At 42.6% G+C, this 141,401-nt stretch overlaps 1 protein-coding gene across 4 annotated transcripts; it reads left to right on the plus strand.

The window, feature by feature from the left end:
* The first annotated feature begins 66,623 nt into the window (after positions 1–66,623).
* Positions 66,624–107,846, plus strand: LOC103662966 (SSX family member 2 interacting protein). 4 transcript variants are annotated; one of them, XM_040627094.1, is made up of 14 exons: positions 66,624–66,749; positions 85,633–85,764; positions 86,664–86,833; positions 87,258–87,470; positions 89,762–89,872; positions 91,636–91,771; positions 93,627–93,702; positions 93,786–93,963; positions 97,007–97,157; positions 99,267–99,403; positions 99,731–99,904; positions 102,791–102,905; positions 103,198–103,363; positions 106,996–107,846. In XM_040627094.1, the coding sequence occupies exons 2-14, from the start codon at positions 85,722–85,724 to the stop codon at positions 107,168–107,170; spliced, it is 1,845 nt and encodes a 614-aa protein (XP_040483028.1). In that variant the 5' UTR covers positions 66,624–66,749; positions 85,633–85,721; the 3' UTR covers positions 107,171–107,846. The 4 variants fall into 4 exon arrangements, with proteins under 4 accessions (XP_040483028.1, XP_040483030.1, XP_040483031.1 ...); XM_040627096.1 differs by having other exon boundaries at positions 99,734–99,904; XM_040627095.1 differs by lacking the exon at positions 66,624–66,749 and adding an exon at positions 66,910–66,997.
* The last annotated feature ends 33,555 nt before the right edge of the window (positions 107,847–141,401 follow it).

Consider the following 141,401-nt stretch of genomic DNA (forward strand, 5'->3'; position numbering starts at 1 on the left):
TAGTAATTCATATTTATACTAAATGCGGCACTTGCACTCTTGGAAAGGCTCAGAATGCAAGCTCTGCCCTGGTTTGAACTTTTCTGCCACTTCTGCTCTGTGTAACATTGTGAATCATGTAACCTCGCTAATCCCTATACTTCTCATCTCTAAAATTGGAATCATATTTTGATTCTAAGTTATCTTATAATCATAGAGACTGCTACCTAGCATCCAGATCTTGTTTTCTAAAAACCATTCTCCAATTAAAGGAACCAGGGCTCCTTTGGAAGAGTGGTTGATTGTAGGACTGAGGTAGGGAAAATCCAGGATGAATCTGGGGCATTTTGGTGTGTCAGAGAGTAAGGAAGAACCCACAAAGGGACAATAGCATGTCAAAAGGGCATAAGAGCTAACATGAGAGAGGTTCCAATAGCCAGAGCTGGGACAATTTGTGCAGCAAAATAAATAATGATAGTACTGGATGAAATTCGTAGAATGAAGTAACTATCCATGAGTCAACACGGATATAAATAAATAGATGAATAAATAAGTAAATGGGGAAGGGACAAATCTTTGCAGAAAAATTACAACTAATAAGTGAGGGAATGAGGGACATAAAGGATCACCTTAAAACACTACAGGCAAGATCCACAGATGGATGCTAACATTCCATGCAGAAGTTTGAAAGGAAACATGTTATTTGAATAGTCTCCAAGTATCTCTGCCAAGACACTTACCCATTACAAAGAGAAAACAGTGACTCTACAGTGGGGAAATCCAGCCGACATCACCTTCACCAAAGGATCATGGTCAGCATCACCAGTGATGACGCACTAGCGTCATGTGTCCCCTGATATGATTGAGGATACATCACTTCTAAGGCATTCTTGATAAAAATGCATAATTTCAAACTAATCATAAGAAAACATCAGACAAACCCAGTGCGAGAGACACCCTGCAAAAGTAACTGACCAGTCCTCTCTGAAGTATCAAGGTCATGGGAGACTAGGGAAGACTGAGGAGCTGTCACAGACAGGAGGAGCGTGAAGAGACAGGCCAACTCAATGCTATGTGGATCTTGGATTAGAGCCTGGGACAGAAGAAGGACATTCATGCTCCTGGCAGAGAGGACAGCATGAGAAAAGGCCTGGGGCCAGACAAGACGTGGACCCCTCAACTTCTGGTCGGAGGGGGCCTGGGTCAGCCTCTGTTGCCCCGTGCTGTACAAATATTATTATTATTTTTTGCATGTGCCACTATGGCAAGGAAGTTTGGCAGCACTGAGGTTGAGGACCAGACAGTGGTGAACCTTTCCCCTGCCCCTCCTGCTTCCATCATGCAGATTGGCCAAGGGCCAAGAGCAGCCTCTGAAATCAGTGACCCCAACCAAGCTGGGCTGGTGTCTTCTGGGGCAGATCCCTCACATCTGTGCATTCTACTTTGGGCCTAGTTTCATTTTGGGGACACAGTACAGAAGTTACTTAAACATATAGCAGGAAAGGCTTTGGGATAAAACACATTTGTGTTTAAATTCTCACAGTTGTGAGATCTTGCATAACTTACTTAACCTCTTTGATCCTTGATTTCCTCATCTATAAAATGAAGATTAATAATCACACTTGCCTCTCAGGGCTGTTTGTTGGAAGGATTGAATGGGACATGGTAAAGCCCCAATCAATAGGTTGTTTGCCTCTTTCTATATCTGTCTTTGATGGTGTTGACAATAATGGCAGGTTACCCTGGAGGCATTAGGCTTCTGTTTAAACAGAGAGAATACCACCTGGCTGCCTAGAGAAGCTCAGTCTGTTCTGGTTGAAATGTATCACTCACAACACCACAAGTGGCCTCTCTATATAGGGAATAGGTAATAAGCATTAAAAGCTAAACACTGATTTAAGGGAGAACCAAAACCCAAAACAGATCAAAGGTCAGAACTCAGATCTTGGGAGTGAAAGAGCACAAGCAGAGTAAAGATGGGGTAAGGCACACACTGTTTCTGTTCTACATATATCCTCCCCTACTTTCCCAGTAATGAGCTCAAGGTGTGTGCATGGTGGCAACATAGCAGCCAAAAGACTACATTTCCCAGCTTCCTTCACAGACAATTACACCCAAATGACTAACTTCTGGCCAATAAAATATAAATGGATGCTATTAGGTGGAACTTCCAGGAAGATTTCTTAAAGAGGAAAAGTCGTTGAAATGTGCTCGTTTTCTCTTCCTCTCTTCTGCTTCTTATCTGGAAGGCAGGCTTAATGGCTGGAGTCATTGTGACCAAACTCGAAACACAAGGCAGCCTCAAAGTGGAAACCACATGCTAAAATAGAAAGGTACCAGAGCTTCAGTTCNNNCTGACACTGGAGAACCATCAAACCGGGCCTAGACCACCTACCTGCAAACGACATATTGATTAAACATTATTGCCAGTCTGTTATCAGCAGCCAAAAGAAATTTCTAACTGATACTGGGGTATGGAAAGACATGAGCTAGAGTAAAATGAGGCGACTGGTGCTGGCCATCACGAGGCAACAGTTAGAGAATGAAATCTCAATGCATAAGAAAGAAAGCTTGGAGGTAAGAATGGACTAAAAGCGCACACATAAACACACACACACACACACACACACACACACACACACCTTGACCCATTTGCATAGACGAGGGATTTCGGCCTATACAGGAGAACACGCGATGTTGTCTGGGCTAATGATCAGAAGCATTGTATGAGTATCTTGCATTGTTCCTCAATCCTTGCTTCAACATCTATTCCCAAATTTAGCAATCTGTTTGGCATATGAGACAATAACTGCAGCCATAGACATCAGATTCTCTTGGCTTCTAGAAGCCCCAACAGAAGTTGGTTATTGTGAACAGTTTTTTGGGGTGGCAGTCCTGTGAGTGTAATAAAAATCGTTATTTTTTTCTTTGCAGGAAGCAATTTCTTAAAACTCTATGCAAATCATCTCTTTCCTCTTGGGGAAAAAAACCCACCATATCATATAAAAGCCTTACAGCATATTTAGATGCTCCATCAAAGCAAAAGACAGGTTGGCTCATGCTGGGCTGGAAGAATATTCATTGTATTCCTAACTCAGGTAGAAACCTCCTTGGTAGACTGTAAAACATCATGGTTAGGGTTTTAAAAGCAAAAATGCCAGATTGCCAGAAGAGTCTGATTCTGATGCTCAGGTTTTGGTGTTATACAGAAAAAAGGCCACCAGGCCTGATGATGGATAAGAAGGTATTCTGCAAAGACTCTGGGTTATCACTTGTCCATCTGTCTATCCATCTATCCATCCGTCCATCCACCCAAGAACATCCGCTTAGGGCACCCTATGTGCCAGGCATGGGGCTTACTGATGACTAAGACACATCCCCTGCCCTTGAGGAGCTCCTATTCTAGGAGCCCAAATAAGGATATAAACCACTCAACAAATGTAGTAGAGCCTTATTTCTCAGCACAAGCATAAATTAGTAAGTTAGTGATATGGAAAAGTAGGAAGCTAAAAAGCAAATAACTATAGATCCGTATTTTCTGCATGTATTAATTATTATAGGTTACTGTTTATGAAGTGATAGCTTTGTGCCAGGCACTTGACATGCACAATCTCAATTAATCCTTACAATGATCCCCCCTGAGACAGACATTCGTATCAGAATATCTTCAGTCACAAGAATCTGAATACTCAGCTCTCACCGGCCTAAATCTTAGAGTCATTTAGTTATCTCATCAGCAGAGATGAGAGAAGTTCCAAGGGAGTCAAGGAGCTCGATGATGCCAGGCTGACAGGTGAGTATCTCTACATTCTCCTGGTCTTCCCTGGTGACATGCTTATGGCAGCCCTAAACATCATAGTCTCCTATGACAGCTTCCAAAGCAGAAAGAGAGGAAAATAAGAGAAAGAGGAATCTTCTCTCACGTCTTTTATTATAGAGAAATTATTTCCCCAAGAGACTTCCCCTGTCAGCCCATTGGCCAGAACTGTGTCAACTCCAGCTACGAAGAGGGATGAGAAAACACGTATCCGTTATACTCCGCTTCTGAAGAGAGGCAGGCAAGGAAGACAGACGGGGCTGGGCATGTGCTATCGTCATCTCCCTTTTACAGACAAGGAAGCGGAGACACGGGGAGTTTTTACTTATACTTGCCCCAGCCACACAGTTGGAAGTGTCAGAATTGGGATTAAAATTCGGGAAGGTCTGATCTGGAGCCCAGACTCAATCACCACCGGCTACTTCCCTCACCGGCTGTACAAGACTGCATCAAGTTTAACAACTTTGCCCATTAATTGTATTTCCCTGCCCTTCCTGTTCACCTTCCATTGAGGTCTGATGTTGTAAATTCTTTCTAGAAGGCAAGAGGCATGTGCAGTGTCTCACCAGCATGGTGATGGAACAGAAGGGACTGTTGAAATAATAAACACCCCGAGAAGGGAGCAACCGGGCAGAGAGATGGTGGACGCATGCGTGTGGACCAGGCCCTGCAGCGGCTGGAAAACCACCGTGCAGGTGGGGATGGCTGATGAATGTCTGCTGTTCAGCAGAAGTTTTGTCACTGAAATGAAGTTTAGGGTGAAGGGCAGATCTCGGCCCCCCAGCAAACTGCTTTAGCATGTGCTGTACCTTGCGCACAGTACAATTTCAGTCATTTCCCCCCCACCATGATTTTTAATGCTGCTCTCATTGGAAAATGCATTTTAATTTCAGACAAGGTACGCCAGGACTCAAATGCCCCGTAGGTGTCATGGTGATTCAAGGGCTTCTTCTAGCAAGTGGGTGAGGAAAAATAACTTATTAACTCTCCGTCTGCCAAGCCCCAGGTGAGGAGCCAAGATTGAGGCATAAGAGGGAAGAGGCTCAGGAGGTCCGGGCCCAGGGGTGGAGACAGAGGGTCCAAGCTCCTTGTGAATTTTCTACCCATAAGGTGGCAGAAGTGCCAGGCTGTTCCAGAAACTGCAGCTCAGGAGTCAGGGGGACCGTGAGCTAGATGGGACCGGTGGGGAACGTGCTGGAATAAAGAGCTGCTAGCCACACAGTCCAACTGGTAAAGAAGGCCAGTCCTGCCATCCCCCCCGGGTCCCATCTGGCTCAACTTCATCCTGGCACTTCGGCCATCCTGACTACTAAGGTGAGACTGGAGGGGACTATGGTAGACAGAAGGATGGTCCCCCAGACATATCCAGTCCTAACCCCAGGAACCTGTGAATATGTTACCTCACTGGCAAAAGCACTTAGCAGATGTGATTAAGTTAAGGGTCTAAAGATGGGGAGATTAACTCGGATTATTCAGGTGGGTTCAATATAATTGCCAGGGTCGTCCTAAGGAAAAAGGGGGTGGGGGAGGAAGGAGGTTCAGAGAGAGATTTGAAGTTGGAAGAAGGGACCATGAGACAAGGAACAGAGGCAGCTTCTAGGAGCTGAAAGACATGGAAATGGATTCTCCCTTAGACACACAGCCTTGCCGACACCTTGATTTTAGCCATATATGACCTGTTTGGGACTTTTGACCTCCAGAACTGTAAGAGAAATGCGTTTTGTTTTAAGCCACTCGGTTTGTGTAGTTGGTTACAACAGCCTCAGGAAACCAACACAGGGGCAGAGGGGGACACAGGTGCCCAGCTGAATGCCTGTAGACAAGGATGGGGTGGTCAGGGCGCCGTGGATGCAGGCAGGGAGGGGAGGCTGGGCGAGGACACAGCCTCAGCTGCCCTGTGGCCTCTGTGCTCCCCTCCACTGCCGTCCACATTTGTAAACTCTCCTCCCCATCCCAGACCTTTTCCTAAAGCATGTGGGAGCCTCCTGTTTGGAGCCAGGCACCCACCTCTAGTCTCTGAGCTGGAAATACACAAAATAACTTCTTTCAGACCTAAAGGGCTGACGAGTATGCCCTTGATTTGGGGGCTCCTGCCCGTTTCCTGGGTCGCACTGAAGTGCCCCAGCGTGTTTCTCTTCCAAAGTGTTTTCCTTGCTCTAGTTTTAAATGATTCAGCTGATGGGACTGCTCGCTGTCTCTGGCTTCCTGGGAGTCTTGGTTCATTACATCCATTAGCACTTCCCTGTTTCTCCCCAGCAGGAGATTTTCAGAGTATTAGTTCAAATGGCAGCCGCCTCCCCTCCAGCAGTGTGTTGGCATTCTGGCTCTTTTCTGGATCTCTCCCCTGTCCCTCGGCAGTGGAGACCTCCCAGGTGGCCTCTCTGCATTGTGAGACCTGTTTCTGGTTAGAGAAAGCTGTGTGCCCTTGGGCTTTACAAGGATTGCATTCCTTTGCCGTAGTTTCCTGCTTGGGAAGATAATCACTTTCAGAGCCTACAGAGAGAGTGGGGGGAAAAAAACCCAAGGTGCATAAAACCTGCTTTCAGCCTTAATTCTGGAGTTTTCCTTGTTTTACCTGAGTTGACTGTGATCACAGGGCACCGCATGGGCTGCCTGACTCAGGTTAGCCACCTCGTTAGAAAGCGCGTGAACAAAGACGGGGGACTTTTCTCCAGCTTCGGGCACCAATGCCCTGCTGTGGGCACCCAGTCAGGTAAGGCTGCGTAGAGGTATATCTGGTTTATGGCAAGAGCATCTTGCTCTCTGAATTGCTAGATGAAAATCAGACTGTGCTTCCTTGTTAAGCATCCAGAAAACATTATTACTTGAATAGAGAAGACAGCATTAGGCGGAATTAGCTATGCAGATAACCAGCAGCATTTGAGGCTTAGAACATTGAAAACTAAGATTTCAAATAATAATAATGCCTTCGTAAGTCCAATTATCAATGGAAGGTATTTAATCCAGCCGCATTTTGTTTTTAAGATCCTTTTCTCATTATTTAGCCAGAGCTATGGATAATAGGAACTCCTATACATGCTGAATCTACGGGCTGAATGTCGATAAAGTCAGCTGGAAGGGCAACAGCTGAGACACTGGCTCCTAACACCCAAGCACATATTGACCAAAAAATTATAAACACCCGGGATTATGTTATGTTAACAACAACAACAAAAGTTATGTGCCCTTTGGAAGCTTCTAGTGAAATCATTTTTTTTAATGGCATCTATGCTGACACGCTCTTCCCGTGACAGCAGCAGACTTCGGTAATCAGCCACCATCCTGTGCCTGCTAGGTCAAAATGTTGCATCAGAATCCTTCTCTGCACAGTCAGGGGACAAGGTTTGCCAGGCAAGATGAAACTCCAGTCTGCACATTAGTCCCTGATCGGGAACTTCATTCAGAAATCCCTTTAAATTTCAAGGACTTAGCTCCGTAGGATGCCTACATGTGTATAGCAGTGTGCTAGGCATTGGGACAAAAGGGATGTAAGGGAGGTTTTGTGGAGCTAACTGGAATTTGTAAGATAGGGGAAATCCTCTCAGGAGAGGTAATATTTCAGTTGGCCCTTAAAGGGAAAGAAGGAATCAAGACCAAAGAGAGGGGCAAGAGCATGAGCAGGCAAGACGATGGAAAGCATGCTCCTGGCATGTTCCAGGTCACATAAGGACAGGGTAGGGGGTATGGCTAGGAAAATAGGCTGAAATCCTTATGGGAAGGGCCTTGAATGCCATAGTAGGAGTTTCCTGCAGCAAATGGAGAGCTGATGATGGTTTGTGAAGAGTGACCTTGGGTCACTCTAACCCACTGCCACCTGAACAGAAGGTGTCTTTCCTTCATTTCCCCAAACCCAGTTTACACTCCTCCCTTCTAAGACGTCTGTTCTGAGTCACACGCAGACATCATTCCAGAGCTTGGGCTTTATGAATCCACGGGTGTATACTCCTTTCATGCCCCTGCCTCCAGGAAGGCTGCGCTGCCCCTTTGTTTCCAAAGGCTTTGTTAGCTCAGGCTCTTAAAAGGGTAGAACCAGCAGCAGCCGTCCACGGCCACCTCTGCCATGGTACGGCGGAGGAACTGAAGCCCTGTTTTACCCAGTTTGTGAGTGGCAGAGTCAGGATTAACGTGGTCTCCTGACCTCTCCACCATCTATAAAAACTTGCAGCTGTCTCTCCTATTCACGGAGTACATGATCCATGAACTTTCTGCAAATAGTTGTTAATGGAGGTGACAACCATATATGGATTACTGACTCTGAAAGATTTTTTTTTTTAATAAATTCCATTTGACACCACAGTGGCATGGAACAGGATTTTTAGGGGGTGGTTATGCTTCAAAAGGCACTCCTCAGTCTTGTCTCCCGGCGTTTGCATAAATCCCAGTTGCCGTCACTGTATTGGCAATGGGGTCAATTCACATCAGCCCCGCAGGGGGAGAGTTCGTAGACAGAGCACCGGAAGGAGGGAACCGTGATAAAACACCCACCACAGTCCTGGCCTAGACTTGGGTCTCACACTCATTACCTTGTTGTTATTGTTGGTGTTTGTTCCTGTTCTGAGGTCCTGCAGCTCAGGTCTGAGATGTCCCATTCTCCAGAAGCATCCAGGAGACACCCGGGGTCGGGGGATGGGCCTGATTTTCACTTGTTAAGTCCCAGCTCAGAGCCAGGGACAGTGTTGGCTTCTTTATCTTGTCTATTCTTCTCACACCCCAGCGAGGCAGGCATGGTCTGTGACTCTGGGGACTTCATTACGTTGCTGGTACCTTCTGGGCCTAGTTGTCAGCTACACACTACTGTCGGGAAAGTGTTATAAATTGTACGTTGTGTTCATTTGTTTTTCTTTGCATTACACATGCTGTTTTAGAACATAAATAATTTGCATTGGTGGGTTTCCTTTCCGTAAAAGGGGTTAATAATAGCTCCTACTTACGAGTGTGCTCAGGAGAATGACATGAGGTGATGCATGTAAGCTAATCAGAACAGTGTCCGGACACATGGCACCCACTCAGAGTTTCTTTTTAAACTGTAGTTCCTATACTGATGACGGTTGATATTGTTTGCGTTTAATGTTATGTGTTTTCTTTTCAACATGAAGCTAATTCTTTTTCTAATAACAAAAGTTACACAAGAAAAACATAAAATGGAGACTAGCAATGAATCATATAAAACACTTTTAATACCTTGGCTAGATTATTTTAGATCCTTTCTGTATACATATGCCCAGACACACAAGTACATGTACACATATGTACATATAAAACGTATTTCCAAAGGCACCTGGCTGGCTCAGTTGGAAAAACATGCCATTCTTGATATCAGGTCATGAGTTCAAGACCCACGTTGGGGGTAGAGAGAACTAAAAAAACAAAAACAAATACATATTTCCACAACATTTTAAGCTATCAAGAATTTAACCCAGAAAGCAGTCGTTCATTTAGCCCTTAGTTATGCGATGGCTATTATTGAGAATTGATGTATACAGCACTGCTGGAGGCGTTGAGCAAGGCTGTGCTGCCTTCTCAGGGCTTTCAGATACTTTTCATGGCTTGAAATGAGTGACTTGGAGAAGCATGTAGGATTTCTGTAAGAGGAACAAACCTGGCTGGCTGATAGCAGAACAGACCTGCAGGCTCCTTCATATGACACTCCTCAAGAGCCTTGAGGACATCTGCCCCCACTCCCAGTGTACTCCCATTTTAACCCCCCCCCATTCCAGTTACCTCCACACCTCAGCCTTCCCCTCCTCCCCACCCCTTTAAACTCTCAAACCTTCCCTCCTCCCTCCCCGCCCCTTGCCCTCACACCTCACTCTCCGTTTTCCCCAACACACATTGGTCAAGGTGGTGGGGATGGCCATTGTTCCAACTGACTTTGTGAGAAACTTTGTGGCTTGTGTGAAAACAAATATCTTAATTTTTATAGGGAAACATGATTGTCTCAGCAAAAAGCTCATTCACTGATTAAATGTAAGAAAAGCACTAGGAGGACTATTTACTGTTGGCAATTAATCAGACTTAATCCATCTAGTGGTCAAGGCCAGCACTTGCACCCGGCCACGTTCAGGGAGCCAATTAGGGCCTTGGAGCCTCTGCAAGGACTGCCAGTAAGCCCTGCCCAGATTGCCGGGGCAGGAGTAGTGGGTGTGTATTATTTATGTTCCCCTTTCAAAACAAGCCCAACAAAAGAACAAAGCTTCCCTTCTGCTGGCAATGTTGGCAGCTCCAGCATATGGCGCTCCCTGGCTCTTTCTGCTAAGGAGTGGGCGTCCAGGCTGCGGGAAGGTACTGCCTGCAGCCATCTGCTGAGCGCCACCTCTTCACTCGGAGCTGAATGCCAACCGTGAAGCAAGACCTCAGGAGGGAGGGGTGCAGAGGAGAGCTGCTTGGAGAGAAGACACGATTTGGTGACACAGGAAATGTGTTCATCCAGATTGCCACTCATTGCATACGTGGTCCAAGTCCATTCTCCAGGAGACGCGTGAGATGGTGTGTGTGAGAGAAAAGACGTTGAAGGGCAGGGTCGGGAAGAGAAGGGGAAAGCGAGAGCAGGGAACAGGGAAGCTTAGGCATGCCAGGGAAGCTGTTGGTAGGTTCCTGACCACAGTTTATCTCTCCAGGATGTTTTGGTATTTCTAGCCTCTCTCACAGATGCTTATGAAAACAGTCACAATGAAACCACCCACAGGGGGTGAAGACTGTGTTTTCAGGAGTGACTTGGGCCATGAAATTCCTGTGTAATTCAGTGTGGCATTACTTTTGTGTTCAGGGGTTCTGAAATGAAAGACCTGGAAAATCCAGGCAGGGCTTGTGGCATCAGTCTGGCCCTTTTTGTGCAATAAACGTTGCTTCTGTGTCCCTATAATGGGACATACAGCAAAGGAGGAGGCAGTGGTAGAAGTCCCAGAGTACTGAGCTGGGTGGGTGGGTGTGTGTGTCTGTGTGCGCACGCGCGCCTGAGTGCTTTTGCAGTTGCTTGAGACAATTAAAAATACTTCCCATGTGTGATTTTGAATGTCACAGGCTGCGTGCTGTTGGCCCAGAGTGGCCTGCTGTTGTCCAGGCGCACTGACATAAGGAACATACACAGAAGCGTGCACATTTTAAAAACCAACACGAAATGCTTATTTGTCCCTGGAGATGATAAAAATCCCCTGAAGACTGATGTTTTTTTGGCTCAAACTCTGAGCAGTGGAATTTATTACCTTAAGCTAAGATTAACTGGGCTGTGTCAGGTTTTCTACCCCTTTGTTTCTCCTCCTCCCCCCAGAGACCCAGGGGTCTTACCGACTTCCTGAAATGGCCACCTCACACCTGTGATAGTCAAAGATGAGCCCGTGCCTTCCTTCCCCCAGCATGCCTGAAGAGCAGAGCCTTTCAAGGGTTGCTAATCCCTCAGCAAAGACAGAACAGGTGGTGATGGCATCTCTCTAAGTTAAAAAAAAAAAAAAAGGGAAAAAATTAGAGGAATTTGAGCACTTTCATTTTCTAAAGGGTATTTCTCTTCTAGAGTAAAAATAACATGTTCCCCGACCTTTGCCCCTCGGCCCTTATAGGTGGGATGCCCTGGGGAATATCCCATTGGTGCTGATGCCAGGGGAAGTCTAGGATCCGACACTGCTGTTTCTGATGTGTCCTATTCCTGATGTTTGCCTCTTGGAGCTCATTGAGTTGCCTTTCTTCCCAGCCAACAAATAAAATCTGAAAGTATCAAATTTAATTTGCAAGAAAGAGGAGAGGAGGAGGAAACGCAGTACTTGGCGTGTCTTAACACGCATTCCCTAATACCAGCTCCAGGTTTGGTCCTGGCGATGGTCCGTGTCTCCTGCAGGGACCGTCTACTCCACAGTGAGCGAGTTTTGCCATGAGCTACTTGGATTGAAGCCTTGTCAGAAAACGAGGTGTGCTTCGGATCCCAGCCCCTCGGAAGTGGGGAAACTGCAATCCCTTAGGGCAGGGCTCAGCACACTTTTCCTGCAGAGGACCTGCTAGATAGTAAGCGTTTTAGGCTTGCAAGCCAAGAAGCAAAATTTAGCAACAGTTCTCACTGAAAAGCTAACAGACCTTTGGACATTTTACAATTTACATTTTAAAATGTGAAAACTGTTTTTAGCTCTCAGGCTGTATGGAAGGTGCAGCAGGCCGACATGTGCTGTCCCTTGGCAGGCTCCCCGTAGATAGCGGCGCCCACTTTGCTTCAGCCTCCAAACCAGAGGACACTCCTCGCCTCTCAAGGTCCCCAGATCCATTTGAAGGCAGTGAAAATTTTGAGAGAACATGTCTTTATATTGAACTACACATTGCCCTCCTGCATTTTATTACTTAAGATTCACTTTAAGAACTGGTTTTAATCATTTTAAGAACTGATAAAAGTGTCTACAAGTATTTATTTATTTATTTATTTATTTATTTTTGGGTGGAAATCCTCTGTTGCTCATTCCCTTTCTTTGCAGCTGTGTTGTAAGCTTCTCTTAGTGTGTTGGAGTCATTATGGAAAGAAATACTTGTGTTGTGCTGTGAGGCAAAGAAACAGTGAGGAGTTGCTGGGGTTTGTGGGGCTCTTGGCCCTTATATGAAATGTCCCTGCGCTGCACTCTCCATGAATTCGTGTTTCCTGTTCCAGGTTTTCAGCCTGATCCCTTATCATAGGAACGTCACCCATGTCCATTGTCCTCATTGTCCACATGCCCACTGAAGCAGGGAACAGGGAAGCTTAGGCATGCCAGGGAAGCTGTTGGTAGGTTCCTGACCACAACTTCACCCCCCTCTCGTAATTCAATGCTTCTGTCTTCCAGTGGACTAGCAACCTAGCTGCCAAGAGAGAGCACACCCCAGGAGCCCCGGGACCTTTGGTACTTGACTCAAGTACTTTCATCAGTGACGTATTTAAACCACTCAGAGGCAAATTCTCCCTCTTTCTTCCTCTTTCCTTGCCTCCCACTCCCTCTCAAAACCAACTAGGTTTTTGAGTAATCATGAACGTTTGCCAGAAGCGTGGATTACCATTTGTGTCGTTTACCAATTATAAATTCCTCAAGGGCAGTGACTTTCTTAACATCTTAGCCTGAGATCCTGGTCCAGTGCTTTTACTGGTAGTAAGATTAGGACTCATATATCATATGGTTTAGTAACCGCAAGAAATCAACCCTTAGGGACATGACAGAGGGAGCCAACTTCCTGTATGTTATTTCCACAGATCAATCACTCACTGTCACGTAACCTGGATCTCTGTGATTTAAATACGAGCAGGCTGTGTGGCCCTGCTGCTAGACTACGGGTGGGGCTCCAGGCTTGGCTGTGCGGACATGGTCTCTGTTTGTAGCTCCAGATTCTGGGAGGTAACCGTGAGCTTTAACTAATTATACTCTGCCTCACCCCCAGGAGGTAGGTAATGATTATAGATGTGCTTGGCTGAAGTAACTCAGAATGTCTTAATAATCACTTAATAGAATCTTATCATGAGAAGCAAATTGCATTAAATGGGCAAATGAAGTTGACTGTGAGAAGCAGAGTTAGGAAATAAAATGCTGTGGGGGGTTTTATATGGGAAAAATCCAATTAACACCTCTTTAAAAGAGTTGGCCCCATGGCTTTTTCATATCCCTCGCAGTGCCTATCACAGGGTTATGCCCTGAATGAATACTTTCTCAATCAATGTGAAAGAAATTATAGGTAAAAGGGGCTGTGAAGGGTACATGGGGGATGGGGAGGCAGGTGCAAAAGCCATCTGAGATCACAATTCCACTTAGCAGCAAATGGCAAAATGATTTGATTGTGAAGCCACTGGGATAAGCTTTACAACGAAGACACATTTCTTTTTCTCATTTTATTGTTAAGTAAAATGGCTGGTATGCAAAATGCCAACCAGGTAAGTTGTGTGTGTGTGATGGATATATGCTCTATTTATCCAAATCTGGGGAACCATAGTGTTGAAAGAGCCAAGCCTGGATGTTAAGGCAGCAAGATAACAAAGTTGGCAAGAAGAGAGAGGTCAGGTGGTGTAGAGTCCATATAGATACCCTTGGGAAGATGGCTGGAGTTTTGTGTCGCAACAGAAGATAGGGAGACACTGTGAGACTGTGACTGTGAGACTCTTGTGACTCTGAAGATACAGAAGGCAGGTGAACTTTACTCCGGTGAATGATTCTAGGAAGCATAGTGGTCAGTAATGGAACTGGGCTTTAAAAAAAAACAAAAACGTGGAAGGTGGCAGAGAGGCACGCACAAAATCCAGACAGCATGTCCAAGATCTTCAGATCCAGCATGATGTGTAGGGAGATCAGCATGAAGTGGCAGGGGGTTGGGGGAGCCAGATTCTGGGGGGCAGACCAAAGCAGCACCCAAAGAAGGACACCTGTGTCTGAGACTCAAACTGGACCCCAGTTAAAGCAAGAAGAAAGACTGCACCCCAGAAATAGCACACGGGATCATGGAGTCCTCAAGCTGAATTGCACAGCCAGAATATACACATATACTTACATACGTGTATATATATACATTTGTACATTTGGAAAATTCCCAAACTATCCAAGACGACCCCCTATGGAGAGCTGAGTAGAAAGGAGATAAGGAGAGAGCGCCTTCACTTTTTCCACATACTGTTCTGTGTTATTTGATTTCTTCCTTTTTATAAGGAACATGCATTCAGGTAAAAGAACCACCACATACTATGTTAGAAAATAAAATGGGAAGGTAGTGGAAGTGCATACCACTTAACAGAAAGGACACTGGGGCTTTGGTGTTGGCGGAGAGAAACTGCCTCTCTTGTTACTTGAAGGACAAGATGGACCCTGAAGCTGTTTCATAATGTTTAAGAGGATGCTGGGATTTATTTCTCTCACAATGCAAAAAAAAAAAAAAAAAAAAAAAAATTTTTTTTTCTTTTTTACCTTTGCCTTTTTTCTGGAGGCTCTTGTAGCTCCATCAATACTAGGAGCCTTTTTGTGACCATTGTTTGCCTGCATTTCCTTTACTTAGCACTTCACTCGCCTACTGACACGATGCCGTGCTGCGTGGCCTCCCGAAATCAGCCTCATTTCCTCTGTTCCTGAGACTGAGGCGCTGCTCTGGCCATTACCGCCTAATGGCATGTTCTGTTGCTTATGTTTCTCATATCTGTGATGGACAGACCTCGGGGATGCATTTTCGCGTCATTCTAATTGAGCACGGAACATTCTGTTTTCCTGCCTTGTCGGGGTGCCTAACGACAGAAAACAAGCAGGTGCAATGAGCAATCAGGGTCACTTTCCTCCCACGGAGGACCAGCAGCCGCAGAGGACAGAGCGGCAGAGGCACTGATGGGCATAGGGAATGAAGAGGAGAAGCAGGCTTGTCCAGCATCACCCACAAACTTGAGTTGCCTGCTGCAGCTTCCTGGACAGTGCTGGTTCTGCCCACAACACCTCAGCATTAATAACGTAGTGGATTTTCCAAACCGTGCTCAGATGTGAATCGCTGATGCTTCCAGAATGCAGTTATGTGTTTCAGCAGAGCAGATTTCTGCTGACTCCTTGGGGAATTTTAATAACATGTCATTTAACAAATTAGAAGGTAAAGCAAATTAAATATAGTAAATCAAAGCAAAGCTTGAAAAACAAAGTAGATGCAAGCAGATCCTTTCAAAGCATGCAGATTTGAAAATGTAAGGTTTCCAAAGGATTAGCAAAAAAGGGAAAAGTTACCATAGCAACTCTCAAAGTCCTCCTCACTAGCTAGCTGCCACAAGCCTTCAAATGCCCCGCCCCGTGCAGGGGGAGAAGTGGGACATGTTTTGAGTACAGTTTGGGTTCTTTTTCTTTTTTCAAATAGGGGAAATAAAGAAACAAGCTTGCTTGTAGTGGATTACAAATCACCTTTAAATGCCAGGAGAAGCCATCTAATGCAGGTTTCAGGAAAAGAACAAATCCCTCAGTAATGACGACTGATCGCTAGGTGGCGCTGTTGTTCCACTGCTGGATGCTGCAGGGACCTTTCCCTCGCTAGTGAAAGACCTCCTCCCTTCCCAAGCAGGTGCTCTTCTGTGAGCCGCCCTAACATTCATGTATTCAAAAAAATATCTATAAAGTTATCTACCAGGTGCCAGAAACCATGTGGGTTTCTCAGCTGAATTGGTGAACAGAACAGTCTGTGGAGCTCCTACAGCAAGAGAGACAAGTAATCAAATGAAATAATTACACGTTGTGGTCAGATCAGACTTCTGAAATAGAAAATAATTGTGGGCAACTGCCTTCATACAAACTGGTCAGGAAGACCTTTCTGCTGAGTTTTTAGGCTGCTCTCTACCATCTCCCACATACAAAGGGATGGAGGAAGTGTACCAAGCAGAGGGAGGGTAGGGGTCACCCTGGCTGGAGCACAGCAAGGAAAAGAGGAGTGTAGGGATAGGGCCGGATCGTGCAGAAACTTGTAGTCATGGGAAGGCCTCAGTTCAGGTTTTATTCTTAGGGCAAAGGGAAGCCTTTGAAGAGTCTCAGCAGTAAAGTGAGGTTATTCAACTTAAATAGTTTGCTTTTCACGCTGTGTAGTAATTCCTGTTTTATCACCTTTACTTTAGATCTATGGGAACACTTGGGAAAAAACATTCAGGAGAACAATTTCACATTTTTACACAGCTATGGATTTTTATAATTATAAACTATAGGATATAAAGCTTAAAATCTTTGCTGGTAGGGAAGAGTTTAAGAAGCTGGAGAGAAGCAGACAAAAGATATGGTGAGAGAACACTGGATTTTGGTAAGTCAGGAAACTGAATTTAGCCACCCCTCCTCCTAGCACTTCTCATACTGTGTTGTCATTACTTTCTACCTTGTCTTCTTCCCCACTAGACTCTGGGCTTGGAGGCAATAGACACACTTTAGAGACAGGGACTCTCTTGTTCATCTTAGTAACCAATGATTAGCATAGGAACACAGTAGACTCAAATGTTGGATGGAAGGAGGGAGGAATGGATGGATGGTTGGAGGAATGGATGGAGGGATGGATGGAGGGATGAATAGGGGAATGGAGGGAGGGAGGAATGGAGGGAGGGAGGGATGGATGGAGAAATGGAGAGAGGGAGGGATGGATGGAGGGATGGATAGGGGAATGGATTGAGGGAGGGAGGAATGGATGGAAGGAGGGAGGCAGGGATGGAGGGAAGGAGGGATGGATGGAGGGAGGAATGGATGGGCAGGCAAAAAGTAAGAGGTGCCAATGCTAGATAAGTGAGACATCAGAATTTTAGTGACACTTTTTCAAAGATAAATCATTTTCAACTTCCAGGTGTAAGACAAAACATTTCTCTGGCCTGCTTGCATATGTACCAAATATCAGTTGAGCACCCACTATGTACAAGACGCTATGCTAGATCAGGACACAAACATGAGTAAGCCATCGTAATAGCCCTCAAGCTACTTATGGTCAGTAAAGGATATAAGACCAAAGCATAACTGATTCACAGTTTGTTTTTAAGATTTTTTAAATTTATTTGAGACAGAAGGAGAACTAAAGAGAGAGAGCACACACACAGAGGGAGAGAGGAGAGAGAGAGAGAGAGAAGCAGACTCCTCACGGAGCAGGGAGCCCAACATGGGGCTCCATCCCAGGACCCCAGGATCATGATCTGAGCCGAAGGCAGATGCTTCACTGACTGAGCCACCCAAGTGCGTCTGACCCACAGTTTAGAAAGTTATGCATACAATGAGGCGTGGGTTAACTGCGATAGGTGTTGAGAAGAGGAAAACTTTCATAAAAGTGACATGTGAGTTTCATCTCAAAGGAGTGGAGCTTTCCTTCTGGGATGACAGGGCTCAGAGGCTCCACTAAGAGCTAGGAGTGGTGGCTTGTTTTTTGTTTTGTTTTGTTTTTTAATTTATTTATCTGACAGAGAGAAAGCCAGCAAGAGAGGGAACACAAGCAGGGGGAGTGGGAGAGGAAGAAGCAGGCTCCCAGCAGAGGAGCCTGATGTGGGGCTCAATCCCAGAACGCTGGGATCACGCCCTGAGCCAAAGGCAGACGCTTAACGATTGCGCCACCCAGGTGCCCCTGGTGGCTTGTTCTTGAAGAGGCTGCACCTAAAGGAAAAAGAATGCAAAGCCCTCTCCTACCCTACTCCCCATTTTGTGAGCCCAGGGTGCTGCCATTCCAATGCATCTAGACAGCCCAGCTTCCCAGACCACAAGCTGTAGGCCACCATTGGGTATATTCTGGGAGAATGTTCTAGACCACAAGGTCTAGGCAGTCTTTGTGGCTTTCTGTTAGAGCCTTTGGTTTGAGGACACTTTTATGTTTCTGTTGTAGCATTTTTCCAACTGGAGATCACAGTCCATTAAGGCGTCAGGCACCAATATAGTGGCAATCAATATACAATGTGACCAGCATTTTAAAAAGTGGACTAGAGGGGGTCCTGGCTGGCCCAGTCAGTAGAACATGCAACTCTTCATCTTGGGGTCATGAGTTTGAGCCCCACATTGGGTGTACAGTTAAAAATATTAACTAAAATTTTTAAAAAATGGGATGGAATAAAATGAGAACTATGAAAGTACATTGCATAGTAAGGAAAGGATTTTGTGAAATCTTTTTTCAGTTAAATGTAATGAGTGAATGGTGGCAGCCCTGGGAGGTAATCATTTTCTTAGAGATTCCAGGGGGTAAACTTCTTGCCAGAGCACTGGTGCCCACTCACGTGGTGCCTTCAGCCTTCCACAGAATTGAGCAGAGTGCCCCCAGTTTAAATGTAGATCTCCTCTTGGGCCTCTGAATGGGTACCTTCATGCCATAAGTTAGTAGCATCAGAATACCGTTGTGCTAAACATAAACATTTTTTGAAAACAGATGCCTTTTTTGGAGGACCGTGGAAATATTCCCAGTTCTCCATCCTGTGTGTCGTACACGAGCGTGTCCTGTGACAGGCAAAAGACACTTTCTGTCAACACTCTGAGCAACGTCCCTCATCACGTGGGAAAATACAAGTCAAAGTACCACAGAATGTTGGGGCCAGGGAGTCAGCCAGAGCTTCACAAAGCCACGGGGCCTTTTAAAGGACCTCCGTTTTGTTAGAAATGTTTACAAACGTGATTTCCGCCAATACTAGATTTGAGTCAGATTCTGTTTTCTCCCTTAGTAATGGCTCATAGAAGCCTTCAAATGCAGGTTTTTGAAATCATGAAAGTACAGTTCCGTGTGGATGATCCCAGTGGCGTATAGCTTGTCATCTAGCGCTCCAGTCGCACTGAGAACTCAGCAAGACTTTTCCTTTTTAGGATGGGACTGTGGAGAATAACACATTGAGAACAAAGAATGAAACTCTGCCTTTCCTAAGCGAATGAAGACATTTTAATGATTGCATCACAGCATCAGCAGGGCAGGTAACATCATGTGGCCTTTGAAAGCAGTTGCTCCTCCTTTACAGAAGATCCGAACCCGCCTCAAGAATGAAGCAAGATACCTTATATGCTGTGTGAAGCACGGTAGAGAATCTGGAATGGATGTGAGCCCCGGCAAGTGTGTGCAGAAATGGCAAGTCATCCCCCTCCCTATGGGTCTGACATTGTTTCCAGAAATTGTGGGCACCTTGCAGCCAGTAAGATTCCAAAGGGCAACGGGAGATTTGTCGTCCGCTGTTAGAGCTGGCGGTCAGCGATAGCAACTAACAAGCTGGTGAAGGGATTCAGATGAATGTTTAGTCACTTCTTCTCATGTTCAGATTTCCTAGAAGTTATTAATTCTGGACATACCAACACTTACTTCCAGACGCTGTAGCCCCGGCCAAGCAGCCTGTCCTACAGAAGGGGAAGGGGGTGACATCATGTAGCTGTAGGTACAGTGGCTACAAGGATTATGTTAGAAGCCCTCGCTGTGGGTCAGGTCAGGGCTGGAGGCCTGGAAGAAGCCATAGCTGCTAGGCCATGTCAACCCATCTGGAAGACTCTGTCCTCCAACAGCAGCCAATGCCTTCTCTGTTCCAAGATTCCTGAGACTTTCTGTAAGAGATTCAGGGAATAGTTTAATCTAAACCCTTGGATCTTAGCAAACTCTGGCACCACTTGGCTTCATCATAGAGGACCCCTGACTCGCCTGCTTACGGCTCATCATCCCCAGAGTTCTCAGGAGCACAGCTGTCCTAGAGATGACCCACTCTTGGGCCGTGGCCGCAGGTCTCCACTGGATCTATTCATGGGGGGTTGGAAGCCCATTGGTCTCAGCAGATAAGGCAGCCTGACTCATTCTAGGTTATCTTGCATCCAAGAGCCTTGGGAGGGTGAGTGTGAGCAGTGGGGAAGTCATATTCTCTCTTGCGCTTCAATAAGGAAGTGTTTGCTTGTCCTTCATGAGTGGACTGCCTATATAAATATCCTGAAATGAAGCCACAGGTAACTGAGCAGTGCTGACCCGCCTGCCAGCAGCCTCATCCAGGATTGTGACAAACTTACACATTCCCAGTATACTATGTCAGTCACGTCAAAGCGTTTGTTTAAGATTTTATTTTTAAGTAATCTCTCCAACCAACGTGGGGCTTGAATTTACAACCCGGAGATCAAGAGCCCCCACGCTCTTACGGACTGAGCCAGCCAGGCGCCCTGAAGTCAAAACAGTTTTTACAAAATTTAAGCTGAGTGAATAAAACCTGGATGGACTGAAGCTGAATGAGTGGAAAACAACCTGTTGTTTGCAGTGTGGGGTGGGCGTTCAGGTGTGGATTCTCACCTAACTCCTCTTTGAAATCTACCATTGAAATTGACGATGTTAATATGTCATAGCACATGTGTGACTGGGGGCAGGGGGGAGTTCTAAAGGCCTGACTGGCTTTCATCCTGGGGTGGGAAAGGAGGGCCGTGTTCTGTGTATGGTCTCAGCATACAGTCATGCTTTTTTCTCACCCTTTCACACTGTCAGCATGCTACCGACAAATTGGTGCTTGCAGACAGCTGGGGCCTTTGTTACAGGGGCCCTGGCCAGGAGCCTCTTTCCAGTGTTCCTGCCTGTTAGGACAGTGGTCTGGCCTCAGCAGCTGGGCTATGGGTGGGGTCGGATGTTTCCAGATGGCAGCTACCGAGTGTCTGCACTCCCAGAGTGGGTGGCAGGGGCTGCCTCAAACTTGCTGGAGCTGCAGGTTAACCAGGAAGATTCCCAGACTCCCCCTGAGACCTACTGGGCTGGGAATCTGGGACCAGGGCCGTCCGAGGTGGGGCCCTGGGAACCCAGGCCGCGTGCTTCACACGTACCACCTCTAATTCTTATTCCAACTGAAATTTGACAACCATAGCCTACTGGGAACCAAGAGCCTGCCTGTCCCTCAGAATCCTCTAGGGATCTTTGAAAAACACCGGTCCCCAGGTCCTACCACACACCAATCAGTAAGAATTACACAGGAACTGGCTAGTAGCATTCCAGGTGATTCTAATTTGCAGACAGGGTTGAGAACCAAGCAACTCCTGAAAACAAATTATGACAGTTCTCCAGGTACCTTAGGGGAGTACGCGCCTGTCCTGGTTCCCCTCCTGTGCCCTGAGGCAAGTGTGGGACTGGGCCCTGAGCTCCTTTTGACACTAAGTGGGGTCAAGTCAGGGATGACAGGACAAAACCCAAGGATTCCTTCTGGAAGCGGCTGGTTTCTTCCCTGGAGTCCGCGCAGGGCTCCCTTAGCTACCATGGGCTTTCTCACATTATGGAGGAGATGTGGCAATGCTTCTAACTTCTGGACGTGCCTGCAGAGCAAGAGGACCAGTGAGAATCAGGTTCGTGGGAATACTCGACTCTTAATTTTTTAATAATGACATTGGGATACAGAATTTGCTTTTAGTCAAGGTAATTTTTTTCTTGTGTCTTTTCTGTCTGGAGTAATATATTAGAAGAGATGCTGCTTTCCATATAAGGAAAATTTAAAAAGCAGATTTCAAAAGAAAGTAATATAATTGGTAAAAACTCCCAATCTTAAAGAGACTCACCTGGGGAATCATTATGACCTTTGACATTTAATACCCTGAAATTCTGTTAAGGATTCACAGACTCCGACAGCAATAGGCTTATGTGAGGTGCTGTTATGATACAATGTCTTCAATATCTCCATAGTTACTACCCAGAAAATATTTTCTGAGCTAATTTTGACTAAATGCCAGGCACTATGCCAGGCAACAAGTACAAAGTCAGCAAGACCGATCTCAGCCCTAAGGAGAATGGGGAATGTAGATAAGTAAACAAATAAAAAGGAGATTTAGCACTGGTGAAAATATTGGGAGCTATTCATCAAGGCCTGTCTGAATTGGCTAGTTTGAGCTCAGTTTTGAAGGGTTAGTAGGAGTTTTTCAAGTGGACCTGACTGGGGACTCCAAGCAGAGAAATGAGAGGTGTAAGAAGTGTGGATGAGCAGGTCACCTTTGGAAAACTAGGTGCATTTGTTTCTATTCCTGCTTTTAAAAATTACCATAAACTTAGCATAAAACAACACAGATTTATTACCATATAGTTCTGGAGGTCAGAAGTCCAACATGAGCTAAAATCAAGGTGCTGCGTTCCTTTCTGGAAGCTCTAGGGGAGGGTCTGTTTCTTTGCCTTTTGCAGTTTCTAGCCACTGGCACATTCCTTAGCTCATGGCCCCTTATTCCATCTACAAACCCAACAATGACAGTTCAAGTCCTTCTTATGTCATCTTTTCTCATCATCATGTCTCTCTCTGACCACAGCTAGAAAAGTTTCTTTGGTTTTAATTAGGTTGAGCCCACCTGAATAATCGAGGATAATCTCCCCATCTCCAGGTCCATAACTTCAAACACATTTACTAAGTCCCCTTTGCCATTTAAGGCAACATATTCACAAATTCTGGGGATTAGGGTGTGCTCCTCTCTGGGGGGTCTGTGATTCTGCCTCCCATCCCATGCATCAGTTCACCGAGTGACCTTGATGGGCCAGCATACTTAGAAAGAATAAGTTGGAGTCACATCATAAAAGGCCCTTGTGTATCCGTTGAAGGAGTACTCAGTTTATCCTTTGGGGGACCAAGAGCCACTGAAGGTTGTAAGCCGGGGGTTTCCCTCTTAGAGATCTCTTTGGCTGTACTGACTGATCATAGGAATCAATGGGGGGGGGGAGTTGCTTGTTAGTAAGACTGATATGCAGGCTTGGAGATTCTCATTGAGTAGGTCCAGGGTGAGCATGCAGGGACTTGTTTATGACCAGGCAGCTTACCAATACATGACTAGAGAAGTTAGTTGAGAATACAGCAAGACTGGAGATGAGAGACCAGTGAGGAGGCTGTACCATCCTTCCCGGTGAGAGCTTACAAACTCGTAAACTAACATAGCAAACAGGTCTGCGAATGGAGAAAAGTAGGTGGATTTTCAGAACATTTAACAGGGAATTTTGGCAGAACTATTGGTGATCTATTGGCTACAGCTCTGGGCAATGGAAAAATGCATGTTTTAGAATCAACAGATGTGAGTTCAAATCCTGGCCCTACCTGCCACCTATAAGCAGGTGGACTTTGCTGAAATAATCTGAATCCCAGGATCTTTGGCTATTAAATGAGGATAAAAATATAAAATTTACAGAAATAATAAGGATTCACAATAATGTATCTGAGGTGCCTAAAATGTAATGGGCTCTCAGAAAGGGCCGCCACTATCATTATTGTTATGGTGGTGATTGATGTTGTTACAGGGATATAAAACGTGGTGGTGGCTGACAGAGAAGGCTAGAGATAACTCACAGAGTGCTGGGCTTGGACGGCCAGATGAGTGGAAGGGCCATTCACCTGGACAGAAAATAGAGGAGGAGGAACAAGCCCGGGTGCAAGGTGAGGAGTTTCAGTTTTGAACGAATTGAGCTGGAGGTGGGGGGTGGGACTCTGGGTGGAGGGTCCAGAATGTAGGAAGATATACAGGTTTGGAGTCAGAAAAAAAGAAAATCTGGGTAAAAGCTATGGTGGTTTTTCCATGGATCTGAAACTTTTAAAAGATATATTTGAACATAAGCCACAAAACTGTAGGAATCAAAAGAACTACTAATTCATCAAAGCCTTTTTACTGCTTAAATCACTTTGTGTATTGTAATAATGCAAAAGTAATTACAATGTTCCTTTTAAAGTAATAATACCCTGACAATTGAAAGGTGTGCTTAGACAGCCACCAGTCCCTAAACATTCATTCTGAGCCCTCACAGAGCTGTTTGGTTTATGGTTTTACAAGTTTGCTGGAAGCGGGGTCGTGAGGAGGTTAATAGACCGTGCTGGGATTCCTCCGGGAGCACGGCAGCAGCCCAAATGCAGGTCTCTGCGGCGCCGCATTCGCTCTCCTGCTTTAACCCAACACTGGACCCCCCTGGTGAAAGGACTGCCTGCATCATTACAACCCACTCTGGGCTTTGCTAATTTGACTTTCCTTCCTGTTAGAGCTATAAGGTGTCCGTTCCTTCTGTCCATGGATTTGGGGAGGGGTCCGATTCCTATTTCTCCCTGGCACCTGCTGACCAGAGGGTGAGGCCCTGCTGCCTCGGGTTCCACTGAGTCTCTAAGACACACTGATACTTGGGACTTGTAGTTCATATCTAAACCCTTCCTTTCATGCTCAAAGCGTTGGTAGTCCACCACTAAAATCCCCTAGCTGATAGCCTCATCTACGCCCTCTTCCAGTCCCTCCGGCCCTCCAGCAGAAGAACTCAAGACTGGGAGTCAGGATTCTTAGGGAAAAGTCCCAGCCTCCCCACCTTCCAGCTGGGTGACCTGGAACATGACCTCTTTCTATAGCAAGATGTGCTCCTGCCATGTTTTCATTTTTAGATACAAATCCCTTGTTCAAATGAAATCTGAAGTAGAAGCCGAAAATAGGAAGCAGGGAACAAGGCAAAGTGCCCTAGAGATGTGGGGATGGCAGTCCCAGGGTCTGCCCACTTGCCCCCCAGCCCCCAAGGCAGGCCCAGGCATCTTTACAAAATGCACTGCAAAAGGTCCCTTAGTGTTCTCGCAGCCTCCACTTCCGAAATTCTGCTCATTCCCTCTCCTTCCTGGACCCGGTCAGTGGCTTTCCTGTGGCCCGAAGATTGTGTCTAAACTCATGAATCTCTCATTTCAGGCTCCCCACTGCCTGACTCAGACTGACCCTTCTGACTTCAAATTCTGTTATGCCTGCCACAGCAACCCTCTGGTCTCTTGATGATCCCTAAATCTTACTTACATTGTCCTGCCTTTGTTCTCAACTTCTCTCCCTGACTTACACCCTGTATTAGTTTTCTGTTGCTGCTGTCACACATTACCAAACACTTAGGGGCTTAAAAGCACACATTTGGTATCTTACAGTTTGAGGCCTGCAGTCAGACACGTCTCTCAGGGCTAAAGTGCAGGTGTTGACGTGGGCTACTTTCCCTTCCGGAGTCCAGTGGAGAACCCGTTTCCTGGCCTTTTCCAGCTCCTGGTGTCAGGCCCTTTCTCCATCTTCAAAGCCAGCAATGTTGGCCTCTTTCTGGCCTTCCTTCTGTAATCACCTCTCCCTCAGCCTCACCTCTTCTGCCTCCCTCTTCCACTTCTGAGGATCTTTGTGATTACAGTGGGCCACCAGATAATCCAGAGTAACCATCCCACTGCAAGATCCTTAATCACATCTATAGAGCTCTCTGACTTAATCACAGGTTCCAGAGCTTTGAACAATTTTGAGGGGCACGGTTCTGCCCACCACACAGCCCAGTAGCCATCCATCCACGTCCAGTGTGTGAAGAGCAGACTTTACTGAGGAATGAGGAAGATCACAGGGATAAACGAATGGAAGCCACGCAAACTACTCGAAAGGGACTCCCAGCCACAATCCTGTGGGCCATCCCACCCCTGCGGGTGGTTCTCTGGCCATTTCCCGCACAGAGCAGCCTCACCTCATTCTGCCCCTGCTGCCCCCTCTGCTTCCTCCTCCTTTTGCTTCTCCACTTTCTTCTTTTCTTCCTCCCCCATGGACTGACACAGAACTCTGGTTCTTCTCACTCTGTTACACAAAACAAACTTTCTCCAGCCCCAGCTTCCAACCTCAGCACCCAACCTCGGCACCCTTGAAAGTGCTCAGCTGAACAAAATGGCCTGTGTCTAATGAGAGTTACCTTCTCAGAATGTGATTAGGGTTGTCAGCCCCAATTTGTCCCCTACAGTGGTCACATGATAACGTGGTGACTTGTCCACAGACACGGTGCCACATCTATACATTTTCTCTGTTTTAGATGAAGATATCTCAAGAAAATGTTTCAGAAATTATTGCCGACTGGGGGAAAGAAGAGAAGCTGGGGTTCATGCTTTCCCTTCTCATAAAAGGGATGAGAATCTAAATAAAAATGTGGAATTTTTAAAGACTGGTTAAAAACTATGATTTGCATCCCTCCATGGTACTCCACGATGAACCCTCACTAGATTGCTAGAACTTATGGTTGGAAACCATATTTTATTCGGTGTCCTGTCCCCAGCACCCTGGTATAGTACTGCACGTAATCTTTTTTTTCCTTTTCTTTTTTTTTTTTTTTAGATTTTATTTATTTATTTGACAGAGAGAGAGCACAAGCAGGCAGAATGGCAGGCAGAGGGAGAGAGAGAAGCAGGCTCTCCGTTGAGCAGAGAGCTCAATGTGGGGCTCGATCCCAGGACCCTGGGACCATGACCTGAGCAGAAATCAGGAGTTGGCCACTTAACCGACTGAGCCACCTAGGCGCCCCTTCATATAACTATCCCGAATGCATTTTGATTGATGTAGTTCATAGATGCAGTGTAGAAACCCTATTATTTATTTACACTGATAATATAAATTTTCCCCTGCACAAATGTAGTTTTTTTTTTTTTAAGATTTATTTATTTATTTATTAGAGAGAGAGAGACAGAGACAGAGACAGCCAGCGAGAGAGGGAACACAAGCAGGGAGAGTGGAAGAGGAAGAAGCAGGCTTCCAGTGGAGGAGCCTGATGTGGGGCTCGATCCCAGAACGCCAGGATCACGCCCTGAGCCAAAGGCAGACGCCTAACAACTGAGCCACCCAGGCGCCCCTGTAGTTCTGTTTTTTAACTCAGAAGGGAGATTGGCTTCTCTTTATGCTCTGGGATATTGGAGGGTGGGCTGCGTTTCTCACCATCAAGTGACAATTCGTGTAAAGAGAGATGAGTAAAACAATAGATAAACCCTTCGCAGGGGATGCTGGAACAGAGCATTGGCATAATAGATGGAGTGTTTTAAAGCCACACATTAGTATTAGCATCTGTGCAAAACAAGCTTTCAAACTGTGAACCAACAGGATTTACAGCAGACTGTTAATGCTCATTCTGCTCCTGAGTTAGAGAGAGGTGTGCTTTCAACAGTGAGTCACTCATAGACACGAGTTCCAAGAAGCAGCAATCGGCAGCACCCCAAGAAACACAGGGGAGACAGCTGAAAATTAATTCTCACTCTTGTAATTAAGTACAGATCTTCCTCCACTTACAACGGGGTTCCCAATAAACCCACCATAAGTTGAAAGTATCATATGTTGAAAATACATTTAATACACTTAACCAACCGAATGTCATAACTCAGCCTAGTCTATTGTACACGTGCTCAGAACACTCCGCTCACAGCTGAGCAGAATCACCTCACGCTAAACCTATTCGATAATGAAGTATTGAATATCTCAGATAATTTATTGTATACTACACTGCAAGTGAAAAACAGAACGGCTGTCTGGGCGTGGAACAGTTAGAAGCGTATCGGTTGTTTAGCCCTGTGATCCGGGGCTGTCGGGGAGCTGCGGCTGCTGCCCCCGCCCAGCATCACAGAAGAATATTATACACATATCATTAGGGAAAAGATCAAAACTCAAAATTTAGAATTCAAAGTACAGTCTACTGGAATACAAATCACTTTCACACCATTACAAAGCTGAAAAATCATAAGCCTAACCATGATAAGTTGGGGACTGTCTGTATAATATGTTTTGTTTCCTATAGTTGGCAAATAGACCCCTTTTCCTATACACAGTTTCTAAACAAAATTCGAAACTTTACATAGTGGGGACTACCAGGAGAGGCCTTCCGTGGGCATGTGAGGGCATTGTGTGCCTTTTCCAGTAAGCCATGCAGTGATTAGGAGGGCCCTGCTCATAGGGTCAGGAAATAGTGGAGAAACATGGAGAACAACAAAAGCTTTCACTTCTAAAAGAGTACAGCTAACTCATCACTATGCAGACAGAGAGAGGGTTAAGTCTCCCAATTTGGGGTGCCTGGGTGGCTCAGTCTATTAAGTGTCTGACTCTTGATTTCAGCTCAGGTCATGATGTCAGGGTCATGAGATTGAGCCCCGTGTCAGGCTCCATGCTCAGTGAGGAGTCTGCCTCTCTCTCTCTCTCTCTCTCTTTCCCTCTTCCTCTGCCCCTCCCCCAACCCACTCAACATCACTCACTCTCTGTCTCAAATAAATGAATACATCTCCAAAAAAACTCCCAACTTCATGAAGTAAATTAGTTTCATACCTTTATCACTTATGCCCACCCAAGCAAAATGAATATCACCCGTGCAATTTTGAATATCACATTCATTCCTCAATAATTAGCTATTTATTCATTCATCTGGCAAATACTCATCATGCACCTGCTGGCATTGTGGTTGGTGCAGTGACGGAGAAATGCACTTGGCAATGAGTACATAGTTCAGGCCAGGGGGCAGCAAGGGGGAGGGAGGCATTAGCTCTGGGCAGCGGCTATAGAGCTGGATCTCAGGGGTGAGTGGAGAAGAATTGGAAAATTGGGGGTGATTCCATACAGCAAGAGAAGGAGCCAGCAGAAGGGAAAAGGTTAGAAGGTGCAGGGGAGAAAGAGCAATGACAGATACAGTTAGATCAGGAGAAGGTGGGGAAAGTTTGAGGTCAAGGACATGGGACTATTGATTAACAGGGAATGGAGAAAATATTTTTTCTTAATCCTTCAACTCTAGTAAAGATGCCAAAAAGAATTACAATAAACAAAAGGAGGGAGGGAACTGAGCAGAAGGATAGAAAAACCTCAGGAACTCCTGGGCCCCTGACAGAGGCAGTCTGGGGACGCTTCGCCTACAGCAGGGAATGGCAACAAGAGTTGGAGGGACACTTTGATAGAACCGACCCAACCTCTAAAGAAGGAGATGGGTTAGCTAACAAATTGAAGCACAAAATATAGGTATGGTTCAAGAACCACTGGCCTAATACTGCCCAGCTGGGGATATGGAGCTAGGGAAGCCAGGCACATTATGTGGAGCCTCTGCCAGTCCTAGTGTCTCTAGGTCTTATGTTCCGACAGCTCCTCTCTGCTTAACCCCTTGGGAATTCCAACAACTGTCTCCATCCACCCTTAGCCCGGTGATCTCAAGTGCGAGGACTCCAGCAAGGGGGTCTGGTGACCTCAGTTCTGGTCCCAGCCTCTGACTTGCATATCATGGACTATAAGTCAGATTCTGAAGTTTCTTCTGGCCCCAGACTCTATCAGTCTCCTGTCCATGAGACCTCAGCTCTAAGGTGGAGCTAAATCTCTAGAGGAGAATGTTCTAGCATGAGGATACATCTGAATTTATAGACCAATTCATCCACTGAAGCATCCTGTGTTCCCTTGAGGGAACCATGATGAAGCCCTGTGACAACTGTGTATGTCCGAGAGATTCATCTGTGGTGTCGTGTGAAGCTGTGGATTGTTCTTTTTCATTCCTGCTTAGTGTTCTAAGTGTGTATATACCAGAATTCACCCATTCTTCAGGTGATGGACGTACAATTGAGTTGTTTCTACTTGGGACTGTTACAAATAATGCTGCTCCAAGAATTTTTGCATCTGCCGTTGGACTTACTTGCGTCAGATATCTGTAGCGTGTCTGGGAGTGGAGTTGCTGGCTCATGGGACATATGTGTATTAAGCTTTGGTAGATTGATAGTGTCAGAGATTATTGTAAAGTGATTTCACCAACTTTACACTTTTATGAGGAATATATGAGAGCTTCCATACTTTCAACCAACATTCAGATTTGAGAGACTTAAATTTCTGCCCATCTGATGACCATGTGGTTTTCATTTTCATTTCCCAACTGAATTGATCCCTTTTCATACACTTACTGGCACTCAGGCCTTCCTCTTATGTGAAGTGACCATTCAACTCTTGCCCATTTTTCTAATTAATTTGTATGAATTCTTAATATATTTTAGATACTATCCTTTGTGTATTTTATATGGCAAATATTTCCTCCCATTCTGTGGCTTGTTTTTTCACTCTTTATGATGCCTTTTAATGAATGGAATTTTAAAATTTTAATGTAGTCTATATTTCAGTACTTCTCAAATTATCTGTGGCAGACACATTTTTGGGGATGGGGGGCTTTAATTTCCAATCAGTCACAGACTGATATTTCTATGGAATACCATAAAAATCAACTAATATAAAAATTAAATAGAAAACACATAGAAAACAATATAAATTCCTATTTATAAAAGGAATAAATATTTATACAAAAGAGGGAGAAAGAAAATTAAGGGATGTAAACGTTCCCAAACCAAGTGAGTGGTTTCAGGCTCCTTCGTAATTACCTTTGCACACAAACCCTAAGGCCCACGGGCACACCCTTCCCTGGCCTGGCAGCCACAGAGGTCCGGCCAGATGGCTACCAGTCAGGGCGCGAGCAGCCCATGAAGGCTCTTGCCACCTCCTACCCTGGTTTAGTTCTACCGCTCAGCTCTCCACACCAACAACTCAGTCTCTTCCTCGTCATCCGTGGCATTGGACCTTGCCATGTAGCGTCGCTCAAACCTCCTCTCTAAGGCTCCCCTTTATTTGAGCCAAAAGAAATTGCCCAACTTTGAATTGCATGCCAGTTCTTTTTCTTTTTTTTTTTTTGTTAATTTAATTTTTAGGGGGAGTGGGTGGAGGAACAGAGGGCGAGGGAGAGAGAGAATCTTAAGCAGCCTCCACGCTGAGCACAGAGCCCGATGCAGGGCTTGATCTCACAACCCTGAGATCACGACCTGAGCCAAAATCAAGAGTTGGACACTTAACCAACTGAGCCACCCACGCACCTGGAATCCCATGCCAGTTCTGAGCAGATTTTGCCTGTGTGATGATCCCAGTCTAAGCAGGATAGTGATTTTAAACATATATCCTCCCAAGAGAGAGAAAGAACAAGGAGGTGCTCCTGCCTCAGAGGAGCACACGTTTATAGCTTTCTCCTCTTCTTCGATGGGCTTCTGGTGAGAGAGTGTATTTGTCAGGCAGTTGTAAAGAGAAAATGGGAGTATAGAGGCAATTATTGTCAAAATTAAGCCAGTCCTTTCTGCTCTCTCCACTCCCCAAACATGATTTAAGTACTGGCTTGGAGGACTATAAGGTATGCAGTCAATTCCCATAACCATGACAAATAACTACTGTAAGGTCAACGCTATTTGGGTTGTAAAATAAAATTCCAGAGTGAGCATGAAGCTGTATCTTCATAGCCCAGGCAAAGAAGCTAAGGCCCAAGAGGTTTAAATAATGTCATTCAATCAACAGTAATTTTTTATAACTTTTTATTGTGAAATAAAACAAAAATACAGAAAACCACACAAAACAAATATATAACTTGGTGACGTACTATCAGCCAAACACCCTTGTAATCACCAGCCAGGTGAAGAAATAGGAATTTGCCAGCACTCCAGAGATCCTTCCATGTGCTCTGACTTTAGTAAAGTTCTAACCTCCTGTATTTCTCCAAAGGTAGCCATGCTGTTGACATTGTACGAATAATGTCCTTATGGTTCTTTATGGTTTTTCACCCAAATGCAGATGCTTAGATACTGTAATTTAATCTCACCCATTTAAAAGGTCTTGATATATGTCTCTTCCACCCCTTTCTTTTCCTCACACTTCTATGAAAGAACCCTGGACATTTGACCTATAGCATTGGTTCTCAAACATAAACCTGCATCAGAATCACCTGGAGAGCTCATTAAAATTCAGATCGCTGGACCTCACTTCAAGAATTTCTGATTCAGTAGGTCAGGATGGGGCTTGAGAATTTGCTTTTCTAGCATATTCCCAGGTGATGTAGCTGTGGCTGGTCCGGGACCACATATTGAGAATCAGTGACCTATGGAATTTTCCACAGTTATGATCTTGCTGATTGCATCCTTATGGTGCATTCAATACGTTCCACTGTCCTCTGTTTCTTGCAGATTAGGAGCTGGATTCAGAGGCTTGGCAAGATTCAAGTTCTCTTCCTTTGGGGGGAATATAGATTGTGTGTTCATTCATCAGGAGGCACAGAATGTCTGGATGGTTCTTTTTTATGATATTAGCAGCCGTGGATGTTCATTTCCTAGAAACATTGATTCACTGGTAGTTGCAAGTTAGTGATATTCAAATGATGTCATTTAGTTTTCATTTATTAACTGGAGTAGTTTTATAAAGCAATGCTTTCCTTTTCTACTATTTTGTTACTCAATGGTTAAGTTCATATAGGAAAGGCAGGATATTAAATGTTTGATTCTTTCCATTTATTTACCAGTTTTCTTTCTTTTTTTTTTTTTAAGATTTTATTTATATATTTATTTGACACAGAGAGAGACAGCCAGTGAGAGAGGGAACACAAGCAGGGGGAATGGGAGAGGAAGAAGCAGGCTCCCAGCAGAGCACGGAGCCCGATGAGGGCTTGATCCCAGGACCTTGGGATCATGCCCTGGGCCGAAGGCAGACACTTAACAACTGAGCCAACCAGGCGCCCCAATATTTACCAGTTTTCAAGACAGTAATAGTTTCCCTATTATCCTCCAAAGATGACCACTTATTTTTATATTTTAAAAATATCATTATGAACTCATCAATTTAAGAATATTTTATGTGTTGCATTCATGGTAGTTATTATCATTTACTGAACTCAAATTACTCCATCTTTGGCCAATGGAAACCTCTTCAAGTCAGCCCTGAGTCCTTTTTTTTTTCTTTTTTAAGATTTTATTTACTTTTTTGAGAGAGAGAGTGCACATGCGGGGGAAGCTGCAGAGGAAGTGGGAGAAGCAGGCTCCCCGCTGACCCAATGTGGGACTCGATCCAATCCGAGGACCCTGGGATCATGACCTGAGCTGAAGGCAGACACTTAACCAGTTGAGCCACCCAGATGCCCTGGCCCTGAGTCTTTTTGACACAATCTTGTAGTCTTTGATGGATCCCTTACCATCTGGAATAACAGGATGTTCCAGGCTCATTTTGTATATTTCTTGCCCCATACCTGAAATCAGCTAGTTCTCCAAGAATAAGAAGCCTTGGTTTCTTGAAAGAGTGTTTCAAGACGATGGTCTGAACGTTAGGGGTATTCATAGGTACCTGGGTTGGTTCCTGTTTCTAGAGCTTTTCAGTAGATACGTACAGATGTGCACACACACACACACACATGCACACACATATACTTGTTTTTTAAATTCTTTATGTGTTCATACTGACATTTTCCATTCACATATCAAGACTATAAATTTCAAGACTCCTTTCTTTCATATAAGAGCTCTGATTCTCAGGGCACCTGCATGGCTCAGTCGGTTAAGCATCTGACTTGGCTCAGGTCATGATCCTGGGGTCCTGGGATCAAGCCCTGCTTCCAAGTCCCTGCTCCCTGCTCAGTGGGGAGGCTGCTTCTTCCTCTCCCTCTGCCCCACCCCCCACCCCGCTTGTGCTCTCTCTCCCTCAAATAAATAAAATCTAAAAAAAAAAAAAAGAATCTGGTTCTCAAGAACACAGTGGATGATAAGATTAGAATATCTCATCAGTATTCGCTTATGATTACTGAAAATAGTTACACATTTTTTGCAACGTTATCCTTATTCTCCTTCCTGTTTGTTTTTTTTTTTTATAATAGTTGCTTTATATCTACGTTGTCACAGCATACAACCATGACATGGGATGCTTTCTTCATATCAGCCCACAATCAGTCTCAATTCAACAGGGGACAACATCTTCAGTACTTACCGCCAGTCAATACTTCAGAATCCCTGGAATCACTTTGGCTGTCTCAGGAAGGGCTCGGGAGAACAATATTCTCTGCGTTCTTGCATGTTGATAACAGGTTGTACTTTTTATACTTGAAGTCATTTTGCTGGATGTAATATTCTTGACTTATTTTCTTTTTCCGAGCGTCTAAAATATGTCGTCATTCAAATTTCTACCGCATGAAGCGTTGCTTTTGGAAAGTCTAAAGATAATCTATTTTCATTCCTTTATAAGGCACTTGCTCTTTTTGCCTAGATGGCCAAAGGCTTTTTTCTTTCCCTTTAAAATCCAGTAATTTTACAGGTCATGTTGGTCATCTTAGGGTTGCTAGTGTCAGGAAATGGTATCTTCTTTCATGATATACTTTCAAATCTTTGTTTTTTCAAGAATTTTTTTCTCAAATTATAGTTTTTAGTATTTTTTCTCTTACATTGTTTTTTTTTCCCCTTTGGTGGCTCTTCTTATCTGTACAGATCTTTTTCGCCTGTTTTAAATATTTGTACTTTCTCTTCTTAATATCTTTTTGATTTTTAACATGTTTCTCTTTTTCACCTTCAACTTTTCTTAAGACATTTATTGTGTTTATTTTCTTCTGTGTTCTTCCTAGTTCAGACTTCATATCTAAAATAACCTTTTCTTTCATTCTTCATACCGTTCTTGAGTTCTGTCATCTCATTTCTGTGTTTTACTAAATCTAATTTATGCTGTTTTCTCATGTATCTTCTTTTCTGGGTGTATTTTAGCTTGTTTTGAAATAATAGGCTATCGATTTAATTTATTTTAAAGGCACTTTCTTGTGTGCATTATTGACTTGCGGGGTGTAATTCTGTTCCTTACTCTCATAGTAATTATAACAACTTTCTTTGGGATTTGATCTTGATTCCTTCCTGTAGCTCATTTTTATTTAGTATTCATTCAAGATAGCTTTTCTAACACCACAGAGCTCCCTCTTCTGTTTACTTGATTTTGTGTGTGTGGGGGGGTGGGGTTTAGAAAGTGCGAAGGTTTGTTTTCTAGGATCTCCTGGCAATTTCCTTCCACCACTTTAATCTGTACCTCTCTCTTTCCTTTATCTCTCTTTTCCGTGTCCTGCTCCACTTTGATTCCACTTCTGAAAGGGTTTCCTCAGTATGAGTCCCTGTCCTAGGAAACCATTGAAGAGTTTGGAGCAAAAAAAGGGACACAATCGAACTTAGGTTTTACAAGGATCCCTCTGGCTGTTCTGTGAACAGAGACAGCAAGGAGAAAGCCGGAGGCAAAGAGGGAGACCCGTTAGGAAACCATAGTACTACCAGTATTGACACATTTTATGCATGAGGAAAGCGAGACACAGATGGTTACAAGGTTTCCTCTGCTCTCCCAGAGTAGAGCTGCTACCTTCCCTAAGCCAAAATGGCACAGAGTGAAGAAGCAATTACCATTCATTTCTATGGAAAAAATTGTTGAGCGTTCCCAGACCCCCAAAATAACCTCTCTTAGGCTTTTCTGATACCTCAGGACACATCTTGCTAACAGATGCACGAAATAAATTGAGATAAAGCACAGATGCTCGCAGACACAGCTCAGAGCGGCGGGCTTGAGGCCGAGCTGCTGAGCCCAGCTCCGGGGGAAGGAGCTTGGCAGGGGCGCGCTGCAGCCCGGACGCTGCCTCTGGGACAGCCCATTGCAACCGTCACGCTGAATGCTGCTGTCGCTTTTCACTCTGTAACGTAAATGCAAAAGTACTCTTCAGCTTTCCTCTGTTCGTAGAAACAGGTGCTAATGTAGGTCTTTCCTAAAAGCGAAGTGGTGTAATGTGAACTTTCCAAATCAGGGGATGCCCGTGTAACTCTCCCTAGCCTCACAGCTGGCAAGCGGCAGACGAGGCATTCAGACCCAAGCATTTCAACTTTAGAATCTGTAGCAGACAGCTGCCACCCGAGGCTGCCCCCACGTCTCAGACCTCCTCTATACATTTTCCTAGTTTTCCACATTATAAGCCCTAAGGCACCATTTCCCAGATTCCCTTGGGTTTGTCTCATCAGATGCACCCAGATTTAGCAGATAATACAGTATGGTGCCTAGTTAAATGTTTCATTTGTTATTTTTTTATTGAGATGTAATTCCCACACCATAAAATTCACCCGGTAAAGTACAGTAATACTTATTACAATGCAGTAGTTTTCAGTATATTCATCATGTATGTGACCACCACCACTATCTAATTTTAGAATATTTTCATCACCCCCAAAAGAAACCCCACGCCCACTAGCAGTCACTTTCCATTCTCCCTTTCCTCCAGCCCCTGGCAGCATTAATCTCCTTTCTGTCTTCATGGATTTGCCAGTTTGGACATTTCATGTTAATTATATAATATGTGGCCTTTTGTGTCTGTCTTCTCTCACCTTATCAGAATGTTTTTAAGGTCCATTCATGCTACAGCATGAATCAGCACTTCATTCCTTTTTATGGCTGATAATATTCCATTGTATGGATATACCACATTCATCAGTTTATCCATTCATCAGTTGATAGACATTTGGGTTGTGTTTACTGTTTCATTATTAAGAAAAATGCCACTATGAACCTTCGTGGACAAGTTTTTGTGTGTTCACATGATTTTAACTCTCAAATTTGAATTTTGGATAAATAATAATATTTTAATATAAATATGGTTCAAATATTGCATGTGACCAACTTATATTTTAAAACTACTTGCTATTTCTCTAAAATTCAAATATAACCTGGAATTCCATATCTTATCTGTCAACCTTACCCAAGGGAGGCTTGGATAAAGAAATGAGAAATATAAGAAAATGGTAATAGTGAATTCTATCAAATAATTAAGAAAGAAATGATTCTAATTCTACACAATATCTTCCAGATAATAAAAAAGGGGGAGCACTTCCCAACTCATTTTCTAAGGCCAGCAGCATTCAAAGACATTATGAGCAAAGAAAACTCTGGGCCAACATCCCTCCTAAGCCCAGATGCAAAAGTCCTCCAAAAAAATATTAGCAAACTGAATCCAAAACTACATGAAAAGAATAGTAGATGATAACAAGCCCTTGGATTCCTCCATCTCAGCCCTGCTCCCCCCACGAGGGCAGCCTTGGAAGCACCTCTCTGGAATTCAAGAATATTCAGGCTGCGTGGTTCAAAAATCACTATTCTAGGGTTCAAATTCTGCCCATAGATCAAACTACAGAGAGTGACATACTGAGATTGAATTATTTTGTTCTTTTGGAGAATTCTTTTTTTCTTTTTTTCAGAATTAGTATTTTAATTCTATCGTAAAAGGTGGTGTGAAAATCATAAATGCACATAGGTTGTACGCATTTCAGTAGGAATATTATCAAGGGTCTTATCCATGACATTTCATGTTTGTAGGAGATTCAAAATCAAGAAAGACTATATTCTTCTCTGGAATATTAAGTTTTCCTTTTACTTTATCTTATGGAACATTCTAAATCCTGTAATCAATTGCATTTCTCACCATTATTACCACTAGAAATACTAGAGCCAGATTTTTGGCTCATCTCTAGCAAATAAGAAAAAGATATGGTTAACATTTTGTGTGTTAATCTTACCTTTGGCTTTGCTGTCCTCTTAACCTTAAGAGTGTCCTATTAAATTTTTTTTCCAAAATATATAATCTATAACATATGTATGTAAGATGTTCCAAATCCCGTGTAGAACACGATTCTGTTTCTGTGGGTAGACCAGCCAGGGTTTCTTTACAGGGTATGCTGATGACAGCAACTAGCAGGATACTTGACAGTTCAGATGTAGAAAACTATATGATATTTTAAATTACTGTTTTGAAGGGGAAAAAAGATGTGTGATGTGATTGAATTCCAGAATTAGAATGTCAGGCTTACAGCACGGAATTAAATCCTGGAGCTCCCTGCTTGATTTCAAAGTAGGTACCCTTTCTTTTGGTTAATTACAAATTAATGGCAGATTCTGGTCCCTCTGGAATTTGCCATTTGAGCAAATTTTGTGGGGTGTGGGTGGGAATTTCAATAAGTACGGTTTTACTGGAAATTTCATGTATCTCTGTTAACTTTTTCTTAAAGCCAGGAATGATTATTGTGAAGAGGTAGCTATGGGGTTTGTATCTTGTTTACATTCTTAAAGAGAAAAAAATAACCCCAGGGATTTGGCAAAGCCACAAATGTACATTCCATTTATCCGAGAGTCAGTCTGCTTTAAAAAATAAAAAAAATATAAACCCTGTAATGGTTAATACTATTGGAGGATGTTTTGAGGTGGGATTCACGTTTAAATTGGTGAACTTTTGAAAGCAGATTTCCGTCTTTTATAGGGTAGGGCCTCATCCAATCAGTTTAAGGGCTGAATAAAACAAAAGACCAACCACCTGACTCAAGAGGGAATTCTCCAGGCTACCAGCCTCTGGGCTGTGAGGAGGCATCGGCTCTCCTGGGCCTGCCAGCCCACACTGCAGATTTCGGGCTCTTTGGCCTCCACCATTACATGAGCCAAATCCTCGTAATAAATCTCCTTCTCTACATACACACATATCTTACTTGTTCTCTTTCTCCGGAGAATCTTGAATAAGACAAACCCACAAACAAAACAACCAAAGTAGTGTTCCTACTTCAGAAATATGGAGTTATAAATTCTACTTTATGTCAATAAAACTGGGGGATATAGCACATATCGATCTATTTTTCATTTTGAGAGAAGAGAAAAATAAGTTCTTTCAACATACTTGCAAGACTCCACATGCTTTCAGAATAATCTCACAGAAATATTACTTGAAATACCACTCCAAGGCAAACATGTAAGTTGTGTTTAAATAGCATGTCAGAGATTATGTTTGGTTGTCAGTAATTGAAACCTCTAAAAAAGTGGCTGGGGCCTCTACAAAGGATGTGTAAGGCCACCAGGGACTCAGGCTCCTCTGAGCCTCAGAGCCCAGCCACCTTCAGTATGTGACTGTCATGCTTATGGCCACCTCTTGGAAGACAGTGATTGTTTCACAGCATCATACTAGAGAAGGGGTAAGGTGAACGGCTAAAACTGCCTAAACCACTTCCATTTAAGAGTTTTCTAGGGGCGGTGGCTCAGTCAGTTAAGCGTCCGACAGTTGATTTTGGCTCAGGTCTTGATCTCAGGGTCATGATCTTAGGGTCATGAGACCCAGCCCCACAATGGGCTCCATGCTCACGGGGAGTCTGCTTCAAATTCTCTTTCTCCCTCTCTTCCTGTCCCTCTCCCAGTTTATGTGGACACATTCTCAAAGAAAGAAAGGAAGAAAGAAAATCTTTTAAAAAAAAAAAAAGCTTTCTAGAAGCCCTGCCCAGCAATTCTGCTTACAACTCTAGCGTAAGGCTAAAACCATGTCTCTCCATCACTGTTAGCTACACGGGAAATGCAGTTGGGCTCGTTGTCACCTTGAACAAAATTGAGAATCTCTTGGTCATAAAGAAGGGGAGAACAGATACTAGGTAGGCAGCTAGAAGTATCTGCTACTCATAATTATGCTCCGGAACTATGAAGTAGTTTCTGGCATTTGAATTGTTTGGGTGTCCCTGTGCCCTTTGAGGGCTGGGAGGAAATTAGCTAAGAAAAAGTTCAGCTTTCGTCAATTCCCTGGTTACCTTCCTGTGGACAGATCAGTCCTGAGAGAACTCCTTAGGAGAACTGAAACATCACCCTGAGCCATCAGGGAATCAGCGTTCTGTGCCTTGCTTCCGGGTGCCCCAGAAGGAGATGGCTAGGAGTGAGATGGTGTGGGGTGGGGTGAGGTTTGCTTCCTCAGCACAGATGTGGGATCCAGCTTGGGGGGCCAATGGATATATTCTGAAAATTTTCTGAACTAATTTTTTTCTATTTTCATCTTAGTGATCCAAGAAGAAATTATTTTGTATATTATATCAAAAAACTTCCATGATAATCTATAATTGAACATTTAAAGAGAATCAGACATGACTTAAGGAAGCATTTCATTTCATTGGAGTTTGCAGGTGCATTTTTAGGGGCTGTAGCGCTGTTTTCCTTCAAGAGTCTGGACAGTACTAAAGTTTGAGCAACCTGCTCCAGTGGCTTTGAGCAAAGGCCTTTGAAGAGGGGCCTACCTGGCATCGCTACTGTCTATTGGCAGCTTAGCGCAAGCAGTTTCCTTGGAGGTGATGCTGAGACACTCAGTCCTGGTGCTAAGGATCAGGCCCTTCAGAAAACGCTGAGTCAACAGGCACTTTAAGAGAACTACTGATGGAAGCAGGTCCCGTACCAGGCATTTGGGGAGCTGCTGTCCTTAGCAGGGAGCTGCCTGGGACATCTTCTGCTCCTTGTGTCCGCTGTTGCTGAAGAGAGCCGCCAGGGGGCGCAACCTTGCTAACGGGAGCAAACCCACCAGAGAGCCGCTGGAAAGAAGTCAGGCTGGACGGGAGGGGAACCCACGGTGAGGTTACTGTGGGCATGGACTCTGCTCTGTCTTATTAGTTGCTGAATTCCCAATATTGGGCCACTGATATGGTATACATTATTGACTTAATAGTTTCAAGAATGAAAGCACACAGGATGAATAAATGAATGGTGACCAGACAAAAATGATTAATATTTGGATTCACAATCATTTATCATCCCCTTTCCTGAGGATTCAGTTTCTGCGTGCTTAGCTTCTCCTCCTCCCTTTCCACCCTCTGAGATTTCTGTCTTCGACAAACTTGTTCTTTGGGCTTTTATGATGAAAAATAGGGAGACAGACGGGGGGGGGGGAATGGAGTTCGGCTGACTGGTGCACTGTCTCAGTGCAATTCTCTCTGTTCTTCATGGATCCTCCCACTTCCCCCACCAGAGCCCACAGGGACGCTCATTCACACAGAGTTCTATGGCTAAACACTGATTTCTTAGGGAGTTGTCCTCTATCCCCCAAATACGTATCTGGAGAGTAATAAATAGGAGCCACTGGATCAAGAGCTAAACTAATCTAAATAGTGTGCTGGCAGGTAGAGGAGTTTTGAGGGTGAGTTGGAGGAGAGAGCTACGAGAGTTGTGGTAGGGTGTGGGAAGTGGCTAGAAAAGGTGGGGAATTGAACAAATTTCAGCATATGTTAGGATCCCACTTAATGTTCTTTCAGAGCTTTTCTTCACCTCCCAGAAAGCCGATAGAATTCCCTTTGGTTATGCTTCTTGAATGTTAAGACTGCTATGATATTAAAGCATATTAATCTCTGGTATTATAAGGACTAAAGAATACGTAAATGAAGAAACAAAAGGAATGAATGAGGAGTGATAATGTCTCTTGTTCTGTCTCACATTCTAGTGTGAGTCATCCTTGACTTAAGAAGGAAAATAGTGATTGTTAGCTTCTTCCTACAGAGAGAGGTTAATTTTTTACCAGGTCACTGAGCTCAGGGAAAGCCTGGAGCCCAAAGAAACTCAGAGAGAGATTCAAGCCAGGTGCAGCAAGCTTGAGTTACAACTTGGACCTTTTTTCCCAACAAAGGATGTACCTGGGGAAAGAGATGCATCGTGAAGTCAAACTTCAAAAGGAAGGCTCAAACAATAGGATAGCTGTTGTGAAAATGACACAACAGGACATAATATTTGTCTTCAGTTCTGTCTTGAAAATTCCTGATTTATATTAGTTATTATCCTCTTCTACTTCCCTTCAGAGAAATTCCTGCCTTCAGAGAAATTCCTGATTAATATTAGTTATTATCTCCTTCCGCTTCCCTTCTTCCATCCCTCCCAAAGCTCAGGATAGTAACAATAGAAACAATAATAGCCTTTTGGATGAGGAGACAGCAAACTCACAAAATGGGAGAGCCAGGTGGTCATTGAATGGTGGAAAAGAAAGGGGAAAGGGTAATCAAGTATGAATTTGGGGGACAGGTTTTTTACCAACTCCCAATTCTTGTTAGAGGAAGGTATGACTCTTAAAATTAAGAGTTGGGAAATATAAGTATGGAAGGGTGGGGTTTGTATATTACAATCAAGAAGTGGACTGAAGTCAACATTAGTCGTGTTGCAATCACACAGCCTCTGAACCACTGTTCCTGATTGGAGAATTTCCCTCTTTCTCAAGTTACTCTTATAGCCTTCCTTGCAACCAGGGTGACCTTGACTCAGTTCTATCCATGCAAACCTCTTATTTAGAAGTGAGGAAAATTAAGTTCAGTTACAGTGAAGAATGGAGCCACTGGTGAGGGTGGCATTGGAAACATCCCACATTTAAAGGGCAGCCATGGTAGAGTTCCTGGCAGCTTATCTCCATCCATCCCTATTGGGGTGAGCTATGGTGTCTCCACTAGAGAAGCCACTATGGTGTAGTTTCAGTCTTATTTCTGACTGCATAGCCTCAAATACTGACCTTCTGATCTACCTTATTTCTTTCAATATCCTTTTTTAAAGACTATTTCTGCTTAAACCAGCCAGAATGTATCCTGTTGCTTTTACTAAGAATGCTATTTAATTCAGGATACATAAATATATACAGATTATCTATGTATCTACAAATATACATTAGGCATCTTTATAGCTAAATAGGTTAAAAAGGAAACCTTGATAAAACAAACATGATTTACTTATCTGAAAATATGTTCCTCTCAGTTGTCCATTTTCATTTCTTTTGCGAAGAGAAACAACTTCTTGTTCTTAAGATAGCTGACTTCTAAAAATATCAGTGAATGATGTTTGAATAAGAAGATGAAACACTGAACTTTTAAAAAGTTGGGTTTTCTTTTTTAATTTGTTTTTGCTTGCTTGTTTTTAGTTTAAGTTAGTTCTAGTAGCATCAAGAAGGGGCACGGCCGAGGCAGTGGCGTATACCTCCTGCCCCCACCTGGCGCCTTGGCCACGGCCTATCCACCAGGTTTGGTTCGGGGCTACAAGATCTGCGTCAGACATTCTCATCTAGGCCTTTGCATTGGGGTAGGATGTGAGTGGGAGGGTGAGCACTGAGACAGTTAAAATTGCCCCCTAAAGCTAGTGATTATTCACTGAGAAAGGGTCATCTTGGTCTTGTCAGTCATGAGTTCCACAAGCCTAGCATGGAATAAAGAGGGAGATGGAAAGAAGGAAAGTCATTTCCAAGGCACTGCTGGCCAGGAGGAGGGCCAGAGAGGATTCATTTGTGGCGCTGACACCCACCTTACCCAAGGATCCAGCCAAGCCCATCTTGGCAAGGGCAGCCTGAACAAAACAACCAAACACGCCTTTGGCCTTCCTTCAGCTCTCCCAGCATTTACAACTGTGTTAGAGGTGAACGCTCAGTCCCCACTACTCATGTGCCCATAGAGGAAAAAGAACGTCCACTCCAATGTCCAGAAGAAAAGAACACAATCAACTTCCCTCTGCCCCTTCACTACCTTCTCCTCAGGGAAAGAGGAGGACTTACCAAATCCGTGAACTTGGTGATGGAACTGAGCATACCTGGTTTTCTCTCTCTCTCTCTTTTCTTCTGAGCTGCCAGCCTCTGAAGGCTATGTCTGTCGGCTCCCCCTCTATGTCATAAGTTATAGGGCTTGTTCCTGTTGCAGAAAGTTTGCATGTCTGAGCCAGTCCCTTGGTGGATAAACTTTTAGAAGAGGGAGAATTTGGGCAAATTCTACAAATCTAAAGCCAAGAATCTAAAGCCATTTCTGTGTCTCCTGTATCTTATTTCTTAATTCATTTGAACTTTGGCAGGACCTAATACAGTGACAGATGTGAGGAAGGGAGGAACAATAATTATACCACCCTCAGCAATGGATTGACTTGGCCGACTTAATATCTCTTAACCCATGCTGTTCAAACTAATAAAGAAGAGACCAGGTGGCATACGGTGGCTTGCCAGTGTTTGTAAAAAATGGGGGTATCTGATTGCTTCCTCACAGATGATGATAAAGGAGTCTAGTGTTAACCTTCAAATGGCCAGAATTTCTAATTCCAGTCACAGAACATGGCTTCCTGTGCATCATCACCTTGAAAGCAGTAGGAGAAAAAAGCCAACCAACCATACCGAGAAGATCTAGGAACCATGGGTGATGAGGACTGCTAGTTAGGGCCATACTCATCATCAGCTGCAATATAAACATGGATTTTGGTGGTCCATCAGTTTACAAAGATTTGGAAAGACAGGGAAAAATGTCCACAGTGCATATGCTGGAAAACCAGGGTGCCAGGTCTTTTCTGGCCCTATAAATAGATTCAGTAGAAAGAAGAAAGGCATAAAGTCTAATCCTTCTCCAGTTATACCTGGGAAGATTAAAAGAGGAATTCCCAGCTATGAATTTAAATGCTGAAAGATCACTTTCATTAGAATTTCATATTTGCTAGTCAAAAATATGAAGAGGATGAAGCTGGAGGCAGATTTGCTGCCTTTTCGGGGAAAGCAGAGCCAACTGCCAAAAATGGAAGAGGGCCATAAATCTGGGCTCTGGCCTAATTGGAAAAGTAGGAAACAAAATAACCTATTGCAACTGAGTCCCTGGATTGAAGGCTCTGAGGGTATCATAGCGTGTATTACCAACACTCTGTAGAGAGTCATGTGAGAGTGACCCAGTCTGACGTGCAGTGAAGCCCTGGACTTGGTGGCAAAGGACCCAATTTGGGGGAGAGAGGAAGACGCTGAGTCAGCAAATCATCTCCCCCATCAGGCTTTCTGTGGTTCCACTGGTGCAGGCTGGGACATGCTTCCCCGATTACTCACAAACACCACGGAGAGGCGCTTTATGGGTCTTAGTCAAAGAAGCTGCTTCTTTCCTCAGTTATACTTTTTCCTAGGTGGATGGGCGTGGACACAGTTTTCATCTCAAGTGAGGTTTGAATAGAGTGTGCCTGTAAAACAGGGGCAATCCTGATAGTACAGTGTAAGTATTTGACAAGAGGTATTTCTTGCTTTTGTTTTATAAATTGAATTTTCAAAATCACTAATCCCCCAGAAGAAAGCTTACCTGAATACCCACTTTGTTTTAATTTCATGTGGAAAGAGCTTTGAGCCTTAACTATTCAAACGTTAGGCCATAGCAAAACAATCAAACAAACAACCCCCCCCCCCAGTAATTATTATAAGAGGACCTTTCTTTTTAACCAATGACCTGATTCAACTGGCTGTAAACCCCTTAATTGTCATGAATTAATAGAATTTTGACAAAGAAAGTTTCAGCTTCTCATGTTGGTGGAGAAATGGGTGATATGTAAGGGGAAAAAATAACATTATTCTTTACTTTCAGGGAGCTAGAAATGCTGGGAATATGTGAGATTGTGAAATAAGGTAGCTACGTGACCTTTTGGTCCCTTAACTGTTAGGATACAATGAGTTCTTTTTCTCTTGGTCTTTAACTTGGGTGAAGAACTATAGGTTCAAAGAGATGTTTGTTTTGAGGAGGGAGTCTCTACCGGGTCCAAAGTATAATGCAGTCTGAGTGCATGCTTGGTAGTGGCAATGTTTTCAGCTGTGGCAGCAAAATTCCTTTATCTTTGTTGTTCACCGGATTTGCGTTGGAATGATACTTTGAAAATTCATTAGACCAGTAATAACACAGTGGCATTTAACCTGATACTCAGATGGCCCAATGCTCTCACCGCCCTGCTCTGTTCACACAGTTACACACCAATAAAGGGCCTTTTCATTCTATTCTTTGCCTGTTCGCTGAAAGCCACCGTTAAGGGTTTTTTTAGTCTCACGTCTCCTAACAACACATTTTTTAGCCCAAAATAACTAATGTTTCTGGCCAGAACCCTGATTTAGTAGTTTCCCAAGTTCATGTGCATAGATTGGTCAAGTTGGATTAGGAGATAAAGCACAGCACAGACTGTTCACTCTCGCTTGGGCCTGAGCTCCTAGCACGCGGCCTGGCACGCAGATACTCACAGGTATTGACTGCCTGCATGAATGCATAAGCCAGGGAAGCCAGCAGCACGGCAGGACCGCCAAATGTACAGCAGGAGGAGGTGACTCAGAACTAAAAGCACAACATTTACTTCTACTAGCTTCTATTTGGTCTTTCAAAAATACCTTCCTCAAAATTTGCACCTCCACCTAAAATTTCAAAGTGTACCAATTGGTGAATGCTCTCTGCTTACACTTCTCCTGGTCTGCACTTACTTGCTCTCACTAGTTCTGTTGGAAGAGGTTTTATGTCTTTGTGGAAATTAACGAGGCAGAAATCTCCTTTGTACCTGTAGGCCCACAATGAAGGGTTCATCATTCTTTTGGGGGTTGAGTTAAAGACAGACACTCAATATGACCGTCGTTCTGGATGTTCTGAAACATGGCCAAGGCTGTCTTAAAACTAATTATGAGAATTTGCAAAGGTTAAGTTGCTCAGCTATGTCGTTTTCCCATTCATGCATTGTTAGAATGGAAGGAAAAATAATTGAAATACTTATGGATATATTCCCCATGATTTCCTTTCCCCCTTTCCATCAGCTACTCTTTCTCTATCTTCTCAGGGAAGGAATATAGGAGGAGGAAGCAGAGAAGAGGGTACTTTTTCTAGTATTTGAGTTGTAAAAGGGCACAGAAAAATAGGGGGAGGAAATATAGTTGAGGAAGAGCAAGGGCTCCCCAGGTTGCAAGAGAAGGCAGTGTTGACAGTGATAGCTCCATGGGAAGTTGTCTTGCTAGGTCTTGGAGAAAGGAGGCCCTGCACCAGCTCCTGGGCTCAGCCTGGACTGGGGAACGATGGAGGGGGATAAAGCTGGACAAAACCCCAACTATGTTTGTGAGGTGCAGAAGAAGAGATCAATATCAGAAGAATTCAGAAGAAGAGATCACCCAGGGAGAACCTCAGAAAGTAGGAAAATCCCAGGGAAAAAATGGCCTTAGAGACGCTCACAGATGGCCCACTGGGATGGGAGTAGCAGTATGAGTTCCAAGGGCCTGAGACTGACCTAGAAGTGGGTTAGTGACCCACCCAACCTGAAGATGGGGAAAAGAGAGAACACAAAGGTGAGTGGGTCAAATGGGATGATGGATGTCTTAGCAGATGGCAAGTGTGAACAGAAGACTTGAGGATCAGATAGACCGCCCCCATCCCAGACCCCCAGCTCCAGCACTTGGATCTCTAGACACCTCTGCAATTTAGATTCGACTACAGGGAAAAGTTTGAGACTATCTTAGAACTGACAGGTTTTTCTATTATCTTGCTAGAAAGTGGTATTAAAAGAGACATTAAAGAGGGCACATGATGTAATGAGCACTGGGTATTATATAAGACTGATGAATCACTGAGCTCTACCTCTGAAACTAATAATACACTATATGCTAATTAATTGAATTTAAATTTTTAAAAAGTATTTTAAAAAGACATTATGTTCAGTTGTAGAAAAACAAAGCTCTGTTTCTTAAACACTTGTATTTGTAGGCCAAGATTTAGAGCCACTACATTTAAGAAAATAAGAATTGACTAACATTTATTGAACACTCAGCATGTGGTGTACCTGGCATCGTTTTAAGTGCTTTATGTGTGTTAATTCATTTAGAGGAGAGCTCCTTTGCTTATGAACTTTGATTTGATTTTTACAATGTCCTTATATAAGAACACTTGAAAAAATACTATAGTGTAGGGGCACCCGGGTGCCTCAGTCAGTTAAGCATCCAACTCTTGATCCCAACTCAGGTCTTGATCTCAGGGTTGTGATTTCTAGCCCCACGCTGGGCATGGAGCCTACTTAAAAAAATATATATATATTATAGTGTGTTTCCTTTTTTAAAAATTTTATTGATTGATTGATTGATTTTATTATAATTTTTTAAAGTAGGTTCCACACCCAATGGTTGGCTCGAACTCATGATCCTGAGATCAAGAGTTGCATGCCCTACTGACTCAGCCAGCCAGGCTCTGCACAATGGTGTATTTCTAACAAGAATTATTTCCATTTTATTATTTACAGCCGGCTCATTTAAAAAGAGGTTTTTATTATGGATGAATTCTAACAAATACAAAAGTAGAGAGGATAATATTACAGAACCCCATGTACCCATCTCCCAAGCTTAATAATTATTAACCGTGAACAATCAATCATGTTTCATATTTTGAACCAAATCTTAGAAATCAGATCATTTTCTCTATATATATTCAGTATTTATCTCTAAAAAACGAGGCTTCACTTCATGAAATGTCCAGTGTTTGAATATTCCCAATTGTCTCAAGACTTTCTTTTAATATCGTTGAAGTCAAGATCCAAACAAAGTCCACCCATGGCACTTGGTTGATAGGTCTCATGTCTCTTATTCCCTCTCTTCTTTTATTTTTTCCCTTATATCTTATTTTTTGGAAAATCCATGTCACCTGTCTTGCAGATTTTTCCCCATGGTGGGTTTGGCTGCTCTCCGCCTCACCATTGAGCATATTCCCATAACCACTGTTGGTCCTGCAGTTCTTGCTAATCTTTAGTCTCATTTTTCTGACTCTTTACTCCATCCTTCCAGCTCTCCATGTACCTACAATATAATCGAGGCCTGACTAAACACAAAACCAATTTATAACGAAGGTTTGATCGTGGGAGGGAGTCATCTTTATTTTCAACCATCCTGAAGCATTTACCTGTGAAATCTAAATCTCACATGTTTTGCGGAATGAGAAATCCCCACATCCAGCCGACACTGTAGTCTAACCAGACATTTATTTGCAGATGACTCCCCTCTCGTCTCAGAAATCTACATTTAAACAAAGATAAACATGAACACACGTAAAGCATTCATTTGTCTTGGCTTTTGTGTCATACTCCTGTGTTTCTCATTTCATTTTGTTTACCAGACAATGTCTGGTGCCCTGGGATCTGTGATATGCTAATCTGCTCCCCATTCACTGTGGGATTGAGGTCATCCCTCAGGGAACAGGCTTTCATCTGATTAGACATATCGAATGGCTGATTTATTTCCATTCTGGCCTCCGTAAAGAAGACAGACAGTGGGCTCTCCCTTGGGAGAAGGTGGGCCTCGTTCTAGACAGCATTTGATACACTCACAGCTGAGAACTCTTGAAAACAAAGGGTTGGGTGTTGTGTTGTATTCAGAGCAGGTAGCTACAGATTGCTGATCAGAGAAGCCATGCTCAGGTGGACATATTGTAGTTCACATATGTGAATGCTGAAAAGGTACTATTATTATTTTAGCTTTGACCTTGTGGGTGATGGTAGCATTGATTTATAGCCACTCATTTGGCCTCCAAGTTCTGTTATTGCTAATGCTCTTTAAAGCCGAACTGAGCTTGTTATGTAAGGCATATAGGTGCTAGGCAGCTAACCACGTCCTTAAATTGACTTTGTTATGAATAATTCCCAGCTGCGTATAGCTTCCAGTCTATTTTATCTTTTGGGAGAGTACAGTTATTTTTATTGCATCTGAGTTCCAGTTTATAACAAATGAATTTGCAAGCAAAAAAAAGCTTAGAGAAATGAAAACCCAGAACCATATTACTGGAGGAAACACATTTTGTGTTTGAATGTTCACTTTTGAAGAAAGATATTGGTGCACTCAGAAGCCGAAACTGGCGAACACTGCTGGACCCACTAGGCTAGGAGGGTATCAGAAACATGTGAGTCCATCTAACACCATTGTGAAAATGCCTTTAAAGATTGGAGGGAATGCAAAGGAGGCTGCTTGGGAGGTGGGGACTAATACTTAACTTGATAGGCTTGGCAGTTTACAAAATGCTCTCTTTTACCTTTTCTGATTAGAACTTCATGACTACCTTAGAGAGTGGGATACCATGCCCATTTTTAAGACAATAAATGAGGTAAAAGGAGAATAAATGACTTGCCCAAGATCACAGAGTCAATAAGTAGGAGCATTTGAAAGTAGGTCTTTGGAAGACCCTCTGCATTGTCCCCACACTACAAGGCCTCTGCCTTTAGGGGCTCAGCCTCCTTCCCCTCCCCCTACCCTTCTCATTGCTTCCCAGTGGGCTCTGAGCTGCCTTTTCTGATTTCTGTAAGGATGACAGGAAGTGGTTTCTGTCCTCACTTTCTCTCGTAAAACTGCTTAATATCAGTCTGTTGACTTAACAAGGTATGCTCGGGCAGGTTGTTTTTGCTCACTGGGCTTCATTTCCTTAATCGCTAAGATTTCATCTACATGTTAAATGCTCTATGTTTTTAAATGAAAACTTAAAGCTTAAAGCAAATGAAAATAATAGCTGCCATTTCTTGAGCACTATTTGGAACTAGGGACTGCACCGAATCTCTCACAGGCATTGTTGCTAACCCAGTGCAGCCCTGCAATATTGACTGTATTTCAGGGTAAGGCTTCGGAGCCACAGAGAAACTTTGTGGCTGCTCTCCCCAAATCTAGACGCCCCTCCATCATCTCTCTCCTGAACTGTCGCAGTAGCCTCTCAGTTGGTCTTCTTGCTTTCACTTTCCCATCCCTCTTGGCCAACCAAAGCTCAAACTCGCAACCACTTTCCTCCTCCAGACTCTCTGGTAGTCAGAATAATGCCTCTCACCCCCAAACTGCCTATATTCTAATTCCTGGAACCTGTGAAATTGTTAGCTTACATGGCAAAAGGGACTTTACAGACTTGATTAAATTAAGGAACTTGAGGTGGGAATGGCTGATTACCCTGGATTAGCTGAGTGGGCCCAATGTAATCACAAGGTCCCTTTAAGGAAAAGAAGGTGGTGTGGTGAGGGTGGGGTGAGAGACAGGGGGAGGTCATGGAGGGGTATGAAGATGCTAGGCTGCTGGCTTTGGAGGTGGAGGAAGGAGCCACAAGCCAAGAAATGCTGGTAGCCTCTAGAAGCTAGAAAAGGCAAGGAAATAGATTCTCACTAAAGTTTACAGGGGAAGTATGGCCCTGTTGACACCTTGACTTTAGCTCCCTGAACCCATGTTGGATTTCTGACTTCCACAATTATAGCATAATAAATGTTTATTGTTCTGAGTCACTAAGATTCTAGTAATTTGTTACAGCAGCAATAGGAAACTAATACATATAATATGTACATTCACACCAAGCTTTTTCTGGCTTTAGGGCCTTTGCACTTGTTCCCTCTGACTGGAGTACTTTGCCCTAAGATTGTAGAATGACCATTCCACCTGAAGTATCCTGCTGCCTGTCACTCTCTGTCACATACTTTATTTTTGTCATATAATTAATACCATCTGAAGTTACCTTCTTAACTAATTTGTTTTCTTTTTGTTTCACGCAACAGCAAGTATAAGCTCTGTGAGAGTAATATCTTATCTGGCATTTTTGTTTCTGTATCCCTGATGTTGGGGACATTGTCATACAGTGTCCCTCTGTCTCACTGTAGTCAGTGAGTGATTTTGGAGGAAGGTTAGGAAAAATAGTAGCAGAACATGTACACAGACTCAGGTCAGTAAACTTCTAGATATTTATAAGATGGAACTATTTCTAAGCCACCTCCTCTCACTCTAGATGGTGCCAGATTTGGAAATGAGTGAGAAGTGAAAATATCTCACCATGCCTTTCTCTTCATGGTTGCCATTGTTAGTCACCATGGAAGACTTTCAAGTGGGGAAAAGAATGGATCCATTTTAGAGGTCCTTGTTGACTACAGCACTCTAAGACCTTTACAATACCTGGGACATCTTTACTGTATACAGAGTAAATTCAATATTTATATTCTATTTTTGTAATCAGAAAACTTGAATGTCCATTTAGCTCCTTTCCAAGGGGCCAAATCCAAAGAATAATGAAAGTCAAGTGATTCCTTACAAATAGAAACTTCTCTCCCCCCACAACTTGTATGAATATTAACAGAAATAGTAATGCCATGCATTCACATGGGATAAAATGGATGTCCTAGAACATGTCTTCTGGCATTTGTCTGGGAAACATGGCTGTCAGTGTTTCATAGATGTCAGTGAATTGTCCTAGGGTATCTTGAAGAGCTAGAGAATGTTAACGGTGGAAGGGTTGCTTGGCTCTGAGGTCCTAGGCAGAAGTCTGCAAAGGCATTGCCCAATCTCAGCATCATAGTGGTTGACCTAAGTGAGAGGTGGGGGAGGTGCAGAAGAGAAGGGGAAATGGCCCCTGGCATACCAGGCATATAGCACTCTTCACTGATAGCTTCCCAGCGAAGTAGTACTGTCTCTTTCTGAGTCCCTCCATCCAAAATCCCATGAATGGATCTCACTGGGTTCTATGCCTGTCCCCTAAACCAATTGCTATGGCCAGAGGGTGCAGTACTCTGCTTAGTCGAGACCGGTCTCATGCTCACCTCCAAATTTAGGGTCATAATCAATGCCCCTTAACTGCCTCAAGGAAAGCTGGGGAGAAGTGCTTTCTTAAGGGAAAGAGGATGTTTATACCAGAAAAAGAAATAGATGCTGGACAGGCAAAAGCAACATATGTCCTCTACCTTCCCTAATTGCTAAAGGTAGAGTTTCAGGCACCAAGACTTGGATAAGGGAGATATTTTTGAAGTGCTTTTTTTGGGTCCTCGGATAACACCATGTTACCACCAACCTACTTAAAAAGCATTAAAGAGCCATCTGGCCTGGGTTTGACTATTCTATCCATATTGCTTGCAGTTCTAGCTTAAATCCCTTGGCTTGTAAATCAGGTAGCAGCATTTAAATATGCCGAAATTCTGAAAATGTTGGAATTATAAATAGTTCATCATATTTTATAAATGCAAACAGCAGTTCTGAGAACTTTAGCATCTCAGTCCCTCCAGCAGGGTTTATGGTGTTCCTAGCTCATTTTGTTTGTTTTGTACAGTTTAAAAGAGAGGACATTTTATTATCAAAAATTATTCTTATGCTAAACAAACCATATAGAAAAACTTTCTGTACAAATAAAAACTTCAAATGCTTATTTTGTTTCTTTCTTGTTTTTTAAGGTAATCCCTACACCCAACGTGGGGCTCCGACCCATGACCCCAACCAGCCAAGCACCCCTGCTTAGTTCTGTTTCTTCAGATTGTGTTCGTTTGAACATTTCAGAATGTATTCATGTTTTTTTACTGCCTATACTAGTTCTGTGGAATGTGCCTTAAATTTAAAGTGAGTTAAATTTAAAGCATTTTTCTTATGCAATTGAAAAGTGAAAGGTATTAATTGCATTGCTCTGATATGAATATTTGTCTCATGTGTTGCCAATTTGCAACATATAAATTAGATTCCTCTTTTTAAAATTTTACCTCACAGGGCCCTTGCTTAATATTATTTTATAATATTTTATTTTTCATTATTTATATTTTATACTTCATAGATGATTGGATGAAGTATTGAAATTTATTTCACAGACTCTACTTTGGTGATGGAATAGATCTGTAATCTAAATATGCTACAATCATGTCTTCTATGATTTGTCTGCCACCCGCTCTTCCAGGTTCCTATTCTGCCTTAAGAACTATATTACAGGTATCTGTTGTTTTCACTTATCTTGCGTCCCTTTTTCTTTGGTAACAGCACCAGCCATTTCACTGCTCCTCCTTTACTCTGTGTGGTTCTGGTAGGACTGCTAATTGTGGTAACACTGACTCGGGAGGATTTTAGTAGTGGTCCAGGCTGGTGTGATTGACCACGGTCCTTAGTGACAGTGATTGGTCCAACGTGGGCACATCGCCTAAGTTGAAACAATCAAAATCTCTTCCTAGAATTTTCTGGAATAGATACCATTCTCATCTTTCTTTGGTGACAAGCAATAGATAGTGCCCAAGAGCTACTGGCATCCATGTTCCCTGACTCGTGGAGGAATCTTGTCTGCTGTAGAATAGGCTGTGGTCAGATGTACCAAAGGAGGAAGAGGTGAGAGAAGGAGACACAGAATGCAGGCAAGTATTTTTTCAGGACAATTAATGGAAGCAATAAAGGGCCAAGAGAGGTGAGAGTATATTTATTTTTTTTAAGATTTTATTTATTTATTTGAGAGAAAGAGCGTGAACGGGGAGGAGCAGAGGGAGAGGGACAAACAGACTCTGTACTGAGCATAGAGCCTGATGCGGGGCTCGATTCCATGACCCCTGAGATCATGACCTAAGCCAAAAACAAGAGTTGGATGCTTAACCAACTCAGCCACCCAGGCACCCCAAGAGTATATTTAAACAAGTAATTATAATGCAAGACCATGGACTCTAAGCTAGGTAAGGAGGGAATGAGAGTCTGAGGAATACAGATAAACAGAGTGAAAGGACGGTAGGGTCAAATGAACAATGTGCCTAGTGGAGTAGAAGAATTGTTTGAGCTGAGGTATAAGAAGGTATGCGCTGGAAACTTAGAAGTAATATGCTTGGAACTGAGATAACTGAGGGGTACAGTTGTAAGTGACAGGGTCTAAGGATAACTGTGGTTTGGTGGCTGAAGTGGTGTGACAGAAAAAATGATCACTGCAAATAGGTTGAAGAATGGCAAGGCCATGAGATTGGATGGACCATTCATGTAGGAAAATGGAAGAGAGAAAGGCAGTAAACCTGGTGTTGAAATCTCCAAGAACTGTGTGGGAGTGACCTGGAGGACAGGAGAGGGCCACAGCAAAGGGGGTCTGAGAGAGGTACGGTCTGATGGCATTGGCTTCAAAGCAGCTGAGGGGGAGAGCAAGGAAGGGACCATGGTTTGGTAGTGGCAGGGAGAAGCAAGAAGAGTACCTGTACCAACTTCTGGCCTGGTGGTCCATGATGTGTGAGAGGAAATGACTGCCACACATGAGGGCTGCAGGGAATTCAGTGTCCTAGGGGCAAAACCAGGTTTCCCTCGGAGCCAGAAGGTGAAGGGACTGGTCAGAGAGGAGCGTTGGTGTAGGGGACTTTTCTGATGACAGAGCCATGTGCGGATTGTGATTTGCGTGGTGAATTTGACTTGGGAAACTTGGGCATCTTGAGGTCATCAAGATAAATCGCTAGACAAGATGGGGTACCCTGGTGGCAGCTTAAAGGGATGGGATAATTAATTCTATTTATTCTCAACTTGACTCAGAGGAGGAGAGGAGAACTCTTAGTTGAGGAGAGAACAAGAATTAAATTAATCGGAATCCAGTTGATCCAATAATGCTGTCCATCCTTCTTCCCTAACAGCTGGAGTTGGCCCCCTTCCTATCTTCACTGACTCTGTCCTGACTTAGGTCCTTATCACTCCTTCCCTGGATTATTATGGTTGCCCCCTAATGGGTCTCTCTCACTGATCTTGCCTCTCTCTAATCCATTCTCCACATCTCTGCCAGAGTGCTCGTTTAATCAGGCACCTTCTCTGCTCTAAACCGGCTGAGGGCTGCTCTAAATGCTTCAAGATAAGATCCAAACTTCTTAGCAGGGGAACGACTCTCAAGGAGCTGACCTTGTTCTGTCTTGCAGCCTTATGGGCCCCAACTCTCCCACAGGCTCGGGCTGTTCCCTTTGTCTGCAATGTTCAGCCCCCCTTTTTCACTTGATTATCTTATATTCATTCTTTTAAAAGAGAATTCATATCTTTGAAAGAGTATACAAGAAAATGGCCATCCTGGTTGTTCTGAGGAGGGAAACTGGGCAGCCTGGTGGGGTGGGCATGGGAGGTAGAAGGGGAACCTTTCGTAGCATGCCCCTTTGTACATTTTGGATTTTATACTATATGAATGCATTGCCTCATCTTTAAAAGTAATGAAATTTAAAAAAAATTTAAAGCACCAAACGGACCAAAAAAAGACACATGTAAGTGTTTCCTCCTCAGTGAAGTCTTCCCCGACTGGACACTTCCCTCCATTGAGCTATCCCTGTGCTTTCCATGTTCCTCTAGCATCATTCTGTATCATAATAATCTCAAACAATTAAGCAGTCTTCATATTATCATAGCCTAGAAGCTCCCGGAGGAAAGGGACTCAGTCTTACTCACTTTTGAATCTCTGGCACTTTGCACAGCTCTGGTACGTAACAGGTGCTTGGTAAAGGTTTGTTAAATTGATGAATGAATAGAACGTCTGTGCAGAAGGGAAGCAAAAGATAGGGAAATAATCCTGGTTATTTTACAAATGATTAAATCAGGCCTAGAGACATTATTTATTAAGGATTGTTAGCAGAATAAAGTAAGAATCCAAGTTCTCTGGAGTCTAATTTTGGCACTAGAATAAATTATAAGACTTTCACTCCAAGATAGCCAACATGGTGTGAATTGTATCTACTTATTTGACCCGAGGCCCTGGATTTTCAGGAAATTTCTGATTTTCAGTAAACTGGTTTAACCTCCAAAGGACACTTTTATGTATCAGGTCATGGGTCCTAAATTTGGCTTCAGAAACTATATAACCTAAGTAGCTCATAAATTTGGCTTCAGAAATCATAAAACCTTGGGCGCCAGTGTGGCTCAGTCATTTGGGGGTCTGACTCTTGGATTGGGTTCAGGTTGTGCTCTGGGGGTTGTGGGATCGAGCCCTGCTTTGCACTCAGTGAGGGGTCTGCTTGTCTCTCTCTCTGCTCCTCCCCCACTCATGCTCTCTCTCTCTCTCAAATAAATAAATAAATAAAATCTTTTTAAAAAATGAAGAAATCATATAACCTAAGTATCTCATAGGCCAAGCTTTATTGATAGAACTCACAGGAAAATCTTGTAGTACAAGTCTTTATCTTAAATGTGGTCTTAAAAGCTGTGTCTTACGTTATGTTTTCCTCAAACACACAGTGTGGTGGGCATAGCTGTACACAGTGTCTGTAGAGATGAAAGAATAACATAAAGAAGAGTGCCTGCGTCAGCTCAAAGTGGTCTATTCAGTTCCTGTTTGTTAGTATTTATTTGCTGACTGTCCAGAGCATAAGACCAGTGACCAATTTTGTTTTATTTTACATAGTAGTCGTGTTTTTGTGTGTAAAATGGTAATGTTAGTGATAACCTGGACCAGATTGTAAGTGCCCTAGGGAGATCTTCTGGGACTTCATGATCAGGGGTCTTCAAACTTTGTGCTCACCTACCTCCCTAAAAGCATTTTGAAAAACTTGTATCCCTCCCACATTTTTATGTTGCCACCTATGATTTTTCATCATAAATTTGCAACGGGTGTGATTTCCAGTGTATTGCAATTCGTGAGATTTTAAAATAAAGTTGTTAGGTCTTTTTACATGTATCCCGAAGAATTTAAATCCCACGTAATTTGTTACCCAGCATTATTCATTTAAATATATATAAACTAGCCCTTCTTTGAAACAGAAAATTTACATTTTTCCTTCTTCTTGACCTCATATTTTCACTCTATTTTCCGCACAGAATGGTATCTCATTGTGTATTTTCACACTTAAAAAGTTTTTATTGACCATTCTGTATAGTGGACATTTTACATACTTAAAAAATTTTACTTCCTGTGATTCTGGGTTTTAGGTGTTAAAAATGTCTCTGGATGGAGTTATCACTAAGATTATTAGTCATACACAATTGATCAAATGGTGGCTATATTGCAAATCGATAACTACCTTGAAACATTAAAAAATAAGATTTTATTGGAAATGCATGTGTGAGTGAAATGGAAGGGGCTTTTTCTTTTCCAGTGGATATGTGGATGAATATTATTTATATTCTGAGTGTATTACTGAGATCTGCTCCAATTCTATTCATGCATTTGACACTGTTTGTATAGATAGAAATGCTGAGGTGCTTTGTTCACGGAAATAAGTAGATGGGAATGGAAGGAATTTGCTGTAGCAGTGTTTCTCAATTCTTTGAATTCTCCATCATGTGCCAAAAGTCATGTGATGATCTATCATTTGAATTATTTTTAATGCTGTCAGGCGACAGTTCTGTTCGCCCCTCATCATAGTCATCTCTTCCTCAACACTAACGTGGGCTTCTCGTTTTCCATGTTTTGTACACCTGGGTCAATGCACCATAGGAAGGAGTGGGATCTATGAGAATGACTTTCGTTTGTTAAGTAGAAAAATGGCAGTTGTGGGAAGCGGATGGAAAAGAAACCACAAGCCTGTTCTCAGGCAGATACGTTTTAGGGAAGTGTAGAAACTGAGGCCACGGAATCGATTCCCTTCAAACTACCCATGCTCTGTGCCACTTGGAGAGTCCCCACGTACACAGACAGAGGGTGGCTATCCCAATTTAAAAATTACTCTTCACTAATCAGCAGGCATTTGTACAAAAATGGTTGGACAGCACCAGAGACTAAGGCGGTCCGAAGAGGTTGGTAAGACCTGGTGGTTAAGGAAGAGGGCCCTGTGAACCCCCGCTCTGAAATGTCCCTGCTGTGTGATCTTGGGCAAATTATTTAACTTCTCCCTGCTTAATTCCTGATCTGGAAATAAAGGCAAAATGATACCTGCCTTATAGGGTTGTCCTGAGGATTAAATCAATTCATACGTGAGGCACTTAGAAGAATGCTTGACGAGTAGTAACCACTCAGTAAATCATTCGCCTTAATACTAGGAAATGATTAAATATGACATGAAAATGAGGCCGATAACTCCTGAGCAAGTTAAAATTTAATACTTTGCTATTACTGAAGTGAACTGGTTTCATTGGTAAACTAGTGAAAAGTGAAGTTTCCACAGCAAATATGTGGCAGAGCGAATATTCTTGCTCAGGGTCTGCACTCTTAACAATCCGGCTATGCTGCCTTTCCAAACCCAAGTGCAACAAAAATAAATGAAAAAGAAGGGGCGCCTGGGTGGCACAGCGGTTAAGTGTTTGCCTTCGGCTCGGGACATGATCCCAGCGTTATGGGATCAAGCCCCACATCAGGCTCCTCCGCTATGAGGCTGCTTCTTCCTCTCCCACTCCCCCTGCTTGTGTTCCCTCTCTCACTGGCTGTCTCTATCTCTGTCGAATAAATAAATAAAATCTTTAAAAAAAGTGAAAAAGAAAATGGACACGTTGTAACGTTATTCTTCTGAGGTCAAAGAGCAGCCTTATATTAGGCAAAATTTATAATATGCTTATTTGCAACATGGAATGAAAAGTGTTTGATATGTTCTCTCCTCCTCTTCCATAAGCACAGAAAAGTTCCATTATTTCCATCTAGGACACCACCCCTCCCCCCTACACATACACTTATTACTAAATATATCATCCAACTTTTGGTGCTTAGAGGTGTGGGGGTTTTGCCTTGCTACTGGTACTGGGGCCTCAGGCAGATCATGTTCATCAGTTTTATCTTTGCTAAATAAAAATTAGAGGGTTTTTCAATATTATTTTATTTCTTTGGTATTTCTAATTGTCCCCTCCCCCCACCCCATTCTAAATTTGGGTTTTATGTTTGATAGCATATACCATAAGTTGAAAAACACAACAAAGAGCTTGAAACCCCTCATTTGAATAACATCGACTTCAGGAACAGCTGCTAAGATAAAATAAATCCAAGAGAGCTCAGCAACCAAAATGCAATTGCTTTTCTTTTTAAAGGGACAGGCATATTTGCATATGATTTTCAGTCTTAAGCTGTTACTTTAAATCAATACCGTATTTTAATTGATATCAGAGTTTTTCAAATCTGAAATTTGATGTGGGCAGTTTACCCAGAATATAGAGGATTCTATTCCACTATGTTTCAACTTGAGCAACTATTTGATGACATCATTGATAGAGGTTTAGAAAGCAGGAAATAAAATCCATCAGGAACTAAGCCTCCAGATTTCTTTTTCACTGAGAATGCAGGAAAAGAAACTTTGCCTAGCAAAATATAAATAATGAAATCAAAAGGAAGTTTAAAAGTAAGAAAAAATTGAAATGCTAGCTGCAGAATAAAAAGATATGAACTATTTTGTTGGTTGCAACACTCAGCCTTCTGTATTATGATTCTTATTAGAGAAAACTCTTCATTAAAATAGTTATACAAAAGTCTGGGTTTTATTTTTTATTTTTTTTAAAGATTTTATTTATTTGACAGAGAGAGAGAGACAGAGCACACATGAGTCGGGGGTGGGGGGGAAGGGACAGACAGAAGGAGAGGGAGAAGCAGGCTCCCCGATTGGCAGGGAGCCTGACAGCGGCTCAGTCCCAGGACCCTGGGAAGGCAGACGCTTAATCGCCTGAGCCACACAGGCACCCCAAGTCTGGGTTTTAAATGATAATAGGGTAAAAGTCTTCTAAGGATATCCAGCATATTAAAATATGATCTTATAGAATGGATAATGATAAAGAAATTATTTGTTCTATAAAGATGTCTTTTGCCATAGAAAAAGATTTATCATATTTTTCTTTGAAACACCTGGTTTCCCTATGACCTTGAGAATATGATTTGATTTCTAAGTGAATTATTTACACATGACTTTTCCTGAAAAATATCTATCTAAATATCTAAAGCAAGTACTAGGAGGAAAACAGTGCTGTGGTCCAAAAAGTTCAGAAGAGCAAATCATTTTGTGAAAAGTTGTATTTCTCAATATGCTTTAATTTTACTGGCCTAGTTAAATTAGTAAAGAAAGAAAATATAATTTAGAAAAATGTTATCCTAGATATATATTTATAATTCAAATTACAGAAACTGCTCCACATTTTTCCTGCTTTAATTATTCTACTCAGTCAGTCCTTTGTACATAACTCCTATGCTGCATTTTTCACTGACTTTTTTGCTCACTTGACTATTTCCACGTGTGAGACTTGAGTATATTTGTACCAGTAAAATGAAGTATCATACCCTCCGGTCACTGTATCCACGTACCATCAGATAGGATGCTTTTGGCTGCAAGTAACAATCTAGTAGCAACATAGACCACAAAGCATTTATTGTTTACTAAACTTAATGTCCAGGGGAAGGAAGCCCCAGGTTGGTTGGGGAGCTCAGTAATGTCAACATGGACCCAGGTGGCTGGGCTAGTCTTTTAGCCCAGGAAGTCTGACTCAAGAACCTTTGGTACACTCTACTTCTTCCCTATAATACTTAGACTGTCATTGCTCTGTCTTCCTGGGAGACTCTGAGTTCCTGCTGTGAGAAGGGACCTTATAACCCTCAATGCTTGGCACATGGTAATCATTCAATACATATTCATTGACCCATTGAGGAAAATTGCAAGTAAGTGGAGAGAGACTAGGACTATGTGAAATAAAAGGGTGCGTTGGTGCAGAATTAAGTCAGAACTATTCAAGTTAATGCTGAATTTTTGTGCTCTGTGGTTTTGAAATAGGTTTCAGTATAACTAAAAAGCATTTGGGGTCATTTATAGTCCCCCACCCCCTGCCTACTTCCTTGGAGGGTCTTTTGTTGGCTGATCAGTGCTCTGGGTTTAAATTTGCAAGGTTAGAAGAATAGAATGGGCCAAATTGCTCTGAGAAATGTTTAGAAGTCACTGTAGTCAGCAAGGTTAGTTTTGTGCATGTGTTTGTATGTGTCCCTGGCCGGGGGCGGGGGTGGGGGGCGGTGCTGGTGGTGAGCAAAAACAAGGTGGCTGAAGGAGACACCCAATGGGAGATATGTATGGTTGGTAATGTTTAATTTTCATATTTTATTATTTTTTTAAATTCCAATATAATTAACATACAGTATTATATTAGTTTCAGGTGTACAATATAGTGATTCAACAATTCCATACATCACTCGGTGCTTATCACAATAGGTGCACTCCTTAATCCCCTTCACCTATTTCACCCATCCCCCCCAGCCCCCTCCCACTGGTAACCATCAGTTTGTCTTCTAGTTAAGAGTCTGTGTTTTGTCTCTTTTTTTCTTTGTTTTGTTTCTTAAATTCTACATGGGAGTGAAATCATATGGTATTTGTCTTCCTCTGACTGACTTATTTCACTTAGCATAATACTCTCGAGATTCATCCTTGTTGTTGCAAATAGCAAGATTTTTTATGGCTGAGTAATGTTCCAGTATATATATATCTATATATATCTGTGTGTGTGTGTGTATGCCACATCTTCTTTATTGATTGGTGAGTTTTTACAAAGTGAAGTGTTATATGCTGTATGATGAGACCCCATAAGTTTTCAGTAAAAATATAAAAATCAGATACTAAGTATGACTGGATACTAAAGAAGATGAGTTTGTGCTAATGACTTGTGTTAACATAGTCTATGTGTTTAACATCAGAATTCAGGACAGTCCCTCTTCATGCTCAAAATGCTCGCCGTGTGTGTGTGTGTGTGTGTTACATGTGTGTTTGCTTCATTTACTAAAGGAGGTATGCTTCTCTCCCGAAAATACAGGGCTTGAGAACTACTCTGGTTGATACCTTACCACCTTTCTATGATAGTATCTTACAATTGTTTGAGTGATTTTTGCATAATTGAGTTTTGCATGGCATATTTTAAAATTAACAAATCAATTTTGGGACAAATGGAGAGTTGGAAACCGAAGTGTTAGAGCTTAATAAAATTCATCTGGCATTCTTGCTCAAAAAGACCCTTTCAAAAAAAAAAAAACTAGAGCAAATCACTCCGCAGACCAGACAAAAATCTAAAGCACTAAGAATGGGATACCTGGAGGGTGATCAGGCAGTTGTCTACTGCTCTGTGTGTTGGTAGGTGGCAAGGTGGGGTGGGGCAGGCAATGTGGAAGGGTAGTTTTCTTTTCTGGGAATTTTCACCTGGGGAAGGTAAAAGGAAAAGGGAACCACAGTGGTCTGTTTTCCTGCAAAGGCAGCAGTATTTTGTAAGTGGTGCAGGACTGTCATTTCAAGGCGGACGACTATGGGCCCAAATCCAAAGGGACTGGCCAGAAATGAATCCTCTTCGGAAATGCAGCATGATGCAGGGATTCAGTCAGATAGCTCAGGGAGCCATGTCACCAAGTGTAATGCCACCTTTTAGAAGTCAGAAAGCAGAGCTGGGGGTCTCTGCCTTTGGTTAGGCTTGCTGAGTGAAGATTGTCCCAAGGCCTTACTCAAGCTCTTTCTCCTCTGTGGAGCACCCCCACACCTCCCCAGCCCACAGGGAGGACTCTGAAGTCCCTTGGGCCTTGAAGTCTGTCCTACCCTATTTTGCAGTTTATTACAAACAGCCTTAAATTGATCTTGTAAATAAGAGGAGGCCATGGATAAGAGAGTTACTAGTACAATATCCAGTAAGACTTTTGTTTATCCATCCTGCCACCCCTGGAAAGGTAGTCCTGGCCAGAACACAGAATTAATAAGTGTTGCCATTAAGCAGAAGTGACTCAGCCCATCTTCTCATCTGTTACAGCATACAGGCTCTGACAAGAAATCTTCTCTAGGTCCAGAAATTGTTGTGGTTATTGAAATAATCCAGATGGTATGAACTGCAACAGAAAACCTTTATAAGTTGGTCCGTTACTATCCAGATTTGAATATACACATTAGGCGAAGCTGCGTGACCTAAATGTTTGTTGTGGTATGTGAAACGTTGGTTTCTAAGGCACACATATGCGTAAATAGAGAGTGGATTATTAATTTAGTACATACTAAAGTATGTACTTTAGTAATACTAAAGTCAGAGCCTATTTATTTCAGTGGAATGAAAATATTTTAAAATTACAGTAAGTCATACTTGTAAAACTTCATGTATAACAGAAGCTAATAAAATGTGAAGCAGATGTTCCTTCCCTCCTATCTATGTCCCTCCCAACCTCGCAATTAATAGTTTGGTTAGCAGCCCTCCCGTGCAGGCACTGAGGGGTGGGAGCTGCAGAGACAAGCACAGCCAGAGTCGTGGTCTTCATGGGGCTTGCATTCTTGTGGGAGGAGACATACCATAAGCAAGGAAACAAGTCAACAAATAGAACCAGGCCTGGAAAGCTTACTTTATATATGCACGTGGAGTCTGAATGATGAAAAAGAATTTAAACCTTTGTGGGAAGACCCTTGTAGGCAGACCGAATGGCAGGTTCAAGGGGGCCAGAGAACCAAGAAGGGGACCACTGTGGCTCTGGCACTTTGCGTGTCAACGTGAGATTTCCAAGAGGGGGATGGGGGGCCGATCATGTGTGTACGATTGGGTGCGAAGTTTAATTTCATGCGAAGTACAGTGAAAGGGCATTAAAGGTTCTTTATTGGGGGTGGGGGGCAGAAAGGATCTGATTTTCAATGTAGGGGCAAGAAGTCTATAGACAGTTTGAAAGCGATTCATTCACACATACACACAAACATGTAGTTTTAAATGCATACATATGTATATATGTATATTTTTTCTGCAACTTGTTATTGGCGTACATTTTTAGAACTCTTCGTCTTTGCAACTATGTTCGGAGTCAGTTTACTGTCTTAGAAGATCAAACACATCGTGTTTTTGACCTTTATCTACTCAAGTGTAGTAAACTAGTTGGAATATGCAAGTTTGGCATTTTAACGTGGCTCCAGAATGTGTTCATCAGATTTTGCTCCGAATGACTTTCAGGTTGTTCCAAACCTCAGATTGATTCTTAAAGAAGGAATTATTTTCAACAAATTCAGTGCCTACTCATATGATACCTTTTCGGCAGCATCAATGGACTAGGTCATTTATACAGCCCGTCAGGTGATTACTTTGAAATGAAAAACATTGAAGTTATGTTTATTTATTCACCAAATAAGTGTTGAGCACCAACCACTAAGTACCAGGCACTGTTTTAGGCACTGGGGATACATCAGTGAACAAGCGTGAGAGTAGTCTGGAGATAGGCAGAGCCAGGAGAGGTTAATTCAGCGACTCAGTGATGTCTGGGTTCTGGGTTGCTTTTCCGTTTTTTTTTTCTTTTCTTTTCTTTTCTTTTCTTTTCTTTTCTTTTCTTTTCTTTTCTTTTCTTTTTTCTTTTCTTTTCTTTTCTCTCACTATTGTAGGGTGTACCACAACAGCTTCAAACATGTCTTGCTCACTGGAGGATGGCCAAGGCAAGAGGTAAGGAAAAGACTTCTTCTGGGTTCTCAGGGATAAAATTCTTCCCCCAAAGCCCCATACCCTCCCACTTCACATTTATGTACTCACCAGAATTAGGTCACACACTCAGCTCCTAAACCGGTGGTCGACAAAAGGGGGACAGAGTATCAAGACAGTTTTAGACCAGTGGGTCTCAAAGTGTAATCTTAGGAACCCCCGGGGTGGGGGCACAGTGAGGGGGGGGCATTGCCAACACCCTTTCAGGGAGGGTACAGTCAAATCAATTTTAATGCTAAAATGTTATTTGCCCTTTTTACTGCCATTCTCTTATGATTGTATAGTGGAGGCGACCTAAAATAGTACAACAGATTAAATTCAGCAGATATGAAAAACAAACCGCCTTCCATTAGGCTAGACATTAATCTACAAACTTTTAAAATCATGACACTCTTTACTATATTGGGGGAAAATAGTTATTTTCCGTAAAAATGTGCCATTTATATTAAGATGTAATTTTTATTTTTTAAATAAACATTTTAAATTTGTTTTAATTTCTAGTAGGGTAAATATTAATAGATATAACCCATACAAACAAAAGCTCTTTGAGGTCCTCAATCATTTTTAGGAATGGAAAGGGTTTCCTGGAGCCAAAAAATTGAAAACTGCTGTTTTATTCAGACAGATCAGATTCATCCTTGGGGGTGGGGACGGGTCCGAACTTTCCAGAGCTCACCTCAGCCTCACCCAAACGTTCTTAGAATCCAGCTCTGTTTAGTGGTTAGGTCACAATAGGGTGTGTCAGATGCTACTTATTGAATTGATTGAGCTCAACACTTCTACCTATCGAAGAGTGAGCACTCCATTTTTGATTGTGGGGGGAAATGGGTCAAAATGAAGCCTTGTTATGTCAAGAAGAAACTGTGACATTGAGTTGTTTCCTAAGATGGGAAGGCGTGTGGGATTTTGACGGGTGAACAGTGGAAATTTCAAACCCCTCTTGGGAGCAGGAGTAACTCCCTTCCGCCCCCATCAGTAGCCTAGGTTAGGGTGTTAGGTAATCACTGGTAGTAATTGGTTTCTTCCTCCCCCCTAGCCCTGCGCTTAGAGCGTCTTTAGAAAGATGGGCCCTAACAGGCTCTTTGGCTGTCATTCACCTATGCTTACCGGCATCTAGCCAGCCTCCTGATGGCTTAGGCCAAAAGCAAAGAGGAGGATTTCACTGGACTCTGAAGTTGTCACCGTGGCGTGCTCATTTTCTCTTCTCAATCTTTCATCCAGGATTGGGGGTCTGTGCGTGTAAACTGGGGGTGGGGGAGGTGGGATCACTACTCCCTCCCTTGTTCTTCAGCGTTAATCCTTCTTGTATTTGTCTCGTACTATTTAGGTTCCAAAGTGCTCTCAGGAGCCTCCCTAAAATACCAAACCTGTTTCTCCCCTCATGAGTAAATTCATTGGCTTCACTAAAACAAAATCCATCAAAGCACATCTTTGTGTTTATAACACAACTCCTATGCCTGCGACTTCACCATCTGATCCCTTTCCTTTCTCTGGCCCCTTTTCCTCCCTGGAGAATTTTAAGCTGACATGGAATAGGGGAGGAGCGGATCTGACCCCGGCTACGGGTGCAGCACAAGCATTCATTCTCTCTGCACATATTTTGCTGAGTGGGTGTGGGACATTTCCGCATAAACTTGTAGTTCACGACTGCCATTTGTTAGTATTCTCGCTGTCTTCTGCCCAGGTCCGTGTCTTTGCTCTCATTTTACATCTAACTCCCCCGGGGTTGGGTAGTTTGAATCCACAATTCCCAACGCTTGAACCTCCCTTCCCCTGGGCCTGACCTAATTCTGGGTGCCGGCTGTTGTTTGGTTTATTTCTCCACTTTTGCCAGCGCACGTGGGTCTTCTGGGAACTTCACTTTTGCTTCAAGGGTGGGTGTTGGGGTTCACTGGTGGGGCTCGGAACACGCGCCTTAAAGCAACCACGACCCGATTCCCCCCCGAAGCCCAGGGGCCCCAGCTCTGCGGGCATAAGGAGGGGGCGGGGAGCAGGGCCCGGCCGGGTGAATCACAGGGCGTAACAGGTGCCGCAGCCGCAGCTGCGCCCGCATCCCGCTCCGGCTCTAGGGATAAGGTTTTCTATCTTAAGGTTTTTGTGGGAGGGGGAAGACCTCCAGGGCCAATGCAGGCCGCGGTTGTTCATCGCCTGCATCAGCAACGCGAGAGCCATGGAGAAGGCTAGCCCGAGCTCCGTCGGCGCAGGGGCGGGTGGAACCTTGGACCTGCCGAGGCAGGGGGTGGCCGCGAGGGGCGGAGCGGAGCCGGGCCCGGGGCGGGGAAGGCGGGAGCCCGAGGCGGAGGCGGGGCCGCGGGCGCGGGGCGCTGCGTGCCGCCGCGCCTGTGCGGGCCCTCGGGGCTGCGCGAGCCGGTCTAGGACTGCGAGCGGTGCTTCCCCGCCGCTCTCGGGGGCCGTGACGGTGAGCGCTCCCCCCGCGACGGGGATTGTGACGTGCCCGCCCGGAGAGGGGCGGGGGCGCCGGCGGGGCCTGGGGCGGGAGCCGAGCGCAGGGAGTCGACGCGGGGGAGGGCCGGAAGGCGGGTGTGAAGGTGGCGCGCCGCACTGTTGCCGCCCGCTTCTCGGCGAGAGGCTCGGCGCGGCCGTTAGGGCAGTTGGAGGAGGCGGGCGAGCCTTGACCCAGGCCGTGCCTGGAGGAGGAGGTGGGAGGTAGGTGCCAGCTCGGGTCCGCTCCCGCCGGCGGTCGCATTGCTGCGCCCACGGGAGGGCTCCGGACCAGGGAGCCCAAAACCTGCTCCGGGATGGAGAGAGGGTGGCGCCTGGCGTGGGATGACGAGCGACGCGGGGACGTGGGGGAGGAGGGGATGGCCAGTTTGGGGCTGCGGTGTGTCGCTAGCGGAGGCTGCGGGGTTTGCGGGCTTCTGGATTTGTTGGGGCGAGCCGCAAGAGGCAGTCCTTAGAATGAGTTACTGAGTGGCCCGTGGCCGCTGCAGGGGGAGAGATCTAGTTAAAAGTCAAGGGGAAGAGCTTACATCATCTAAAAGGCAGGCAAGTGTGAAAATATTTTGGTGTAGAATTTTACAGTCAAGAACGGTAAACCGAATTGTGAGCTCCCTGCTCGCTCTTGAGCCTATGCTGATCTCCCTGTTTTGCAAGTCACTTGGGCCCAGAAAATGGAATCTGCTAAATAATTTGTACTTAGCACATGTAATGTGGGGATCTTTAGATTGTTCCCTCATTTCAAGGTCCAGAGTTGTGATTGCCAAAATGTCATCTTGCAACGCTGATGTAGTTCTTGTCGAATCAGAGAGAATTGAGATTTCTCTTTGCGGGTGGGGAGCATCATGGGGAGAGGACAGGAAGGGAAGAGTGGATCAGAAGTGTAAAAGTAGAAGCTATCTGCAGTTTGAGGTGGTTGGGCTTCCCTAACAACACAGATTAGAGTCTCTTGTGAATGATGGATACCTTGGAACATTGCGTGGCTCGGGAGGGATTGGTCTCCTCTTTAGGTAGAAGAAAATTCTGGTAGCCTTGATCCTGAACTGAAAGGTTGGTGTGACTTCACATTTAAGAGACTGAATAAAATTTGAAAAGGATGAGTGATCTGGAGAGAGACAAAAATGCCTTTAGCGTTAAACTTTAAGTCACGCTATCTTGGAATTTAGAAGTTAGAGGTAGATTTAGGAACTTGGATTCAGTCAGCAAAAGTTAATGCATCAAAATCTTCTAGAGCTATCATAACACAGAGGCCTAGGAAGCTGAGGTTATTCAGTCACACTAAACAAGTAAAGCTAATGACCAATTTGACCCTTTGTTGTGCTTGCTGTCAGTGAAAGTTCCTCAAACAAAATGGTTCTTTGAAAAGAGGATTAGCAGCTGATGGTTGAAATGAAGGCTCTTTTGGTGACTTGCAGGGCCTCTTCAGCTAAGTCATTTTATCCCTTCCTTCCCTTCTCTTTCCCCATCTGTGCAATGAAGATAAAAAAGCCCCAGGATTAAGTAACATGGGTGAAGCAGCTTGAAGATAACTGCAGAGACTGTTATTGTAGGATGAAATGTGAAGATCTCCTCATAACACATTGTGCCTTGTGACAAGACTTGTTAAAGCACATTCCCTTCCAGACATGCTGAGGCGCTATATGAGAAACCACAGTGTTCACTGCTCAGATGATGTGTCAAAACCTGGAGGCCAGCACAAAGATTATATTCTTGGGGTCTCCAAAAACCTGACCTAGCTGCTCTTTGACAAAGCTGGATATGACACGAGTGTCTTCTGTGTAGGGGGCACCTACAGATTAAAAGGTGAAAGATATTGCCCCAGAATTGTGTGATTTTAATTCATTTCCCATCCTTAAATTGGAGGCATTCCAAAGCTTTTTAAGGGATTTTTTGGGGGTGTCTTTTATAATAGTTGTGAATAAGTCTTGGTTTGATTATTTGCTCAAGACACAAAGGGTTCTGTTGTCCAAGGGGCTTTTTTTGTGTCTTTGGTGATGGTGATTATGATTAGCTGTAATGAAGGTACATGTTAATCTTGAATTCAAAAGTTAATGAGATGAGATAGAATAGAGAAGTGCACCATTCATTATTGCTAATGGAAAACAACCTGAAATCTTTACTTTTGGTAGTGTGTGAATAGTATACATAGTACCAGCAGATGTACTGAACTTTGCTTTATAAACACTTACGGAGCTGCTCCTTGCCAGGCCTGAAGAGAAAAAAGATGAGTGTTGCCTTGAGGAGTTTGTTTTTAGGAAATTAACAGTGTAGTAAGGGAGAGAGCAAAAGTAGAAAATGAAAATTGCAAATATGAGAAGGCTTTAGGAAGGAGAATTTCAGCTGTGTCTTGACAGAAGAGAAGCAGTTCACCTGGTAAGTGCATGGTGTCATGTTCTGCCCAATATACTGTTGAGGAAGTACTGGTGGATTGGTTGTTGGAGCCAGGTGGGGTGTGTGAGTGATAAGGCTGGAGAACAGGGCCATGACCTTTGACCAGTAGGTGCTAGGGAATCTTTCAATGGTATTATCCAAGGGAATTATATTTGATTTTTAGAAGGGTATTTCCATCAAAATCAGTAATTTGAATAATCTGAAAATGTTCTGAACATAGATAGTCTCAGTAGCATCTGAGAGATATTAGCCTTACTCAGCAATTAAATAGTTGAAAAATACTTTATTGAAGCCCCCAGAAACTTGAGGAAAGCAGAAATGATTATTCATACAACCAACCTTTATTGGGTATGTTTTACTTTTAAGATTGGGGGAATAGGGATACAAAGATAAGTAAGATATAGCTCCATTTTCAGGCAACTTGTGATGCGGTAAGAGAAATAACAAAATTATAATGCAGTACAGAATCTAAGTGTCCTAAGGGCCAGTACAAAAAGTCAGGCTCCAGCATTGTAGGATTCTGAGATGAGAGAAGCCACAAACTATCTTTCAAATTAAAAATAAGTTCTTAAGTAGAAATTAAACTACAACCAGTTAGCCAGTAATATTTACAGTTCTCATCTGTTAACTCTTGCTTCCCACATTGCCCTCCCTTCCTCTAACTCTGCTGAGTCAGATTTTGGTTTTGACTATCATACCATTAGCTACGCAATCTTGGGCAAGTTACTATTGGACCTTATCCTCTGCCTGAGTCTCATGTGTAAGTTAGGAATAATAATACCTACTTCATAGGGTTGTGATTAAATAAGAAAATATGTTAATATCCAGAATGGTACCTGGAAAAATAACTTACATTTATCAAGTATTTAATATTATTTCTGTTTGATATAAAAATGCTGTAATTGAATAGGAATGAACTTAAGGACAGGTTTTTGTTTTGTTTGAGTTGCTAGTGGATACGTGAGCATCTAATAAAGCCTTTCTACATTTAAAGAAGTCCGTTTTCACATTCTGGGAAACTAAGCTTCGTGAGCACATGATTTATTGTCTCCTTTTCTTATTTGCTGATCACTTTTCTAAAATTCTATTTCATTTTTACTGCTCAGCTTTTGTCATAAAGTCACTAATCGCCAGATCCACTGTATTTTTCTACTCAGATCTTGCTCTTTCATGTCATTGGCTGCTATTCATCACCCCCTCCTCTTTAAAAGTTTCTTTTCCCTTGGCTTTCCTAAAGCCCACCCCGGTTTTTAGCTCCTATATCCAGGTTCCCTTCACTCACCTGCTATGTGTTGATATTCTTTGGGGTTCTTTCTGCTGCCGCGTTTTTCTGTATGGATTCAACTACCACATACATGCTGATGACTCCTAATTCTGCCCTGACGTCTTTGGATCTCCAAGCCCTAGAGTTTATCCCCATTTGAATGTCTTATGAAGGCATCTCTAAACCAGTTAAGTTGTACACTGAGCTCATTATCATCACATACTTAACCAAACCCGATTTTATTCACCTTACTCCTCTGTTCCTTTATCTGAGTGACTCTGTTCTCTGTCTAGTACCAAAGACTGCTTTTTACATGAGAGAATAAATGCCTCTGTCTTATATACTTGTCATCGTGTTTGTCAGTCCAACTTCTGAATTATTTATCTGTCCTTCACAATTCTCATCGTCATGTCTAAGTCCATCAGCCAGGCCCTGGCCATTAATTGCCTAGTTAGGTACAATATTTTTGTGCCAGGGCTGCTGAAAATGGAACCTTAATGTTCTGGAAACATCAGTTTGGGAGGAGATTGCTAGAAGAGTATTGCTCTAAAGAAATCATGGCACTATATTTGAATTTAAACTTGTGTATAGAGTTTAACGAGTGGTCAGTAGCTACTTACAATTCAAGATGGGCACTGGCCATTGCATTTTTATCTGAGAGTTAGTCTAGGTTTTTAAGATCCCAGTCTTGAGTTTGTCTTGTTTGTACTTTCCTATCTAAAAGTTGGCTCCTTCAACATTATTCTTTTAGTCTTTATCCAAGTTTTAGAAATATCCTTGCACATAGGTCTAGACTATAAACTCAAAAAGACATCCTAGAAATCATCAATAAATATAACCCATCATCAGCTGTGTTATTTGATAATGAAGAGTTGGGCCCACAGAATTTATATCATTTACTTGGGATACTTGTTGAGATTCAAGTGGAGGCCAGGACCTGTGAGGCACTGGAATCATAAATAGCTAGTTTTTATTCTTACCTTCCATATTGTTAAATAGCTGGATTTTTATTCCTACCCCCCAGGTTTGTAACTGGGCAAGTTACTTCATTTCTCTGAGTCTCAGATTCTTCCTTCAATAAAACAGTGTTGTATCTCCTCCTTTCTGGGGCTGTTGTAAGGATGGGATGGCTGATGACCCACATCAACTGAGAGTTGTTCTCTCCCACCAGTTTCTTGTAATTAACTAGTTCAGGAGTTCCAATTCTTCACCCCTTGTTCATGGATCCTGTGTAGATCTGAATGGTTTCATAGATGTTCTGAAACTATAGCCAAAACTGCTTGTTTTTGTACTTTAAGGGGGTAGAGTCACTGGCTTTGGATTCTGTGACCCAAAACAGTTTAGCCTGCCTTGGCAGCTGTCAGGCTGAGGACCCAGGGCTCTTAGTGTCTCATAGCCAGGACTGGGTAGAATTTAGAAGTGTTTGACATATTTGAGGAATAGTGTATATGTGTGTGTGTGTGTGTGTGTGTGTGTGTATTTTTTTAAAGATTTTAAGACATTGTGCACACACGCATGGATGCGTGTGTACACACGATAGGGGGTTGGGGCAGTGGGAGAGGGAAAAGCAGACTCCCTACCAAGCAGGGAGCCCGACGTGGGGCTCAATCCCAGGACCCTGAGATCGTGACCTGAGCTAAAGGCAGCTGCTTAACCAACTGAGCCACCCAGGCTCCCCTTTATTTTTTATTTTGTTTTTTTAATGTAGCCTCCACATGGAGCCCAACACGGGGCTTGAACTCATGACCCTGAGATCAAGACCTGAGTTGAGATCAAGAGTCGGACGCTTAACTAACTGAGCCACCCAGGCACCCCATATTTAAAAAAAAAAATAAAGGACTTCAGGTACAAAGAATTAGTTATATTGCTTGGCTTAGGACACATTCTCATAATTCATCTATTTACTTAGTTCTAATACTAAGTACTACCTAACGTAAGCTAGGACCTTGACAGTAATCTCTATATGACCATATGGGCCTGTCCAGTCCTTTGCCCTACTTGTCTCACCTGAGGCAACTGTTCACTGAATCTTTTTTTTTTTTTTAAGATTTTATTTATTTGAGAGAGAGAGAGAGAGTTGGGGGAGGAACAGAAGGAAGTAGATCCTGTGCTGAGCGCAGAGTCCAATCAGTGTGAGGCTCGATCGCACGATGCTGAGATCAAAACCTGAGCCAAAATCAAGAGTCAGTGGCTCAACTGACTTAGCCACCCAGGCGCCCCGTGGTTACTGAATCTTACATCCGTCCTTCCCTTGGTATCTTTTAAAACATAGTTTTATTGCCTCTGTGAGTTTTCCAAACGCATACATAGTTAACACCTATGTTACATGCCCTGTCTTCAGAGGCATTTTTCACTTACTATAATGCTGAAATTCATCCACTTAGTATTTGCTGACATTCTTCTAGATTGTGTGTCACTGCAGTTTTCCAACTGCTGCATAATATTCTGTTTTGCATATATTCCAGTTCATTCGTGCTCCTATTGGTGGGTGTTTGGGTTGCTCCCAGGGTTATGCTCTTGTGCTCCTTGGCTCTTGTGAAGAGTGCCACTGTTCATGTTCATGCCTCTTGGCACATAGATGCAAGAGTTTCTCTTAGATTTATACCTCGGCGTGGACTTGCTAGGCTATAGAATGTGTGAATAGATGTATGAATCTCACCTGCCAAATTTGTTTTTCAAAGGTTCTCCCACCCTCCAAGGTTTAATAAGCCTTAGCCAGGCATTCTCTAGTACTGTTATTTTCAACCCTCATTTAGTACTCTGGAACACTTGACATTATTCCTGAAATCCATTCTGTAGCATCCTTAGGTTCTTCCTTTTGGTATTCCATATCCTTTTTTTATATATATAATAATTTTTTGTTATGTTAGTCACCGTACAGTACATCCCTAGTTTTTGATGTAATGTTCCATGATTCATTATTTGCGTATAACACCCAGTGCACCATGCAATACGTGCCCTCCTTACTACCCATCACCAGCGTATCTCAATCCCCCACCCCCCCTCCCCTCTGAAGCCCTCAGTTTGTCTCCCAGAGTTCATAGTCCCTCGTGGTTCGTTCCCCCTTCTGTTTACCCCCCCTTCCTTCTTCCCTTCCTTCTCCTACCAATCTTCCTATTTCTTATGTTCCATAAATGAGTGAAACCATATGATAATTGTCTTTCTCTGCTTGACTTATTTCACTTAGCATAATCTCCTCCAGTGCCGTCCATGTTGCTGCTGGTATTCCATATTCTAAACTGCGTAAGTAGAATACTAACTTCTACTGAAGCACGTTCTGTAGAGTATAGCTATGATCTCAAATTTGATGCATCAGAATCCCGTGGAGGTTCTGTTAAAACACTGATTTGTGGGCCCCACTCCCAGAGTTTCTGAATCTTTTAGACCTGGAGTGGGACATGAGAATTCACGTTTTTTTTAAGATTTTTTTGAGAGAGACAGATTTTATTTGAGATCATGACCTGAGCTGAAGTCAGAAGCTTAACTGACAGAGCCACCCAGGTGCCCCGAGAATTTGCATTTTTAGCAAGTTCCTAGGCGCTATTGATGCCACTGGCCCTGGGACCACAATTTCAGAACTATAGCCGATGATTGAATTTGGGCTGAATCATTGAAAAAGCTACTACAGATACATGATTACACTATTGCAAACTCATGAGTTATGGTGGGGTTTTGGTTGTTGGTGTTGTTACTGTTGTTCCATGGTCTTTAATACATTTAGGAGTCAAATCCCAATAAATGGTAACTTTTTTTTACTTGGACTTCTTAGCCGACTTTCAACCTTACAAAGTAAGATAGATGTTAAAACGGTGCTCCTTTTTTTTGTCTTAATGCTCTTGTAAGGATATGAAGCTTTCCTACATGTACACTGGAAGAGTTTGAGATCGGCGTACTGTCTCTAAGTTGTCACGCTCTTGATTCTCATACTAGGCCACCTTGCAGCTTCTCTGAGCTGGCACCAATCAGGACTGAATTGAAAGCTCTAAGATGCCTCATGGCTTATGTGTGGATTCTTGTCTATCATAATGTTAAAGTAGTGTACCTCACACTAATATGTCATTGAACTTAGTTGACATTTATTCAGCGAACGTTTTACTGGATCTTACAATGGGTCATTTATGGTACCTCATGGCAGAACAGAATACAAACAGCATGATGCCCGGCCTGCTGACCAGGAGCTCGGTTTAGGTGGTGGAAGAGAAGTTTCATTACAGCGAGATCTCCCTGGAAGCACAAACAGAAGGGAATGGCAGTTCAGGGAAAGCCACGCAATTTGACGTCTTTATTCACTAGATTTTTCAAAAATAATTTTTTTGAATTGCTATAACATTTAATGTTTTGTCTGCTCTTACACGTAGTCACTCAGTTGGAATAATTACAATCTGATTGTAATTTCATCTCAAGGTGACTTGGTAGAAAAGTGAGGACCTGTGTGTGTGTTCAGTTTGAAAAGCAGCTCACATACTGTGTATTCCCTCCTCCTACAATAAAGACGGTACGGTGTAATAGTTAAATGTGTTGGACTACTTGGGTTTGAATCTTGGCTTTGTCACATTCCAGCTGTGTGACCTCAGGCAAGAAAACTCTCTGGGTCTCAGTTTTGTCATCTGTAATGGGGGCGGATAACGCTCTGAGTTATTGTGAGATTAAATGAGTTAATACATGTAAAATGCTTTAAATTGTTCCTCATAAATGGTTTATGCTTAATAAAGTATCATTGTTAAAATTTGATAGAATCTCATTTGCTAAACATATGGTTGTGAAGACCATGTGTGCACATTGTTATAAAAATGTAAAGAAGACATTTTGATATGAATAGCTCTACTCAGTTCCATATTAAGTCCCATGAGAAAAGTAAAAAACATAGGTAATAGACTAAAAATTCTTTAAAGATCATCTAGTTCAACCTCCTTATTTTACAGATGTGGAAACTGAAAACGAGAGAACTGGTGAGCAGCTCAGGGAGAAGTGGAGAACCCTAGCCCCTGACACCTGGGCTCATGCTCTTTCACCGTCCTGTGCACCTTCCCTGAAGTGACAGTGCCCTAGAAACAAACAAAAAAACAACTAACAATTCATTTGGGGAGCCACCACCAAAACAGATGAAAACATTAGCAATAGAAAGTCAGTGTATAATGAAATATCAGATGGTGTGGCATAACTCTAAGTACATACCTTGTAACGTCATCAGCTGTTCTCCTGAAGGAGAGAAATACACCTTATTAGTTGCTTGAGTCATAGAAGGTCGATAGAGTAAGAACGTTCTTTTTTGAAAAGAATGTTAATAGTTATAAATCAAAGTCAATCTCTCCCCTCTTTTCTCCTACCAAGTTTAGATTATAATTAAGCCAGAGGGACAGTCCCCTTTTGCCAGGTCTGCCAGTACTCTTTCTGTCCTGTGTCTTCACAGCACTGGGGTTCGGGGGCGGGTGGGTGAGTCTTCCTTGATGCGCTAGATCCCCACAGATACGCTCCGACAAAGTGGGGCATCAGTGTGAAGACCGCATCACCCTTGCTCACTTGTATGCATGAATATGTGGGAATGGTACTAGAAGTGTAATTCATTGGTGGAAAGAATTTCTCATTTTTCTAAGTTATATTTCCACTAAAGGGTGGGGGTGCTACCATCTGGGATTGAGGTGGGGGTATTTCCACACACATTATCTCATTAATTCTGCATGAATCCACTGCCTCTAAAAATTTTTCGGAATAATCCATGCTCCTCAAACACTCCAGCTATATCAAAATGTAGTATTAGAGAAGTGATTGTAGATAGGTTCCACCCCTCCCTACACCCAGCCATCTCATTCCACAGAATTGTCCTGTTAGTACCAGTTTCATAACTTTTCTAGACCTTTCTCCTAAATTCAGGTAGTATTTAGATAGTTTGATTTTAATGAAAAATGGTGATCATACTATTCTTATTATCCATAACTTGTTTTTTTTCATGCAATACATGCAGATCTGCTTTAATAATCCCGAAGTAGCCCATCTTTTGGCTCTACTATTTGTACTGGCTTTTAGCTCTTTGTTGATGGACATTTAGATTGTCTCCAGTTCCTTGCCATTATGATATGCTTGCTCATTTGTTGATAGAATATGTAGTTATAGGTGCCTACAAGTATAATTGATGAGTGGAAACACTGATTTACGGGTTGCAAATTTTTGTAGACTGCTAGATTGCCATCTGAAACTACAAACTTCTGGGGCGCCTGGGTGGCACAGCGGTTAAGCATCTGCCTTCAGCTCAGGGCGTGATCCCGGCGTTATGAGATCGAGCCCCACGTCAGGCTCCTCCACTGGGAGCCTGCTTCTTCCTCTCCCACTCCCCCTGCTTGTGTTCCCTCTCTCACTGGCTGTCTCTATCTCTGTCAAATAAATAAATAAAATCTTTAAAAAAAAAAAAAAAGAAACTACAAACTTCTGACCTCTGCTAAAGTTCCATTGCCCTTCCATAATTGGTTATCTGAGTAGCTATAGGACATTCGTAGAATTTCTAACCAGTTTTTGCCCGACAGAGCTGTTTCCTTTTCTGTGTGAAGATACTGCAGATTAATTGATTAATCTGGAACTCTTCTTTTTTGTTGTTGTTGTTACTTAGGCCATTCGGCCATTAATTTTGGTGTTTGAGAGTGATGCTGTTCACGCCCATTGCTGCTGCTTATCACTGTAATTGCCTTTTAAAAACATGGTTGTTTTTTTTTCCCCTCTCATTGTAAGAAAAGCACATTCACTTACAGAAGATTTGGGAGACACAAAAAAGTAGGGATTACTGATAATTATCTGTGTGCATGGGTAAATACATAAAGAGATAAAGTCCCTTTTTTCCTCACGGGTTGGTTTTGTTTTCTAGTTTTTTCTGTTCTTATACAAACTTCTATGTTTATAGAGCAGAATTTATGCCTATAGGTATATACTCCTATAGTTTAGGGTTTTTTTTTTTTTAAGGCCAAATAAGGTCACGTTAGATACTGTTCTGCAACTTTTTTTATTAACAAAATATCATGAGGGGTGCCTGAGTAGCTCAGTTGGTTAAGCATCTGACTTCAGCTCAGGTCATGATCTTGGGGTCCTGAGATCGAGCCCCATGTGAGGCTCCCCACTCAGCGAGGAGTCTGCTTCCCCTCTCCCTCTCTCCTTTTGCCTCTCCCCCTGTTCATCTTCTCTCTCTCACGCTCTGAAATGAATAAATAAAATCTTTAAGAAAAACAAAACAAGCCCCCCAAAATATCATGAAATCTTTCCAAGTTACTAAAATATCTAGTGATAACTAACATTTATTGAGCACTTGCCATGTACCCAAGACCCCGTGTTAAGCCCTGCACATGCATAAACTTAATAAGGTTATTAAATTTTTAAAACTCAGTGTGTTACTTAGCCGTATGATAATCCTTGCATACAGACTAAAGACTGTTTTTACTCTCCTTTTGCAAATATGGAAAATGAAGTCCAGACATATCTGGTCAGGGCCTCTTTGTTTGTGAGTGGTGGACCTGGGGTTCGAAACCAGGAGGTCTGACTTTGGAGCCTGTGCTTTTAACCATTACAGCATACTGTTTCTCACACTGCAGCCACGGTGGGCTCCAGGGTGTGTGTCTGAAGTTTAAAAAACGGCACGTAGTTCCCTGCTCCTGAAGCTACTAAGAGGGGGGCTTTCTAAGGCAGATTCTGGCCTGGAGCTTCACCGGGATTGTATCCCTCAACCCAAAGGGATGCCCGTGCAATATTTCACCCCAACCTGTGTCTTCACGCTGTCTCGTGCAACCTTGGCCCAGTTGGAGGTACGGTTAATGAGTGGGGCCCTTAAGGATGGGTGGGAGGCGTGCTGCTTCTGAGCCTCTCACCTGCAGAAGCAGCAGCCTGCGTTGGTTAAGAGGATGGGCTCTGGAGTCTGGGGAGGGGGCGGCTTGTCTTTCTGTGCCTTGATTTCCTTACCTGTAGAAGGGAAATAATGTAGGATTGTTGCGAGGCTCGGCTTCCTAATACATGTAAAGCTTGAGAACAGCGTCTGGCACGTGTTTGTGAGATCAGTTCCCTCTCTGCCAGGTGTGCGGTGCCTGGTTTTCACCTGTGACCTCATTACATTCCCACAGCCACCCTCCAAAGAAGATGGTGTCACCCCATTTGCTAGGGGGGGAGACCGGTCACGATGTGAGCGCAGCCTGCCTGGCTGAGACCTGTGAGGCTTGTGCGCGCTGGGCCCCCAGCGTCCGTCCCATCCCCGCAGACTCAGCCAGAGGGGCAGACGGTGAAGGGAGCGCCGCGTTGAGTTGCACCAGATCGTCATTCAGATTTAAGTTATGAGGAATTTGCTTCTGTGGGAAAGTCCACTATTAAATCCTGCCACTCAGATGAATTCGTTTAGATTTTAAATTTGTAAACGGTAGATTTTCTACGAAGTTGAAGTTAGTGCGTGTCTACACTGATGTGTGCGCCTGAGTGGTTTTGTGTAAGGCAGCAGAAGTATTTAATGCAATTAGAATCTGTAGTCTCCTTTGGAACAAAAATATAGTGGTGGTAGTCATTTTTTAAATAATCATAATATGTTTGCTTTTTGAGAGTCATAACATCTATTTAAAATATGCTGATGACAATGTTTTAATTTTTATGACTGCATTTGTAAGCTAGGAATAATATTTAAAGATTTAGTTTTCATAATTTTATTTTCTTAGCCTGACGATTTGGAAACTCTAACTGTGAGATTTTAGCGAAGACTTTAGTAGTTAGCTGTTTGTGACGAATCCTGTGCAGTATTTAGAAACCTAGACGGTGTAATGTTACTGCTTTCCTGTGTAATGAAAGCTATTATTTTCTGACACTTGATTGAAGCTTTAGAATTCTGATTAGGTAGGCAATTGAGACTTCTCAAGTTGGAATTTCAAGTGAACTTGAAAAGAATACTTAAAATATTGTACCGTGTGAAGGAAATCTTGTAATCAAGATACTACTTATGTTTCTGCTGAGCTCTCTTTCAGCTGGTAGAAGTGTTAGAGATTTGGAAGATGAAGAGAGTAATACTTTAAAGGACTCCCATCTTCTGCCTCCTTTCCATTGCTGTTTTCCTTTATCCGCCTTTGCTTGCTGGAGTGAACATGTTGATATGTCACCACCTACTGAGTCTTGTCCTGTTAAGATTCGCGGAGGGGATGCAGGAGTGTGAAACATGCAGCACGTGGGAGTCTAGCTAGGAACGAGGCCACAAGTGAGTAAGTAGAGCACCGAGAGAACCTTTGTGGATGGGATGGTGTGGTGGTTCTGGGCGTGGAACAAGCGTTAATTTGGGGTTGGTGAAAGAGGAAAGCGCAGGCTGGAAGTGGGTGGGCAGTCCATTTTATAAACATTTACTGAGCACCTGCTTTGTTTCAGGCACTGCTTGATACAACAAAGATCCCTGCCCTGTAGGAAGGCTCCTAACTTCCTGTAGAAGTTCGTAAACCAGTGGGGCAGGCATCCACCTGTAATAATATGGAGTGATTAATTGTGCTGCTGGGTGGTATTGTCATAAAGCTGATGTTGCTCTTGACGTGTCTGATGTCACTTGAGCTATGTTTCAGCCAGAGAGATAAATATTACGGAAGGGACTCAGAAATGTATATATATTTTTAAAAACTTGTATTAGTTATCTATTGCTGCATAATAGATTACTTCAGAACTTGGCAGCTTAGAACAGCAAGCATTTATTTCCCAATTTCTGTCCGTCAGGAATCTGGGTGTGGCTTGTCTGGGTGCCTGTGGCTCAGAATCTGTCACTAGGTTGTGATCAAGGTGTTGGCCAAGGTGGCAGTCATCGAGGTTTGACCCGGGGAGAATACTTGTAAGCACACTCCTGTGGCTCTGGCCAGGCCCCAGGTCCTCACTGACTGTTGGTTGGAGACATCAGTTAACCTTCCACACCGCCTCTCATGAGGCTGCTCCGAGAGACAGTGGGTGATAGGTGATCCCAAAAGGAAGCCACGCCTTTTAGCCTTCTAAATTTGGAAGAGAAATCCCGTTACCTCTTGCTATATTCTATTTGTTAGAAGCTAGCCACTAAATCCAGCCCACAGCCAAGGAGTAGAGGCACCCAAAGGCGTGTACAGCAGGTAACAGGGATAATTGGGAGCCATCTTAGAGGTTGCCTGCCCCCAGATTTTACAGGTGATTGTTGTAGTAAATCGAGACCTTGAGACCCGCTGAGTCTTTTGGATAAAAGGAAGAGCAATAACCATCCAAGGAACTTTTCTGATGGAAAAAAACACAACACAACAAAACAAAAAAACCCAAGTATAATTAACCTGAACCACAAATATTTTTACTGAACATCTATAAACTTTGAGTTTTGATGTTGTCTTAAAATGGTAAGACGAGTTATTTCACCCTCATTAAACTTTCTGTAGAACTGATATCATTTCTGAGAATTGTTTTTAAACCTTTGCAAAGCAAAACGTTTCTAAGAGAGAAAAAAGCTGCTGTTTGTGGCATTGCAGAGAAGTTTACAAGTATGCCTCAATTTAAGTACTAGGTAAGTCCCTTTAAGGATTGTATGCTCTGAGTGGAATAATTTCAGGTGCACTATGGGACTCATTCTTTTAAAGAAACTTGATGGAAATCTTTTTTATTCTCCTTTTAACTCTTTCTGTAGAGGTTTACATGTACAGTGTAGAAAGGTTACGTGGTGAGGGAGTGAAAAAAGCATTTTGGAAGGCTTCACGACCAATTAGAAATGTGGCCTCAAGCAATCCTCTTAGCTTCCCTAAGCCTAAGCTTTCTGTCTATAATACAGGTAAATATATATGAAAGAAAGTGTTTTGACATGAAGAATGATAGATTTATGAAACTTATTAAAATCTTCATTTCAGAAAGGGTGCAATTATGTTAAGTTCAGATGTCTCCTTAGTTCCCAATTTTCTGTCAGGATTCTAACCTAGAAAATGCTATTAGATAATTCTTAAGGTCTGCGTAATCATTTTACCCAGGAAAGACCACACGGTACCCTTGCTTATTTACACCGAAAATATGGCAACATATTAAGGAAGCCAAAGTAGTTCCTCAGAAATAGTAAGGTAACATTTTTACTGAAATTACTGCAGCGTTACTGCAATTAGTAAGATTTCCTCTTATGTAGACTAACTTACTGGAATGTACATTGAGAAATACTTGGAATCAAGGAAGTTTATTAGGTGCCTATATACATATTATCCACCAGGAAGGAATAAAACCATGTCTCTCTGACTTAAAGATTAGGAGGAAGAATTCTTAGGTATTACTTTATAGATGTTTTTTCTTTAAAATATTTCAGGGTTATTCCTCAACAATCTTAGATGAATGAAATTTTTGCAGGGTGACTAAATTGTTTAATCTTCAAGTCTTGCTCATAAAATTCACTCATGAATTTGACCTGTCTTGGAATCTGGACAGCTTCCCTAACCAGTGGTATGGAGAGAGAAATGGGGGTTATGGATTACTTGAACCAAAATGTGATTTACTGTCAGCTTCTTCCCTTTCTTATTCTATATTGAAACTGTAATAACAATGCTAGTTATAACCAAGTTTGTTCTTGTATGACTTGTCATTGAGGCTCATGGTCCACTATATAATGCTTTGCTATGACTTGACTCATCTGTAATATGGAACTTCATCGTGTGTTCCAGCACTCAGCTTTAATGGAGTCCTTCTTGGCTGCTCTTGAAGCTTTCAAATTGAAGTGTACTTGTGACAGCATTAGGTTTATGCAAAGCAGACATGCTGCTGTTACCTTTTTTCTTTTGCTTTTGAAATTAATATTGATTTATTATAATATCTTTATTAAGTAGTTTGTAACCTTCAACAATGAAATTTGACTAAGGTTGAGCTAGAATAGAATAACTTGCTTAAATTAGTCTCTTGGTTCTGGTTTGTACATTATGGTCTGGTTGGGTGACTTTTATCACAAGCCTCCTAGTGTATAATTTGGTGCATCATTGAACAGAAGAGAGTACGTAGACTGAGATTGTGTGAAATCGTATACTGTTGGTAACTTCTTTGTTTCATAGTGCTGCAAAGTGGAGTTTTGGTTTTCATTGTGAACATTTAGACCTGAATATTTCACAGCTGGTTGTTTTGTGTTGTGTTTGTTATTCTAATTAACAGGGCAGGGAGCAGTTCACTGTCCAAACCAGTAGATGCTGAAGAGCTGAATTCACAGTGGAAGACTGATGGAAGTTGTAACTTTAAAGACCGGATGGATAGTAGACATTCTGGTGTTTGAGCTTTCTGTATGGGAGAAAAGGCACTTAAGACGATGTTGTGTCTTATTTAAAAAAAAAAAAACAAAAACACAGGAACAAGAAGGGCTTGAAAAAGTGCCTATTTCTATTTTCTTCTGATCCTGTCCCTCCCCTCAACCTTAACGATTGCAAAGAATTAATCCCACTGCCTAAAGTGTTTTTATGAGGATATCTGTCTCCAAATTTTCTAAGGTGTTCAACCTTTATTAAGAGCAACAGGGCCTTTTGTTACAGGTTTTGGAATCCTCTCATTTATACCAAATAGAGCTGTAGCCAGATGATGATGATGACGGCAGTGATGAAGACAACTAGTCATTCCATGTGTCCCGTACGCCAGGCCATGTGCTGAATACTTCTTTATGCGCATGATCTCACGTAATCCTCTGGGGAAACTGTGAAGTAAGAGTCATTGTGTACGGCAGTTTACCAGTGAGGAAACTAGGGCTTGGAAAGGTTAAGTAACCTACCCAAAGCAGAGCTGCGTTAGAATAGATGGGTTTATTGTCCCTTGGATCCTGTTTTGTTTATGGCTACTATCCGTGGAAGCGAAAAGTAAAATCATTGTCATTTCTTGGTGCAGACTCAACCTTTATCCTGCTGTTGCTGAAGGCACCCGTGTAAGGACAAGCGGAAGCACAGAATAGTTCAAGGTGCTCTTACCAAGGCACATGAGTAGAAAAATAGTAAAAATCTGTGCCAGACTGGGTATCCCCCTGTGTGTGTGTGACACCGTAACACGTAATACAGCACATAGCATCACTTGCATTAGTATATTCTGTAGGCTACTCTCTGACCTAGGAATCATCCTTGATTTCTCTTTTGCCCATATGTCATTCTACTTTCAAGTCCTGAAGGTTCTGTCTCCAGAACCCATCCCTGATTTATGCACCTGTGTTACTTCTGTTCGAGCTATAGTGAAAGACTGATCTTCTTGCCTGAACTATTGCAATGACCTGGTATCTTCCAGCCTCCCGCTGTTGCCCACCTGTGATATACTCAGAGGGTAGAGTAGCTGAAGTGATCTTTTTCAAAGCCTCAAGAAGATCCTGTTGGCTTTCCTGCCTAAACTCCGTTCAATAGCTTTTCATCGCAACTTAGAGAAAATCCAGCTTCTTACCATCTATCCTTGTGTACTGTGCTTCAGAGGTACTGGCCTTCTTTATGGTTTTCATACTTACCAAGTTCATTTCCATCTTGGGTCTTTGTACCTGCCGTTCCCTCTGCCTGGGCTGCTCTGGTCATGGATCATCTTGTGGTTGACTGCGTATCATTTAGGTCTCAGTTCAAATGTCAGCGTCCCGGTGTAGCCTTCCTTGGTGAATCTGGATACCCCCACTCCAGTGCTCTCTTACGTTACTGTGTTTTGTTTTCTTTATAGTTCTCATCACTCTCTGTTATGTTAAGTTACTGCTTAGTTATCTATTTCCACCCCCACTAGAATATGAACTTAAGGGCAGGGCCTCCCCTGGGCCTAGAAGAGAGTGTGCCTGGCTTGTGGTAGCACAATTAAAAACCTACTGAATGAATGAAAATTTTCCTCTCACTTCAGTATTACATTATGAATATTTCTCCACAATCTTTTTTCAAAAAAGATTTATTTATTTAAGAGTGGGAGTGAGTGAGAGAGAGAGCATGAGCGGAGGCCAGGAGGGTGGGTAGGAAGAGGGAGAAGCAGACTCCCCGCCGAGCAGGGAGCCTGATGATGCGATGCGGTCCTGGACCTCTGGGATCATGACCTGAGCCGAAGGCAGACGCTTGACCAGCTGGGCCACCCGGTGCCCCTTTCTCCACAATCTTAAATATTCAAAATAGGGGTTGTGAACTCTGATTCACGGTCCCGATCTGGCCTAAAGACATATTTTATTTGGCTTACTAAAAAATGTTGTTGTTAGAAGTGTAACTTACATCCCGTCAAGTGCCCGGATCTTAAGTGTACAACGTGGTCGCTTGTGTAGCCTTCTCTTTAGATCAAGATGCAAAAGGCTCTCACATCCTCCTTCCAGCCACGCCCCCTTCCCACAGGGTACCTTGCATAATCTTTTTAAGGAGCTTCTAACATTTACGAATTGTGAGATTTCACATAAAAATCCAGAATGCCAGCATCCCTTGAAAGATGGAAAGATAACGACCTGCTTTCTTTTTTGGCCGCAATGTATTGTAGCCGAGAAACCAGTGTTCAAAGTGGTGGCGTGTGTTCTCCAGTTTGCCTGTAGTCTTTACTCCTCTCTCTGTATCCCTGACCTTGAAATCAATTCCCAGTTGTCATTTATAATTTCATTTGAATTTTTTTATGATGGAGAAATATTTATTTCTTACATATTCTCTCTCAAAAAGTGGAAACATGATGGTAGGCTAAAAATGTTACATGAAACGTTTACATGAAAAGTTCTTAACTTGTCCACTTCATTCATCTGTATTTGTTAACCGGCCTAATTCCACATGGTTGTGTTTAAAGGTGTTCTGTCGTATAAATGTGTCATTTATTTACCCGGTCTCCTGTGGAGCATAGTTAGCAGAAACAAAAAATGAGAATGCTGGCCAAGAAGTTTTTCATCCTCATATCTGTATAAATAACTTTGTACTTTATTTTAGAGGATATAATACAGAAATCTTTTTTACTTAGTACAATGCTTAGATTGTACTAAATCGAAGTGTCTTAGATTTACATTGTGAGTCAAATCATGTGCCGTGTACTTTATATATGAAATAATGTGAATACCTTGGTAGAACTTGATAATCTTTACTCCTGATCCTTACACGCGCACGCGCACACACACACACACTCACACACACACACACACACACGGTTAGTATTGAGCTCTACCGTGTTCTATATGGGAGTGTATGGAAATAAATAATGCAAAATCCTTCTTTTTACACATTGATCTTATATTTGCTTTTATATTTGGAGTTAAACGTTCCTGTTTTACATTTTGCTTTTTAAGGAGATGCCTACATAGAAGAGTGAGAGCAGCTGGACTAAATGTTTCACTGCTGAACTGGTTCCTCAGGTAGCCTGGCTCTGGTGACTGCTATGGGAGAGTGGATGACTGTTACAGACCCAGATCTGTCTTCAGGTAATGGAGTCTAAAATAAGTATAACTAAAGCAGTAATCATAAAGGTGAATTTTTAAATGAAACTATAAAATAATTACCACAAAGATTGAAGATGTGACTAGAGAGAGACATAAATAGTTGTAAAATATCTAATTTTTATCTTCAGAAAATTTATCTAGGAAAGCTAAGAATTGTGCCATAATTTTGGGGTTCAGTGCCTTTAATGGGTTTGATTGTTACTATTTTGGAGAGGAATGTTTATGCATTTGAAATAAATTTATTGGCTACTTCATTATGTTGCTGTGATTTATTCCTTTAATAAGTAACCTTTGACTCAAGTGGTTTTGTCTTATTTTTATAAGTCTGAAATACTATAAAGTAAGATAGTATATTGTAGCTTAACATGCCTACTGAGGGCACTTTATAGTTGTATCTTCTTGGAAAAAAAGTACACCTGACTCTTGAATAACATGGGTTTGAACTGTGTGGGTCCACTTATACACAGATTTTTTCGATAAATGAAGTACAATACTGTAAATGTGTTTTCTCTTATGATTTTCTTGGTAACTTTTTTCCCTAGCTTGCTTTATTGTAAGAATATAGTATGTAATACATATAACATACAAAATATGTATTAACTGTTTATGTTATTGGTAAGGCTTCTGGTCAACAGTAGGCTATTAGTAGTTCAGTTTTGTGGAAGTCAAAAGTGGTACACAGGTTTTCTGCTGTGTGAGGAGTCGGTGCTCCTGACCCCTCTGTTGCTCAAGGGTCAAATTTATTATGTAGTTTTCATATAAAAAACCCACTTTGTCTTAATTTGAAAATATTAAAAATATTTATATAATTCAGAATGTTTGGTAATGGAGATAGTTTGTGTATGTTTTATAAATTAAGTAAATGCCTTTTATTCTTTCAGAAAGCAAAAATATCTGTCAATATACCTCAGAAACAAAGATGTCTCCATCAAGTTTATACTCACAGCAAGTGCTATGTTCTTCAATACCTTTATCAAAAAATGTGCACAGTTTTTTCAGTGCCTTCTGCACAGAAGAGAATATTGAACAAAGTATTTCATATCTTGATCAGGTAAAAATTTTTTGTGTGTGAGAAGCAATAGCATAAATCATGTTATATAATAGAACATATCAAAGTTATGAGAAAAACACTTGTCAAGCACAAGTATATTCTTACGTATTGGCCTGGGACTTTCAACATACTTGATAGGCAAAGAACCGCGGTGATCATTTCGTCTGCATACATGGTAAACATGCTTCTCAGGAGCAGGTTGGCCTCCACATCACCCTAAGGACTTCTCCACTGGGAGTCTGTCCCTTATTTTACTGATGTACTAAGTGCCTTGCCCCAGGATGCAGGCACCTGCAGAGCAGAGTATTTACAATTTTCTTAACTTAGGATAGTTTTCATTATTTGTGAGAAAAGATTTTTATCATTTGTTTCTATACTAAGTCATCTGGTAACCAACTTTGAGGAAAACATTTTCTCCTACCAGGAATTGACTACTTTCGGTTTTCCTTCATTATATGAAGAATCCAAAGGTAAAGACACAAAGAGAGAATTAAATATAGTTGCTGTTTTAAATTGTATGAATGAGCTACTTGTACTTCAGCGGAAGAACCTTCTAGCTCAGGAAAATGTAGAAACACAGAATCTGAAACTGGGAAGTGATATGGACCATCTACAGAACTGCTATGCAAAACTTAAGGTAGAAATTGCATGTCGACCTGTATTTCAATAAGCCAAATGTCTCATAAGCTAAGCCAAGTGATAACAGTGTTTTCTCTTTAATATTTTTAGGTTTGTATACATCCTACAATGCCTAAAAGATAGAGTTCATTCCTGTAGTGGGAACTGTGGTGGGCTGGAGTGGGTAGTTAGTGGCCTCCAAGGTTATAAAAAGGCTGTGAGTTGTGGATAATACTTTAATCTTAATCAGAGAGACCTATGGAAGTTCTTATGAATTAGACTGATTCAGAGTTGTAAGCCTTTGAAGGCCATAATTCTGCACTGAAACTTTTTATATGTGGGTAACCTTGGCTGAATGTTTTTTAAGTAGCTAGTGAATAATTACACAATGATATTGGTAATCCGGGCCTGTTTATCCTTTCCTCTAAGGAGTGGTTGCTTATTAGGACAGCCCAGAGTATAGAATGGTTTCCAGGAACTCCTCTAATTCACGTTTGACCTAGGCCAAAATCTGGTATTTTTCTCTGGACAGAAATGTGTGTTCAGTGGCAAAAGTTTCCAATCTGTCCTTGAAGAGCTTCTTAATCTAGAATGTGATTCATTCAACTTATTGAGCAAAATTTATTGAGTATTTTTGTGCGAGGCGCACTGGGTTTCGCCGAGGAGTGAATCCCAGTCCCTGCTCTCAAGAGATTGTAGTCTAGTGGAAGGAGATACATTGAACCATAATTATTTGCTTCATTAGTTGTTCTTGGTTGGGAGGTAAGAGGAGGCTTCACAGAGAGTTAACACTTGATCTCAGATTTGAGGAGTAAATAGGAATTTGCTAATGTTTGGAAAAGACATTCTAGGCAGAGGGTATATAACCTGGTTAAAGCATAGGGTATGAGAGAGCATTTGACGTTCAGGGACTGGTCAGTAGCTCTGTAGGGGCTGAAGTACATAGTGATGATGAAGAGCGAGAGAGGTGAGGGTGGGTCCCAGGCGTCCGAGGATGTGAGAGGCACCAAGGAATGTAAGCGAGAGGAAGGCGTCATGGGCGTCATGTCAACCTAGCAGTAAGGTGGAGAAACTATGGGGAAGGTGCAGATTTGTATTTGGAATGGAGGTAGGGAGCCCAGAAGGCATGATGGAAAGGACGGCTGTTAGCAGACCTTAGCAGCAGCTGCCAAAGCCAGAAAGGTTTTGGGCTTGAGCTAAGGTAGTGCCAGTGGAGATAGTAAAAGTGAAATACGAAGCAAACTAGGGAGGTAAAATGGGTAGAATTTTATGAAAAATTGAATTTGGGGAATAAGAGAATCATGAATTTAAGATGCCGGTCTGGTCTCTGTCTCAAGTTTACAGAGGATGATGGTATGAGATAAGTGATGTAGGAGGGGGTGTACAGATTTGCAGGGCTGATGGGGAGTTCAAGTAAAGCACTGATAATCACTCAAAGTGAATCTGGTTTGACACATGTGGGACGTATCAACTGGCCCAGTGCCTCTAAGTTCACTCATTCCACATGGTCTGGCATGATAGGAAGTAGTAAACACTCCAAAGAAGAGGGTGCCAAAAATTCTGACAACTTGAGAGTTATCCAAGGTATATTCCTAAATTTTCTGAATTCCTAAATCATCTTGAGGTCCATCGTTATAGGGATTGTGCAGGTTTTTATTTGTGGTCACTTAGCTTTGAGTGGCTTTTTATATTTTATAAATATAAGAGGATTTTAAAAATATTCCAATGGCCTCATGCAGAACTTGGCACATTTCCTCAGGAAATGTGTGGAACAAATTCAGAATGAACATCTTATCTCGTACTGATTCCAGCAAAGCTGCCGTTCCTCTCTGGAAAAAAATCCTCAGAGGTTGGCACTTGTAAGGGAGACCCACCCTTTCTGACCTGAAGGGTTGCCGCTTTGCTTGGTCATACGTCTTCTTTAGACGTAGGTCCATATCACTTTGGTTCTTTCTAAAGGAGTGAACCATAGAAGTGTTAAAAAGTACTAAAAGGAAATTTAAAAACTGTCCAGTGGCAGCATCACTGGAATAAGTGAAGAGCCTTTCAAGGGATCCACTTTGAAACGCTTTTGCATGTACATAAAAAATGTTGGTATTTTAATGAATTAAAATATATTTAAACTTAAACTTATAACTTTATAGTATTATTTTGTAATAATTGTTTTAAGTAAACATTTTGTGTGCCATTAAACTGCAGTTTTAGCTAACAAACCTGAGTATGTGTACATTGTTTTTACTGATCTTTGAAGAATTCATTTGCTCTGAGTTGTATGTTAATTGTAATCACAGTTGCATGTGGATATTTTAGGAACAACTGGAAACCTCCAGGAGAGAAATGATTGGGCTTCAGGAAAGAGACAGACAGTTACAGTGCAAGAACCGGAATTTGCATCAGCTACTGAAAAATGAAAAAGATGAGGTGGGTTGTCAGTTTAAGTGAATTTTTTTTTTTTCTTATTTGACGTGACCATACCCCACTTTAAAACAAGAACATTAATTCATCCTTTGTCAAACTGGTGTGGTGGACCTCTGAGTACAGCATTGCAGCATGTTTAACTGAGGTCAGGAACTCTCCCTGGCACCCCCTGTCCCAAGTGGATTCATGGGGTTTAGTATATCGGTCCATAGCTTGTGACAGTCAGTGTCCTTTCCTGTCCATCCTAGACTCCAGTGCATTGTCCCTTTTTCTCAGGCGCAAGGGTACTTTAAATGCAGATCTTTTATTCTCTGCCATACCTATACTTAATATCTGGCATGCCTCTTCTTTCTATTAAATACTGACATTGTTCATCCAATCAAGCAATTAATTACTTGACTAAATGGACATGAGTTATTGTTTAAAAAAAAAAAGCAATTCACATTTAAAAATCTTATTTCTGATTGTTAAAGACATCATAATTTTAATCTCATTTCTGCTACAGTGGTTACTTAGTATTTGGATCTATAGAGTTAATGCACTTGCAATCACTATTTTTTAATTTATATAAGAAGAGGGGCGCCTGGGTGGCTCAGTCGTTAGGCGTCTGCCTTCGGCTCGGGGCGTGATCCCGGCGTTCTGGGATCGAGCCCCGCATCGGGCTCCTCTGCTGGGAGCCTGCTTCTTCCTCTCCCACTCCCCCTGCTTGTGTTCCCTCTCTCGCTGGCTTTCTCTCTCTGTCTCTCTCAAATAAATAAATAAAATCTTTAAAAAAAATTTGTATAAAAAGAAAGCATTGTGTTCTTACTGCTCTGCAGTTCGATCCCTGACCATGTGATAACTATAAAAATACAATATTTATTTTCAGTATTGTATATGTTTTTTAAACTGTAATTAAGGACTTTTAGGGGAGTGTATTTCTTCTAATGATTTTATAGTGACTTAGATTGTTCTGTCATAGTTTGACTATTTAGTAGTGTAGTTAGTGGATAGTGAAATATCTTAATTAAACTGCAAAGTTACTTATGCATTTCTTTGAGTTATTTCACAGAAAATTTTGACTTGATCTGCAGATTACACGTAAGTGATTTGAATATAGTTAATCTTTAGTAAGAATTAAGTTAAACATGATGATCTCCAGCAGAGATTAAAAATGTTTGTATAGAATATAACACACTTCTGTCAAGGGCCACCTGAGAAGCCACCGTAGATCTCAACACTGAGCTTTAGGGCCTGACATATGGTAGGTACTTGAGCCAGAGTCTGTCTGCTGTTTGGACTCACTCTGATTTGAGAACTGTTTATGATCAGATAAAAACAAACCTTTTTATGTGCTGTGACGTACTGTGGCTAATTTGTCACAGATTAATAAGGAATAAAGTGATTCAAGTCAGTAGTATAAGGAAGTCACTACAGATAGTCAGATCAATTCTTGCTTCAGATGAGACTTTAATCACTTTAATACTTCTGTAAGAGTTTCTGGTTTCTACATGATCAGAGTCTATATGTAGCGTAAAAAGGATAGAAAAATAATTGAAGTTAGCAGCTCTAGAGATTTCAGAATTAAAAAATAAAAACTTTGTGATCCACTTAATGATACTTTAAAAAGTGATTTCCAGTGGTTATTGAGAAGGAAGAATAATCCTAAAGTAAACTCTTTTATGAGGAGGTGAATGCTAGGTCTTCTTTTCTTTTTTGAATTTACAAATTTTAACTGGGGTTATCCATCATAAAAGGACACATTTGATGGAAAATGCTTTTTTCAGGTACAAAAATTACAAAATATCATTGCAAGTCGGGCTACTCAATATAATCATGATATGAAGAGAAAAGAACGTGAATATAATAAATTAAAGGAACGTCTGCATCAACTTGTTATGAACAAGAAGGATAAAAAAATAGGTAAGAAACAACTGGTTAAGATAGAGGAAAGTAAATAAGCTAATATGCTAAGAGATAAATGTGAATAGATGGAGCACAATAACTCAGGAAGTATTATTTTTATGCTTTATGCAATTGTAAATGGTATGTGTCCATATAAACTAGAAATCAAGACAACTCATTCATGAAAAATAAAAATTCTGCTTTACGTCCTTTGTTTTTATAAGAATTACCTTTTTTTTTTTTTAAATATGACAGTTGTTCCACAGAGGAAAAACTAAGAGGATATTCTAATGTTCCATAGTAAAGAACTGGTAATATGAAAAATCAAGATGAGTTTCTGAGTATCAAAAATGTGATTTTAGAATTAACTTCATAAAATTATTTATCAGACCAAATCATTTACATCTGTTCCTTTAAATAAATGTAGCTGTGCATTTTTGAAGCGGCTAGTCTGCAGGATGGACTGTGAATGTTATGCTTATGTTTATGTTTATGCTTAAGGTGTACTTTTTTCTAGTGTTATTCTTTTGAAAATCAATTTGCAGCTTCATCCAAGTATGTGCATAATTTCAGGGAAATCGCACAGATGAAAGAGTAGAACTGAGCGCGCGCGCGCACACACACACACACACACACACACACACACACACACACAAGACCAGAGCTACGCAGATAGTTTGCTGGCCTGGGAAGATGCGGCACAGGGCATCTATGCATGGATTTATCCAACAGTGGTCTCCAGGTGGACCGTAGGTTGTGCTCCACCCCGCATTGCACGGTAATGCCCTAAACTGTGGTTTCCGAAGCTGAGCCGGTCAGACTGGCTGACACAACAGCTGATGAGCAGGTGTCTCAGGCTGTCACGTGCCGGGCCGCGTCCGCTGCCAGCGGGCGCTTAGAGCTGGCTGCGTCACTGCCGATCTGTACAGCAGAGCTCTTGCAGTTAGTCGGCTAATTACTGAAAAATGGAAGTGTAATAAGCAGTTAAGACAAGGTTGGAAAATCTTTAGGTAATCAAACTTAAACTTCATTGGTTAACCTCGTGTTCATTCGTGAATTAAATACAGAGCAGGATGCAGTGCTGGAAGTATAAAATGTAACACCTAATTAGAGAAGTTTACTGAAGATGTAACTGGTAACAGCCCTTATTTTATGGGAGTCTGGCTGTTTCCTAGTCCGAACCTAATTGGAAGTGACAGTTTCATAATGATTTCATCAAGTCTAAAATTACAGCAACTTATTGTCATCTTCCTTCTAATGCCAACTGCTTCCATCCCCCTGGGACAGAAGAGACGTTAATACACAGGGGCCTTGACGCCTTTGATGATGACAACGCAGGGCTGGGCAGACTCTTTCTGTAAAGATTCTAATAGTAAATATGTTCAGGTTTGTGGAGTCTGTAGTCTTTTGTCTCAACTATTCATCCCTGCGCTTGTAGTGTAAAAACTATATAAACAAATGGTGTGGCCGTGTTCTAATAAAACTTTATTTAGAAAATCAGGCAGCTGGCCTGCAGGCCATAGCTTGCCAGCCCCAATGATAAAATTAATGATGATAATAAAATAATACTTACCAAGTACTTTGTTAAGTGTTATAACAACTTCTTTTACTCTTCACAACTCTTGGGTAGATACTTTCATCATTCCCTCCGTATTGATGAAGAAACAGGCTTAGTAGTTAAATAACTTGTTAAGATCTCAGTGCTTATCAGTGATGGAGAACTGGAACTTCAAATCTGGGCTGTTTGAGCCCAAATCCTAATCTGTACCAGGTTGACTTATGTCTCCAGTGTGTATAGAGTGTGTTAGGGTTTTATACACTTAAACATATGTATGGTAAGAATTGGTTTTGATTTGCATGTTCATGTTTGTAGCTATGGAAGTTTTAAATTATGTGGGGAGAGCCGATGGAAAAAGAGGCTCCTGGAGGACGGGTAAAACCGAGGCCAGGTAAGGTCCAATTTAAATTGATACATTTCACCAGAGTTTTCTTTTCTATAACTGTATTTTCATACTGACAGTTTCTTTCTCAGGAACGAAGATGAAATGTATAAAATTCTCTTGAATGATTATGAATATCGTCAGAAACAAATCCTAATGGAAAATGCTGAACTTAAGAAGGTTCTTCAGCAAATGAAAAAGGAAATGATTTCTCTTCTTTCTCCCCAAAAGCAGAAACCTAGAGAAAGAGCAGATGATAGTACAGGAACTGTAAGTGGCTCTTTCCTCTCTACTATGGTTTCGGATTGCTAAATCGACAATTCAGACATTAGCTCGGTATTCCCAGGGGGGACACCCTTGGTAGTTTGGACAGGACGCTCACTGCTGTACTACCCCCCAGTCACTGTGACAACAACAAGAAAGTGTCCCTGTATGCTTCTAGCCGTGGCCTGGGAAATGATGGCGAGGACTTCGTCTCTGCCACACATTGTGACACGCACTTTATGAGCATTGTCTCATTTCATTCTTCTGATGCTTTTCATATCATAATTATTCTCATTCTATAGCTGAGGACACTGAGGCACACTGGTCTCATTAGCCTGGTATCACACGTGACAGAACTAAGATTTAAATCCGAGTCCGTCTCACCCCGGCGTCCATGTTTTTAGCCGCTGTGCTGAGTGTCCTCTCCATAGTTCAGGTGTTGTGCACTCAAACAGGCTTTACCTTCAGAGTGAAACACGTAGTAACTTTGGGAACCAACTAACCATTCAGTCCAGAAGTTTGCTGAATGTACGTTATGTTAAAGGTCCCTGGAAAGAAAAAGCTGAAAGGATTTTGACTTCTTCCCTTGTCTCAGTTGGGCTGTTACAACAAACTACCACAGACTGGGTGGTTAAGAGCAACAGAAATGTATTTTTTACAGTTCCGGCTCTGGGAGGTTCAAACGCTGGGTGCCAGCAGGGTCAGTGTCTGGGGAGCGGATGTCTTCCTGCTTGCACCTTGTACCCTCACCCTCCTGCGCCGGGAAGAGGAGAGCTCACCAGAGGCCCTTTCAGGGGCGCTCATCCCGTTCACGAGGACTCTGCTTTGTATGACCTCCTCACTTTCCAGAGGCCCCACCTCTGAATACTCGCACTTTGGGCATTAGGATTTCACCAGGAATTTGAGGGAACACAAACATTCAGTCCATTGCATCCTTCAGGAAGCTCTTTTGGGGAGATGGGTAGTTGTTACACAAGTAATTGTTACACGTGGCAGGAGCTGTAACAGGGTGGTACGACATGTGGAACGAAGTAAGTAAGTGTGGCAATCAGGGAAGGCCTCACAGAGAAGGGGACATTTGAGTTGGCTCTGAACAATACAGTAGGTGTTTTGGGGGTAGAAGCATGTGACGCAAGGGAAGTAATGCGTGCAGAGGTCTGAAAAAAACAAGTCACATAATGGTGAAAACTTCTTTGAACTTAATTGCTTTACATGTTTAAATTCTGGATTCAGGCAAGTGACTAAAATCTGAAAATAACGATGGGAAGTGCTGATTATCAGCAAGTCATCAGAACTTGTTTTTTAAACCTGTATTAGGGGATTATTTACCTTGTGGTATCACAGATCAGTCTAACTGATCAGCCCATCCCTCCTTCTACCTCTTTTTTCTTTTTTTACAAAAACATAACCTGAGTGTTCTTTTAAACCCCCGCTTCAGGACCTGTTTGACCTCCGCCTTTTCTCTCCAAGTCTGTCACTTTTTGTTGTGAACACGCAGGTACCTCTCCAGAGCGAGCAGTTTCCTCTACTCCCGCAGCCTGGGTTCTTGGCCCCACCGTCCCTAACCTTACCAGCTTGTGTTCAGCACAAGTAGGGAGTAAAGCAGGGAGACCTTTCTCAAGATGTTTAAATTCCCCTCTCCTCGCCACTACAGCCAGTGGGTAGTAGCCTGTATAATTCTTAAAAATTCAGGTGTTTACCTTTGGAGAAACAGTTATCTTTTAAGTATATTTCTTGTTTTTAAAAGATCTGTTTTTCTATAATTTTTTTCTCTTACAATTTAATTCAGTCCTTCCTTTCTTTTAAGGATTTTGGAACATTAAAGCAAGAGGGATGAGATTAACCTTATAATGCATAGGTAGCCTTCAGGTTTCATTAATTTATTATTGTGCTTAAGTATAGCCAAAACATATACCCAAAATTCAAGTTAATTTTTTATTTTCATTTTGTGGTTTCAGAGTTTCATTCAGTCTGGCCAGCATGAAGCAATTATTGTTAATTTTTTAAATAATGGACTTAACAGTATTCTGGCACACTTTAACACGTAGAAGGTGTAGCTCCTTGGAAGAATTACTGGCAAGTAGCTCCAGAGGCTTGATGGGCAAGAATCAGAGTCACAGTGAGCTCCGTGCTGGGCCTGGCCCCAGCCTGCTCCCCCTGGGAGACCTTGACCCCTGGCAGCCATTGCCGACCTGGGGCTATTGATACAGCTCTCCCCGCTGAGTAGCTCCCTCATTCCTGCTGCATGATCAGCATTTCTTTCATCTTCAATCTGTTTTCTTTTTACCCCCAGAAGGATATTTTATTGTTCATAATAGGGAAGTGTATCTCTGTCCACTTTCCTGGATGTTAACAACAAATTTATGCAGATATTATATACATATATTATAACATTATTATTTCTGTAGCTGCAGATTATTTTGACGTAATATATTTTAGTGGTGTTTCCCTATGTTCTTTATCCTGCTTTGATTCTGTGTGATTCTATGTCACTGGTTTGCTGTATTTTCCTATGATTTAATGTCTTTGTAGAGTAAAAAGAAAATCTCTAGTTTTATTTTTTTTAATTATATAAGAAAAATAGGATTCACGGTTGCTTTTACTTTGTAGATAACCTCACTGGTTTAACTGTTTTAAACAGAGTAGGATTGGAGAAGAGTTGATCTAACTTCAGATCTCAATTCTACCTCTTGGCTGCGTGATAGTGGACAGTGTCTCTACCTCTCTAAGCATCATTTTTCCCACATTGTAACATGATTTGAGGAGTCCTTAGCATGTGAGAGCTCTAACACAACACTGGGCAAGGAGTGAATAATTCTTCCTCACACGGCTCCGTGACTCTTGTCACTAACTGTATTTGGATTCAAATTCCATTTGAAGAGACTTGAATTGGAGAATTTCTATGTTTAATATTAGGTCATATATGTATAAGATACAGCCCAGAAATGATTTTGATAGGTATCTCTGATAATCAGCTTGATTACTGCTGCCTGAGTATCTAGAGCCATTTGAAGATACTAGTCTTTCCTTTTCATCTTTCTTCTTGTAGGTTATCTCTGATGCTGAAGAAGATGCTGGGGAACTGAGTAGGGAGAGTATGTGGGACCTTTCCTGTGAGACTGTGAGAGAGCAGCTTACCAACAGCATCAGAAAACAGTGGAGAATTTTGAAAAGTCATGTAGAAAAACTTGACAACCAAGGTAACTTACTGCCTCACTCTGAGTTGTGACACTCAGCTGTTAATTTTAGTCCCTTGGAAAGTCACGTGAGGGGCTGACCCTGAAGTACTTGAGCTCAGTTTGGTGGTTTGATAGTCAAGCTTCTGTCAAAGGGCACCTGGGTGGCTCAGTTGTTAAGCGTCTGCCTTCGGCTCAGGCCCTGATCCCAGGGTCTTGGGATCGAGACCGTCATCAGGCTCTCTGCTCAGCAGGAAGCCTGCTTCTCCCTCTCCCTCTGCCTGCTGGTGTTCCCTCTCTTCGTTGTGTCTTTCTCTGTCCAATAAATAAAAATAAAATCTCAAAAAAAAAAAAACTTCTGTCAACTTCTAGAGGTGAGATTTGAACTTCACTGAGAAATATTTTGCCCCTCAGACTGAATCTTTCTCTAAAAAGAGGACACTACATATCTCCATCTATTCTGAGTGCAAGGTGTACAATTGAATAAAGTGAACTGAGTCTCTTACCGATCTTGGAAATTAAGAATTATTAATCGTGATGTGATATAAATATGAACCTGTTGGTTATTATTCCTAAATACTTGCATACTCCTAGGTTCCTAATAATTTATTTTTAAATTATTTTCAAAGTAATAGATGTTTAATAGAAAATATCAATTAGGAAGTATATGAAGTAGAATATTCAGGTTTCTGTTCCCTGTACATGACATTTAACAGTTTGGTGCTTATCTTTCTAGATTTTTCTGTAGGCATTTACAGAATATATATTTTTTAAAGATTTTATTTATTCATTTGACAGCACAAGCAGGGGGAGTAGCAGGCAGAGGGAGAGGGAGTAGCAGACTCCCCGCCGAGCAGGGAGCTCGATGCAGGACTTGGTCCCAGGACCCTGAGATCCTGACCTGAGCTGAAGGCAGACACTTAACCGACAGGGCCACCCAGGTGCCCACAAAATATTTATTTAAAAATATATAAAAAACTGGGTTGCGTGGGTGACGCAGTTCGTTAAGCGTCTGACTCTTGGTTTCAGCTCAGGTCATGATCTCAGGGTCATGGGATCAAGCCCCATGTGGGCCTCCATGCTCAGTGGGGAGTCTGCTTGAGATTCTCTCTCTCTTCCTCTCCCTCTGCCCCTCCTCTTGCTCGTGCACCTCTGTGTGCACTCTCTCTCAAATCTTTAAAAATATGTATATAAAAAAACAAAAATTGAATATTATGTATTTTTTCTACACTGCTTTTTTCATCTGACGGTGTATTATTTTAGACACCATTCCCTGTCACTGAAGATAGTATAGATCTACGTTGATGAATGTATTCTTAATATTTTATATTTGTTAAAGTTTGCATGCTTTTAAATCAAGAAAATGAAGGTTTCTTCTCAGTGAATGAAGTCTGTTGAAAGAAAATTTATTCTAAATGCCAAAGTCACAAAATCACTGTCAATTGTAATCTTTAGTAGTAAAGAGTAATTCACAAAATTTTGTACCAAAATTGATTTACATGAGATTTTACTGATTTCAGTCGCCATCTGTTAGTAAACAGCAAGTATGTTTGGACTTAACATTTGTTGAATTTAATACCAGAGAGCAAGATTTGTAGCACTGCATTGATCTTTGAAGAAGTGTCGAAAGTAGTTTATGCATTTGTTAATTATTTTTCTCTTTTGTGAATATAGGTTGTCCATTTTTTTAAAGATTTTATTTATTTGAGAGAGAGAGCACAAGCAGGGTGAGGGGCAGAGGGAGAAGCAGACTCCTTGCAGAGCAGGGAGCCCGATGTGGATTCGATCCCCGGACTCCGATGCTTATAGGTTGTCCGTTTTTAATTAGGACAGAGTCTTGAATAAACATGGATTACAAATTAAATGTTCATAATAGAACTAATAGTAAAGATATCATTTTACTCCAAAAATATTACGAATTTGTAGTTGTCATGAATTCCTATACTATATAAACTTAGTTGTTGTATTATTATAGCTTATGAAATTTTTAAAGGGCAAAGGGAATAAGTACCTTTTAGAAAATCTATGAAATTCTAGAAAGAAATTCTGAGAGCCTTGATTTTTAAATATAACAAAAAAACACCATAAACTGAGTGGTGTGAAACCTATGTCACATGACTGGTTTTATGTTAGTTTCAAAGGTACATCTAGAAGGTTTTAATGATGAAGACGTAATCTCACGACAAGACCACGAACAAGAAACTGAAAAACTCGAGTTAGAAATTCAGCAGTGTAAAGAAATGATTAAAACTCAGCAGCAGCTCTTACAGGTAAATGTGAGTTGCCTTTTCAAGCTGTTTTCCCATGAGAATGGCCAGGATTTTACTGAGCCTTACCAGATTTTTATTCCTGTATTTTAGAAGATCTGTGTTTGTCCCTTTTTTGCTCTCAGCTCAGGTTTTCGCTTGCTCACAGGTGCAACGTGTGCCATTCCTTCGGCGGTGCTCTGCCAGTTGGAAAATGAGAATCCTCCGTTGACTTTCTGATTTTTCACTTCTTTTCTTCCCCTAAAGTTTGACCCTGCTTCCCTTGCTTTAATTTTAACTGGGAGTGTTGCAGGGACCCTCTGGAACTTACTATGTTTTAAAATTTAATAGCAGCAGCTCGCTACTGCGTGTGATGATGACACCACCTCACTGCTACGAGACTGTTATTTGCTGGAAGAAAAGGAGCGCCTCAAGGAAGAATGGTCCCTGTTTAAAGAGCAAAAAAAGAATTTTGAGAAGGAAAGACGAAGCTTTACAGAAGCGGCTATTCGCCTAGGATTGGAGGTATTTTCAACAAGTAGCTTTCCTTGTAGAGCTCTTCAAAGTTCTGGGAGGCCCAGCAGAATGCATCCAAGTCCTGCCTTTCATTGTTTCTTTGCTATCCAGCTTTTTCTCAAGTATTTTACCGGTCATCTGAAAAGTAACGTGAACTGGAAGGGATTGTAAGCGCATGAACCACTTTAGAAGGGTGTCGTTTTGCCCTTACCAGATTTGGGAATTGAAACTTTTTTTTTTTTTAGAAAACCATAAGCACCCATTATCCCCTTCGGGTTGGCTTTCTACTGGTAAGTGTTTAGCTTCCCCCAGGCGACCTCTCTTGGACATTTGTGATCTGTCCACTGTCAGTAGGGGTAGCATCAAAAGACAGTGCAACTGAGAGCATGTTTGTTGTTTTAAAAGGGGGGGTGGTGGGGAGTACAGAACGGAAGTTCCCCCTCCCCCGCCCACGGATGTGTGCAGACACCTCCTACAGCTCGCTTTTTAATTTAATGGTGTATTAACCTGCATATTTCCCTTGAAAATATTGTAGAGGTAATGTGTGAATGTGGTTTCAAAAATAAAAACCCTTACAGAAAGCCACAAAGTGAAAAAATATCACCCATTCTTCTTCCCAGTTTTATTCCTCAGAGGGAACCACTAAGTTTGTAATTCTTCTGGGAAGTACTATTTTAACTTTAATGCACTTCAGCCTTTTATCCTTGATAAGTCTGTTGCTTCCCCTGCTATGAAAGATAAAGAATTTGTATCCTTCTCACACCTCCCGTCTACACTGTTCCTCATCAATATACATGACTTCTTCATTATATTGTTACTCTTTTAAACTTTTTAAAAATGGTTTCTTCTGGTTGACTTTTTTTCTTTGAATAGTATATGTAATGCTTCTATTTCATGTTTGCTCACCTTGAAACAGTGTCAGTTTATTCCCACAATGAAAGATGAAGACATTCTTGGACTCACCCTTATTCCCCTTCTCTTGTCCCTCTACTTCCCAGTTTTTGTTTGTGCTTTTCTTTTTCATTGTCGAGTATTAGCCTGTAAAGTAATCCAAGCGTAAGGACTTTGAGCAAGATTGAGACTTAACAATTGAAGGAACACTGACAACATCATGATTCTGTAAATGTGATTCATTCTCTAACCTAGTAATACATTTGGCCCCTTAGGAAATACTCTGTTGTTAAGACTCTGCCACCTGGAAGAGACTTTCATATATCCCTGTGTGGTGAGTCCTTTGGCTTTCTTATAGCTTCCTTTAGGATTTCTTGAATCACATTCAGCTTATATCTCGTGTTATCTTCTGTCTTGGGTTCCTTTTTCAATTTGCTGTATTACCTTCTTGAGTAATTTTTTTCGTTAAGTATTGTGTGAGTGAAAAATATTCTGAATTCTAGAATACCCAAAAAGACATTCATGAGATTAGTTCGGCTGGATATAGAATTTAGTTTCTGACTTTTTCCCACAAAACTTTGAGTTATTCCATTTCTTTTGCTGTTTGGTTTTGCTAATAAGAAGCTGATTATTATATAACCTACATATACAGTACTTTGTGGATATCCTGCTTTGTTTTTTCCTTCTCTCCTTCTTCTCTCCTTTTTATATTCTTAAAGTTTCAAAATTTTGCTGGGATATATCTGGGTGTAGCTCCTTTTTGGCCTCAAGACACTGTATTTCTTCAATGTAGTGATATTTTCTTTGATTCTGTATTTTTTCCTTCTTTCACATGTCTTGCATTCTGGAACACTTTTATTAGACAAATGATTGGCCTTCTGACTACATCTATAGATTGACTTTATGTTCTGAATTTGGGGATATTCTCTCACTTTTAATTCTTCACTTCATCCACTGAGTTTTTGTTTCAGGCTTATCTTTTAAGTTCTCTCATGTCCTTGTTTCTTGCTTGCTCTTTTCTGAATAGCACTATATTATTTTACAGATGTTCGTAAATCTGATCATTTGTGTTAGAATTTTTTTTAAAGGGTCTTCTTGAACTATCTGTTATCTGTGGTCAGGTCTTTTTATTTTGGCTATTTTTCTTTCATGGTCTTAGTTTTCTTCAAATGTCTGGTGCTGCATGACTTTGTATTAGTATTTAGGAATGAAAGACCATGTTCTGTTTAAGTAGCTAGCATGGATATTCTCCACAGCTGTGAAAATCTGTCTTATCGATAGCTAACTTGAGAAGAAAACGAAAACAATCTGCACCAGTATTTTCTCCATTTTCTCCTCACTTCTGGGAACCTGTTTCTGGGTCCCTGTCTCCCAGCCTTTCCCAGGAGATAACTCTGGCTCCTTTGTCTGCCGCTCCCAGCTCTCTGCAGGAGAATCTGTCTATGGGGGCACTGGGGCCAGTGGGGCCAGGGAAGGATGGGAAGGAAGTGTGAGAGACCTGAGTGCTGAGGGAGAGTTTAGGATGGTCAGCTGTTGGGAAGGGGAACGTCTGACATGTGCCCTCTTGTGGTTTCGTGGTGGTGGCTGCTACCGCTGGTATGAGAGGCTGAGACCGATGCCTGAAGTCACAGCTCCTTTTTCTCAAGTGATTCACTTGCAGTGGGTATTTTTCTGTTGCAGTAATTCTCTATTTACAATAATCTGTATGTTCAGGAGTTATGCTAATATGCTGTTTTTTTGCACTGTCCATTTGCGTTTACTCAAAACGGATGTGAAAGTTGTGATGAGTTGGTTTATTAGGTGAAGTGGGTGATTTTTTTATTTCTTAAATATAATTTTCTTAAATGAAATTTTTCTTAGTTTTCTAGGTTAATTCATTTGACTTACAAAATCTATATGATAGCCAGAAAACAAACACCAACAACTACAGAAGTCATGGGAAATGCCACCAATGTGAATGTTGAAATATTGATCAGTATTTCTTTGGTTTGCTTGTTATGATAGAGAAAGGCATTTGAAGAAGAAAGAGCCAGTTGGTTAAAGCAACAGTTTTTAAATATGACTACCTTTGACCACCAGAACTCAGAAAATATGAAACTTTTCAGTGCCTTCTCAGGAAGTGAGTACTTCATTAACCCTTTAATCTGAAAATGCATGTAAATAAAATAGTGTCAATTATTAATATAAAACTTTGGAGATCACCAAATATTTTTAAAACTAGATCCGTAGATGTTTATGGAATATGCATAGGAGATGGCGAGGTTAGCTAGACTGGAGTCGGGCTGGAGTGGACACCCACATTACCTTGTTCGATCTCAGACCTCACTCCCCTGCAGGTGATCATCATAGTTAATAACCTTCACCTTGTTTGATACCATACGGACTGCCTTTTTTCTTTTTTCTTTTCACAGGTTCTGATCGGGACAGTCTTACAGTGCACTCAAGGCCACGGCAAAAGAAGCCTCACGGTGTGTCTAACGGGTCTCCAGTTTGCACATCCAAACTTACTAAGTCTCTTCCTGCTTCTCCTTCTACTTCGGACTTTTGCCAGACACGTTCCTGTGCGTCTGAACATAGGTATTGGTCTGTAGGTGGTCTTTGCACGTGTCTGTTCCACTGCTGGAGGTGCACTGCCGAGGGCGAGTTGGCATGTCTGTCGTGTCAGCGACGCTGGTGGCTTTGGAGAGGAATTTAGTAGATTGATCATTCATTCTGCAAATATTTATTGGGTGGCCATTATGTCCTTACATATGTAAGGACACCTGTTAGGTACTGGGAATATAGTAGCGAACAAGGTAGTTCTGGTCCCTGTCTGCTGGAAGCTAAATCATATGATGTTATTCCTTTCATGTCACATCCAAAATACAATTTAAAATACAATCTTATTTACAGGTATCACTTAGTATTTTGAATTCTTTAATTTTGTTAAATAGAAGGATATTTTCACAGTCTTTGTGGAGTATATATTTCAAAATTTCTTTTGCTGTGCCCATTTTATTGGTGTTGAAGGGCAGAGAACTGAGAAAAATGTCCTCATCGTGACTGGTGAAGATCTGTGCCCAAGGATGACAGGATCAAGAAAAGTTGCTCCCCAGGAAACCCATATATTTCTTTTTTTTTTTTTTAAACCCATATATTTCTGTTAACTGATGCATTTTGGTATTTTTCTCTATCTCAAGTTGTTAAATCATTTTCTAAGGTATAATACCGATATTTTACCTCAGAGCCTATTCCAAGATTAATTAGCTAATAAGCACATAGAACATTCCTAGTGAGAGAGGAATAGAAAAGAGCAAAGGTCTTTCCTCTTAACCAAAGTAGGAGATGGCGGCATGGGGTCCTGCGTGTTTGGCACGTGTCCTAGAGAGCAGGGGTCAGGGCTCCGGCACACTTGACCTGTGGTAGTGAGAGGATGGTGTGGACCTAAGTGTTGAAGAAGCCCACTGGCCCTTGGACCAAGAATTGTTAAATAAATGAATTTCAAAACAAAAATATGAAGCTTAAAAAGGACAAGACACTATATATATTGATCTGTAAAAGGATTGGGACTCTAAACACCGAGGGGCAAAAAAGAGCGTGGGGAAGAGTCCTCCAGACAAGTGTAGGGATCCCTGAGGTAGGACGCTGGTGTGTTTGTGGAGGGTGAGTGGTGTTAGTGAGCAAGCCCAAGGGGTGGGAGGGGATGGTGGAAGGTGATCAGGGGTCACATCCTATAAGGCCCTGGGTGAGTAGATGAGGATACAAACTTTATTATGTAAAAGTTCAAATATACGCAAATGTAGAGAGAATAAGGTCATGATACCCTATGTACCCATCAGCCAGCTTCAGCAATTACCAGCTCATGCCGTGTTGTTCATCCATAACCCCACGCTTCTGCCCCCACACACATACATGTACTTGACATTTCATTTGTGAAGTATTTTAGTCTGTATTTGTAGGTCAGATACTGTTCTGAGGGCGACAGGAGAAGCATCGGAGACGTGTAAACAGGAGAGTGAAAAAACAAAATCTGTTTTGAAAAGACGACTATTTTCTTATGTGGGAAACAGACTGTAGGAGCCTGTGCTATAAGCCAGGAGACGAGGTTAGGAGGCTTCCGGAGAGTCTCAGTGAGATGGTCACAGTTTAGACAAGGGTCGTACCGTGAAGGTAGACATGACTGGATTTGGAATATATTTTGCAGTTTGAGCCAAAAGATTGACTAACGGGTTGAGTTTGGGAAGTGCAAGGTTGATTTACGGTCAAAAGATACTGTAAGCTCAGAGTATTTTCTTATGCAGAATGTTATTAAACTCCCAGATTTGACCAGTCAGAACAATCTATATAAATAACACAAATTCTAGTCACCATTTTCAAATAATGCATTCTGTATCCAAGAGAGAACACAGAAGTTGCCTCGATTATTTTTATGTCTCTACAATTCTTACTTTTTAATCTACTTATTTTTAGTTAAGAAATATTTGACACAATAATTCATTAGGACATTATTTTGTGCTTAATAGAGTCCAGTATTTAGTACCTACAGCACAGGGTGTTCTGAGATTTCAGCAATCGTATGTATACAGCACTTAAAACAGTGCTCGGTCCATTATCGGCCTTCAGTAGCAGGCTGTAAGAATAAAAATGCATGTAAACATTATATGGATTATAAAAGTGCTTTTTCTCTTGCATGTATTCCGAGGGCTAAACAACACCAGTGGCATAGAAACAGAATTTTAAGCGTAAAGAAACTCCATTGAGCTATTCGTGTTCATGGTCCTTGGCCTCTGAGGATAAAACATAGAGAAGAGTTGTATTACTGGTTATCAGGAGAGAAGCTGTGGAGCTTGACATAGTTCTCAAAACTTTAAGTTATTTGGTAAATTTGGACTCCTCATTCTTGAAGCACCTTGGGTCTGGGTTTGTGATAAGATCATAGGAAAATGAATAGGAATATTTATAGCTAATTTCTACAGCAACAACCTCATTGCTTCTTCACCGTAGAATGGAATTTTACACAAAGTAGTTCAGGTACAAAATTACGGAAAGAATTTAGTTGCTCGTTGGTCTCAACTCATCTGAGATGGCAGGATTTCTGAGGGCTGAATTATAAGCAAGTTCCTTTTTTAAGTATTGGCAAATAAGTGTAAGTAAAATTTTTAATTGTTTTGGGTTTCGATTTTTAGAATTAAAGCAACTTAATTTTTTTTTTTTAGGATTGCTACATTGAGGTTGAGTTAGTAGAACAAAGTCACAAAAAATGCACATTTAGGGGAAAAATGTACATTTGTGGAAAAAATTATATAAGGTATTCAGTTGATAAAAATGTATCATTTGTCGACTTAACTCCTTAGATTTGAAAGTAATCATTTAGGCAGATTTTTTTAAAAGATTTTGTTTCTTTATTTGAGAGAGAGCGAGCATGAGTGAGGGGGAACAGCAGGCAGAAGGAGAAGCAGACTGCCGCTGAGCAGGGAGCCTGACTTGGGGCTCCATCCCAGGACTCGGGATCATGACCTGAGACGCTTAACTGACTGAGCCACTCAGTCGTCCCAGATTTTTTTGTTTGGATGCTGGTCGCAGAGCATACCTCTCAGATTGTGCCATTGAAGGGTAGCAGCTGTGCCTGTGTTCAGACACTAAGATTGTTAAAGCGAGCATTGGTTTAAGCGCTTAATGTGTGTTAACTCAGTTCCACCCAGCCCTGTGAGATAGATACTATTATTATTTCCATTTTACAGCTGAGGAAGTTGAAGAACACTGACACAGTGAGCTGAACGGTCCAGCTGGGGTGAGCCTAAGCCATCTGACTTCAGAGTCTGGACCCCTTAACTGCTTTTGTAGGCGCTCATTAAATAGCTGTGTGGGTGAACGGCTGGCTAGAGGAAGGCATACATGAGCAAGTGGATGTGTAAAGAAGAAAACAATAAAGAGATTATAAAATAGTGGCAGGAAGATGGGGACATCAGGGGGCTCGAGCTTTCAAAGCCCATGTGTTCTGTCTGGCTTAAGCTTCAGTTGCCTAGAGAGCTTCAGAGTAGACCAAAGAAATAAGTAAGATAAATAGATGGGTAAACAGATAAATAGGTGGAGAGATAGGTTCCTAATCTGTGTGTCCTCAAAATGTACTTAGCATAGGACAAGGGGGCCATTTGAATTGAGACCTTCAGGCAGAGCTTAAGTATAAAGGAAGGAGGAAACGATTATTAAGATCTTTCTTTTCCCAACAGTTCCATCAATGTACTGAATATAACTCCTGAAGAAACGAAACCAAATCCGGTTGGAAGAGAAGGTACAAATCAGAAGTGGAGCATGGCCTCCAGACCTGGGTCACAGGAAGGTTGCCACAGTGGACGCTCCTCGACCTGCACAAACTCCCACGTAGAGAAAGATGACTTGCCGTAGACGTGTGGACCGGAACCGTTCTCATTAACACGTTCATCACGTGTCACATCTGAGTTGAAACAGGGTGTGTCATAAAGTCAATCGTCTCTAATAATTTAAGATGGTCTGAGGTGTTTGTGTGGACTTTCCTGTTCCTCCCCCAAAGAGCTAAAATGTTAAGTCTATTTAAAAGGATATAAAAGCTTTGGATATGTATTTTTAGTAACAGAAGCATCTGGTTCTGTGAATAAAGGAATGTATATGTTTGGATGGAAACAGAAGCACTAGAATGAGTTTCCTCTTATAGGTATTAAAAATAGCACTTTTAGGAAACTGATTATTGTAAATGTTTAATTTTGTCTCCTATATAGTTGGCATTGGAAGTTTAGCCTTTACTTGAATGTATACTGTAGATTTTTAACAAAGCAAGTTCTATATTTATTATGTTTAGTGTGATTTGAAATTTCCTCTTTCATATGTTTTAAATAAAGTGAAATTTATGTATGTTTTGTACATAGATATACATGATTATGTTAAGAGGCTTTAAGATTTAAAAATTTTACACATCCATAATTATAGTATTTCATGCCAATAAAAATTTTTTAGTGGTATTCTGTTTACAGATGTATTAGAGCCATTGCCACATTATGTTTAAGAATTTTTTGAATGCATCTGAGCAATAAATCCTCAAAAGCTATTCCATGAAGCTGACTTCTTTAGATAATTATCATTGCTAACATTACATTTTTGAGATTTCTACAGCAGTAGACTTTTATATATGTCGGATATTATAATTTTTCAAAGGACTTTTGTTGCTAGGGTAGTAGAGGCAAGATAACAAAAGTACCTTTGAATAAAACAATTTAAGAATATTGGTTTAAGATCTTGGGATGATAGAAGATCTTTAAAGTATCTGAATGGTGATATTTTCTTTACTAGATGGGGACCAGTGGTGCAACATCTCTACCGGCTTGGGCTTGGTATAGTTGCCAGTAATTTGGGGTGTTCGCTGCTAGTGATAAATCTGACAATGCATCTGACAATGTAAATAGCATCCGATTTTATCTAAATATTATCCTACTACTCTGGAGAGACTTGTGTCATCTCGCTCTCAGAACTGATTGCATGTTTCTTCGTGTTGTTCTTGACGATGATAAACGTAGGCCCAGGCTCTTTCCCAGAACTTTTACAGGAAGCCTCCGCGCCTAACCCCGTGTGTGCATAGAAGCCTGCACAGATCAGCCTGGCTAGATCCTGCAAAGTTCGTCTGCCTTCCCGTTCGCTAGTAAGTAGTTCAGCCGCAGACATACACTCACCCTGTATGGCTGTTCCATTTAAATTCATCATAGTAAAAATAGTCTTATTTTTGTCATTCATTCACTATATGTAAGTTTGTAGCAGCAACCGTTTTTTCAGGGCTGATAGACTATCACTGAGTATCTTACAAGACGTTAGTGAAAACTACCTGTAACAACCACATTTATAGTCTCGAGAAGCTGGCTCTTAAAAGCAAAGCATTCACTCACGGCCTTCAGTTTGATGCATGGTCACTTCTTCACAGTTTAAAATATTAGAAATGATATAAAATTTCCAAGATTGTACCATATTCCAAAGGAAGAAACAGCTGAGCTTTAATTTTTTTTTCGATTGAGCAGTCACATGATCGAAGAAAGGCAATCGAGGGGCGCCTGGGTAGCGCAGTCGTTGGGCGTCTGCCTTTGGCTCAGGGCGTGATCCCAGCGTTCCGGGATCGAGCCCCACATCAGGCTCCTCCACTGAGAGCCTGCTTCTTCCTCTCCCACTCCCCCTGCTTGTGTTCCCTCTCTCGCTGGCTGTCTATCTCTGTCAAATAAATAAAAAATCTTTAAAAAAAAAAAAAAGGCAATTGAATTTTAAAAATAGTCCATGATAAATTTTCAGGAATTTTTGTCACGTTTCCATGATATACTTTGCCAGAAAAGAACGTTTTAATGTTTAAAGTAAATCTTAGTCCAGGGATTAATGCATTCCGTGACAGTGGATTTCTACAAAGGAGCATCTGTTTTTTTGTTGCATTTCCATTTTAAGTTGGTTGAATCCTCATATTGGAAGGAAAAATTCCTTGAAACCTACTTCGAAGTCTAAGGTGTGGGGGAAAAAAAAGTGAAATGAAAGCCAGGTTCCTTGTACTTTGGATAAAAAGTCTGCGTAGATCTGCTAGAAGTTGTATGTTTGACCTGGCAGCATCCATTTTGCTTTACTATAAATTCCAATTCCAAAGGGATTCCCAGACGTGCTAAACTTCCCAGATTAATAGAATGGTTTCTGTGTTGGAAAACTCCTGACATCACACCTACAACTCCTAGGATTTTGCTTTCCTTCCCTTTCTTTGGGTATTTGCGGTGTACTTACAATCTAGCTACGCTGAGGTCTTAACGTTCAGCCATGATTAGACGGTGGTACCACAGGGAACCTGAGCTTTCAAGTCCTCGTCATCTCAAATGTTTTCTTGTTCATCAATATGTAAATCTGGAATCTTGTACCTCGTTTGTTTTTCCATGTCATCCATTTTTCCTTTTTTCATTTTTAATTTTCAAACAAAAGTGGCAAAGAAAATTTAAGAGAAAAATTTTATTTCCTACTCTTAAAACTTTTGTATCTTGAATTTATGATGATGAGAACTTAGAAGAATCATCATACCAGAAAATTAAGATTAAAATTTAACTTAATAAGTAGGTTGTTTTTTTTAATAGAGGCAATGTATGAAATGTTTAGATTTGCAGAATAGTCCACAGCAAATTGTCTTCCTTATGGTATAATTAAAACACTTGTTACTTAAAAAGAGTTCCATGTTTCCTACCTTAGCTTACCAGACTTGTGTGTAGGTTTGTGGTAACATGGCTTTTGTAGGAACACACGTTCGCAGTGCGTGACAGGAGGCCAGGAGGTCTTGCGTGTGTATGACCGGAACAGTGTAAGCCAGCAAGCCCATCGTGTGATTGCCCTGTTGTAAGGATCTTCAAAGTATGTTTCGAGGTTGGGTTTAAGGTAAGTATGGATCACGAAGGCTAGTCAGTGCACTTCTCCCTGTATTTGTCATTAATTTGTGTCAATCTTTTCATAAGCATTTACGAAGTACCCGTTGTATGTCAGGGCTCATCACTACATTCTCAGACGCTGGGGGCAGGAAGACAGCTAAGTGCACACACTCCGCCACCAAGAGCCTCGGAGGCGAGTGGAAGACTGGCTATGTAAACCTGAATGAGAACAAAGAATGGTAAATGGTGTTCAAGCATTCGGTCTCTGCATAGAGCTTGGACTGAGTTTTCTGTGCGTGACAGTGACATGGCTGGGCTTCCAGTTCAAGAGTCTTTACATTTTTTCCTATGGGAAGTACTGTGTAATTTAACATTGTTTTGCTGGGTTTTCATTTTGTTTTCTACAATCAGAATACTGTCCTGCAGGGACGCCTGGGTGGCTCAGTTGGTGAAGCGTCTGCCTTTGGCTCAGGTCATGATCCCGGAGTCCTGGGATTGAACCCCGAGTCGGGCTCCCTGCTTGGCAGGGAGCCTGCTTCTCCCTCTCCCTCTGCCTGCTGCTCCCCCTGGTTGTGCTGTCTCTCTGTCAAATAAATAAATAAAATCTTAAAAAAAAAAAAGCAATAGTAGATTTTCTCCCCACAAGAACATGTGTTACTATGTAATAGAAAATGCATTTGTAAAGATTTGGGACATGTTGATAAGGATACTATAATAGGTTATTCTAGTCATTTTCTAAATATATTTTTCAGGATGGATATAAAAATGGAGTGTACTGTTGATAAATTATTTGATCAATATAAAAACTATTTCACTTGACTGGTTAAGATTTTAAATTCTTAACATTTACACATAACTGAATTCAGAGGGCTCAGAAGGTACTGTAATGCCAGTGATTAAGTCCCTGGTAAAGGTCCGCCTAGTATTATATTTAAGATTCAGAAATATCTGTACCTAGTATGATGCTTGACGCATGGTAAGAAGATAATTTGTTAATGAGAAATAAAAAATAAATTTAGCACATTGCCTCATTGGCATGAATACACTATCAAATTCTCAAGCGTGTAAAAACCTTGTTTTATGATTTGGGTGGGGGTTGGAGCCCTACTTCTAACCCCATCTAGCTTAGTTCTTTGTGCAAACTATTAGGATAGAATGGGCCATGTTACAGATAAAAAGCACGAAGTCAGTGTGGCTCAATACAACAATTTAACTCCTGCTCGTGGAATTCTTGCTGACGTGGATTGGGCAGTGCTCGTGTCTAGGTGTGCCATCTGGAGCCTGTGGCCTCCGACGTCAAATCAGGAAGACTGTGGATTAGCAGGTGGTGCTGGCTATTTTTACAGACCAGACCTGAAAGAGACCCACCTTCCACCTACATTGCTTTGTCCAGAACCTAGACATATGGAACCAGCCTAACTACCAGCAAGACTGGGAGCCGTGGACCACGCAGCCGTGTGCTGGGCGCTGACCGTCTGCTACCTGACGCAGGTGCGTTTGATAGCCCATCCCTTCGGTCATTTACTTAAATAACCGGCGAAACCTATTACCTGGTGTGAGGGATTTATCACTGATTATGAAAGAGATATTCTTAATTTTGGAAAGGAACGTATTTTAAGGCTGCTTTTACCTTCCCTAACCTTTTCCTTATCATGAAAAGTTTTGAAGTGTCCAGATGGTAGGTTTACACAGTTACTAAAATGCTCTATGTTGCACAGAACATTCACGTTCTCTTTTGGTTACTTGAATAACAGAATATTAACCTTCCTATTTTTAAAGAGTTAGTAACAGACTCAGAACCCAAGACACATAGCTAATAATTGGTAAAATTGGAACTTAAAACCCAGATCTTTTGATCCCTAAATATCCAGCTTATTCCCGATGGCTACGGTGCTTTTCGGTATCCCTTTTTAAGTGAAATTGTTCAATTCTCAATCCATAATCTGCCACTCTGTAATTTTCTGCACCAAAGGTGTTGATCATTCAATTTAGGTGCAAGGCTCGCTCTTGTTTTTGGGAATGGTTATGGCAATCCCATTCAGAATTGGACATTTACCTTTTCAAGGCTGGGGAGTTAAGGATCTAATTGAAACAGCTCACAGCACATAAAGGCCACTGAGGAATCCCAAGATCTGCCTAGACAGCCTGCTTTGTCTGCGCTGTCTTTGCTCACTCTTGCTGTGTTCGTGTCTGTGTGCCATTTCCCTCTGTGACTACAGTCACAGTAACCAGAAGCACTTTTATTGTGCACAGGTAATCAAGAGAATTTTTAAATGTCACTGTGGTGAAACGGGCATTCGTGGCGCAGTTCTAACCAGCAGTGGTGCAAAGCAGCGGGAACGTCACGGGTCCGGTTGCACCCCCTCTGCTCTGCCATCTTAGCAGGAGAGCCGTCATAGTAGGCAAATCCATGAAAATGATTGTATTAGCATAAAGCTTTCGTTATGGCCCCTGAAATTGAATTTCATGCAATTTTTACATGCCTCGAAATAATCTTTTGGAGGTGACAGGAATGGGCTTGACCAGGCATGGGGTCACCATCCCAGCTGCTAGACTGGTCCCAGCATGTCCAATCCCATCATAGCAAACTTATGCCTGACCCTGTGTATAAATGACAGAAACCCAATCGGAAGTAACTTAGGCAAAAGGAGAATTTGGCAGCTTTTCTTACAAACCACGGGAAAAACACTGGTGACGTGCTCCAACAGAACAGGGTGCCTAATCTGTAGTTGGAAATACAGGGCAAAGGGTCCCTCCCATCAAGGAGTCGGCAAGGCCGATGGAGGCTGCCAGGACCCCAGGGCCATGTGAGCACGTGAGCAGAAACCCAGTCCTAGAGACCAGGCCAGTGGTTCTCATCCACAGCTATGTGGCAAGAAATGAGTGACAGTAAGGTATTAATGCTTGCAAATGAATTCCTTTTCTCAATGTTGCTTAAGAGCATATTCAAGTGTAACCCTATTGTCATTCCCACACACTTGCGCCTCATGAGGTTTCTGGAGAACAATGGAGGCCTGTTGGAAAAAAACTACTAGCCTGGCAGCAAGACTGCGATCAAGAGAAGCCCCACAGCACTAGTCCTGCAGGAGCGCAGAGCTCCCTACCCGAGAGACAGTGGAGCACGTACAAGTGCCCCCAGGCTGCCAGTGGGCTGCTCATGTTGGGCAGTTCGCTCCAGAATGAGATGGTTCTCAACCTACGGTTGAAGTTCATCACTTCTGCCTCACGTTCACCGAATATTCTTCCCATTGAGGTTTGGAAAGAGTCCTCCAAAGCTTTTCTCCTGGCCTACATTTTCTTCTGGAATTCCTCGGAAAAGTGGTCTGACCCATTGCTGGCTGACCCTGGGCAGGGGAAAGAGATCCGAGGCAAGGTCCCCAAAGCCAGGGTATTGGGATTCTATTATTTACTTTCTGGAAGCTGCCTGTGCATGCTGCCTTCTTAGGAGATGTGAGAGCGAAGTAAAGCCAGAAGAATGGGGGCAGTGGTGTGATGGCAGGTGACAGGAGCAGCCCTGATGATTCTGCCTTTAAAGCCCACTTTTTGTTCTGTCAATACGAAGAGGGGAGAACGGCTATCAAACAATCACCTGGGCAGAAATCCTATCTTCAGCTCCCCAAAGCCGAGTATGTTTTCAGAGGCTGAACTGTTACATAACTGGTTTGATTCCATATCTGGGGAAATGGAGGGAGCACTGGCTCCGTTTGGTGAGGCTTGTTCTGGGAGCCTGGTTTTCTTCTCTCCGCCAGAGCAGGACAGTACTTTATGACATCTCTGTGTTGGCAGAGTTCTCTGTCCCAGCTGCCACCTGCTGCAGCTAGAGAGGAAGCCCAGGAGGGGAGGGTGTCTGAGGAGCCTGCAGTAGAAGGGCTGGGCCCCAGGGGTCCTGCAAGGTGGCTTGAGCTCCAGTTCCAGGGACTGGGCATCTGAGCTGCTCCTCGAACCTGTGGACCCAGGAACGGGAGCTGCAGCCTGTGAGATTCAGCCCTGGACGCAATGGATCGCTTGCCTGGGGAGTAAAAAAAGCTCTTTATCCTCCTCTGCACCTGGGGACTTAACTTTTTCTCTTTCAAAGAGAAGAATCCTAACGTGAAAACTCTTGCTTTAGGTGAGTTACTGAAAGAGGCGAAAACAAAATCCCCAACAGGATTCCAAAAGAATTCTCATTTCTCGTTTATTTTCTCCCAGGGCACTGCATTTTCACCTTGTCCTGTCCCCCAACTGTCATCTCTAAATGTTTCCAGTTCCTGTGTTCAGGTTTGGAGAACCTATCACCCCCTGCCCACAGGCGTCTGGGCACAGGCTTGGGTGCAGGGAGGGGGCAGAGCAGGGTGCCCCGGCAGTCCAGGGGTCAGTCTGCCGTTCTAGGATAATACAATCAAAGGATGCCAACAGGAGGCATGTGATTCTCTTATGTTTGAGTGTGTACTCTACAAACAGCCAATGTCTGCACGGATAAGGAAAGGGCAAGGCAAACTGTGTGATTAATCAAAACATTCTTACTGTTTGCTCAGCCAGGTCAAAATCAGATGACCATCTTCTGTGGGATCAAGTATAAATATCCGAGTCTTACAGATTGCTTCTGTGTCCTAACCCAGCTCAGGGCTCAGTCTCTGGAACTGATCAAGAAAGCAGCAGTGTGCCCATCAGAAAGTGTTCGGTCTTTATAAAGTTCGGGTCAGAGTATCTCTCCAAACAGTGTCTTACAGAGAGATAATCATCCCACCAGTTCTGAGAAATGTAGAAAGAATCTTCATTTCAAGTGACTCATTTAATATAGAAGCAAACTATTAAGTTGTCTGTTTTGAAATCTCAGTGTATAAAATCTTCAAATGGCTTCTAAACGAGTGTTCAGCTCTGTTATGCCATGTGAAGAGCACTATTAAAGGTTCTAAATGCATAAAGAATAATGGGCTCATCCTCCCACTCCTGAACACTTAGAGCAGAGTCTGAGATCCTCTACCCCTTTCTCAGTGTCTCCTGCATAGGGACAGTGTCACCCTGGAACAATTCCAAGAAAATGCTCCTTTCCCATCTCCTGTTGGAGATGGTGCAGGGACAGGTTGGTTATGGACTGTATTCCAGTCCTGGCCCTGTCATGGCCAAGTTGTGTGCCTTTGCGCAAGTTGTTCAACCTCTCTGAGCCTTGTTTTTTTCAACTGCAGACAAGACAATTCCAGCTCAGTCCTTGATGGACAAGATCGAGACCATGTCACTTGAAGAATCATCTAGTTCAATGTCTCCTCCATCGAGCTGCCCATACTCCTAGCTCTGAGGTTTCAACATTGATGCAGGACAGCCAAACATAAGGAGGTACAGTGCTTTCAAGTTGAAAAAATTTGCAAATGTAGCTTCAAGACTCTTGCCCACAGCAATCACAAAACATAAACTCCAGTTAGCATTAATATTCCTTGCTAGAGAAGAACAGACTGAGATGAGGAGAGGTCAGGTAATCTACTCCTGAGCACACGGCTGGTACGTGGCATAAGAAGAACCCAGGCCTCGTGGCTCAGTTGGTTAAGCATCCGACTCTTGATTTTGGCTCAAGATCATGGGATCAAGCCCAAGTTGGGCTCTGCACTGGGGGAAGAGCCTGCTTAAGATTCTCTCTCTTCCTCTGCCCTCCTCACCTCTCTCTCTCTCTAAAAATAAAAAAGAAGAATCCAGGCCTTTAATTCTGGGTATTACAGATTTTCTACCAATTCCCCCCAAAAGACAACCGGGTCAGACCAGCATGGCCCAGCCAGTTTAACCAGTGTCCCCTAGGTGGTGGTGGCCTTTTCTTCTAGAAGCCTTCATTTTCACCCAGGCAGAACATGAAGGGAAATTGGCATTGCTGAGCAATGTGGATCTCACAAGATTTTATTTCAGTTCAAGGGGAGATGAAGGTCAAAGGATTTGACCTTGCACCCCTATGCCCCCACAGCATCCTCACCTCCACAGTTGGGGCTCCTACAGTCCCCTTTCTCTGCCTCAGCCCAGAGCCAAGTAAGCCAGAGGGAGGGAGGGAAGAGCACCTGCGATGTCCCACATAAACTCTGAAGTGGATTCTCTCCTCCCAAACCAATGACTGTAATCTGACAGCCAACCACACCCAGGAGAGAGGGACAACTTCAGATTCCCAAAAAGGAGGCCCCCATCTGGCTGGAAGGGGGTGGGAGTTGCCTTGAAGCTGCATTTGTAAAGCAAGCATGCTGTTTGTATGATGTGACAAACTGTGTGCAGGAAAAAGAAGACAAAGACAGTGACCAGAGAGACTTCAGCATTCTTGCAGGTGCACAAGATGGGCCCTGAGACCTAGTCCTGCTGTAGGGAGCTCACAGCTGGAGGCAGGAGACCACACAGGATGTCAAACAGCTGCAGGGAGAAGCTTGGGAGATGCGGGGCAGGAGCTGGAGCCACACCACGTGGCAAGATACTCTCTTAAAAACCTGCTAGTTATGTAAAGCTAACAGTGAGACCAATTTTCCTTTCCTCCCCACCTCACTGGCCACTGCTGCCTCCTTGCTCCCTGTGAAGGGGCAACTTTAGCTTATGTGCCCCCAGCTGAGATGAAAAAGACAAGCTTCCTTAGGGCTAGATTAACTGGTTTATCAAGCCAAGAGGAAGCCAGGCCTGGTTTTTAAGGGCACTCTCTGCCCTTTAGCCCTTCTGTCTTTTCTTGCCATGGGCCAGTTCAACACCAGGCCTGATTTCTCAGATAGCATTGCTCAGTTTGTTTAAATACACACTCACCATTATAATGTTGGATAGAGGAGAACAAACATTAGATGAAAAATACTTTAAACATGTGCTTATCTTCGAATGGTGGGATTAAAGGTCTTTATGATTTTCTGTGCTTTCATTTTTTTTTTTTTTTTTACAATGAATAAGCATTCCTTTGGAGAATAGAAAATAATTGGTGTTGCGAACAAAAAGCCAACATGAGTGGAGGGGAATATGGATGGACAGGCAAGGCTGTGAGAAAATGGAAACCCCAAACCAAACCAAACCCAAACCAAACCTCAGAAAACAAGGGCAGGTCCCCGAAGGGAGCGCGTTCCCTCCGCATCCTGGCTTCGCAAGCCTGCGGCCCCTCCTGCTGCCGCGCTCCGCCCTGCGGGCCCTCACCTGCCCCGCGCCTGCCCCGCGCCTGCCCCGCCAGAGGGCGCCCTGGGGCCGCCGCGCCGCGTGCTCGCCCTGGCCGCTCACAGCCCGAGCCCCGGGCGAACCGGCGCGGAAGCGAGGCACCCGGCACGGCGAGTGGACGGCAGACGCGCCCCACACCTCACCCCGCCGAACACAGGTAACCGCCGTCCGGGCCCAGGGCCGTCTCCGCCCCCAGTGCCGTTCCAGCGGCCGGCGGACCCGGGCTGCCGCGGGCGCCTCTGCCCCGGGCTCCTGCCCCGAGTCTCCCTCCCCGCGCGCTCTCGCCTCGCGCCGAGGCAGCCCGACTCACCTCTGCGCCCCCTCGGCGCACCCAGGGGAGCTCGCGACTGGACCCCGCTGCTCCCAACAGTGACTGCTTTGGGCCTTTGCACTTGAAAAAATTAGGGAAGTAAAACATACACAGTAATATGTAGTTGTGACAAAGGCAAGTCATGTCTGTGTATGTTAAAAAATGAGCCTCCCTTCACCACCACCTTACCAACTCCCCTCCATAAATAACTAGTAATAGGTTCTTAAATGCACTTCTGTACGTGTAATAAGTCTATCGTTGTGGGTATCCGTGTGTTTGTCCATCCAGCCATCCATCTATTCATCCATGCCGGGAAGAAGATTCATCAAAATGTTAACGGAGGTAATCTGTAGGTGGTAGAATTAGAACGATTCTTCTTTTCTGAATGTTCTACAGTGAAAATGTGTGTGGGAGAAGAGTTGTTACCATATTTGAATCCCATCCACTCTTAAGGCTGCCCTGACCTCTACGTAAAGCGGACTCATTGCCGCTGGCAGCTCTGAGACCTGCGTGGAGAGAGCTGTCATTATCCCGTCCCAGCTTCACCACGCAGCACTCCGGGTGCCCTAGTAACAGAACCCAGGGTTGCGTCTTCGGGATTAATGACTATAATGGACTTGGCTACTGCTTACATAGTTACCAGTTTCAAGAGTCTATTCATCGGAAAATGTTTGCTGCTGGCTTCTGGGAAATAGCAATAGAATCACGATGATGGTTTTATCAAAACTCTCTGGATTAAGAACCTATTCCAAGGGCCCTTTTTTTCCTTTGTGATTCTCGAAAAGTGATTTTGAAAATTGTCTTTGATTCTAGAGGCCAGAGAACCCAAGTTCCGATTTAAACGCTGGTTCTAACCAACCCTGAATCTTTATTGTCTTGGAGAGTTTTTTAGCAATTACAAGTCTCTTCCTTTCTCCTTCTTGGTTTCTGAAAAGCAGAAAAGGGCTTGGTGATCAGTTCTAAAAACACGGAGCCCAACCAGGTCTTTCGAGGGTGTTTGCGAGGGGCAGGTGTGCAAAGCCTGCAAGGCTCCCTTTTGAGGCTGCTTTGTAAGGGTGGTCTGGTTTGACTTTTGTTTATATAACTGATTTATTAAAAATACATATATTTTAAAAACCACAACTTTAAAAGTAATTAAAATGTTTAACATTTTGGTAATTAGTGGAGGAAATAAAAAGAGCCCTCTTCAAGCTTTCCATTCCCTGGTGATCAACCATTTCCAATAAATTGTTTATTGAGCACCTGTTTCAACACCAGCCAATATGATCGGCACAGGGTGAGAGAGGATAGAGAACCAGACCCCCCACCCGCAATCTCAGTGACTCCACAGAAAACCTCCTTTGCTTCCAAGCTTATGGGAAAGGCCTAATCTAACTCCATGGATTCCCAGACTTTGACATTTCACCAACAAATAAAATTCCAAAAAAATTTAGGGACAGTGATGGTGTGCCAGCTTTTAATTTTGCCAAGTCAGGTCATTCAAAAAGAACGCTGTCATGTTTGTATAAGACAGGACACATTGACATAAAAAGGACATGATCTCAGAAAAAAGGACTGTCTTAAAATATAAACTTCACTTTATAAAACATTTTACCATATTTTCTTTAATTTTTCATATTTCCAAAGTGAAAATGTTAGCAGCTTGAATTTTGCCCATTTTCGTGTCTTAGCTACTAGAGCATGAGGACCATAAACGAGTCTCTATTTGATAGGAGCTTTTCTTACACTATTTTCGGGCCATTGTGTTGAATATTAGTGAACACTGCCAAGTACACTGAGGTGAGAAATAGTAGACATTTGGCTGAATTTATACTAATTCCTAATTTTATACTAATCCTAGGATCCTACACTAATCCTGTACCCAAACTTCCCAACTTAGACAAGTATACCACCATTTATTTTTTATTTTTGAAATTTTATTTTATCTAAATTCAGTTAATTAACATATAGTATATTCTTAGTTTCAGAGGTAGAGGTCAGTGATTCATCAGTTGCATGTAACACCCAGTGCTCATCACATCACATGCCCTCCTTAATGTCCATCACCCAGTTACCCCATCCCCCCACCCACCTCCCCTCTAGAAATCCTCAGTTTGTTTCCTATAGTTAAGAGTTCTCTTATGGTTTGTCTCCCTCTCTGATTTCATCTTATTTTTCCCTCCCTTCCCTATGATCCCGTTTTGCTTCTTAAATTCCACAAATGAGTGAAATCATATGATACTGTCTTTTTCTGGTTGACTTACTTCGCTTAGCATAGTACCCTCTAGTTCTGTCCACTTTGTTGCAAATGGTAAGATTTCATTTTCTGATGGCTGAGTAATAGTCCGTTGTATATAAATACCACATCTTCCTTATCCATTCATCTGTCGATGGACATCTGGGCTCTTTCCATGGTTTGGCTATTGTGGACATTGCTGCTATAAACACCGGGGAGCAGGTGCCCCTTCGGATCACTACATTTGTATCTTTGGGGTAAATACCCAGTAGTGCAATTGCTGGGTCATAGAGTAGCTCTATTTTTAACTTTTTGAGGAGCCTCCATACTGTTTTCCAGAGTGGCTGCACCAGCTTGCATTCCCACCAACAGTGTAAGAGGGTTCCCCTTTCTCCATATCCTCGCCAACATCTGTTGTTTCTTGACTTGTTAATTTTAGCCTTTCTGACTGGTGTGAGGTGGTATCTCATTGTGGTTTTGAACCACCATTTATTTTAATTTTAGATTGCTTTTGTTTTTTCTGTTGGGTTTGGACTTGTAGTGCTTTCTAGATAATTGAAGGCCCTTTTACTTGGATTCTCATCGGTTGAAGGCACTTTGCTAGTGACCACCCAAAGAACTGAGCATTTTGATATCATATTCTTTGGCCTAAAGTGTTTTCTAAATTATAATCATTGCATTTCAAGAAATCAGTGCTTTGAAAGTGGGTTATACTAGCCATCTGCTTAAAATGAGAAGGGGTGGGTCAGCAGCTGTTGGGGGGCGGGGAGGAGAGGGGTCAAGCATTAGAAGCAGTGGAGAAGAGCAAGGACAATAAGAATCAATTAAGGAGCACCTAGGTGACTCAGTCTGTTAAGTGTCTGACTTCGGCTCAGGTCATGATCTCAGGATCGAGCCCCCATGTAGGCTCCAAGGTCAGTGAGGAGTCTGTTTGTCCCTTTCCTTCTCCCTGTGCCCCCCCCCCATGCTCTCTTTCTCTCAAATACATAAATCTTTTTTAAGAAGTCAATTAAAATGAAAGGGATGCTATACACAATTTTTTTTAGCCTTTTCTAGAATTGAAGACGATAGTAGGACCAACAATCAACGTCTCATTTCTTGAAAGCATTCAAAAAGGGCATTAAATCACCCAGAAGTTGAAAGCTGTTTGTAGGAGAGGGCCCCCCTGATCTGCCATCCCTTACCACATGGATCTCAACCTGCTGGCATTGCCCAGCCCTGAGGCCTGGCAGCATAATGACAAGGTAGCTCGCTGGACGCTGAGGGAGGCAGGAGGCTTCCTGGGCACAGGCTCTGCTGTATTACAGAGTCGTAATGGAAACCTCAACCTTAAATATGACTTTCCCCCCAAACCTAACATTAGCTGGTGTTAATGTATGTAGCCAGGGAAAGCAAAAGCTTTTAGTGGTTTTACCTTGTCCTGAAATGGAGAGTTTGACCCTGGTCCTGGATGTCTGGGAAAAGGATTGCAACCTGAGATTTCTTGAGCTTCAATTTCCGAAGAACCTTCCATCAGAATGGACTTTGCAGAGAATTCACACAACTCTGGCACTCCCCAGTCTTCATCCTCGACTCTGTTCCCTCATTCTTTTTTGGTCAAGCCATCTCAAACTGTGTGGGAGGCTGTGACTTAGACCCACCCACTCCTGAGTTGGTACTTTGACCTCTAACTTCTTTCCGGAGCTCCAGACGTGTCTTTCTGTCAGCTTGCTGAACATCTTCCACCCAATAGGCACCTTAAACTCAGCATGTCCCAAACCAAACTGATCAGTTCACCACGCCACCGCCAGCAGCCTCCTTCTGTAGCCCTTTCTTTATTCTGGCTAGCCACATTGTCATTTATCACATCGCTCAAGCCGAGAACCGCCGCGTCATCCTCAACTCCATCCCTGTCCTTCACCCCCATTTCCTACTTGCCATCAAAATCTGTCCTCTCCCGCCCTCCCATGTCTTGTTCTCCATTCTCTCGTCTCCACTCCCAGGGCTGTTACTGCCCTGCTCCGGGCCCTCATCGCCTCTCACCTGCACTGGGGAACTGCCTTCTAACTGGTCTCGGGGTCACAGCAGCACCCCACCAGAACCTGTCAGCACAGCTGTCAGGGAGATCGCTGGAAGATATCGCTCAGTCTCCATCTGTCTTTTGCTTAAACCTACCGATTCTCATTGCCAGGACAACAACGTCCAAACTATTGGTCATGTCACGTCAAGCTCTTCCCACCTGGTTTCCAGCCGTCCCCGTGTCTTCCTGGGACACCCTCCACCATGCATCCTGAGGGAGAGACTACAGTCTGCCCCCCAATTTATGTTCTCTCCTTCTTCCTGATTAAAATCATGACAATTGCTAATTACAGGTTATAGTCTTTCTTACAGTCCGATATGGCCAGATGACAAAGTTCTGGATGCTGGAATGTAAGCAAAAGAATCATGAGAGAGTTTCCAAGAATTTCTGCAGGAGGGATCTAGAACATGTCCTTTATTCCTTTTCAGTTGCCCCTTTTTCCATCCTACAGCCTGGAACGAAGGTGTGTTGGCTTCCATCTTGGACCATGAAGGTGAGGGGCACACCCCAGGGCAGGAGGAGCAGAAAGCTGGAGGGTGCCATGGAGCAGAATTGCCGCAGCCCTGACTACCTACCTCTGGAATTTTCTGTGGGAAATTGTGGCAGAACAAATGCACCCTGCCTGCTGCGGGATCTCAGCAGCTCTTTGGACATTCCTCAGTAATTGTCCTTTGCTGAGTCATGCTCACTGGTTTACAGATGTCTCTAGAATGGGAGCTCCTCTAAGCAGCCGTGTGCCCCTGCGCTTCTCTGGGTTCCTCTTTGTCTTAGTTTGGCACAGACAGAGCAGGCACCAGGGAAACATGTGCCGAGCTGGTTGAGTATTGACAAGGGCTCCAAAGAAAGCTCCCTCCTCTCTAAGCCCTTAGGGCTGACGGTATAGACTCCTGCCATGTGCCAGCTGAGGGCATGGGGGGCACGTCATGTAACCTCCCTGTGCCTTAGTTTCCATCTGTGGAGTGGCTCAGTAGCACCTCCAGTGTGTTGCCAGGATGAAATGACAGTTTCTGCCAAGCCCTTAGCACAGGACCCCGCAGATGGAACTCGGCAAACAGCAGCTGTTACCATTTCGTGGTTGCCTCTCTCCCGCTTGCGCGTCCCCTTCTTCTCTCCCCTCCCTGTACTTTGCTTTTCATTAACATTTCAACTCAACAAACATCTCCCGGAGCCCCGGGATTGTGGACTGTGCCGGGACAAACACACACGGTGGCCACCCCGGGGCTGCTCGCTGGCTGTGGGGGAGGCGGACACAGAGACCCGGAGCTGCGGCAAAGCTGGATGATGCGCGCACTCCCCGTTTCTGGGGCAGCACAGGGAGGGGAGACAGTCACCGTGGGTAGGGGGAGAGGTGGAGGAGGTGGTCCGAAATGGGGGGAGGTGCCTTCCGGGCCGAGGGGCATGTGTGAAGGCATGCAGGTGGCCAGCACAGTGTGGTCTGGGAGCTGCCACTGGTTCCTACCCTGGAGCACCCCGCAGGATCCCCTGGAAGCTTTGATGAAATGCAGATTGCCAGGCCTCTTTACCAGCGTTTCAGATTTATTAAATCCGGGGCAGGCATGAGTTTTTGCATTGTTTGTGTTTGTTTTTTATTTTTTTTATTTATTTTTTTATTTTTTAAAGATTTTTTATTTATTTATTTGACAGAGATAGAGACAGCCAGCGAGAGAGGGAACACAAGCAGGGGGAGTGGGAGAGGAAGAAGCAGGCTCCCAGCAGAGGAGCCCGATGTGGGACTCGATCCCGGAACACCGGGATCACGCCCTGAGCCGAAGGCAGACGCTTAACCGCTGTGCCACCCAGGCGCCCCGTTTGTGTGTTTTTTTTTTTTAAGATTATTTATTTCAGAGAGAGAGTGCGCTCAAGCGCCTTTGGGAGTGTGGTGGGGGCAGGGCCGGGGAGTTGGGATCTCAAGCCGACTCGCATTGAGCGCAGAGCCCCACGGGGGTGGACCTCACGACCCTGAGCTCACAACCTGAGCTGAACCAAGAGGCAGGTGTTTAACCGACTGAGTCACTCAGGCGCCTCTCCCCCGCCCCAGCGTTTGCATTTTTAACAAGTTCCCCGGTGGTCCTCCTATTGCTGGCAGGGACCACACTCAGCACCGGCAGGCAGTGGGAGGGGGAAGCGGGGACGGGGGGAGTAGGGTGGACCTCACACGCCAGCTCGGGAGTTTGGATTCTGTGACACCAGTGACAGAAGTACAGAAGTGTTGTAAGGAGAAGGGCGTGCAACGAGATCGGTGTGGCACAAGCAGGTTTTCAAGGCTCACGACTTCAGAAGGGCAGACACGTGAGGAGTTGAACCCAGGTGAGCGTGGGCGGCCTGGGTCGTGCTGGGCGTGGAGCCCCGCCCCGGCCTCTCTCCCCTTGCTGCTCCCTTCTGCTGCCCGCGGGGAAGAGGTGCGTCCTTTTCTCCAGGCTCAGCGCTTCCCTCTGCTCTCCAGGCCTTCACGCTGTCTCCTCTGGACAGACCGGCTTCCAAACACCATCAGCTTCTCTCCCCGCCCCTTCCTGTCGGGCCAGAGTTTGCGCCAAACCTCCCAACACACGCGAGCTCCCAGAATCCCACTACCTATCAGCTGCTTTGGCTGCTCTTACGGATAGTTTTTAAAAAATACATTTATTTTGGATTTGAGTACAGTTGACACACAACATTCCATTAGTTTCAGGTGTGCAACGTGGTGATTCTACAAATGTACACAACATGCTACGCTCCGTGTGGCTCCCATCCGTCCCCATAGGACGCTATTGCGATACCATGGACTCTAGTCCCTGTGCTGTGCTTTTCATCCCCGTGACTTGGTTCCCAGTCAGGAAGCCATGCCTCCCACTCGCCTTCACCCATTGTGCCCATCCCCCACCCTCTTCCTTTCTGGCAACCATCAGTTCTGTGTACTTAATGAATGTTTCTGCTTGTTTATTCGTTTGTCTTTTTTTTAGATTTCACATATTGAAATACTGATAACTTTTTTTTTTAACCAAAAACAACTCAGTGAATGGTCATCCCATGCCGCATTTCTTCGCCAAGGGGCCTGACCACCCCCATCTCATCTGCACCTGCCTGAACAATGAAATGGTACCTTGTTTTTCTTGTTTGCTTTAATAGCTTCACCACGCCTCCCACCAACAGGTCTTAAGAGAACCCACATACAGAGCTCTGGTAAAAATAGTTAATAAATGTGGAAAATGCTTCAACAGAATTGAATTTTTAAGCCTCCAGGCCTTTATTAACCTTCCTCCTGCAAAACAGCTTACAGGAAATCTGTATGTGATGGGAATATTTTATGGTCCCTGAGTTAGCCAGCACAATCCAATTTGTCTGAACTGATGAAATTAGAAGAAAATGGAGACTTGTGTAAAGTATAATTCCACAGAGACATGATGTCTGCTACTCTCCTGGTCTATGTAGAGCTCAGTTCCTTAGAAACAGGATTTATTCACCTTTGCATTAACTGCTGTAATGAAGTATCCATCATTTCCTACATTTTGAATTTTTTTAAAAGGCTTGAAATAAAAATGAGTCCTGTGGGAGTCTGGGAGCAGAAGCAAAACTGCTCTTAAAGGTTCTTCACTCAAATGTTGTAAACAAAACATGGAACCTTCATCGAATCCAGTTCAACCTCTTGAATGTATAACAGGGATTGGCTTCTTTCCAGAAGAGGCTGTTTTCTGAATGTTGCTTATAGCTGGAAACCTCACATTTCTGTTTTGAACCTTTCCCCTTCTTCTGGACCAGTCAGATATTCTGAGATGTCTCCAAAATAAATTCCTGACTCAGGCAGGGTGCCGTTTGCCTCATAATGTCAATGAATCAGAAAAGCTAGGAAGTTATGGACACCAGAGAGCCCCAGTTCTTATTAGTAAGTTTTCCCCTTTTAAATATTTCTCCCCCACTTTCTTCCTAATGTGGCTTTGAAGAAATCCACAGCTTTCTATGTTCTCCACTGGAAGCAAAAATAATGTTTGTACTTTTCTAGTCAAGGAGAACACCAGCAGTTCTTCCACCGTTATCAGAATCTTCTCAGGTATAGGGCTTCTCTCTCTCTGTCCATTTTTACAGAGAGAGTGAGCGTGCTTGGGGGGAGAGAGAGAGAGAATGTCAAGCAGGCTCTACATTCAGCATGGAGCCCGAAGTGGGGCTCCATCTCATGAGCCTGAGATCAGGACCTGCGCCCAAATCAAGAGTCTGATACTTAACTGACCCAGCCCTCCCCCCCCCCGCCCAACTTCCTCTTTTAAACAAAATTCTGGATTGGTTTACTTTATTTGGAGAGAGGACAAGAGCAGAACGCCTATGATCTTAACTCCCAAGCCCTTCCTCCCCTGGATCCCTCAGAGAGCTCCCACCAGGGGAGACTCACCCCCAACCCTGCAGGTAGAGCAGAGCCATGTTGCATTCTGGGAGGGAGGCCCGGAAGCTCAGTGGGATGGAGCTGGAGGAGAAGCGGAGAGGTGACAGGTGGAGGTGTTTCCCTCCCCTCCAACTCTGGTGATCCTCCCCAAATTAGAAGAGAAAATTGCTCACATTATTTTACACTTGAGGCAATCTGGTGAAATCCCAGTGTTACTCTTTCTGGTTTAGTTGTTCTCTCAAGTGCAAAGGAGTTAGAGGTCAATGAAAAACTGCCAGCATATTGTCTCCTCTCTGGCTCCTGCCACCTTAATTTGAAATTGGCTTTCTCTCTCCTTTTCTCATCTGGGAAGAACCCAGACTAATTTCTGCCTACAGATGATACAAGCCTGCCCTGCCTCCACCCTAGATCGGCTTCTAGTCTGGGTTGGGAATTTGGCTTAAAATGACATTGGTGACCGTTGGGGCCACTGAGGATTGTCCCAAGGGCAATTCAGCTGCTGCCCAGGGCCTGACAGTTTTCCTAAGACTTGCAGTTTTTCAGAAAGGGAGTGGTAGGGAATTGGGGAGAAACGACAATAAATGAAAGCCTAAAATGCCCTGGAATTTCTTCCAGTACGACATCATGGAAATATTACCAACTCTTTGCAAGTTATCCCAACATTTAGCACATTATAGGACCTGGCACCAGGCAGATACTTGATAAATATTTATAGGATGAATGAATAAACAGACTGCTAGAATGAACTAAATAAACATTTGACAAATACTAGTGATATTCTTTATGTTTTCTTTCATTTGTTTTGCTCTGAAGATGTCTTAGCCATTTCCCACAATCTTGTTTTCAGATTTAATCTTGTTTCCAAATTGATGAATACAATGGCCACTGGCCCATTTGCAAAGATGACTGCTTTAATGGCATTCCGTTGCTCTGACGCTGTGAAATTTGAGCATACCAGTGGGAAGGCTGGAAACATTAATGCCCCTGAAAATACGTCAAACACTATCACAAGCCGAGGATTCTACGTGTTGGCACGCGACTATCAGGAAGACAATCAATGTATGAACTGCAGAAGCGGGAGAGAATGCCACTGCCCTGGGCTTGCTGACATCCCTCTCCGCTTCCCGGTGAAGATGATCCCATGAAAGGAGGAGATGGCCAGATGTCATTCCTCTCTGCTGCCAGGTAGGGATGGTCAGATGGCAGAGGTGGTCAGATGACAAATGGAGTTGATTGGGTGACATTCTTCCCAGCTGCAGGAGAAGATGATCAGATTGTTTTTCACAAATTGTTTGTAGTAGGCATTTCTAGAATTTGCCCACCCGATATGTCATCCAGGAAGACCCCAAGCACACCTGGGTGATTATAAGCAAGACCAAGGATGTCAGCCCTTGCCAAGGGAAGGTTATGAAGAGCAGTGGGATGGTGTACATGAATGGTCTCCCGGTCTACGCTCGGGTGGGTCCCAGGACTAGACCTCCCTAGCACCTTCCCAGACCAGTGCCCCAGGGGCCATGGAACCCAATGCCCACTCTCCTGAATCAACACCTGAGTTGCTCAGTGGTTTTCAAACTGTGTCCTACACAGTCTGAGATCGTCTGCCCGGGAGCTCTGGTGGGGGGTGATGTATGAGTAAAACTTCAAGCGCCCCCACTTCTAAATTAAGCAGCCCTAGCTTTTTGTTTTTTAATTGATTTTATATGGTGGGTTTCCACTCTTCTTTTAGAAGGCAATTCTGCATTCTTCAAGCAATAATGATAGTTCTTAAGGCCCAGGATAAGGGTTCTGACAGTTCTAACATGGGACCCTGCCTCCTATAGGGACTTCACACATGCTCATTAGAGGGGAGAGGCACTACTTTCCCTGAGCTTCATTGCCAAATTGCAACACTTGGGACTGGGTTTCCATTCTTGTGACTTTCACTGAAAAGGAAAACTGAAGCCAACCTGAAGTTGGACCATGTTTTTTTGCTGTTGTTTACCCAAACCGACACCTGTTGTTTACCGAACACCCAGCTTATAGTAAGCACTCGATGAATGTTTCTTGAATGGATGAATAATTAAATGAAAGATGTGTAATCCTATGCAAGTTACTTGCCCTCATTTGTAAAATGAGCCTAAATCCACCTCCTTTGCAGTTTGTGGTGAGGAGTAAATGGAGGAAGATGGGTGAATCATTTAGCACATAATAGGATCAAGAAATACCATGTTATTCTCTTTTCTTTCACATACTCAACAGATACCCTGAGTGTCCTTGGTGGAGGTGACCTCAGAAATGAACCAGGCAGTGAGGGACATTAGTGGCCAACAGCAGCATAGTCGGATGAGGGGAGATGGCCACATGCTCCGGGCTGGTGTAGCTCGTCGTGGCCTCCAGTTCCACTTTGCTGGAAAAGAATAATCCACCATTCTGCCGTGAGTTTTTTTCTGCTGCTTTGAACCTTCCTGTTGGGCTTCAGGCAGAGGCTGTGATGGCATCAGGAAGACTGGCCAGAGTGACTGTATAAAAACATAAGCTCTGGATGGGAAAGATGGTGGCCAAGACAAAAGTTGTCTTTGGTGAGTTGTTTTTAAAATCTGTAAATACATTTCTGGGAACGTAAACAAAGTGGAGGATTTACACAGAAAAATAAGTCTGAATCAATATATGAGCAGATAAATAACCTGGTGTATGATCTGCCTCAGACGGTAATGGAACCCATAGAAAGTGAAAGTGATCTCCCTGCTCCAGAAGGGCCTCTTGCTCTGGACACAGCCATTCCGAATGTTCCAAAGGGGCCATGTAATTTCCAGGAGTTCAGAGCTTCCCCTGCATCAAAGCTGGCACGTCTTTGTCATAGTCTAGCTTTCAGCATTGGGGGGATGGATATACATTAGAAACATGGTATTTCTTTGTTACTAAGTGTTGCCATCCTCAGACAGTAAACACGGATGTCCATCAGCGAAACTTTCTGCCTCTCAGGGTTGATATATATATATATATATATATTATATATAATCTTAATGTTACTTCAAGGTGAAGAGAACTGGGGACAACTTCCTTCTAGTCCTAAAAGATTTCCTAAGAATTTTAAAGATATTGTGCTTTATTCATAGACTTTGCATCTAGCCTGGATATAACAATTGCTTGTATCTATGCACTATGACGGCAGGAGTGGTTTTATAATTCGGGAGGGCTAGGTTGGCTTCACTGCTGAGCTGGAGGATGATCTGTATATTTCAGATAAAATGTAGGGATCTAATGGTTCAGTTTAAATTGGGTCAAAATGTCAGTAAAATGTTAAATTATTTTTTTTAAGTTTTAAAAAGATTTTATTTATTTGTGCACCCACATGTGAGAGAGAGCGAAAGCACACAAGCAGGGGGAGCGGCAGGCAGAGGGAGAAGCAGGCTCCCCCCTGAGCAGGGAGCCCGATGGGAGACTCGATCGCAGGACCCTGGGATCATGACCTGAGCCGTAGGCAGATGCTTCTGACTGAGCCACCCAGGCATCTCAAAATATTAAATTATTTTTATATGATATCCTAACGTGCCATCTTTTTTGTCCCTTTAAGTTTATGCTGGCACACCACTGTAACGATATCGGTCAGCAAAATGGCCTTGAACTGCATAAAATACACAAGTAACTTCGTCTATGGAAGTGACGCCAAGATAAACATGCAAACAAAGACTTTCAAACAATTGGGCGTGTGCCCAGGTCAACATAAAATGGACTCAAGGTATGAGGTATTTTCTGGTTGTACTCGTGTCTTTAACAAGCCTCATTTGGTTGCTCTCCAAGAGTTAAGTATCCAATGTTAGCGAAAGCCGAAAGCCTTTCCACCTGTCTCGTCGGAGTGGTTAAAGAGCCTGGTGGTCCAGTCATCACTTCCCCCACCCTGGGTAGTGGTGTGCTGATAAACTGCCTCGCAAAAACAAAAACCAAACCAAACCAACAAACAGAAAAAATCAATTCGGATTGATTTGTGGTATTTGCCAACTTCCATAATGTAAGTACCCCTGCTGTGGCCAGTGTTGAGTTACCGACAGTCCCTGGCCTGCAAAATGCCTGAGTGCTTACCAGTGAGATCTGGGGAGCGGCCGAGCTGCCTCAGGTGCAGCTCATGTCTGTTTCTCCTCCCCTTTCCTGCCTCTGGGGCTTTATACCTGCTCTGACTTCTGCCTGGAACGTTCCAGAGACCTTTCTCCTTACATTGCAAACTGGCTCTTCAGCTAGCATTATTGGAATCCTCTGGTGAATTAAACAGTGATATAAATCACTTGGAAGAGTGTCTGGTATACAGTGAACGCTATTTAGGGGATGTTTATGAATATTCTTTTCCTTCACTGACCATCAGGACTGGATTAGGAGCTCATCTTGTGTGTGCCCGGCCTGCCGTGCTTCTCCTCGTATGGTAGCCCCCTCCCCACTGCACTGTACTGGCTTCCTTTCTGGCCCTTGTTGGCTCAGGCGTCATAACGTTGACTGTCGTATCCCCCACTAGCACAGGTCCTGGAAACTGGGAGACACTCAATGTATCCTTATGGAATCATAACCCACAGGTGTTTGAATCTGTTGTTTACTACCAGTGTGAACTAGAAACCAAGAGAGTCAGTGCGCATGTCAAGAAATGATTACGAGGAACAGGTAGAGGGGATGATGCAGTGATAGCTAATTTTCTGAGGCTGTGTAGGCTTTATTTGTGTTCACAGAAAGGGTATTCTTTGATCGGAGTAGCCAAATTGAGTGTGAGTCAGCTTGAGGTCTTCTGGTGCTGCCGTCGACAATTTCGTTATCGTGCAGGGCAGTGACATTCTTGGCATTACAAGAACTCTTGTGATTTCAGGAACTCTCCATTTTTTCAAGATCCTTGTCTTATGTATGTGTCTTTGGCGGGGGAAGGTAGGTGGCGGTTGTCTCTAAAATAGCTCTAATGAAATCTTTCTTGTTTTTTGATTGACTCCAAATGCTTCTTAACCACTTTGGGGGATACAGATTCCTTTAAAAGAGTTTGATAAAAGCTTCTAACCAAAAAAATGATCTGTGCACATACATACACTGATCTTACACCCAGTTCACTTGTGCACTTCCAGAGAACCCCAGTTTAAAGCTCCTGTCTTCATGCATTTTGTCTGATTTATCTTCATGACAGTTCTTCAAAGTTGGTAGGAATGGAAGAGTGATGAGTTCATTTGCTCAGAAAACATAATGGTGGCAATTACATAATTGACCAAGATAACATAAATAGCCTCACCTAGCCATCCAGAGGGACTACTGCACATTGAAGTGCTAGTTTAAGGGAACTTGCTTTTATTATGAGGTAATATCTTCATTCATTCATTCTCCTAAGATTTTATTTAAATTTAGGTTAGTTAACATATAGTGTAGTATTAGTTTCAGGGGTAGAATTTGGTGATTCATCAGTTGCATATAACACCCAGTGCTCATTACATCTCTTGTCCTCCTTAATGCCCATCACCCAGTTACCCCATCCCCCAACCCACCTCCCCTCCAGCAACCCTCAGTTTGTTCTCTGTAGTTAAGAGTCTCCTACGGTTTGCCTCACTCTCTGTTTTTATCTTATTTTTCCTTCCCCTCCCCTGTATTCATCTGTTTTGTTTCTTAAATTCCACATATGCATGAAATTATATGGTATTTGTCTTTCTCTGACTGACTTACTTCACCTCACATAATATACTCGAGCTCCATCTGTGTCATTGCAAATGGCCAGATTTCATTTTTTTTTTTTGATGGCTGAGTAATATTCATGTGTGTGTGTGTGTGTGTGTGTGTGTCACATCTTCTTTATCCATTCATCTGTCGATGAACATCTGGGCTCTTTCCATAATTCAGCTATCGTTGATAATGCTGCTATAAACATCGGGATGCAGGTGCCCCTTCAAATCAGTATTTTTTTTTAATCCTTTGGATAAATACCTAGTAGTGCAATTGCTGGGTCGTAGGGTAGTTCTATTTTTAACTTTTTGAAGAACCTCCTTACTGTTTTCCAGAGCGGCTGCACCAGCTTGCATTCCTTCTAACAGTGTAGGAGGGTCCCCCTTTCTCTGCATCGTCGCCAGCACCTGTTGTTTCCTGTGTTGTTAATTTTAGCCATTCTGACTGGTGTGAGTTGGCATCTCATTGTGGTTTTGATTTGTATTTCCCTGGTGGTGGGTGATGATGAGCATGTTTTCATATGTCTGTTTGCCAGCTGTATGTCTTCCTTGGAGAAATGTCTGTTCATGTGTTCTGTCCATTTCTTAACTGAATTATTTATTTTTGGGGTGTTGAGTTTGATACGTTCTTTATAGATTTTGGCCGCTAGCCCTTTACTAGATATGTCATTTGCAAATACCTTCTCCCATTCCAAAGGTTGCTTTTTAGTTTTGTTGATTGCTTTCTAGGCCGTGCAGAAGCTTTTTATCTTGATGAAGTACCAATAGTTCATTTTGCTTTTGTTTCCCCTCCGGAGACCTATCTAGTAAGAAGTTGTTATGGCCCACATCAAAGAGGTTGCTGCCTGTGTTCTCCTCTAGGATTTTGATGGATTCCTGTCTCACATTTAGGTCTTTAATCCATTTTGAATTTTTGTGGTGTAAGAAAGTGATCCAGTTTCATTCTTCTGCATGTGGCTGTCCAATTTTCCCAACACCATTTGTTGAAAAGACTGTCTTTTTTCCATTGGAGATTCTTTCCTGCTTTGTCAAAGCTTAGTTGACCATTATAGTTGTGGTTCTATTTCTGGGTTCTCTATTCTGTTCTATTGATCTATGTGTCTGTTTTTGTGCCAGTACCATACTGTCTTGATGATCACAGCTTTATAATACAGCTTGAAGTCCGGAATTGTGATGCCTCTAGCTTTGGTTTTCTTTTTCAACATTCCTTTAGCTAGTCAGGATCTTTTCTGGTTCCATACAAATTTTAGGATGGTTTGTTCCAGCTCTGTGAAAAATACTGGTGTTATTTTGATAGGGATTGCATTGAATGTGTAGATTGCTTTGGGTAGTATAGATATTTTAAAAATATTTGTTCTAATCCATGAGCGTGGAATGTTTTTCCATTTCTTTGTGTCTTCCTCAGTTTCTTTCATTAGTGTTCTATAACTTTCAGAGTACAGATCTTTTATCTCTTTGGTTAGGTTTATTCCTAGATATGGTTTTTGGTGTAATTGTTAATGGGATTAGCTCCTTGATTTACCTTTCTGCTGCTTCATTATTAGTGTATCGAAATGTGACAGATTTCTGTACGTTGATTTTATATCCTACGACTTTGCTGAATTCATGTATCAGTTCTTTTTTTTTTTTTAAAGATTTTATTTATTTATTCGACAGAGATAGAGACAGCCAGCGAGAGAGGGAACACAAGCAGGGGGAGTGGGAGAGGAAGAAGCAGGCTCATAGAGGAAGAGCCTGATGTGGGGCTCGATCCCAGATCGCTGGGATCACGCCCCGAGCCGAAGGCAGGTGCTTAAGCACTGTGCCACCCAGGCGCCCCTCATGTATCAGTTCTAACAAGTTTTTGGTGAAGTCTTTTGGGTTTTCTACATAGAGTATCATTTCATCTGTGAAGAGTGAAAGTTTGATTACTTCCTTGCCAATTTGGATGCCTTTTATTTCTTTTCGTTGTCTGATTACTGAAGCTGGGGCTTCCAGTACTATGTTGAACAACAGTGGTAAGAGTGGACATCCCTGTTCATGTTCCTGACCTTAGGAGAAAAGCTCTCAGTTTTTCCCCATTAAGAATGATATTTGCTGTGGGGTTTTGTATATGGCCTTATGATGTTGACATATGTTCCTTCTGTCTCTACTTTCTTGAGTGTTTTTATCAAGAAAGGATGCTGTATCTTGTCAATATTTTTTCTGAATCTATTGAGAGGATCATATGGTTCTTATCCTTTCTTTTATTAATGTGGTGTATCACACTGATTGATTTGCAGATATTGAACCAGCCCTGCAGTCCAGGAATAAATCCCACTTGATCATGGTGAATAATCCTTTTGATGTACTGTTGAATTCTATTAGCTAGTATGTTGTTGAGAATTTTTGCATCCGTGTTCATCAGGGATATTAGTCTGTAATTTTCCTTTTTAGTGGGGTCTTTGGTTTTGGAATAAAGGCAATGCCAGCCTTCTCATAGAATGAGTTTGGAAGTTTTCCTTCCATTTCTATTTTTTTTTTTTTTTTTGGAACAGTTTCAGAAGATTAGGTATTAATTCTTTAAATGTTTGGTAGAATTCTGCTGGGAAGCCATCTGGCCCAGGACTCCCAAAACAGGAGATTTTTGATTACTGATTCAGTTTCTTTGCTGGTTATGGGGCTGTTCAAGTTTTCTATTTCTTACTGTTTCAGTTTTGACAGTTTATATGTTTCAAGGAATTTATCCATTTCTTCCAGATTGCCCAAATTGTTGGCTCATAATTGCTCATAATATTCTCTTACAATTGTTTGTATTGCTGCAGTGTTGGTTGTGATTCCTCCTCTTTCATTCATGTTTGTATTTACTTGGATCCTTTCTCTTCTTTTTGGTAAGTCAGGCTAGGGGGCTTATCAATTTTGTTAATTCTTTCAAAGAATCAGCTCCTAGTTTCATTGATCTGTTCTACTGTATTTTTTTTTTATTTCTGTATCATTGATTTCTGCTCTAATCTTTATTATTTCCCCTTTTCTGCTGGTTTTAGGCTTTATTTCCTGTTCTTTTTCCAGCTGCTTAAGGTGTAAGGTTAGGTTGTAAATTTGAGACTTTTCTTGCTTCTTGAGGTAGGCCTATATTGCAATATACTTCCCTCTTAGGACCGCCTTTGCTGCATCCCAAAGGCTTTGGACTGTTGTGTTTTCATTTTCATTTGCTTTCATGTATTTTTTACTTTCTTCTTTAATTTCCTGGTTAACCCATTCATTCTTTAGTAGGGTGTTCTTTTTTTTTTTTTTTTAAGATTTTGTTTATTTATTTGAGAAAGAGAGAGAGCACGAGCAGGGGCAGAGGGAAAAGGAGAAGCAAGCTCCTCACTGAGCAGGGAGCCCGATGTGGGGCTCAATCCCAGGACCCTGGGATCATGACCTGAGCTGAAGGCAGACACTTAACCTACTGAGTCACCCAGGTGCCCCCAGTAGGATGTTCTTTAACCTCCATGAGGTCTTTCCAAATTTTTTCTTGTGTTTGACTTTAAGTTTCATAGCATTGTGGTCTGAAAATATGCATGGTATGATCTCAATCTTTTTGTACTAGTTGAGGCCTGATTTGTGACCCAGTGTGTTATCTATTCTGGAGAATTTTCCACGTGCTCTCAAAAAGAATGTGTGAATGAAATGCTCTGAATATATCTGTGAAGTCCATCTGGTCCAGTGCGTTATTCAAAGCCCTTGTTTCCTTGTTGATCTTCTGCTTAGATGATCTCTCCATTGCTGTGAGTGGGGTATTAAAGTCCCCTACTATTATTGTATTATTATCAATGAATTTCTTTAAGTTTGTTAGTAATTGATTTATATATTTGGGTGCTCCTAAGTTGGCATAAATATTTACAGTTGTTAGATCTTCTTGTTGGATAGACCCCTTTATTATGATATAGTGTCCTCTTCATCTCTTATTACAGTCTTTGGTTTAAAATCTAGTTTGTCTGATATAAGGATAGTATTCCAGATGAGGTAATATCTTAAACACTTTATCAAGTCCTAGAACCTTCTGCAGTTTCATTTGGACACGACATGTTGGGAATTGTCATTCTTGGTTCATTGCTCACTCTTGCAAACAGACAATTGGATGAGTTTTAAATTGGCCTGAGACTCAATAATTACATCAAATTCAATCTTTTCAATTTTATAATAAAAACTCCACACCAAATACAGGTGTTATCAATCTCTGAACTTTCTCTGAACTTTCTCATGTTTCTGCTAATGGAGGGTGGGGTGTTGCAGAGGAGGGCAACAAAAACCACTTGGTTTATATTTTGCAGTCCATTTTGGAAGCTGGATTCTTTTCCTAATTTTTTTCTTGCTCATGCGAATAATTTGATGCATTTCTACTCCCAGGAAATAAATCATGGCAGTGGAAGCAAGCAAGTCATGCTCTTTGTAAAAAGAGGGATTAAGTTTGGAGTTTCTGATGTCTCTTCTGTTTCTAACATTCCATGGTTGTCTGATTCTGTCTTGGAGACTTTGGGGAGGCAGGAAAAGGCCAACCAGGATTAGACATGTTCTTTAGATAATCAACTGTTTGCACTTCAGCAATTAAATATGAAAAACTTCCATTCTCAATGTCTTACCAAGTTTCACAAGAGTAGTGAGAGACTGATCTCTAACAATGTTGTGGACAAGTAGAGGTGTAAGAAATGAAATACTAAGTCTTACGTAATGATGTGCATTTCAGGAAGAAAAATGGAATATTCTGAAACAAAATACACATGTGAATGACTTTCCAAGGGCAAAAATATAAAGAACCTCTTCACCAGACTCAGAATATTTCTTGGGCATCATTATAGCAGACACACTTTGCTGCAATGAATCTATTTGGAGATGACAATGTTATAAGCATCTTGAGAGGTAAGTGTGACTTAAAAAAAAAAACAGCAGTATCATCAATGAGTACAGTACCCTCAAACTTCTTTTCTCTAGAAGTTAATTCTACTTATTTAAAAGGATCCTCCCGGATATAATTTTGAATGCTGTCAGGACCAACAGCAGTTGTCTCCTTATGTCCAATTCTTCCAAATTCCTGGAGACAGCATAAACATACACAATATACCGTACACCTGTGTGTTCAGGGGGAAATCTTATTCAATGACATGGTACCAGATACCTGAGTTAATTCTCCATATGTCCTGTGACTCACCGTGTAACAGTAAACAAATCATATTTAAGAGTGGAAAAATCTTAGCAAGGGAGATTGGAATTATCTGGAGCCTTGGCTGAACAGCTTCAAAGATTTTGTTAGAGTCGTTTTAGAGATAGCTTACCTCTGGCCTCCTGCCCATACACATATACATAAGATAAGGATCTTGAAAAAACAGGGAGAGAGCCCTGAACAAACCCAGAACAAGGAAAGACAGTCCCAAAGAAGGAGGTAAGTCTAGCAGCACAGGTGGTGATGGCTCTTTATCTCCATACAAGCGAATGTTCCAGGCCCAAGGCACTCCTCAGCAGTTGCACGAGGGTCAACAAACTGCTCACAACTGCCTTTCCCAACACTTATCTATCTCTTACCAGCTGTGTTGGCCAAGTTATCGAACCTTGCTGAGTTGTTCCCTCATCTGTAAAATAGGAGGTAGTAATAATAATGACAAAAGGAATACCTACTTTGTAGGGTTTGAGTATTAAATAAGATAATGAATTAAAAAAAAACCCACCTGTTAGTATCATGCTAGCACATAAGTGCTCAGTAAACGTTATCAAAAACTCAAGGACCCGAACTTCAGTCAGCCCCCGGTGCTATGTTTTCTGGATGGGAAGGAAGTAGAGACATTCACTTATTCATTTCACAAACATTTATTGAATGTCTTTTATGCTACAGACACTATTCTAAGTAACAGGAACTCAGAGACAAATAAGAAAAATTAAATCTCGGGGCGCCTGGGTGGCTCAGTCGTTAAGCGTCTGCCTTCGGCTCAGGGCGTGACCCCAGGGTCCTGGGATCGAGCCCCACATCAGGCTCCTCCGCTGGGAGCCTGCTTCTTCCTCTCCCACTCCTCCTGCTTGTGTTCCCTCTCTCGCTGGCTGTCTCTCTGTCAAATAAATAAATAAAATCTTAAAAATAAAATTAAATCTCTTCTTATGGTTAAGATGCCACTAAACAAATACACATATGTTGGGGCTGACGAGTACTTTGAGGAAAAGTAAGGTGAAGTAGGGTGATTTCAAGTGAGGAAGAGCCTCTCCGAGAGGCCGCTTGGGAGATCTACGGGGAGGTAACCGATGAGCGAGGCCTGAAACAAGTGACGGGAAGAGCCTTGAGAAGCTTGGGGAAGAGTGGTCAAAGCAGAGGGGGTAGCACCTGCAAAGGGCCTCAGAGAACAAGGTGGGGACGTCAAAGAATGGGAAGAAGCTGCCAGCGAGAGAGACTGAAGGTTAGTGACAGGCAGAAGCCAGCACAGTAGAGCATCAGAGGTCATGGTAAGGACGTCGGGTTTCATTTGGAATGTGTTGGATCAGGATACGCTGAAAATGATACAGTTTCGAAAGAGAATTCTGGCTGCTTTCAAGGGGATAAGAACAAAAGGATTCAACTAGGGGTCAGTTCAGCAGGCAGGGAAAGAGCCGGTGGTTATTCGGACTAAAGTGGTGACGGAGGAGGCGAGAAATGTTTTGGGGGAGAGTTTGAAGATGATGGTGTGTGAGAGGGAAAGAGGGCTTTGCCTGAACAGTCTGGTGCCTGGCTAGGGGATTACTGAGGTGGGGAGCCCTGGAGCGGAAGAAGCAGGTGGGGGATGGAATCAGGGTGAGTTTGAGGTGCCTGTGAAATGCCCAAATGGCAGTGTGAAGCAGGTCATTAAATGTGCAAATCCGGAGCTCGGGTGAGGGACTATGGTGAGGATATAAAGCTGGGGTTCAGAAGCGTTTAGATTGTATTAAAGTCATGGGACTGGATGAAATCATTCAAAAAGTGAGTATGGGTTAAGAAGAAAAGAGGTCAAAGATGGAGTGCTGGGACACAGGAGCACAGAGGGCAGGCAGTTGAGGGCATCCTGTGGAGAAGGCTGAGAAGGAATAGCCACGTCCCCACGCAACGGTAGCAGACGCTGAGTCCTAGAATGGGCTCCTTTTCGGCCCGCAAGTCCCATGGCCTCATCCAGTCCTCAGCCCAACGCAGCCTTCGCCGTAGCCAGCAATAAATTTAAAGGATCAGTACAGAATAAGCTTCGGACATTGTAATACTCAACACATGTTCGTTAAACAGTATGTATGAATGAATAAATGAATATTGACAGATTTTATTTTATTCCTCTTTAAATATTTACAAGCACTTACTTGCATTTGATTTTTCTCCCTGGAGAGAAGATTGCATCTGCTTCATTTTAAGGTCTGTCAGAGGCAATTTTTGCTAAAGCCAGAAATCTTTTCTATTAGCTTTGATGGCATAAACCTTCTAGAACTTTATAAACCAATAATGAAAATATTTGGTTCTTAAATAAAGGGATGTGCAAATTTTATATCTTACAATTTCATTGAATAAGATATTAGAGGTACCATCTACTAATAATATGCATTTATTCATTTCATTATGAAACCAAAACTTATGTAATACTTACATGTGCAAAACACACTCTCAGCTGTGTGTGGGATCTGGTCATTGACACTCCAGTAAGACCAGGAATGAAGATTAGTATGAATACGTGTCAGGTACAAAGGTTTTCACATGCATTCCTTTTTTTATGATTTTTTTTTAAAGATTTTATTTTATTTATTTGACAGAGACAGCCAGCGAGAGAGGGAACACAAGCAGGGGGAGTGGGAGAGGGAGAAGCAGGGTCCCAGCAGAGGAGCCTGATGTGGGGCTCGATCCCACAACCCACAACGCCGGGATCACGCCCTGAGCCGAAGGCAGACGCTTAACGACTGTGCTACCCAGGCGCCCCTACCTTTTTTTCATGATTCTTATAGCATCTTGTGAGAACCAGACTATTGTTACCTGTTCATATGACATAAAAATTCAAAGAGTTAAATAACATTCTTGTGGTCCAACAATTAGAACTGGGCCGAACTAAGATTTGAACCAGCTCTGTATGATTGTGAAGCTTGAACTCTTGCTCACTCTGCTCTGTGACCCTCTTCCTGAATCATCATCAGCAGCATAAATATCAATTTTACTTATAGCATAAAATTGAAAACATCGTATAAGCTTGGCCAACATAAGCATGCGTCTCCAAACAAAAAGACATCACAGTGACATTCTGGAATTCAGACTGAAGCTGGAGGTAATCCCATTCAAGTGTCTATCAAAAATGGTAACGTTCTCTGTAACATCTGGAAAGCGCGAGCCGGAAACTGGGCCGGGGGTCTCTGGACGAGGCAGGAGGCGCAAGCGGCCCGAGGCAGCAGGGCAGCGCCCCAGGCAGGACCAGAGCCTCAGCTCTCCCCGCGGGAGGGGCGGAGGGGGGCGGAGGGGCGCAGCCCCGAAGTCGCAGGCCCGGCAGCCTCAGCGTCCCAGCCGCCTCCGCAGCCACAGCAAAAGCAAACACTCTTGGAAGAAAGCAAAAGCCAGCACAGTGGGTCTTGGGCCAAGTGAGCCGCAGTACCAAGAGCAGGGACGGCCGTGGAGCGGCCTCAGCAGCACTGTGCTCGGAGCCAGACGACCAAACGCCGGCGGGGGGTGGGGGGGCGGTGAGATGGTGGCGAGGGAAGTCCTTGGCATCCTCGCAAAGGCAAGGGACTAAACTTGGGGGTCATCGTGCTCCAGTTCAAGGATGGAGCTTCACATATCTCCGCAGTATGCTAGAGAGGTACTATACCCGAATCTATGCCTAGTCACTGCACGTGTTTTAATGAGATAATATATATATTAAAGTGCATCGTGGACAGCACGGCAGCTAAAAATAATTACTTATACTTTTGCTGTTAATGATACATAGTGATCACAAATATTATTGGTAATTAAATGTGTAATTTAGAAACTTCACACCAAAGAGACTATTGGTTATTTTGCCATTATTCAGTATGTAATTTGAATGGGTCCTATTTCCTATCCTTTTGGATTCTGTGAATAGTCACCATATGGGAAGGATCTTACCTTGTAAGGATGACCAACTGGACTTTATCTAATAAATCTGAGCTCAGATGATGGGACTTCCAGGCATCTGCCGGCCTGAGCCTTGCTCTTCTCAGCTGCGGGATGGAGACTCAATAGCGTATTTAAGATGGTGGCCTTCGGAGCTACGCTAAGTTCAAAGCCCAGCTCCGCGCGTCACCATCGGTGTGAACGTGTTATTTAACTTCTGGTGCCCCTTCGTCTGTAAACTAGAGATGACAGTAGTTGAGTCTGTCTCAGGGGTTGTGAGAATTAAGTGAGCAATGGGGTGTTACCTACTTTGAACAGCGCCCCCTGCTCTTTTTATATTGTTTGTAACCCCTCTGCTGGAGGCTGACTCCTGCCCCCTTATTTTCAGACAACCTTCTGCTCACCCCTTGACCCTGAATTCCTGAAGCTCCTCTTGCAGTTCTGGAACATTCTGAGGATTTCTGTGGTTTAAATTGGGTTGTTTCTCAGC

This window comes from Ursus maritimus, unplaced genomic scaffold (assembly GCF_017311325.1).
Source record: "Ursus maritimus isolate PB19 unplaced genomic scaffold, ASM1731132v1 scaffold_12, whole genome shotgun sequence".
In the NCBI taxonomy this organism is placed as follows: domain Eukaryota; kingdom Metazoa; phylum Chordata; class Mammalia; order Carnivora; family Ursidae; genus Ursus; species Ursus maritimus.

Bases quoted from the DNA above. Each gene is read 5' to 3' on its own strand.
- LOC103662966 (XM_040627094.1), top strand. From the start codon at position 85,722: ATGGGAGAGTGGATGACTGTTACAGACCCAGATCTGTCTTCAG. The intron at 102,906-103,197 runs GTGAGTACTTCA...TTCTTTTCACAG, and splicing joins TTTCAGTGCCTTCTCAGGAA to GTTCTGATCGGGACAGTCTT. The intron at 103,364-106,995 runs GTATTGGTCTGT...TTTTCCCAACAG, and splicing joins TCCTGTGCGTCTGAACATAG to TTCCATCAATGTACTGAATA.